At 41.5% G+C, this 144,179-nt stretch overlaps 1 protein-coding gene across 5 annotated transcripts; it reads right to left on the bottom strand.

Annotated features, from left to right (window-relative positions):
- Nucleotides 1-56,452: 56,452 nt before the first annotated feature.
- Nucleotides 56,453-120,460, bottom strand: RNF152 (ring finger protein 152). Of its 5 annotated transcripts, none has more exons than XM_060774702.2 (3): nucleotides 120,370-120,460; nucleotides 114,227-114,353; nucleotides 56,453-58,400 (listed from the first exon to the last, which is right to left on the bottom strand). In XM_060774702.2, exon 3 carries the CDS (start codon nucleotides 58,224-58,226, stop codon nucleotides 57,615-57,617), a length of 612 nt encoding a protein of 203 aa, XP_060630685.2. In that variant the 5' UTR covers nucleotides 58,227-58,400; nucleotides 114,227-114,353; nucleotides 120,370-120,460; the 3' UTR covers nucleotides 56,453-57,614. The 5 variants fall into 5 exon arrangements, with proteins under 5 accessions (XP_060630685.2, XP_060630687.2, XP_060630683.2 ...); XM_060774704.2 differs by having other exon boundaries at nucleotides 120,418-120,456; XM_060774700.2 differs by lacking the exon at nucleotides 120,370-120,460 and adding an exon at nucleotides 115,103-115,349.
- Nucleotides 120,461-144,179: the final 23,719 nt, after the last annotated feature.

The following is a 144,179-nucleotide window of genomic DNA, read 5'->3' as shown; positions in this document are numbered from 1 at the left end:
CTAAACATTAGAAATAGTTTTCTGATGGTAAGAGCTGCTTGACAATGCAGTCTTCTTCACTGGAGGTTTTTAAACAGAGTTTGGATGGCCATATCTTAGGACAGTATAAGCTGTATATTCTTGGACATGTTAGCTTCCAGCTCTGCAGTTCTGTGTGAAATGACATTATGATAACATAGGTGAAAATACATCCTTTATATCAGATATTTACATTACGATTCCCACACAGAACCTCCACAACCAACAAAAAAACACTGTGTTTTCTGTTGGTCTTTGGTGACCCCTCTGACCTCCCCCCCCCCCCCAGGCATCCTGACCCCCAGATTGAGAAATGCTGGTCTAACAGATTATGAAGCATTGCTCCTATCACCTATATATGTACTGATGTTGCATTAAACAAAAATAAATCTGTTTGGGACTTCCTTCCAGAAAATATTTGTTATCAGCTTTAACTTTCACACGCACTAAAATTCTTAAAGCCTAATTTATCATGACATATTTAATTTATTCAATATTCATAATTTGCTGGTGTTGTGCAATTTCTGTGAGTTATCACACAAATGCAAGTAATTGGAAGAAATGTTTTTTTATTTATGAAAGAAATCATGATGACATTATAAATTATTATAAATGTTAGCCAACTAGACATTGATACAAAATTTCATAAAACAATATCTGAATACACAATGATCAAGCAAAAACGGCGTGCATTTTCATTTATAAAGTTAATCTAGTTTGCAATTAGTTGATACATTCGCCCAATTTCTCAAATCCTGACTTTACGTAACCGTACATAAAGAAGCTTCTGTGTCTATGAAACACTGCATTTTGTTACTTCTCAAGGTGAAATGTCTCATGAGAAAGATTTATTTCACATCAATAACTCTTAATATTTGCATCACATTCAGACAAAGGATCTCATTCTTACTAGAGAGCAGATAAAGTTGTAGCAGCAAAATGCTTCCTTGTTTGGTTTCTGGTCTGTCTTGTTTTGCAATTACACTAGCAGCAAAAAAGCTGAAAAGCAAACTAAGCATACAGAGAGGGATAAATCTGGTGTTAGTGCTTCTTAGAACAGACCTGTTGAAATCAACAGAGTTTAGGTTAGTTGTGACAAACAAATTCCAGTTATTTCCTCCAGTCTTCTCTAGATAGGATCAACATTGGATTAACTCGGGTGGAAATTGTATGACACTCCAAATGTTTTGGGTCTCTGATGTCCAAAATTCCTCGCCATAGGCTATAACGGCTATGGCTACTGGGAGTTGCAGTCCAACACCACCTCCAAAAGTGTATGATTCCCAGCTCTGATTTAGAACACAGAATAAATTATTATATATGCTTAATTTTACTCTATGGCTTGTAAATATGTATCATAATATAGAATTATTACCATTGGCAATAGATTTCTTCAAGTGTCATCTTCCAGACAGCATGCTAAACATGTTTAACTATGTGGAAAAAGATAAAAGTTTCTGGAATCTAACTGTATATTCATATTGGCATTCCCATAGTAAGTTCAAAACAAACACAGAAAATTTATCTGATCATGGAGTCAAAGACTTGGTCCAGATAGTAACAGCAGACCTTGATTTGATCTTGGATTAATAGCCTGATCTGCTTAAAAATGAAATGGCAGACTGTAGTTTATTAAAAACAGTATATGAAAACTTCTCATCTTCCACTTCATGTGCAAAAGAAAGAGGCAAACATGACCTTGATGTTTCCTCTCGCTTATTAATCTCAAGAAGAATTATGACTTCTAACTATACCTAGACCAAGCCACTGAGACCTTGAGCATATTTGTATGTTAAGGATTACAATTTGATAACATAAACTGCAAGTATCAAAACCCAGTTGGGATGAGAAGTGGATGAGGTAAAATGATAAAACCTTGGATAAGGTAGAAATAGAAAAAGCCCAAAAAGGATAAACAGTGGGGTAAGGCTTTCAATTTAGGAAGGGGGAAAGTGCATCATAGGGGCAACACTATAGATGGAACAAACAGAAATGGGATAAATAGTCACTCTCCAAGGGCACATCAGAAGAACCAAGTTTTCAGGTTTTTCTTGAAGGCTGCTAAGGTGGGGGCTTGCCTAATCTCACCAAATAGTGAGTTCCAAAGTTGGGCAGCCACAGTGGAAAATACTTCTCCCTCGTTTCCACAATACTAGAGTATGTATGTAGTTGGCCACATTCACTTTTTAGAAGATCTTGGAAAGCCACTCACTTCCACTTCAAAAAAAAAATCAAAAATATGTTTTGGCCTCAAAGTGCTTTTCTATGGGGGCATTTTTTTACCACATTTCTGGTTTCTCTCCCCTGCCGATACATTTTTGACCCAGAAGAGTCTTTCTTGACAATAAGTGGTAAGTTGAAGACATTTCATTTTCACATGCCTTTTCTTACAAAATGGCCAAAGAGCATAACATTTGCAAAAATGCTCCTACATCCCATTCATTGAAGGTCAAGAAAGGACGGGGTATAAATATTACAAATAAATAAATAAATATTGATAGCTTGACTCAGTCCTGTCTAATCCACTTGGAGACCCAAGGATACTTGTTGGTCACAGATTGCCAATATACAGCGTTCCCAGCACTCCTGGAAGGAAACCATGATATTTAAGCTAACATATGTTTGTAGCACAAATATTCCTGTTTACTAGATAAAATTCCATGAAGGGATATGCTTCCAGAGATCACAACCAGAGTGTCAATAAGAAAACCAGCCTTGAAGATCAACAGCTCCATTGGGATTCCTCCGTGACAGTGACAAAGCAGTAGCTGCTCACCAAGGCTTTCCACATGAGTGGTGGCCTTGACAAGCCCCATTTCACAAACCTTATTTACATTCATTTGTCATTCAGGAACATCTTAAACTTTTTAAAACTTTTGCTCTGCATGTGTGTGAGTGTTGACTTATGGTGGACCCATATGCTTTATAGGGTTTTCTAAGACAAGAATTACTCAGACATGGTTTGGCCAGTTCCTTCCTATGAAATATAGCGTGTGGCACCTGGTATTTACTTGGTTTCACATCCAAGTACTAACCAGAGCTGACCTTGCTTAGATTCCAAGATCAGATGGGATCTGGTGCCTTTAGTTTATTTAGACTCGTGTTAGCTTTTAAATCTTACTAGTCTGGGAAGAAAAAATAGTATTTAAGTAAAATAAACTCAATAATAAAAGTCATGAGATTCCTCAAGCCCCTTTGACTTGGTCAGACATCCATTTAGTACTGAACCTTGAAAGAAAGTTTGGAACCACATTCTTTCCTACTGCGGTAAGGGACATCCATCACTGTGAGGAAAACATTTCAGAGTGACCTGAAGAGGAGCCTTTATTGTCTCAAGGATTTTTTTTAAAGGCCACCAGAAAAGAAGTGACCGTCAGGGAAGCAGGAGAGGAAAATTACTAAAGCAGCAGTCTTTTGGACAGGCTCAAGAGAGAAGAGCCAAGAGCACTGCGGCAAAAGGAGAGTCCCCATTAATCAAGCAGAGAGATAGCCAGCTACAAATGGGAGGCTTCACGTACAGAGAGCTAAATCTGGAAATATCAGACTGAAGAAAAAAGCTCCAAATATATTCATTCAAAAGCCACACACTTCCACCCGTTTATTTCCCTTGATTATTTCAGCCGGCACACTGAATTTGTAAAAAGGGGAGCAGGACACTCTTAGAAAGTGGTTCATTGAATTCATCACCACATTCTCTGCAAAGAATCCAAAGCTAAGACAGAAACCTTCAGCAAGAGCAAGATTTTTTTTCTTCTCTTCATTGTAGCATTTAGTAGTTAATGAGATTATTCTTGGGCATGGTTTCTCCCTGTTGTTAATTCCGTTTTTCTCATTTTGATGTTGGTCGGCAGCCCCTCTGGGACATGATCGCCTCTCTTCTCAACAGCATCAAGATCCATTCTTCTTTCCTTGCAGCTTTCCCCAAGATATATTAAAATAACTTAAATAAAAACCACTGTGCCTTTCCATGCATGACCTGCAGCCCTGGGGGTAACCTGGAGGTAAATCTCAAGACTGCACTGGAAGTATTTTCAGCTTGAATGCCTTCAAGTTGATAGTGACTTATGGCAACCCTAAGGCAAACCTATCCTGGGGTTTTCTGGGGATGAATGTATGTAACTTGTCCAAGATCACCCAGTGGGTTTCCATGGCTAAACGGAGAATCAATATGGTCTCCAGAGTCATCATACAGCATGCAAACCATTATACCACATTGGCTCTATTAATAGCTTTCTATTAATATTAATAGCTTTTCTATTAACTGTTAATAGTTTTTTTTCTATTAATGGAAAACTATTTTTCTATTAATAGAAAACTATTAAAAGGACAAGAACTGACATTTTTAAAGGATAGGAAAATAATGTTATGAACAGAGAAGTAAAATACATTTATACAAGGAGCACTGGGAAAGCCAAGTTATAATGAAAGTAATTCTTTATAATGGTGAATATAAGGTATCCATTACTGGAAAAGCAAATTATAATTATAATTGTGAGAATATAAATAAGAAAGACTTAAAATAAGTATCAAGGAAAAAATAATATTATTGAATATAATCATACTCGCATGCACACATAGTTGGCCCTCTGTCTACATGTATTCTGCATTCCAAATTCGACCAACCACAACACAACTGTGATGGTGCAATGGGTTAAACCCTTGTGCCGGCTGAACTGATGACCTGAAGGTTGGCAGTTCGAATCTACGAGACAGGATGAGCTCCCATCTGTCAGCTCCAGCTTCCCATGCGGGGGCATGAGAGAAGACTTCCACAAGAAAGACTTAAAATAAGTATCAAGGGAAAAATAATATTATTGAATATAATCATACTCGCATGCACACATAGTTGGCCCTCTGTCTACATGTATTCTGCATTCCAAATTCAACCAACCACAACACAACTGTGATGGCACAATGGGTTAAACCCTTGTGCCGGCAGAATTGATGACCTGAAGGTCGGAAGTTCGAATCTACGAGAAATGGTGAGCTCCTGTCTATCAGCTCCAGCTTCCCATGCGGGGACATGAGAGAAGACTTCCACAAGATGGTAAAACATTCAGGCGTCCCCTGGGCAACGTTCTTGCAGACAGCCAGTTATCTCACACCAGAAACAACTTGCAGTTTCTCAAGCACTTCTGACATGAAAAACCTCAAAAATATTCTGGAAAAAATGCCAAGCACTATGCTGACATGTAGACATACCCATTATAACCTCCCACCATTTCACAGATCCTCGGGATCTCTCTGGCCACATGACCTTGGAGGTGTCTACGGACAATGCCGGCTCTTCGGCTTAGAAATCGAGATGAGCACCACACTCCAGAGTCAGACATGACTGGGCTTAATGTCAGGAGACTACCTACCTTTACCTTTATCGGGATCTCTCTGACATTCGTTTGAATTCTTTGCTGCTTCATATAGGGATACCATTTTACTATGCCATTGTGTATAATGGGACTTGAGTAACCATAGATTTTCACATCCACAGTGGGTTCTGGAAAGTGCTGTTTAAAATATTTTCTGTTTTGCGTGAGCGTGTGTTTTTATATATTTCTGGCAAGTGGTTCAACTTTTGAAGGGCACCAGGTGTTGCAAAGTGGCCCATAAGCCTGTTACATTTGCATACCCCTGGTAGGTCCACTACTGAGCTAGTCTTTCCATGCTACAGGATTATAGCACTATGGTTCCACTTTAACAGGTATAGCTGCTCCAATGGAACCTTGGGATTTTTAGTTTGGTGAGAAACTGTGAGAGCTCTGTGACAGAAAATTCTTAATATTTCTCCCTAAACTGCAAATCCTAGGTTATCATAGCAGTTAAAGTGGAATCACAGTGCTATAATTCTCAATGTGAAAGGACTTCTTTTATAAGGCATCCCCATCCTTGGAGGTAAATACCACAGCAAAATAAGCAAGCAAACAGACATCATTATCTTTTTATTTGATTTTAGCTTATATTTGAATGAAAACTATGTGTATTTATGGGCATTATGTACACACATTTCATTTTGCTATGTTTTGCAGGCGCAATGCTTTCATTTTCAGGTGTTTCTTTTCTGTTAACCTGGTACGTCATCTCGGTCCTGGCCTTGAGTTGATCTACTTTGTAATTAGCTCAGGCACACGGACAGACAGAAAGTAACTTTAGAACATAAAATTCTATTCGAGAATGGGAAAGAACAGTATGCTGTTGTTTTTAAAGTTTAAAGCTAGCCAGAGATGGATTCCTAATGTGTTCCTTTCAGAAGGTACAGTACCAACCAAAAGATGAAATGGTATGTTTGTCCCCAACTAGAAAATGACAGCCCCATTATCTGACCCACGAGCCTTGAAGATAGAAGGCTGTGACTGAGATAGGGATTTTGTATAATTGGTAGAGAGCACTACAGAAGTCTCTGCAAAAGAACCAATAACAAACGTCCACAAAGAAACAAACCGTCTAGTTCAGTGGTTCTCAACCTGGGGTCCCCAGATGTTTTTGGCCTTCAACTCCCAGAAATCCTAACAGCTGGTAAACTGGCTGAGATTTCTGGGAGTTGTAGGCCAAAAACATCTGGGGACCCCAAGTTGAGAACCACTGGTCTAGTTCTTGATTCTGGTCCTTCGTTGGATTAGGACAGTGTTCTCAACCTGTGGGTCCCCAGATGTTTTGGCTTACAACTCCCAGAAATATCAGCCAGTTTACCAGCTGTTAAGATTTCTGGGAGTTGAAGGCCAAAACATCTGGGGACCCACAGGTTGAGGACCACTGGGTTAGGAGCTCATCAGATACAAGTCCTCCTCTGTTTCCATATACTTCTAAGACATTCCAGGGATGAAGTGCCACAGAACCATTCATAAAACGTAAAACTACTTCTGGTTGTCATCCATTGCACTTCATCCCTGAAATGTAGTAGAAGTGTAGAGAAATGGGGAGAAACCATCTTCTGAGCTCCTGATGCACCTGGAAATGAGAGAAAGTGATTAAAAGCACATGGGATAGGATCTGCCAAATTTTTCCCATGTTAAATCGTTTCAGTGACATTGAGGAATGGGTGTTCCTATGAGCGGTCTGCTATGTTCCACTTCTTTTACAAAATCCTTCTTCATGAGCCTAGAAGAGTAATTTTTAATATAATGTCATTATAAGATACCACCACTTTGATTTCACTGCATTTTCTCCTTCATAGTAGTCAGGGCTTTCAAAATTCTGCTATTACTAGCTTTTTAGCTTTTTTTTTTTTGTTCCTTTTTTATCCACTATAGGAAGTTCTAATGCCTATGAAAGTTCAGGAACAATTTATAGTAAAGGTTTACCCCAACATTAAGTCTAGCCATGTCCCACTCTGGGGTGGGGTGGGGGGTGCTCATCTCAATTTCTAAGCTGAAGAGCCGGCGTTATCCGTAGACACCTCCAAGGTCATGTGGCCAGCATGACTGCATGGAGCACGATTACCTTCCTACCGGAGTAGACCTATTGATCTGCTCACATTTGCATGTTTTCAAACTGCTAGGTTGGCAGAAGCTGGAGCTAACAGTGGGAGCTCACGTTGCTTCCCGGATTTGAACCTGCGAACTTTCAGTTAGCAAGTTTAGCAGCTCAGCGGTTAGATCACTTATATGGACACCAGGGTCTCCATGTAATTTAATACCCTTATAATTTTGCCTTAAATTTGAACATACTTATATAAGTGCTCATATCACACTGGTGCCCAAATTTATGACTTTCAGTGATGTTAGATTGGCCCCCTCCCTCCTGGACTTCAGGAAAAAAAGTTAAGTCCAGGCTCTGGAACCAGGAGTTTGGGGAATAGGGCAAGAGTGCAATACAGAACAAACACGAATGCAACAGCATGAAGGACGACCACGGGTTAAGTGTTATATTTTTAACAGTTTTAATAGTTTTATTGTATTTCATATGTTGTTTAATATGAACTTTTTACACACTGTGTTTTGCAATGTGACACTGAAGTGGCCAAACTGTAAGCTGCTCTGAGTTCTCTTTGGGGTGAGAAGAGTGGGGTATAAGTATAGTAAATAAATAAATAAAGTATGAAAGGAATGTTAAAAGGCATGGGATGAACAGATCATGGCAAAGAAGTTTATAATTGTGCTGGTCTACTGCAAGGCAGGAAGGCAAGGGAGGAAGGGATGGTGGCAAAGGGGTTTAAAAGAGCCCTAGACCAGTGATTCTCAACCTGTGGGTCCCCAGATGTTTTGGCCTTCAATTCCCAGAAATCCTAACAGCTGGTAAACTGACTTCTGGGAGTTGTAGGCCAAAACACCTGGGGACTCAGAGGTTGAGAACCACTGCCCTAGACTAATGCGGGCAAGAAGGCATGGGAAAGACAGATCACGGTACAGGGGTTTAAAATTCCCCTGCTTCTCTCTCCCTCACCCCACCCCCACCCCCATGGGATGTGATTTATAGTAATCTTGGCTTTCGGGATTGCGCTATAGCTAGCTTTATAATTTTGTTTTTCTGCGATTTTGAATTTTTTGATTAAAAAAAAATTATAGAGAGTGGGTGGGGACTGCACCCACTCGTGTGATGGTTCAGAGCATGGAACAGAATGGGAGAAAGGCTGGAGAACATAAAGCATCTGATGGGATTTGTAAAACGAAATGATGTCTTTTAAAACTGAAGGGGATTATACGCTTTGCTAAGTAGGTGATCCCACCGCCAACTTTTTGCAATGCATCTGATGAAGTCATTAGATACCTGGAGGAGGAAAACAATGAATAGAGGAGAAGTGAATGGGAGTTTGTCTAAAGAACACATCTAGGGAAACTTACCTTTTGTGGAACTCCAATATTAATCCCCCAGACAGTGGTCTTTTCATCAAAGTCCCTTGCATCAAATTCTCATGCTCATGATTAGCAGTTTGTATGCTTAGTCATGTCTTTCCAACAAACTTCTGTGTATCAGCATGGAAATTGAAGAGTGAAAACAGCTGACAAAAATGTGGTACTGAATCTCACAAGACAAGAAAATGGGTCTCAAGGCAAATCAAGCCTATCACTAGAAGCTGAAAGAACTACGTGGTGGCTATCATACATTGGACATATTGTGAGAAGATGTGGCTCACTGGAACAGACAATAATGTTCAGTAGAGTCAAAAGCAATAGGAAATTAGACTGATTGAGTCAAGGAAGCAATGAGTCTGGGTTAGTAAGCAAAGCAGTTACCATAAATAGAAGTCAACTTGACACAGCAAACAAACAACAACAAATAAAGGTCTCCTTCTCTTTCTCTAAAGTATTGCACCCTCCCATACAAACCTACCCAGGTTCTCGCTGTGACCACCCCCATAAGCTCTTCATACTATCACATGACACTCATGTACCTTTCCAGAAAAAACAGAAATGTGGAAAAATAACACTTGCTTTATTCCATGATGCTTTGTAACATTACAGTCAGGAATGTGCAAGGCATTTATCAAGTAACCATTGTGTGTCCAAATGGCCACTGAGTCCTAGCTTATCAACAGCAAAGTGAGACAAAAGAACATATATAATTTTATCAAAATCCAAGAATACAGATTCAGATTGGAAGATATACTAACTAATGTTGGGATCTGATGAAGTAGCCCAGTGTCCATGAAAGCTTCTGCTATAAATGTCCTAATTCCATGAAGTTTCACAGCCGCTACTGCATTCTCTTATGCCTTTTTATGCTAGTATGTGATTTTCAAACTCCTTGTTTTGTTTTGTTTTTCATCTTAAACCAAACATCCAAATTGTATGTAGAAGAGAGGATACTACTCACAAACCATTTGAATGAGAAAATGGAAACCCAGTAACAATTTCTTTTAAAATATTTTGGGCTGTGCCCAAATATGTTGAAGAGAGCAAAAAAAATCACATGTTGATGAGAGGAATTATACTATTCATACAAAATTACTATTTATTCAAAATTATGGTGTGAATGCTCATTGGAGGGAAGAATAGTAGAGGCCAAGTTGAAGTTCTTTGGCCACATCATGAGAAGACAGGAAAGCTTAGAGAAGACAATTATGCTGGGGGAAACAGAAGGAAAAAAGGAAGAGGGGTCGACCAAGGGCAAGATGGATGGATGGGATCCTTGAAGTGACTGGATTGACCTTGAAGGAGCTGGGGGTGGTGATGACCGACAGAGAGCTCTGGCATTGACTGGTCCATGAAGTCACGAAGAGTCGGAAACGACTGAACTAACGAACAACAACAATGGTGTGAAAGGGAGAATAATCATAATGGAAACAAAAATGTAGAAAAAATTCCTCAAAAGAACTAAAATGTCTTATGTTATTTCAAACACATATTCTGAATAGCTGAAGCTTCACAGTGAATGTGGAGAAGATTTTACAGAAATCATTTGGCTTGTAATCGTTATAAATCAAAATGTACAACCCAGTGAACATGGTAGAATCCATGTTGAAGCATGTTTAATAATTGGCAAAATTACTACAATAAATCCTAAACTGTAACTGTTAACAAGATAAGATTATCTAATCTCTGTCTACTTTAATAACGTGTGTATGTGCATAGTCATTGAGGAAGAGAAGTCAATTAAAACTGATACAAACATTAGCAAAGGGAATAGAAAAATCTTGTCTAGCCGAAGACTTTTACTACTGTTTGCTTTTGGCCTGATTCATCAAAGCATTAAAATGTTCTTGTGTGGAGGAGAGAAGTTGATGCATAGTGCATACCATTAAAATACAGCTTGATTATCTCGTATCTTTTCTACAAGTCACATTCTCCTTACAAACTGCTTTATTGTGTTAAATTATACATGACACTGTTTCAAACCGTTTTTATGGAACTCATTCAAAATTCATTCCGGTATCCTTCAGGTGCTCTGAGGTTAGCATGCTCCCTTTTTTCTTTGAGCAGGTTTGGCTTCAAAAGGCAGCCAAGGTTTCTCAGACTACATTGGGAACATATTCATTTGATTTTGAACTTGTGATGAATCCCGAATGAACAAGAAGAAGAAATCTCAAGATGAGTGATTTACAAGCCAGGTACAATAACACTCCAAGACTCATTGATTCCCATAGTGTGCGCCAGGGTTTATTAACAAAGGAGAACAGTGTCTCCAAAATAGCTTTTCAGGTACATCCACCACTAATTGTTTCTTGGAGCAGGCAAGGTTGTTCCTCTCTCTGCTAATACCTGGACACTGATATCAGCTAAAAGGAGAAAGAATGCAATGGGCTTCTGTGTTATGATCCTTGCTTCAATTGACATAGTGGGGACATTCTAGATACATCATCATTTTGCCTAGAAAGAAAGCTTGGGTAGTGATATTCCATCTCATAAGAATATAAGACGTTGCCTAATTGATCAATGAAGTCTCTAGCTCAGGAACGACAACTTTCAGAGTTAGGAACTGCATTAGACCCCTAGAAGACTTTGGAGGACTGTACCCTCCTACCACATATACACACCAAAAATAAAAGAAATACTAAAATGACTTCTGGGGGTGCATGTGGGGGATTTCATGATGTTTTGGAGTCCTACACAAGAAAAGGAAGAAACTGGGCATTCAAAATCTTGTCCTCTTCCATTAAGAGGGAAAACGGACTGGAGTAACTACAAAACATGGTAAAATTGTCACCTAGAGATAGTTTGGGGCAAAAAAAAAATGAAAATGGACATTGCAAATATTTGTTTACAAGTGAGTCTCACTTTTTCCATCCTAGTCTAGCTCAATATTTTAACCAGTAACAGGTGTAGCTTCTATGCTGGGTGCCAGCAAAAGGTTTTCCCTACTTCTGTCTGAAAATGCCAGAGAATGAACCTGGAACCTTTTCCATCCAATTCACGTACCATTCAGGTAGTGTGTGTTCTACCCTTTGGACTCTTCTGGGAAAAGGGAAGACATCAAGAAGCACAACTGCAAGGAAGCTTTCTGCCAATTCTGGGAATTGACTGAGAAAATATTTTGTCCTGGATGACAAGAGTTTGAAAAGCACTCTGATTCATTAATGATGAATGAATTGTTTTTTTCCTAGCTCCAGTTTAAAAATCTATGTTCAACACTTATTAAAAGCAATATATTTGTGCTGTACATAGAAACCATACTTATGATAGCTAAGCATATGAGAGCTTTATAGAGCTGCATCAGATGCTGGCAAAATCTACTCTTTGATCTAAAAGTGGGATTCCTCAGTGACCATGCTGATTGAGAGATGAGAGAGTCTTTCCAAGCTCTGATTACTGTGCAAAATGAACACAAATGAGATGGGCTGGGCTAGGCTACTGGCATCATGTTAACAAGTTCTGTCTCTACTTCAGAAACCTACACATACAACTGTACAAATGTAATAAACTGTATTACATATGGCACACCTTTGGGAACTCTAGTGAGAGATCTCAAAGGCTGCACAGAATCCTTTACAAACAGACACCCATAAGTAGGTGATTGAGGACTTTATCACACAAGGGTGGCAAACCAGAACAGAAGAAGGACCATCACCTATGATAATGGTTTCTATCACACAACACCATGTGCAACCCATTGCCAGTCTGTCACCTCTCCATAACAAACCTATTTCCTACTATTGACCCAGTAGAATGATCCACAGTTTCTTCTATACTGATATGCCAGCAAAGAAGTGATGTCAGGGGCCATCATTGTCCTCCTCTCCCCTCCCAGTAAATAAAGCATTTACTAAAATTTGCTGAAACTGAAAAGCTGTTTTTAGCAGAATATTTTTAAAACTTACAGAGGAGCAGAATTACAGGAGAGTGGTGTTACCTTCTTCACAGAAAGTACAGCCACAGGACCACGGACTTCTAAGGCATTACTGTTGTGTGACTAGAAGATATCAAAAATCTGTAATCGTGCAAATGCTGTGGGATGGTAGCTTTGTGTGATAGCTGTCTGCATTTCTCCTCCTCTTTCCCAACCCACCATTACCTCAATTTATGGTGGCCACTGATTTTTATTTTTATTTGTCATGTCAGGAGTGACTTGAGAAACTGCAAGTCACTTCTGGTGTGAGAGAATTGGCCATCTGCAAGGATGTTGCCCAGGGGACGCCCGGATGTTTTGATGTTTTATCATCCTTGTGGGAGGCTTCTCTCATATCCCCGCGTGAGGAGCTGGAGCTGACAGAGGGATTCGAACCTGTGACCTGCCGGTCTTCAGTCCTGCTGGCACAAGGGTTTAACCCACTGTGCCACCGGTGGCCACTGATAACATATGGAAATAATTATGGGCCCTTCTACACAGCCATATAACTCAGAATATCAAGGCAGGTAATTCACAATATCTGCTTTAAGCTGGGTTATCTGAGTCCACACTGCCATATAATCCATAGTTTTATACAGCTGTGTGGAAGGGGCCAAAGACAGCTTGGGTCACAGTATAGAGTAGTGGCGCTGCAAGCAAACACAAGATGCATGTTACTAGAGAGTTGGGGCAGCTAGTTTTTACCATAAGAGGCTGAAGGCAACGAAGGCTCTTCTGTGATTTGTGACATTGGAAAAGCACCAGTTGTTTCAGCAGCTGCTGTAAAAATGACCACAAATCAGTGATATATTGTTGCAATTAATAGTCTCGCCCCACCTGCCATCAATTAATTAGTCTGAGCAGAGGATCATCTTGAGAGCAATTTGTGTTCTCATGTTCCAACCCATTGCACAAATCAATAAAAAACAATGCATTCTGTCCTTCCCTTCCTCCATCACTTCCCACATCTAGCAGGTTTCTAATGCCAAATGTACATCTCACCTGTCCTAGAGAAAAAGAGTGTATCCAGTTCATCCCTGGTGTTTGTTTTACTGTGTTCTGCTGAGTTGTACCCGTAATTACTATTTGTTCTGTTATATTTTTGGCATGATCACTGATAAACATTCATGAAACGGATCAGAGCAATATCCTAGACTCAAAGTACGTGCCACAAATCAATGCAACCTCACGGCTCAGAACGAGCATCTTCCGATCAATATCATGTAAGTAATAAGGTATTATCACACAGGCAATCAAGCATGGTATGTCTCAAACTACTGTAGAGATCATTTGGGGGAGCTGCTGATGAAAAGGCTAGTCATCACACATAAGCTCTGCTCTCTTATTGCTCAACCAGGTTTGTTCACAGCGACTGAGCTGAACCACTGAGTAGGTTTTCTCGATTCTGGCACTGGATAGAACATTTCACATAATCAAAGGTCAAACCAGCATCTTGTCAGCCTAAAATGTCAACACTACATTCAATTTGGATGCTTCCAGCAAAAGAAAAAACACATGCGCATACACACAAATAAGCTTTAAAACACTGGTACTGAGAGGCGTTCACAAGAAGAAAACACTCGAATGTCACTAGCAAAACAGCTTAAAAGGATCTGTGAAATGAGATTTAAGCTTGCCTGTGACAAGTTTATAAACATATATGAAATGATAACTCAACCAAGCATGGAACAGAAACAAGAAATATAACTGTGAAAGAAATCAAGAACTGTTTACAATTGTCACCAGTATACAAAGGCTAAGCAAGCACAAGATGGTGCAAATCTAAAGAAGAAGATAAAGACTGTATTGTCGAAGGCTTTCATAGCCAGAATCACTGGGTTGTTATAGGTTTTCTGGGCTATATGGCCATGTTCTAGAAGCATTTTCTCCTGATGTTTCTCCTGCATCTATGGCAGGCATCCTCAGGAGTTGTGAGGTCTGTTGGAAACTGGGAAAATTGTATTTTTATTTCTGTGGAATGTCTTATACTATCCTACAATTTCTCGCAGCCAAAGGGATTTTCAAAACATCACAGGCTCACCGTATCCATGACCACCTCGAACGCAACCTCTTAAGAGAGAGAATGCACACCATCCTCAAAGAACTCAAAAATTCACACCTACTTCCAACTGACAAGAGTTCTTTCTCCCACCCTGGTCATTCCACAGATATATAAATCCAATTTTCCTAGTTTCCAGTAGACCTCACAACCTCTGAGGATGCCTGCCATAGATGTAGGCAAAACATCAGGAGAGAATGCTTTTAGAACATGGCCAGATAGCCCAAAAAACCTACAACAACCCAAGATAAAGACTCCTACAGTGAATGACAAGAATAATGTGAAACTGGCCAAATTCCAACTCTTAGTAGAGCCACTTAATCAATGGAAAATTGTTAAGTCAGCACTTAGTAAATTCCATTGATTTAGGCTGGGACTCACAATTGGATTTAGGCCATTAAATGCAATAGCACTCAACCATCCAGTTAGGGGAAATTTCAGATGATCTTATAATAATGGGGTCATGAGCCTTGAAACATTTAGGACCTCCAGCCTTAAATCAAAACTTAGCCATTTCAAAAAGCATAATACAAGAAGCCCGGACTCACCAACCCAGTGCTTTGGGAGTCAGGCAACAGATCTTATGAAAGAAGACCATTCTGTCAAGATAAGAGAGGGAGCAATAAAAACTTCTGTAAATACAGCTGAGATTCTTTTCCAAATCTTTTGTAGCTGATTCACTATTCTCAGTGATGATGCTGTGGTTTCAGCTTCTGCAAGAACTGTGGATTCAAAGCCTGGCAGGTCAAGCTTCACAGAAGGCCAGATTAGACACAGATGGGTTGAAGGTAAAATCAGAGGTTTATTCTCAATGGCCAGAGATGATGTCAGCAGAGAAAGAATGTGTTGGACAAAGGCACAGGACAAAGGCATCACGGGCTTGTTGTATGTCTCTATGGAGCCACTTGTCATAATTCATAATTTGGAGTCTGATTTTTTTTATAACAATGGGATCTTTTCTCACAGAAATCTATGGAATTCCCCAGTATTGCATAAAGGGATGGCCAGCAATTTAGAAAGTTTTACTGGAGGGGATGTGGTTTTAAAAAGAGAATTTTCAGATATTTCCCCAATGCCCATATGTCATGATTTACTGCCATATTGGCCTATTTCTGCAGTAGGCCTATGTTCACAGAAAATGCTGATTGTTTGAGAAATCAGTGCTCCAAAGAAGAAGTTACTATTCAAGGATAACAACATATCCAGACAAAACCAGCTAGCTGTTTGCTAGATAGAACCCCCAAATTTCCCAGTCGCTCTGAAGCCATGTTTGCCAGAGACTAACAGATAAGATACAGTCATGGTCAGAGAACAATGGACCATAGTTATGTTATAGTTGTGCCATTGTTAGGATCCCACATGTGCTATAATGTCAATCAAAATCATAAACAACTAATGAACAACTGCATAGCTAGCTTAGACCAATGAAATGATTCGTCTTTGGGAACCAATGAAAATGTATATTCCATTTACTATAAATGCTCTGCAGCCCCATTGGGGGTTGCGGCAAACCCTTTGATTGCATCCCTGTATGCTTGTTTGTCGTTATTGCTATGGCCACGCAATAAATAAATAGTTTTTTGCAGTTTAAAGGATTCAACTTTCGTGGTGTCCATCCTTGCCCTCCCTATTGGAAAGGGGGCTTCTGCCTTTTGGGAAATATTTTGGTTTTGTTGCCCCTACATTACAAGAATGATAGAGCAATTTATGGATTATAAGCTTATCAACTGGACAGACCTTGAAGGAGCTGGGGGTGGTGACAGCCGACAGGGAGCTCTGGCGTGGGCTGGTCCATGAGGTCACGAAGAGTCGGAGACGACTGAATGAATGAACAACAACAACAACAACAAGCTTATCAACAGCTACTAGTTTTGAAGCCTGTCCAGCATCATAGGTAGAATGACTAAGTACATCCGGAGTGCTCCTTACTTGGCGCTTGACTCCAGTCCCTGCCAGGTCCTGGGTGCAGGCACCTGTAGACCCAGGCGCTTTGGGCCTACAGGTGCAGGCTTCCTGGCCTATGCACCCAGGTTTGGCAGGGCTTGGAGTTAAGCACCAAGTAAGGAATGCTCCTTACTCAGTGCTCAGCTGCAGGCCCTGCCAGGCCTGAGCATGTAGGCCCAAAGCCTGCACCCATAAGCCCGGGTGCTTTGGGCCTACGAGTGCAGGCTTTGGGCCTGTGCATCCGGGCATGGCAGGGCCTGCAGCCAAGCACCGAGTAAGGAGCACTCCTTACTCGGCGCTCGGCTCCAGGTCCTGCCAGGCCCCAGGCGCTCAATCCAAAAAGCAGGCCCGCTTGCCTTTCACATCAATTGCATTTTCATTCCAGGAGGGGTGTTTTCATTTCGTGCCATCCGAATGAACGGAACAAAATGGAAACACAAATCAAACGAATGGGACAAATTTCAGGCCCATGACTTGTACCTTGTAATGAGATCTGGCTCACGGAACAGATGTTCCTTGCCTTTGTCAGTAAAGGGAGGTTTTCTTCAGAAGAACTGTCTTCTTTGGAAATTCAGAGACTTGTTTCTTTATTGCCATTTTCACATAATGGGAGAAACGTTATTGGAGAAGTAAAGCCACGAGAAGAGAAACATAAAAATTAAGTCACAATAACTGTGAAGTCTCAGCCTAGTTTTTACTCCTCTGTTCATTTCCCTGTTTGCCCTCTTGGAGGTGGACTGTTCCATTTGCTTAGTTTAAGGGGAGGAGCTTAGGATCCCCCTAGAGGCCGAGCTCTGTTGGTTCAGCCCTTCTGGCTCAAAGCTTGGTGGAAGGACTTTTTCCCTCCATTCTTTCTTGGGCAGAGCTTTTAGCTAGTTGAGCCAGAAAGTGTCTGGTCTGGCCTGGAGATCTGAAATAGGCAATCCTAAGCACGTGCATGCCATAGATAATAGATGTACATGTCATAGATAATAGCTGTGTTTGCCTCATAGACCTAAGCAGTACAGGCCTTAGAGTTTATAGTTTTGTATTTGCCTAAATATTTGTACTTGTCCCATAGATGAGAGCTGTACCATCATAGAGAGTACTTACCTCATAGAATATAGTTTTGTTTTTTACCTCAGAGCACATACCATCATTATACCTCATAGTCTCTTGATATCTATACTTTGTTGTTGTTCATTCGTTCAGTCGTCTCCAACTCTTCGTGACCGCATGGACCAGCCCACGCCAGAGCTCCCTGTTGGCCGTCACCACCCCCAGCTCCTTCAAGGTCGGTCCAGTCACTTCAAGGATGCCATCTATCCATCTTGCCCTTGGTCGGCCCCTCTTCCTTTTGCCTTCCACTTTCCCCAGCATCATTGTCTTCTCTAGGCTTTGCTGTCTCCTCATGATGTGGCCAAAGTACTTCAACTTTGTCTCTAGTATCCTTCCCTCCAAAGAGCAGTCGGGCTTTATTTCCTGGAGGATGGACTGGTTGGATCTTCTTGCAGTCCAAGGCACTCTCAGCACTTTCCTCCAGCACCACAGCTCAAAAGCATCGATCTTCCTTCGCTCAGCCTTCCCTAAGGTCCAGCTCTCACATCCGTAGGTTACTACAGGGAATACCATGGCTTTGACTAGGCGGATCTTTGTTGCCAGTCTGATGTCTCTACTCTTTACTATTTTATCGAGACTGGACATTGCTCTCCTCCCAAGAAGTAACATTAACAACCTCAGAAACAACCTCAGATATGCGTCTTCTGATTTCCTGGCCACAGTCTGCATCTGCAGTAATCTTTGCGCCTAGAAATACAAAGTCTGTCACGGCCTCCACATTTTCTCCCTCTATTTCCCAGTTGTCAATCATTCTTGTTGCCATAATCTTGGTTTTTTTGATGTTTAGCTGCAACCCAGCTTTTGCGCTTTCTTCTTTCACCTTGATTAGAAGGCTCCTCGGCTCCTCCTCGCTTTCGGCCATCAGAGTGGTATCATCTGCATATCTGAGGTTGTTAATGTTTCTTCCAGCAATTTTCACTCCAGCTTTGCATTCATCAAGCCCCGAACATCGCATGATGTGTTCTGCATACAAGTTAAAAAGGTTGGGTGAGAGTATGCAGCCTTGCCGGATGCCTTTCCCAATCTTGAACCAATCTGTTGTTCCGTGGTCAGTTCTGACTGTTGCGACTTGGTCCTTGTACAGATTCCTCAGGAGAGAGACAAGGTGGCTTGGGATGCCCATCCCACCAAGAACTTGCCACAATTTATTATGATCCACACTGTCAAAGGCTTTAGAATAGTCAATGAAGCAGAAATAGATGTTTTTCTGAAACTCCCTGCTTTTCTCCATTATCCAGCGGATATTGGCAATCTGGTCTCTCGTTCCTCTGCCTTTTCTAAACCCAGCTTGAACGTCTGGCAACTCTCGTTCCATGTATTGCTGGAGTCTTCCTTGCAGGATCTATATATCTATAGTTACCTCAGAGTTTATACCTTACTAGCAGTCCCCTGCCACGCATTGCTGTGGCTCAGTATGGTGATCTGGAAAATAAAGTAATAAGAAAGTGTTAGTTTCTAATCTATGTAATTTCTTTATGTTTGTGGGTGAACAGTATTTCTTGCTATTTCTTTGTCAGTGTTGATGTGGAGATTGTCTGGTTTGCCTACTCTGGAACATGCAACATATCATTGTCCTTCCTTAGGGGTCCCTTTCAAATCTTTGATACTGCATCTATCATATACATATTATGTGTATGTGAGAATGGCTGGATGGCCCTTTGTCAGGAGGGCTTTGATTATATTTTCTTGCCCTGGTGAAGAGAGCTGGACTGGATGGCCTCAAGGCAGCATTTCTCAGCCCGGAGTTTGGGACCCCAGGGGGAGGAAGTTGCAAGGGGGTGTCAGATGGGTCGCCAAAGACCACCTGAAAACACTATTTTCTGTTGGTCATGGGGGTTCTGTGTGGGAAGTTTGCCCCAATTCTGTCATTGGTGGGGTTCAGAATGCTCCTTGATTGTAGGTGAACTATAAATCCCAGTAAATACAACTTCCAAGGTCTATTTCCCCCAAACTCCATCTGTGTTCATATTTGGGTGTATTGAGTGCTTGTGCCAAGTTTGGTCCAGATCCATCATTTTTGAGTCCACAGTGCTCTCTGGATGTAGGTGAGTTACAACTCCCAAACTCAAGGTCAATACCCATCAAAACCCTTCCAGTATTTTCTGTTGGTCAGGGGAGTTCTGTGTGCCAAGTTTGGTTCAATTCCATTGTTGATGGAGTTCAGAATGGTCTTTGATTGTAGGTGAACTATAAATCCCAGCAACTACAACTCCCAAATGACAAAATCATAATTTTTTGAGTGATGGTCACTCCTTGTGTTGTGAGACATTTTGTTGCCAAATTTGGTGTGATTTTGTTCATTGGTTCTTTAAGGTACTCATTATGCACAGAGCACTTTTATATAGATAGGTATAGGTAAAGGTAGTCCTCTGACATTAAGTCCAGTCATGTCTGACTCTGGGGTGTGGTGCTCATCTCCATTTCTAAGCCGAAGAGCCAGCGTTGTCCGTAGACACCTCCAAGGTCATGTGGCTGGCATGACTGCATGGAGCGCCGTTTATATAGATAGATATCTGTATTTCACCATTCCAATTCTATATAATTCAACAATCAAACTGTACTACTTTGTACTACTTTGTTTTGATTCACCTTGATTGTTTCCGTAAACTTATTTGGTTAAAGTTAGTCTCGTCTCCAGAGTATTATTTTTGGGAATGAAAATACATATAGGGCATACCGATGGGAAAATAGTCGGACACATATAGTTTTCTTTCAATTCCTGGTGCGCCATCACAATAACAGTAACAAAGAATGAGAGTAAATCCCTTTTATGGTGACTAAAACTGCATGGATTTGGCAAGAACACACATTCCTGGCTGCAGCTGTTTGCTTTTGCCTGAGCCTACTGAGCCCTCTCAGTAGGATGGCATCAGAGGCGGCCCTAGGTAATTTTCAATGGTAAGAAAACAGTATTTTGGCACCACCCACCCACCAACCAATCACTGATATATATTTTCTGTTCATCGTGGGAGTTCTGTGTGCCATATTTGGTTCAATTCCATCATTGGTGGAGTTCAGAATGCTCTTTAATTGTAGGTGAACTATACATCCCAGTAACTAAAACTCGCATATGTCAAGGTCTATTTTCCCCCAAGAGCGCCCCTGGGTAAAATCAACTATAAACTTGAAAGTCACCTCCTTATACTGTACATAATACTTGGCAGCTAAAGTTGGATTTTGCTTCCTGAACTTATTAAAACTTTTCTCAGCAGTTCTGGAGGAACACATCAATCCTGGCCAGTTTTCTTACACAGAAAACAGGAGGGGGGTCACACAAATCTACCCAAAATCATTTTAACAATAACAAATTGATGTGTTGAACATTTTTCAGAAAAGTCAACATTCACACATACAAATGACAAACCATTAGAGTCTGGCATACACAAATACCCTATGTTATAATATATGACATCGGAAGTAGGACAGAAAGCATGTGGGTCTTTCTTGCGGACACCAGCTCAAAACAAGCAAAGAATGCTTTTAAGACATTCAGACTTATAAACAGTCATTTGATATATTTCCTCTCTCCAAACACGCCCCCTCTACAAAGTCAATATTTGGCAGCATTTTGACACAAACAGTCCAACAACTCATATATCTGGAGGGCTACTTAGCCTGTCATCAAAATAAAAATAAATCCATGTGAAGATAAATCATATGCATTATTGCAATTGCAACTGATCAAGGCTGTGATTAACAGTGGCCAAGTGATATGAACTTAATCATTTGGTACCAGATTATGAAGGGGAATGAGAGAGACAGAATGGCCAGGGAGGCCAAAGAACCATCATGTGATGCTAATGCAAGAAGAGATGCCACCTCTGCATACACAGCAATCTTGGAGTGCCCCCAAGCTAATACCAACCTTCAGAGCTTATCGTTTCGCTAAGTAATAATGCTTGAACAGGGTTTTGTAAATACCAGTGTTTTGAGGGATGGGTTGGTAAGGAACTAGCAGCATAAAAGCAGCATGGAAAAGAAAGCAAAATGTTTTCAATGGCAGGGTTATAGAATGAGGTAGAAAGCATTTAATGGAAGATTTAGGGAGAAATCAGAAAACCTTTAGCAGAGAGCAAGTTCACGTGGGATCTACTTTAGAGCAAGCATGCATAGAAATTTGAATTTGAAATAAATGGGCATAAATGGGCCCAGGTTAAACACACTGAAGTCCCGTGTGAACAGAGTTCAACATACCTTTAAGACCAAATCTTCCCATCAGAAATAATTAGCATTGGTTGGCTCATGCTCTAGTGAAGTTGCTCGTAATGAACAGGGAAATGTTCTCCAATGATATTATCACAAATTTTATTTATTTATTTATTTATTATGGCCTCACACAAGCACTGTACGATGCTATCATGATATAAATAGTCAACAAGTACATTTAAACATTAAAAATAATTCATTAAAATGACAGATCAAACATGCCAGTTAAAACCAAATCCAGTCAGGGTTAATTCAATGTCGTGATATCCTAACCCGTTTTTCCAGTTGTCTCTGTCCACTAATCGAAAGCCTGGTTCCAAAGCAAAGTCTTCACTTTTCTTCTAAAGGACAGAAGGGAAGTGGCCAGCCTGATGTCCTTGGGAAGAGAGTTCCACAGACAGGGCATCTTCAAATTCAGACAATTGCCTTTTGCAGCTTCACAGTCTATGTAAGTCTCTAGACCAGGGACCCTCAAACTTTTTAAACAGAGGGCCAGGTCACAGTCCCTCAAACTGTTGGAGGGCCAGATTATAATTTGAAAAAAAACATGAATTAATTCCTATGCACACGGCACATATCTTATTTGTAGTGCAAAAAACACTTAAAAACAATATAATAATTAAAATGAAGAACAATTTTAACAAATATAAACTTATTAGTATTTCAATGGGAAGGGTGAACCTGCTTTTGGCTGATGAGATAGGATTGCTGTTGATGTTGTTGTGTGCTTTCAAGTCGTTTCAGACTTAGGTTGACCCTGAGTGAGGGCCGGGTATATGACCTTGGAGGGCCATATTCGGCCCCCGGGTCTTAGTTTGGGGACCCCTGCTCCAGACATTGTGTGTGTGTCCGTCCCATTGGTCCATCCATCTAAGGGCTCCCTCATTCAGGAACATTTCCTGATGTGAGAATCTAATTGGACACCTATTAATTGTTGTGCAGGTACAGCTGTACCAGGAGCTCCAATTTTGTTTGCTTTGCATTAAATGTTTGTTTGCAATCCCAGGCTTGGGATTTTGCAGCAGGGTAGCTTCCTGTTATAGTTTGCAATCAATAGGGCAAGCCACCTGTCAATTATAGTTAGGTTCCCTGGTCCTGCCCCCTTTTTGGGGTTTTGGAGGGAATAGGAGCCTTTTTGGGTTCAGTCCATGCAGAGCAGCTTTCCATACAGGACATGAAACCAAGAGCTCCTGTAGAAAGCTTCGTCTTCTACGGCTTGGCTGGGGAGATATACAGTCTACAGCTTGGCCGGGGAGAAAAGGCCCCACAGCTTGGCTGAGGATTTTACAGCCTTACAGCTCCTTTGCTGGAGGACTTCAGCCAGCCATCACTGAAACCTGAACTCCTTTTCCCTGGAAGTCTACAAAGCTCTACTTGATAAGGGTCGCTCGCAGAAGCCAGGCGCAGTTGGTACCAGGTGCAGGGGCTCCACGCCAACAGAGGCAAGTACAGACTGCCCAGATTAGAAGTTACAGATTTCCCCATTAGTTAATTACAGTTAAGAAGATAGTGCCTGTTCTCAGTGAACAAGATTGCAAGAGCCAATAGATTGTTAAGAAAGCTTGAAAGTACCTGTTTGTTTTCATTAATAAAGAACATTGTTGAAGCTTTAAGCTATCTAAAGACTCTGTTTGGAGGAATCCAAGGGCCTTTAATCTGAGGCAGCCCCGGCGTCCCGTTGGGGACACAGAATTTATGTCCTATCTACAGTCTTATGCACAGGCCCAGCGTGCGACAGCACAATTGTGCTTTGGGGTGTCTCAAGTCTTTCGCTGACATTTGCATGCAAGTTTTACTCTTAAATATGTGCAGGATTGCAACCTTAATCAGTAAACAAAATTATTTCCAAGTTTTGTTGACATTCATGTCTCAACCCAGGCAACTTGGCCAAAGATCAGAGATGACAGTCTTATAATCCAACAAAATCTGGAGAGTAATGTGTTTCTCACCTTTGCCATACCATTTTGCTTACAGGTTGCAGTGTAGGAAATAAAACCTCAAGCAGCCATAGATAGATGTAGAGCACTTACCTGAACCCATCAGGCAATCGTTCCGCCTTGCCCCAAGCACATTTCTTTGAGAATATTTGTTGGCATGCCAAATACAAAACAAAACGCAGAACTAGCTGGAGAACATACAGACACAAACAAACTTTAGTTTTCCCTATAGGTTCTTTTTAAGAACTCAGAAATGTCTTAAAACTGATTTGTGGCAAACAAATAAAAATCTGCTGTTATGTTGCTAGAATACCAAACTATGCTTTTTCCTCAGAGGAAAGGTATCTTTGCCAGGTTGTATACTGTCCTAGCATGATGATTCTCTCCCTAGGCTGGAGGGGCTTGTTCATGACCTTTCTACTATGCAAACCTCAGTGTGCAATGCAGGTATTCTAGACAAAGCATATACACTGTTTCCATTATATTCACAAAGCACACAGTATATTTGGAGGCAATGTGATATAATACTTACAGTGCTGAACAGAACCTGAGAGATTCCTGGCTCGAGAGCAGTACGTGTGAAAAAGATCTTAGTGTCCTCATGGACAACAAGTTAAACATGAGCCAACAATGTGATGCTGTGGCAAAAAAAAAAAGCCAATGGGATTTTGGCCTGCATCAATAGGAGTATAGTGTCTAGATCCAGGGAGTCATGCTACCCCTCTATTCTGCCTTGGTTAGACCACATTTGGACTACTGTGTCCAATTCTGGGCAACACTATTGAAGGGAGATGTTGACAAGTTGGAATGTGTCCAGAGGAGGGTGACTAAAATGATCAAGAGTCTGGAGAATAATAATAATAATAATAATAATAATAATAATAATAATAATAATTTTATTTATACCCCACCACCATCTCCTCGATGGGGAGACTCGGAGCAGCTTACATGGGGCCAAGCCCGAACAACATATTATATCAAAAACAAGCCCTATGAGGAGCAGCTTAAAGAGCTGGGCATGTTTAGCCTTCAGAAGTGAACGCTGACAGGATACATGATAGCCATGCATAAATATGTGAGGAAATGTCATAGGGAAGAGGGAGTAGGCTTGTTTTCTGCTGCCCTGGAGACTAGGACACAAAACAATGGCTTCAAACTACAAGAAAAGAGATTCCACCTGAACATTAGGAAGAACTTCCTGACTGTGAGAGCTGTTCAGCAGTGGAACTCTCTGTCCTGGGGTGGGGTGGAGGCTCCTTCTTTGGAGGCTTTTAAGCAGAGGCTGGATGGACATCTGTCGAGGCTGCTTTGAATGCGATTTTCCAGTTTTTTGGCAGGGGGTTGGACTGGGTGGCCCATGAGGTCTCCTCCAACTCTATGATTCTATAATTCACTGTTCAAATCTGTTTTTACCTATTAACTTCATTCATTGACCTTGGGCCAATCTCTCTCTCTCTCTCTCTCTTCCTGACCTATCTTATAAGTAGGGGAAAGTAGAGTTATAGATACCATCCTGAGTTCATTGAAGGAAGGCGTAGACATAAATAAAAAGGAAGGATGGAGGGAGAAGGGAAGGAACACATGTCCAGCCCATTGAGCCATCTTGAATTTCTTATACTGATTCATCACCAAGGCCAGCATTACCTACATCATACATGTCAAACTCAAGGCCCATGGCCCAAATTCGGCCTGCCACATCATTTTATGTGACCTGCTAGGTCCAGACACATTTATGAGCTTGCAACATTTTGAAAGGTTGTGCCTGTATTTTGTTTTCTGGTTGTTGCAATTTTCCAAACATGATCAATGGATGAGGATAGTGTGTGATATGGTGTCTCAGGTTATTTATTAGTATGTTATGGAGCAGTTACATTTATACAGTTTTACAATTACAAACGGCCTTTTGATGGCAACCATAATGCTGATGTGGCTCTCAGTGAAAATGAATACAACACTCCTTACTTACACTGTCTGTCAGTTGTACCCATGAGATTCAGACGGGTTTGTTTCCCAACAGTATTTGGAAATACCAGAATTGAACCTGGAACTCCCTAGATGCAAAGCATATGCCCTATTTTGTGCCTTAGTCATCAGACTGAACAATAGTTTCTAATCAGAACTTCTCAAATGTCTACAACAATAAAACATCATCACAACCACACAAAGGTTTCTTTCCCAGTATGAAACAGGCAAATTATTTCAGAAAAAAATCCTGACAAGAAACATATGAAAACTGAGACAAAGGGAAAAAAAGGAGGCACTGCCACTTTCCCCAGACATTTAAATGGATACAGAGCAGATGGCAAAAGCATGGCCTGATTTAAGAACAGCTTGGCCATTTCTTTTCCTCCTCACCCTATTCTCCCAACCATCAACCAATCCCCATCCCCACCTCTGCAAGATTTTTTTTTCTTGGGCAGCTGAATGAGGAGGGGAAAAGGAAACAAAAGCAAGACCGGGTGGGAGGAGGAACACATCAGAGAGATGCCTACTAAACTCTGCCAAAGAAACAACAAGCCACGTGCAAAATTAATCTTTCTGTTCTGGTCATGTACTTTTCAATGGATTGAGATGTCTCTGTTTATGGCACTTCCATTTGTTACCCAAGACAGAACATTATAGGACAGGCAATAAACCATCTAGCTCCAGAGATATTGTCACAGATGTTTGCTGTAACAGCCAGTCCATCTTAGATGCATCTGTGTTGTCCAGAATCTAGACAGCAAAATTGGTGCAAGGGTGAAATACTTTGTGCTGGTTACACTCAAGGGCACAGAGGTGTTGTGAAATGTGCCTTTAAGGTGGCAAGGCCTTCACATTAACCAAGACTCCAAAACTGGTTCTAAACTATGAAGAATGTTTCTGCTTGTTCATCATCATAGTCATATATATATATATATATATATATATATATATATATATATATATATATATATAGGAGCCCCCCCCCCCCCGGTGGTGCAGTGGATTAAAGCCCTGTGCTGGCAGGACTGAAGACTGACAGGTCGCAGGTTCGAATCCCGGGAGAGGCGGATGAGCTCCCTCTATCAGCTCCAGCTCCTCTTGCGGGGACAGGAGAGAAGCCTCCCACAAGGATGACAAAACATCAGAAATCGTCCGGGCGTCCCCTGGGCAACGTCCTTGCAGACGGCCAATTCTCTCACAACAGGAGCGGTTGCTCCTGACACGACAAAAAAAAAAAAGTCATATATGAGAAGAAACTATTTCCACTGCCAAGGGCCAATTCCAAGTCTTCACGGTTGTTCTTATTTTTTATTATTTGTGAAAGAAGGAAAATCTTTCCTCAAAACAACAAGTTAATATTTTGCCAAGGGGGGGGGGGGAACAACACCAGGGATTGTTCCCTGCAACTGTGCTTACTATCTAGGGTTAGCCTAACTGTTAGACTGAGCCTCCTTCCACACAGCTGAATAAAATCCCACATTATCTGTTTTGAACTGGAATATATGGCAGTATGGATTCAGATAACCCAGTTCAAAGCAGATATAGTGGGATTTTCTGCCTTGATATTCTGGGTTATATAACTGTGTGGAAGGGCCCAGAGTGAGACAATTGTCTCAGGACATTTCCAGACAGCCTTATATCCCAGAATATCAAGGCAGAAGATCCCACAATATCTTCTTTGAACTGGGCTATCTGTGGGACCATCCAGACTTCCCCTTTAATGTGGGAGTTCCTGCAATTAAAAGGGGGCTGTCCAGATGACGTCCCTGAGAAACACGAATTCATTCGCCACAAATCAGGGAAACCAAATTATATTGTTAGTTGGTAAATTCCACGCCTTCTTGGAAGGCGCGGGATAAACCCACTACTTCGACTGTCTGGACTGCTCCCTCACAAGTTCTGGACTTTTGAGGGGGCAGTCCAGACAGTAGCCCTGTGTTTTCCAGGCTGATTCAGTCTGGAAAACTGCGAGGGCTACAACTCCCTTTGGATTCTCCTCCTTTAAGATGGAACATGCCATTTGTTGTTGTTCATTCATTCAGTCGTCTCCGACTCTTCGTGACCTCATGGACCAGCCCACGCCAGAGCTCCCTGTCGGCTGTTACCACCCCCAGCTCCTTCAAGGTCAGTCCAGTCACTTCTAGGATGCCATCCATCCATCTAGCCCTTGGTCGGCCCCTCTTCCTTTTGCCTTCCACTTTCCCCAGCATAATTGTCTTCTCTAGGCTTTGCTGTCTCCTCATGATATGGCCAAAGTACTTCAACTTTGTCTCTAGTATCCTTCCCTCCAGTGAGCAGCCGGGCTTTATTTCCTGGAGGATGGACTGGTTGGATCTTCTCGCAGTCCAAGGCACTCTCAGAACTTTCCTCCAACACCACAGCTCAAAAGCATCGATCTTCCTTCGCTCAGCCTTCCCTAAGGTCCAGCTCTCACATCCGCGACACCCAAAATCAGTGTTGCGGGGGGGGGGGGGTCCAAATCGCTCCTGGGTCCCCCTATGTTTTTGGGTGTCATTGGTATGTTCCCTCAGGTAGGAAGAGAAGCCCAATGGCTTTGGTGAGTTTCCCTTTTATTTTTAAAGGTTTTTTTTGGGGGGGGGGAGTTGAGATGGCCACAAGGTTTTCTGAAAGTATTTAGGATAGCATGTGGACAGCCAAAGGGGAAAGCCTGTTTTTCCCCCTGTGGGTTTCTTATACCTCCTCCGAAGAGGGTTTAATGTATGTGTGGAACCACCCTGAGTCCACACTCAGATAATGTGGAACTCCCTTCCTGGTAAGATCAGATCGGCCCCCTCCCTCCTATCCTTCAGAAGGATGGTGAAAACTTGGCTGTGGGACTAAGCTTTCGGGACAGGGCAATAAAGCAGCAATAGAAAAGATTACCAGGCCAATTAGAATAGATGCAGATGATCAAGACAGTTTTAAACGGTGTATTTTAATATTGAGATAAATGTTTTTAATGTTTTCTATATGTGTATATGAATTCTTTTCCCGACATTGAATGTTTGCCATATATATGCTATGCTCTGCCCTGAGTCTCCTTATTTAATTGTTTTAAATAAATAAATAAACTTGTCACAAAGCAGTGCAAAAACATATATTTTCTTCTACAACTGTAACAATTCAGAATCTGTTGCTGTTGTGTGCCTTCAAGCCATTAGAATCAATAGTTGATGATAAATTTATCATTTGTTGCTGATAGATCCCTCCTATGCATACTAACATAGCTGCCACTAATTTAAACTACATTGGAGCTCAAGAAGTATGTGACCATGGAAGTATCCATCAAAATCGTTTATATCAGGGCTGGAAATCATGCAACTCTTGTTGGATTGGAAGTCCAAGCAGCCCTACCCAGCATAGCCAATGGCAACAAAGACCAGAATGTGCAGTCCTTTAACATCTGGAGGACAACATATTACTGGCTATTTGGAATAAAAATCCCAATTTACTTTGTAAACCTCCATTCAAAGACTCTGATACTACAATTAATTTGGCTAAATGTGTAAAGAGACAGGGATTCTTGCAGCAGCAAAGAGACAAGCAATTATCTTTACAGAGCATGTTTGCAAAATCCATCCTTCTGCTGCAAGGAGCTGCTGGCTGCTTAATATCTAGCACCCAAAGCTTTCCAATGGAACATGAAGCACAATGCTGATTTTTGTGTAATCCATCATGACAGGGTGGAACTTGCAACATCAGGGGTTTTAAGAACAAGAGAAAGAAAGAAGACCAGCACTGACTGTCTAGCAAAGAAGAATCACAAGGAGCAACATTCTAGGTTCCAGCACTTGACTTTGCTTTAGAAAACAAAAGAAAGACAGAAAAGGAAAGAAAGAAAGAAAGAAAGAAAGAAAGAAAGAAAGAAAGAAAGAAAGAAAGAAAGAAAGAAAGAAAGATGACAGATGGATTAAACATCAGCCATAACAAATATTGCCAATTATCAGAACTGATGCAGGAATGGACAAAAATGGCAGCACCTTTGTTCTGTGTCAATGGCTTCCAGAGAGATAGTACATTTTGTATTTCCCCTATATTCAATTTTTAAAAAGTTTGTTCTTTCAAGTATATGAAGAAATGTATGGATTTGAATAAGAGGCTTTAAAAACACACAAACATACAAAATGAAAACAAATGCTCAGCCACTTGCAGTGACCCAATGCAATGTATAATGCGCATCCCAGTATTAAGATTATAATGTCATAATTTATAATATAGGAGCCCCCAGTGGTGTAATGGGTTAAACTACTGAGCTGCTGAACTTGCTTACTGAAAGGTCGCAGGTTCAAATCCAGGGAGCGGCATGAGCTCCCACTGTTAGCCCCAGCTTCTGCCAACCTAGCAGTTTGAAAACGTGCAAATGTGAGTAGATCAATAGGTACTGCTCTGGCGGGAAGGTAACGGCGCTCCATGCAGTCATGCTAGCCACATGACCTCGGAGGTGTCTATGGACAACGCCGGCACTTCAGCTTAGAAATGGAGATGAGCACCATCCCCCAGAGTCGGACACGACTGGACTTAATGTCAGAGGAAAACCTTTACCTTTATTCTATATTATGGGGACACGGTAGCGCAGCAAGTTAAACCATTAGCTGCAGGAAATCTGCTAACTGGAGGGTTGGTAGTTCGAAGCTGTAAGTTGGGGTGAGCTCCTGAATGTCAGCCCTAGCTTCTGCCAATCTAGCAGTTCGAAAGCATGCAATATGAGTAGATCAATAGGTATCGCCTCAGCATACCTATTGATCTACTCTGTGCAGATATGCACACATGCTGGCAACACAATTGGAGATGTCTACAGACAACAGGCTCCTCAGCATGGAAAAATGGAACAGGAGCACCTCCCCATGGCCAGAGTTGTGTATTGCCTCCAGACGCCAGAGATAAAAAAAGGGGGAAGTCCTTTATCTTTGTCTGTGTATTGTATGTCATTGTTCACTGTGTAAAAGGCATTGAATGTTTGCCCTATATGTGTATTCTGTAATCTGCTCAGAGCCCTTCCAGAAAGGTAAAATGGAATATTAATAAAGTGTATTATTATTATTATTATTATTATTATTATGTTGTTGTTGTTGTTGTTGTTGTTGTTGTTGTTGTATTTGCCTGGGATACAGTTTCTATAACATTTTACAGATCACAATTATCAGACATGCGTCAAGATGGTGGGGGCATAGAATATTGTGAGCTTAGTTTGCAGCAACTGAAGTAAACTGGAAACAAAGGGGAGAATGGGAGAGGAAAAATCAGGGACATTTAAAAGCAGGTGGAAAAATCAGACTGGAGATTAATTGGCATTTTTTTCTGCCAAATTGGTACAGTTGGAAGGTACATAAATTACTTTTTAATCTCATGTTCTTTCCACTACATTTAAAAAATGTAATTGCAAAAACATATTGAATTCTCGCTAGCATCTCTTCCGCAATTAGAGCACTTCAACATCAATTTAGTTTTCATACAACTTTAACTTCCATTGCTCCATCCTATGGAATACTGTCATTTTTAGTTTGGTGAGTCACTAGTTATATTACTAACTCGCTTGGGGACCCAGTTGTGCCTGGGTTATTTGAGAAAGGCATTGTTTGTTTTGTGAAGTTTGGTAATATCAGTTTGGGAATGTGTAGTGCTATTTATTAGAAAAAAGCCAGTCTTTCCTTATGAATTCACCCATTAGAAAATTCATAAGGATGTTGGTGAAGTACAATTCCCAGAATCATGAGTCAGTCCTTCCTAACCCCTGCCATTATTCAAAGTTGGCCATGTTGGGTCTGTGTGCCAAGTTTGGTCCAGATCCATTGTCAGCTGGGTTTAGTGTTCTCTGGATAAGGGTAAACTGCAACTCCCAGATTCCCAGAGCAATCACCCCCAAAACCAGCCAATATGCACAGTTGCCCATCTTGGATCTGTGTGCCAAGTTTGGTTGTCATCGGCTGGATTCAGCGCTCTCTGGATGTACACATTTTGCTATTTTGGGTTTGTGTGCCTAGTTTCGTCCAGATCCAATGTTGGCTTGGTTCAGTGCTCTCTGGATCAGGATGAACAACAACTCCTAGATTCTAGGTCAATCACCCCAAAACCCTGCCTGAATGTACAGTTGGCCATGTTGGGGCTATGTGTCAAGTTCGTTCCAGATCTGACATTGACTGGTTCAGTGTTCTCTGGATAAGGGTGAACTACAGCTCCCAAAATCAAAGTCAATGCCCACAAACCCCTGCAGTATGTTCAGTTGGTCATGGGGCTTCTCTGTGCAAAGTTTGGTGCCGGTCCATTGATGGTGGGGGTCACAGTTTCTCTGGATACAGGTGAACTATAACTCCCAAAAAGCAAGGTCAGTTCCCCCAAGCATCTCTAGTATGTTCTGTTGATCATGGGGAGTCTGTGTGCCAAGTTTGGTCCAGGTCTGTCCATTGTGTGGGTTGCAGTGGTCTGAGAAAGTTAGAGCTCAATCGGGTTATGGGACAGCAAATCCCATCATACATGGTTCACCCTCCCCCAAACCACACCAGGACATACAGTGGGTGATGGGGGATCTGTCTGCCAAATTTGGTCCTGGTCTGTCATTTGTGGGGGACTCAGTGGTTGTTTGAAGTCAGATCCAAAGCAGGTGATAGTACTACATATTCCATCATCCATGGACAATTCCCCCCCCCCCCCACCAAAAAAAACCTCACCAGGATATAAAGTGGGTCAGGGAGGGGGGGCGTCTGTGTCCCATGTTTGGTCCAAGTCTGTCATTCGTGAGGGACGTAGTGACCTGTGGGAGCCGAATTGGGTAAAGGTACTGCAAATCCCATAATCTGTGGTCCATCCTCCCCTAATACACAATATGGAAATTATTAGTTATTACTATAACAGCTGGTTATGACTAACAAAAATGTGCATTTATTATGGGTTGTGGTCATCTTGCTAAATAGTGATAACTAGTAGCCCTCTCTAACCCAGAAAAGACAATAGGCATCTAGCCAGAAGAGTAACTGAAACAGACATTATTTAAAGATTTTCCGATTTTCGACATGAAAAATTTATTCCTATTATCCGGATGTGTTGAACCACCAGCGTCTTATGGCCTTAAACCACCACATCCCTTTTATTCCTCTCCCTGCTTGCAATCCATATTCCCTCCCTCCCTGTGTTTCCTCTTTATGTTGCAAGGCACACACCACAAACTTTAATATCACCCCCTATGCACATTTACAACATCTGTTTGGCTATTTAATCTTCTTCCCTCACTTGTCATCACTTCCAACTGTTTTAGCTTTGCCTGTTTAATTTTTTTATATTATTTACTTTCTTCAGGTGCAGCAGATCATTTTCTTCGGCTCTAGCAGCAAGAGTTGCAGGAAAAAAAAGGCAGGGATAGAACACACATCCAAGTACATTCACACGCAGATTTGAGCTTACTAGAAGTGAGTGTGACTTCAGTGTTGATTTCCATGAGAGATATAGTTGTACTGTCAGATGTGTGCACCTACATGCACACATATATGGATATGATGCACATATTTTATATATGTATACATTCTCCCTGGGTCCTCTCACACTGCACAATTATATCCCTATGATTTTGTTATTTACTTCTGTGGTTGTATCCTTTCTCTCCCTGGGTGCCTCTACACGAATGGTTCTCAACCGGAGGTCCCCAGGTGTTTTGGCCTACAACTCCTAGAAATTCCAGCCGGTTTACCAGCTGTATTGTCGAAGGTTTTCATGGCCGGAATCACTGGGTTGTTGTAGGTTTTTCAGGCTATATGGCCATGTTCTGGAAGCATTCTCTCCTGACGTTTCACCTGCATCTATGACAGGCATCCTAGGACTTCACAACCTCTGAGAATGCCTACCATAGATGCAGGCAAAACGTCAGGAGAGAATGCTTCTAGAACATAGCCATACAGCCCGAAAAATCTACAACAACCCAGTTTGCCAGCTGTTAGGATTTCTGGGAGTTGACAGCCAAAACATCTGGGGGTCCCATAGGTCGGGAACCACTGCTCTACACTGTAGAATTAATGCAGGTTGATACCACTTTAACTGTCATGGCTCAGTGATATGGAATCATGGGTGTTGTAGTTTAGCAAGATGCCACCACTTTTTGACAGAGAAGGCTCTCAAACGAAATGATAACTCCTATGATTTCATAGCATGGATCCATAGCAGTCCAAGTGGTGTCAAACTGCATTAATTCTACAGTAGAGGCACTCTTGTGGGAAAGCAGCAATACAAGGGTTTAGGGAGAGGCTTGGTGCACCTTTAGTTTAAATGGTATTTCTGCAGCTGTTCTTCTTGAATCATCAATCTGCCTTTATTAAGGCCGGGGGGAACCACTGGTTACCCACTGGAACCATCCTCCATCTCCCACTCAGCAGAAAGTACAACCCAAGCCAATTCAGAGATTCTGCTCTGCCCTGCTTTCTGGAGCCTTAATTTCTGGAGCCTTGGCATTGACCCTTGAAAATGTTTGTGAACACCTGTTCTAGAGTGATGAGGTCGAATATCTCCTTCTGCCTCCTTGTATTCCTCCACCTCTTCTCATCTTTCCTTCATGTCTGACACTTCTTTTAATTGCCCTGGCAGAATGCTGTGTGATACTGAGATTTGTAGGTTGGTGAGGCAAAGAAAGCTAAATACCTTGTAAAACTACAGCTCCCACAATCCCATAGCAATGAACCAGGGCTGTTATCAAACTGCATTCATTCCACATCATTAGTACACCCTGCATTCTTTCCACAGCATAAGTACACTCCAAGGAAGGTGCGGCAGGATAAATAGGAGAAGCTCCTGGAGCTTATTTCTATGGTTTTCCTTTCCATTGCTTGAAAGCTTTGGTGTTTTTGTTTTGTTTTTTTAAAAGGATTCTAATCACACATATACGAGGGGTATTTTTAAGTAAGGTCCGTTGGAACATAAGTACACAATGAAAGTTTATTTCAAAAAAGTAAATTTATTTTTAGAAAGTACATACTTCACTCTATTTTTCGACATAGTTGCCAAGTTTTTTCAAACACTTATGATACCGCTAAACCAATTTTAAAATACCCTCTTCATAAATCGCTTCAACTGAAGCCACCAAATCGTCTGTAATCAAAGAAGGGCAACTGAAGCGGTCCTCATCATGGACGTTGTCACTGCCATCTTTGAATTGTCGTACCCACTTATGCACTTTGCTTTCACTCATAACAGTATCACCATACACTTCACAAATCTGTCGACGAATTTCTGCAGCAGGCAGGTTCCTTGCTGACAAAAACCGTATCACTGAGCGAACCTCACATGCGGCGGGTGAGTTGATAGTCTTAAACATTTTTAAAGCACAGAACAGAACCGTACAGGTTAGCTGCAGAGCGGAAACTGAGCACAGTTGTTCCCAAGGCATGCCGGTACATGACGCACGTGCTCGTTGCGGTATGCGCGCAAACTACTAGTGTCTACAACAAAACGGACCTTACTTTAAAAATACCCCTCGTATAATGTGGCCAAATTACAAAAAAGTGGGGGTTTTGCGGGATCTGTTCCGACTTACAAACTAATTCAACTTAAGAATGAACCTTTAGGCCCTATCATGTTTGTAATTTGTTGAGTTCCAGCTCCAGAGAAGCAGATGGCGGAAATAGAAGAACGGCCTTCCTCAGGGGAGCGTGTTTGCTCCATCCATGTTCAACATTTACACAAATGACCAGCCACTGCCAGAAGGGACAGAGAGTTTCATCTATGCTGATGATCGTGCCATTACTGCTCAAGCGGGGAGCTTTGAGATGGTTGAACAGAAGCTATCCGAAGCTTTAGGTGTTCTTACTGCCTATTACAGGGAAAACCAGCTGATCCCTAATCCATCTAAAACACAGACGTGTGCTTTTCACCTTAAGAACAGACAAGCATCCTGAACTCTGAGGATTACCTGGGAAGGAATCCCACTGGAGCATTGCAGCACACCCAAATACCTGGGAATCACTCTGGACCATGCTCTGACCTACAAGAAGCACCGCAAAAGGTAGGTGCTAGAAACAATATCATACGAAAGCTGACTGGCACAACCTGGGGATCACAACCAGACACAGTGAAGACATCTGCCCTTGCACTATGCTACTCTGCTGCTGAGTATGCATGCCCAGTGTGGAACACATCTCACCACACTAAAACAGTGGATGTGGCTCTGAATGAGACATGCCGCATTATCACGGGGTGTCTGTGCCCTACACCACTGGAAAAACCACACTGTCTGACATCCACTGGGAAGTAGCAGCCAATAGTGAAAGGACCAAGGCAGAGACATCTCCAGCTCATCCCTTGTTTGGATATCAGCCAGCACGTCAATGACTTAAATCAAGAAATAGTTTTCTAAGATCTACAGAGACACTCGCTGGAACATCCCAGCAAGTGAGAATCCAAAAGTGGCAGGCTCAAACCCAGAACCTCAACCAATGGCTGATACCAAATGAGAGACTCCCCCCTGGGCACACAGAAAACTGGGCGACTTGGAAGGCGCTGAACAGACTGCGCTCTGGCACCACAAGATGCAGAGCCAACCTTAAGAAATGGGGCTACAAAGTGGAATCCACGACATGTGAGTGTGGGGAAGAGCAAACCACTGACCACCTGCTGCAATGCAACCTGAGCCCTGCTACATGCAAAATGGAGGACCTTCTTGCGGCAACATCAGAGGCACTCCAAGTGGCCAGATACTGGTCAAAGGACATTTAATCAACTACCAAGCTTGCAAACTTTGTATTTTCTCTGTTTGTTTGCTTGCTTTGTTAAAAATGTAATGCAAATGTTTGGTTGCTCCTGACACGATAAATAAATAAAATATGTTTGTAATTTGGGGACTGCTTGTATAGGGAACTGGAATGTATATAAATGTGTATTATGAATCAATCTCAACAGAAAACTCAGTTCTCCAAGGGCCAGTGCAAAAAAGACAAAAGAGGGAGGCATCAACAGGCTTATGGAAGGCTCAAAGTTTGCAAAAAAATATTTTAAGTCATGCACAAAAAGCAAAATGGTACAGTGAAGACTGGATCTGACCAGTGGCCATGGTTTACTGCTTAACCTTAGATCGGGGTTAGACAGAAAATGGGATCAGAGCAGAAATGAAGCATCTTTGCAAAGCACAGAACCTGAATACAGAATATACTGCCTCATACCGCAACATTTGACTATAGACCAGCATTATAAGAAGAGGAAAAGAATTAAATGTCTACATCAGTACCCTTGCATATGTGACTTTTGGATACAATAGTCCATGTACAGCTTGATGGAGAGGAAAACCAACTTGTCTACAAACTACCTTAAAGCAATTTATTGCTGAGTATAAGTCACCTAAAACTTTATACCTCATGTATAATTCATTTTTAAAAAGCAGCATTATTTTTATTAATGACCACTCTATATTGCACTAGCCTTTGGAATATTAATCAGGGTACACAGGGAGATGTTTATCTGCTACCTGGAAACATTTTTCTTCCAGATGTAAGACCTGGATGTATTTCTGTTTAAGATGGTAGCTTAGTGGAAACGAAAGGAAAGAGGGACCGGCATACAACCGCTGATCAACTGATGGGAGGTTTTCAAGTGCAACTCGAAATGGCATCCTCTGAATTTGATTAACTGTTTACCTTTTTGTGTCTAAACAAGATATAAATCCTTGTTTCATGAAGGCCGCAGGAAACCGCACCTGAAATGTCAACCTGCTTATCCAACGGCTCAAGGAGGCATTAAGCAATTTACTTTGACTTGGGTCAATATTAGTTTGCAAAGTCTTCATTGCATTGTTTTGTTGTTTTGCTTTGCTTGCATTGGAAAGCTAGAGAGACACAGAGAGAAAGGCGGGGTGAATACGTCGCTATTTGTGGAGCCTAAGGACTGTATGCCATCAAGTAAAGGTCACTAATATATTGAAATTCCACTGCAGTTCCACAACAGATTCTCAGCATGATAAAGACTACATAACAAGAACCTATTTGTCCAAGAATTCTTACAATTGCCTGCTACATAGGACATGAATTGAAGTGTCTCTACGCATTCCCTAAACAAACAGCTAAAAATAAGGTATATGTGTCCTCATACTGGTCTGGCAAGCACCACTATTGTATAAAAAACAGCCTGGCAGACTTCACTTATGAAATACTGTTGGAAATGTGCTCCTGCGCATATTGGACATTCTGTTCTACGGTTTAACAAGTCACCACTGTATTCTCTTACACGTTGTCATGTCTTGACATGGAAAAGGCTTGGTATTAAAACTAGACAGGAGGAACACCCAGTTCAAACAGCAGCTTTGGCATGCATTGGGTTACTACTAAGCCTTTGATAAAGGCATTGCCCATTTAACATCAAACATTGACTAATTGGGAGGCTGAAGAAACTATCAAGCATGTCTTTAGTTGTACCCAAGCTGTGCCCATATTAAAGATTAGCAGAAATAGAGATGTCTGAGGTGAAGGGGAAGATGGCATCCTGCAATCAAATTTTCCAAATATCCTAAAGCCCAAGTTAGGGGATACTGGGCAGGGCAACTGGCATAGAGGGATCTGTCCTCCAGCTTCAATTGGTCCAACGAACGGCAGTCAGATTGCTAACAGGAGCGGCACTCAGGGAGCATACAACTCCTCTGTTGCGCCAGCTCCACTGGTGGCCGGTCTGCTACTGGGCACAATTCAAAGTGCTGGCTTTAGCCTATAAAGCCCTAAACGGTTCTGGCCCAACTTACCTGTCCGTACGCATCTTCCAGGACTTTAAGATCTTCCAGAACTTTAAGCCCTGCTCTCAGTCCCGCTTTCGTCACAAGCACGGTTGGCGTAAACAAGAGACAGGGCCTTCTCAGTGATGGCCCCTCGGCTATGGAACACCCTCCCTAAGGATATTAGATCGCCCCCCTCCCTTTTAACATTTCGGAAGAGAGTTAAAACTTGGCTTTTTGAGCAGGCATTTGCTAATACAGTGTAACAGACATAGCAAAATGGAATGGTTGGACAATGTGATTGGACGATGTTTTTAACGAGGAGACCCTAATGATATATGTTTTTATTGATTTTATTGACTCTGCTATGGTTTTATTATTCGATTGTTTTATTGTATTGAAATTGTATTTTATGGTCTTGGTACCAGCTGTAAACCGTCCCGAGTCACCTGTGGGCCGAGAGGGATGGTATATAAATATCTATATAAATAAAAATGTAATGTTTCTTTGTGGGATTAACATAACTCAAAAACCACTGAACGAATTGACACCAGATTTGGACAAAATACACCTATCAGGCCAAAGAGTGACCATCACGCATAAAAACACTGAAAAGCACAGCAGAAGAGACTTAAAAAGCCATAAAACAAAAAATACATTACAATGCATACACAAAACCACATATATACACATATACACAAATATATACACATACATATACGCATATACACACACACACAACACATATACACAGACTGGGCCACAGCAACGTGTGGCAGGGGACGGCTAGTAGTAAATAAATAAATAAATTTCTTTGTTCCTCTTCACCCTACTGTATCCCCATTATACAGCAGCCACGTGATAGGAGTCAAGGCAAAGGTTGGCCAGCATTGCCTTATATGTGGCTGCTCTGCTGAGTGACAATTGAGCTGAAAGACAGCAATCTAGTCAACCAGCTTTGCCATTTTCTCTCTTTTCCTTTCCAGTTGAGAACAGACTAGTTTCATATAATAAACTTCTCAATGTCTTTTTTTCCTTTCTTCAACAGGATGGAAGGATGCCAAAATAGAAGGAAGCAGGAAAGAAGGAAAAAGGCAAACATAGGATAGAGAGGGGAAAGTGCCTGCCCATTGCTGTCAATCTGCTCCAGCCTCAAAGATGTAGTTAAGGTCCTGAGCAAACAGAATTTGAAATTTAAAAATCCAGAAAGCTTCCCTTTAGAGAAATCGTTTCTTCATATATGAATGAGGTTTGGTGTGTAATTCTGTGCTTTGGAAAAATTACACATCAAACCTCATTCAGATATGGAGAAATTACTTCTCCAACGGGAAGCTTTCTGGATTTTTAAATTCCGGCCTCAAAGATGCCAGAAAGGAGGAAACTTTTCTCCTGCTTCTTCCTGCCAATCTGTGATTGGAGCAGATTGAGAGGCAATGCACAGCCCTAGAAAGCCAGTCCAAATTTTGCCTTGGCTCCCGTCCTGTCACTGCTCCTCTGTCGCGCAACTGCATAAGCCCACCTCCTGTCCAAAGCAGAACAGCTATGGGTCAGAAACCAAAATAAAGGTCAGGTTGACTAGGCCTGCACATTGCTTTTCCATCCATTCCAGCCACAAACTGGTGAGAAGGAGCAGAAGAGTCTTTCCTCGGCTTCCAGCACCTGTCAGGGAATGTTTAATGGATGCTGTAATTGTTAATGGGCGTTGCAGTCTCTGCATAACATTTTGCCAGGAGAACCCAAGGTTTGCTATTGTTGCTGCATCTGCTGCCTGAACCAGAGCAGCAAAAGGCAATGGCAGCTGTCCCAAGTCAAGGCATATAGTAAGTAAGGAGCTCCCAGTGGCGCAGTGGGTTAAACCCCTGTGATGGCAGGACTGAAGACCAACAGGTCACAGGTCCGAATCCAGGGAAAGCGGGGATGACCTCCCACTATCAGCTCCATATCCTCATGCAGGGGACATGAGAGAAGCCTCCCACAAGAATGGTAAGACATCAAAACATCTGGCCATCCCCTGGGCAATGTCCTTGCAGACAGCCAATTCTCTCACACCAGAAGTGACTTGGAGTTTCTCAAGTTGCTCCTGACACAACTATATATATATATATATATATATATATATATATATATATATAGGTAAAGGTAAAGGTAAAGGTAAAGGTAAAGGTAAAGGTTGTCCCCTGACATTAAGTCCAGTCATGTCTGACTCTGGGGTGTCAGAGCCGGCATTGTCCATAGAGACCCCCAAGGTCATGTGGATGGCATGATTACATAGATATAGTTATAGTTATAGATATAGATATAGATATATAGTAAGTACAATATAGCAAAAGCTAGTCAAGATATTTTGCTGTATGAGGCAGCAGAAATACAATGGCCAGTATCCAGTGGTGTATTTCTTCCAGATCCTGTCTCTCCTCCTTCCTGCCAACTTTCCACTGTTTACTCCAAGAAGTTGCTCAGCAGGGCTGGTAAATCCTTCAGAGGAGGTTTCAGTGCCAAGGGGAGGGAGGAAACTCTTGAATCTGCTGCTAGTCGATACCTAAGTATACCTGAAGATGGATTGCTGGCTTAATTTGAAACATAAAAGTAGTGATGATGTTTATGAGTGTACATCCTATTCATAGCAAACCAAAGCTCCTTCCAAGTATCTTAAAAGGTGCCACCGTTATAGCAAGGGATATCTGTTGTTTGGCTTCACATGAACAGGTCCAGAAGACAAGCAACTATTACAGTGTGTGTTATGTTACAAGGTATTGTCTAATGAGTCCACGAAGCTACCAACATTACAGAAACATCAAAATACTAAACATGAATAACTTTCCACAAAGATCACTGATGCCTCCCCCAAGCAAGGCAACCATATTATGCTTCATTATATATGAGCATGAGATAAATATTTTTGGAGATATATTGTTCATCTCCTCATTAGTAACATTAAAGCTGAATAAATATTTAACATTTTAAAGAAGTGTATAATATCTCATGACATGAATTGTTTGAAATGGAATTTGCACATATGAGATACGAGCAATTTCTGAAAAACCTAGAGGACTATTAGCATGGATTAAGGAAATCATACTGTCCATGACAGTACCATTTCTGCATTCATTGGGAAAAATACAGTAGCTGCTAAGAAAATGCTAGGAAAACTAAAAAAAAACTTAAGATGAATGAGTCAACATTGTCAATCTTTTTTTTAATGTGCTATTTAGCGAAGGTATAGACCGTGAACACCAATAATCTTCATCTCACTGCAAAGTTTGTTGGCTATCATAAAATAAAAATTTGGCTAATTTTGGGAATCTGAAATGTGACATAAGGTTATTCCTCATGGAATGGCAACTTCATCTCTGCAATCATTTGACAGATTATTTTCTGGTTAGTAGAACTATCATACTTCACCCATTTAAATAGGCTCACCTTAAACCTCCAAGGGGGACAAGATGAAAGCAATGATGAAAAAATTGGAATTGTGACATCATCACCTATCGAACCAAAAGTATGAGACATTTCCAAAACTCACAAATTTTCTTGGTTCCAACATAAGAGTTTTCACATCACTTATTCCATGGCCTTTGAATGATTTGCAGCATAGTTTCCATGAATATTTTCCTGTACTTGATGCAAGCAAAACTTGGATTAGAGATCCATTTTATTTAATGTGTAGCTAGAAGGATCTACAGCAGCAGACGAAGACAAGCTCAAAAGGCTCTTCCACACAGCCATTTAACCCAGAATATAGAGGCAGAAAATTCCACAATATCCACTTTGAACTGGATTATCTGAGTCCATACTACCATATATTCCAATTCAAAGCAGAACATGTGGGATTTTATTCAGGTATGTGGAAGAGGCCATCAAAGTATCCACAGATGACATTCTAAAATTGCACTCCCAAGGACTCCTCCAAGTTTCTGGACCCACTTACAAGCAAATTTTCCGAAAGGCGGCTATGATGACAATATATTTGTGTGAAAAATCATTCCTCTCTCTTGCTCATCTTAAAAATAGGAATAGAAACTATTTGAAAAACCGTTGAACCAATACTCAGAAGACAAATTTAAGCTATTAAGCCCAATCTAAGAAAGGGTTTAGGTGAAATGGAACACTATCCTTCTGATTAATCAAAATTTACAAGTAATAATAGTCCATGATTGTTTTGATGTTGCTGTTGTTTTACATTTGCGTGGAATCAGTCCAATAAAAATATTATAATAAGGCTATGTGAATTTAGTTATTCCTCCCTTCTCTGCAAATCTGAAGACTCTTCATAAGTAACATTAAATACATATTTGATCTACATTAGAGTTTTAAATCTTGAGTTAAGTCTTGGGGATTTGGAGCAACAAAATATATTTAAAGAGAGTCTCTTGTAAAGAAAAGCTTAAGAACCAGTGGTTTTGGGGGGGTTTTTTTGCCAATGTAAGTATTTCAATATTCAGATTTGCTTCACTCAACCCCTGCCCATATCCACTAGATTATCCAATGTTTGAGCAGTGGAGGAGGAGGTGTTGTAATCACTGACATTTGCTGGATAGTTCCATTATCATTTAAATACATCCGACAGCTGGTTATTGTATTTTACTTCCTATGCTGTGCTAGTTGCCCTGAGATCAAAATTCAATGCCTAATGTGGGTGGAAGAGAGGAGAGATGTTTATTATTGACATGTATCCCACTGAGTAGATGAGTGGGTAGCTTTCTCAGCAGGGCTCCTTCAAAAGGTAAGTGATGGTATTATGGAAAACAGCAGTGCTGTCTGGTTCTCTGGAGCTTGTCTTGTAGCTGTCCCTCATCTCTTGCTTGGCCATCAACACAACAGCATGAAACATCCAGGTGTTGGACTACAATACCTATGCTTCTGCTCTGTCATCTCCCAACTTAAAATAAAGGCATACACCCTTAAGGCCTTTTTTCATACCAAAAATCTTGATTGTGTTATGCTTTTCTCCGCTTCATATATTGTCAAAACCTGTCTGCACATTGTGTTCTTTTTGTCTGCATTATCCTGCTCTCATTTCTTTGAAAAATCCTCAAGTTTAAAGTTAAGTTAAAGGTGAAATGGAGTTTTCTTTTCTAAGTTGTCCCCGTGGTCTTCTTATAAGCAATCTAAAGTCACACCAGCATCCAAAATGACACCTTAGTATGCATGGCATGGAAGTCTGCATGCTTATTTATTTTCGTATCAAAAGCATTGCATAAATTAGTATAAAACTGATAAAAATAGAAGGAGCGCAGGTGACTAGATATGTTTCGACCAAAAATGGGCAACAGCAATGGCATTGTCTGTAGCCTCCAACCATTCTTCCTCTGTACATGAGGCAGGGCATAGTGGACAAGCATACAGATGGGGAGCTGTCTGTTCTGCTCCACAGTCACATAAGGTGTGATTTTTTTTTAGGTAGTGCCATTTTGCCAGGTTGTCTTTTGATCTGCCCAGTCCATTTCTGAGTCTCTTCAGGGACTTCCAAGTTGCCCATTCTTGGTTTGCCCCTGGAGGAAGACCCTTGTGAGGAGCCATCCAGTTGGGATTTCCTGGTCTAGCTGCCCAGAGGTATACCCTTGCTGTTGCTGGAGGGATGCCAAGAGTAGTGGTAGTTCTCATAAAGCTTTTCCTTGATTTGAGTCTACTGGAAGGAGGTTGGTAGCCATGCAGTGGGTGACTTTTACAGTGTTCAACCTTATTTCGTTCATGCTATACACATGGTATATTTATACATTAATATTTAGCCTGTCATAACCAGCGTTTGAGAGTTGAATGAGAACTCCAGAACAAGATTCAAATCCATGCTCTAGCAAGGTAAACCTACCAAGTAACCTTGGGCAAGTTACTCTCAGTCTTAGAGGAAGGCTATGGCAAATCACAGTATCATTTAGCTAGAAGGGCCCTCATGGGCCATCAGATCCAATGCTCTTCTCAGCTTTGCTGTATACCTTTGATGAACAGAGCGTTTTCTGTGAGTTGAATCCCTAGTGACAAGTAGTTCCTGATTTCCTAGCCTTTGCCATTCAAACAAGGATGGATAACCTCTGTTAGGATGAGAAACAAATTCAATTACACAGATGTAGTAGAAAGGAGTAAGAATGGAAAAAATAAACTGGGCAAGTTGGAATGTGTCCAGAGGAGAGTCTAAAATGATCAAGGGTCTTGAAAAATGCCCTATGAGGAGTTGCTTAATAATAACACTTTATTTATATTCCACCCTTCTCACACCGAAGGGGAATCAGGGCAGATCACAATACATATACATGAAAAACATTCAATGCCGCTTTTGTATAGGCAGTACACAGACAGACAGAACAGAAAGGAGGTGTATTGTTTCGATGCCATGAAAGGTTGGGATCGAGTCCAGCCACAGGGGTTGCTGTTGCTCTATCCTCTATGACGAAGAGCCATCAGGACTTCCTCCTTCCTTTTGGTCGCCCAGCATTTTTTGGTCTTCTTTCTTTATAGCGTTGTAAAACACCTCCCCCGCTTTTAGCGGTATCGAATTTCTCTAATTACAGCTAAAGCTGTTTTTGAACTGCTTAGGTAAACAGTGAGCAGGCTGACATTCAGCTGCTCATGCCAACCCAGGGCTTCATGTGTTTAGCCTGCAGAAGAGAGGGTTGAGAGGAGACATGATTGCCATATTTACACATTTGGAAGGATGTGAAAAGGAAGACGGAACAGGCTTGTTTTCTGCTGCCCTGGAGACTAAGATTCGATGGAGTAATGGGTTCAAATCACTGGAAAGGAGATGCCACTTGAACATTAGGAAGAACTTCCTAACCGCGGTACTCTCTGTTTCCAAGTGTAGTGGGGGCTTCTTCTTTGGAGGCCTTGAAACAGAGACTGGATGGCCATCTGTCGGGTGCTTTAATTGTAGCTTTCCTCCTTGGCAGGGGGTTGGACTAGATGAGCTGTATGATCTCTTCCAACTCTATGATTCTATGAATATCAGCATTCTGTCAGCATTTCAACCTTAGAAGAGCCATCTCAACTTCTCAGAATGAGGATAGGGAACATACAAAAGCTAAAAATTATCAAACAAGGATACTATGGGACATGGCTAACAAGAAGTTCCAGGAGGGCCAGATTCAGCTCTAGGCTCCGAGGTTGCCCATCCCTCTTGCATGGAAGCAATGGTCCTCCGCCATCAACTCCACTGGACCGGCCACGTTGTCTGGATGCCTGACCACCATCTCCCAAAGCAGTTGCTCTACTACGAACTCAAGAACAGAAAACAGAATGTTGGTGGACAGGAAAAGAGATTCAAAGCCAACCTTAAAAACTCTGGCATAGACACTGAGAACTGGGAAGCCCTGGCCCTTGAGCACTCCAGCTGGAGGTCAGCTGTGACCAGCAGTGCTGCAGAACTATAAGAGGCACGAATGGAGGGTAAAGAAAAAAATGTGCCAAGAGGAAGGCGCGTCAAGCCAACCCCGACCAAGACCGCCTCCCACCTGGAAACTAATGCCCTCACTGTGGGAGAAGATGCAGGTCAAGAATAGGGCTCCACAGCCACCTACGAACCCACCCCCAGGACACCAAACTTGGAGGACCATCATCCTTGGACTACGAGGGATCACCTAAGTAAGTAAGTTACAGTATTAGAATTAGATGTGTGTAAGTATTGAAATCCAGCACCCTTTCCTGGTTCTGGACACTGGAAGATAAAACATAGTAGTGGTAGAAAAGACATGTAGCTATGTCATAATAGTAAGGAGAAATCATTTTCTATGTGACTCTGGCCTGAGATCTTCTGCCCGTAAGTTATTTTTTCCAACTATAATATATTGAAATCAGAGATTAGCCGCTATTCCCATTTTCCAGGAGTAGCTACTCCTCAGTAATGCACTTTCTTAATCCAATCAAATCAGGAGGGAAATGTATAAAGTTTATGTGAGATAGGAATTATAATGCTTCATCTTGTTTTAACCTTTGTGCACCATCATCAGTCCCAGGAGGAGCCACCTCAGCAGTATAAGAAATTAAAGCAGAGCTGTCATTGGTTGCTATTGGCATACCACTCATTCCGACCGACATGGCATTCGAGAACTACCAACTTTAATTTCCAATATGGCATGTGTTTGCTATGACTATCAATAAAATACAGGGGTAATCTTTGCAAGTGTGTGGTTTCTATTTAGATAGCTATTGCTTCTCTCACAAGCACTTATACATCGCATGCTCCAGTCAGGAAACAGTCAGATCTTTATGTTTATGCAAACGGACAAACCAAAAATGTAGTCAATCCATGTAAGGCAGGGTATTGAATTGAAAGATGTGTTTTCCAGGTGAATCTATGTTCACAGCAATACTTTTATTTACTGTCTCATTTGTTTCATATCAGACTGAACCACAGCGAAGTGTGGCCAGGTTTAGCAAGTTGATGCAGAGCATCTTTCCCCCCCCCCCCAAGTATTTGTAGTTCACCAAGGGCCGGACAATGGATTCTGCTGCTTCCTGGCCCAGATGGGACATAACTGGGTTCCTGTTTCCTCTCTGTGAATTCTCTGGCTTATGCACTGGACCCTGGCCCCTGATCAGGGAAATGCAGTTCCCCAAAGGACATTGCCCCACTCTCCACTATTTGCAGATTCTTTTGCGGACCTTTTCTGCCCTTTCTGATTGACTTGGTGCCCTGGCATCACGGGCTTCCCCCATGAACTCAAAACCAAGCCGCTTGGGGAGAAGGAGCTCCCCGCCTGTGTGTGCATGCTCTTGTTGCAAGGATCAAACCTCAAGAACTCTGCTGGTTGCCCTTATCAAATTGCTGTGTTTTTCTAATAAACTATATGGGGATGGGACGGGGATCTTTTATATGAAATCTATGAGTTATAAGAATCTATAAAGAATATGTGCATGAAGTATATGATATGTAATGAAATGAAATGAGATGTACCCTCAACCCCTTTTTCTTTGCCTTTCCCCTCTTGAACTTTACCCTATAAAAGAGTATGTGACCTGGGATTACAGTTAAGGAAATCCAATTTCCTTGGAAGAGACTCCATTCATATTTACATTGCATGGACAAATACTGGCAGATCTATGGCTTTGTTTTCAGAGTCAGACGAACAAAAGCCAGAAATCTGTCAGCCAAAAGGCCCGGAAAAACAGACTGATTAAATCAATCATGGTGTTTTGTGTACGCTCCCCTGTGACAAAGGACTCCCTTCGCCACAGGGTTGAGATCCAGACACCACCCATAGCCACCCTTATTTTCCTATACACATCTTTTATCGGAACCCAGGAAATCCCTTGTCTCCCCTTCCGCCTCCCTGCCGTGCGAAGAACAAAGGGTGTTCAATCAGCTGGCGGACACCTCCAGGCAAATCCGCCCCTCTGCGCTGTCAAGATACGTCCCGCCTCCTGGCCGCTGATTGGACGATCTCCGGAGGCGCTCCGAGGGCTCTGATTGGCCCCCTGGAGGCGACAGCGGCCGGCGATTGGAGGGAAGGCGGGACCAGCGGCCAAGCCTCCTCCCAGCTGTTCTGGAGCCGGCCAATCAGGACAGAGGGAACTGACAGGAGGCGGGCGGGAGATTCAAACCGGGGTTTCTTTGTTTCTTCTGTATAAATATGCCTGGAATTCACTATACTGCATGCTTATTGTGGATTCATCCCTTTAATGCATCCTTTTCAGCTGAATCGCTAAATAAACGCCTCGGTCGCAGATTTCCCCTTCAGCCTCTGGCGAGATTGATTTTCAACGTTTGTGCGTCTTTTTGAATTGGCATCCGCTGGCCGCTCGCCAAGGTCAGGACCCCATTCGCGGTCCTTAGGGACTCCCCTCGCAGGGAGAACCCCCAAAAAGAGCTCGATATCAAAGTCACTTATAAAAATTAAAAGAACACACTTTTCTTAGGGTTTTTCATCATTCTTTCATCATTCTTCACAAAGTCCGGTAAGAATTGAATTTCTAAGAGAAAGTTCAGGGTGGGACATTATCAGAGACTGTAATAAAACAAGTAGCTGAAAGTGTCGGTGCAACAAGTATATATCCTTTTGGTACTGCAAGATATATGCTATAGAGTAGCTGCTTTGGCAGGATACAACCCTGGAATTTATTCAGTGCCAAGCTAGAGTCATCAAATGTATGGAGCTGGTTGAAAAGTTACATTTATGAGCTGTTTGTTTTCGTGTCAGGAATGACTTGAAAAACTGCAAGTTGCTTCTGGGGTGAGAGAATTGGCCGTCTGCAAGGACATTGCACAGGGGACGCCCAGATGTTTTACCATCCTTGTGGGAGACTTCTCTCTCATGTCCCCACATGGGGAGCTGGAGCTGACAGAGGGAGCTCATCTGCGCTCTCTCTGAATTCAAACCTGCAACCTGTCGGTCTTCAGTCCTGCCGGCACAAGGGTTTAACTCAATGGTTCTCAACCTGGGGTCCCCAGATGTTTTTGGCCTACAACTCCCAGAAATCCTAGCCAGTTTGCCAACTGTTAGGATTTCTGGGAGTTGGAGGCCAAAAACATCTGGGGACCCCAGGTTGAGAACCACTGGTCTAACCCATTGCGCCACCAGAGTCTCCTATGAACTACAACACCTAGAAGCCAAGATGGTCACGCCTTAGTGTTCATGGTGCTTTTACTCCCAGCTAAAAGAATTAAAGTTATATCTGAAATTTATGAGAATTCTAATCTGCTGGGATTTTTGCCTTAAAGTGATTGTGAAAACTATTTGCCAGTTTCTGTGTGTAGAGAGGACAAACACGTATCATTGGCATGAATCAAACCTTTTCTTTAAGGACACTATATTCCTTCCTAGTATATTTCAAAAGGATTTATTCACTACTAAGTAAGAATTATTGATTCAACTGGGCTGCCAATGAAATATCCTGACAAGCAAAATCTGAAAAAGGTCAAAAACAGAAGCTAGCGGAAACACAGATTGATACCCATTGTCTCTGGCATTCTGGGACCAATTGAATTGTAACCCTTTTAAAGTGGGGATTATGCAGAAGGCAGTAAGCAGAAAACTTGCATTTATTGATTTACATTTGCATTTCCAGCTCACTCCATGGACCTCAGAAAAGCAAACATGAAATTCACAGGTGGCATCTCTTCTTAGCCCTGAAGCAATTTTGCTACAGAAACCAATTTCACATGTTTAAACACAAAAAAAACCCTAGATGTACAACACGGGCTCATTCAATAGAGGGACACAGCCACTCTCCAGTTTCTTTGTGATACATATATTTCCAAACAATATATATATTAATACGACTAGGGAGAATAAGACAGGTTCAAACCAATGTTGCAGATTCTATGTGTTCTCAGAATATAGTTTGAACATGATTACTCTAGTTTAAGAAACTGGTCTTAGTTTGAAATGGAAGTGGAAATGCTTTTCCTTATTTCCTGTGCCAAAGGGGAGAGTTTCATATATCATATTCACGTTAAAAAAAAAGCGTAACGTTGAAAAGTTATTATTTTGAGCCAGAATGGAGTTGTGGTGCAACACGCAACTTTTCCAAGCTGTGAAAAAGAAACCATGGCACTAACTTGTAAATGAGAGCAATATCAAGTATGCAGAGGCAGGCTACAGACCAGTGGTCCCCAATCTGTAGTCCGTGGACCAGCAATGGTCCCCAAGAACTAAAAAGCCTTCGACAATACAACTAAAAAGTGGTCCACGGCATCACCATTACTACACTGTTGCAACGAGAGCAACTGGTCTTGCGAAACCCTCTTATAGTGCTGAGGCAACGGGGATGTTGGGAGGGGAGATGATGACTACCCATGAAAAGCCTCCTGACTGCTGCTTCTCTTCCTCCTCCCTCCCACACTGTGGTGCCTGGAAGCGGAGGCGCCTTGGAGTCTTCATTTTTAGGCCTGTTCCTGGGATAATTTGTGATGCTGATACAGAAAATTGCATTGGATAAACCACACCAGCTCTAGATTATTAAATATCATTTTCTGTGTGCAAGCAAATAGCCACTACTGGATAGTATATGTTCTGTATCAGAAACTTGAGCTGATGTGGTCTAGCCAATTTATTTATTTGTCGTGTCAGGACAACCAGTCAAATTATATTACATTTCTAACAAAACAAAGCGAACAGACAGACAAAAGACAAAATTTGTGAGTTTGGTAGTTGATTAAATGTCCTTTGACCAGTATCTGGCCACTTGGAGTGCTTCTGGTGTTGCTGCAAGGAGGTCCTCCGTTGTGCATGTGGCGGGGCTCAGGTTGCATTGCAGCAGGTGGTCAGTGGTTTGCTCCTCTCCACACTCGCATGTCGAGGATTCCACTTTATAGCCCCATTTCTGAAGGTTGGCTCTGCATCTTGTGGTGCCAGAGCACAGTCTGTTCAGCGCCTTCCAAGTTGCCCAGTCTTCTGTGTGCCCAGGGGGGAGTCTCTCATTTGGTATCAGCCATTGGTTGAGGTCCTGGGTTTGAGCCTGCCACTTTTGGACTCTCGCTTGCTGAGGTGTTCCAGCGAGTGTCTCTGTAGATCTTAGAAAACTATTTCTACATTTAAGTCATTGATGTGCTGGCTGATACCCAAACAGGGGATGAGCTGGGGATGTCTCTGCCTTGGTCCTTTCACTATTGGCTGCTACTTCCTGGTGGATGTCAGGTGGTGCAATACCGGCTAAGCAGTGTAATTTCTCCAGTGGTGTAGGGCGCAGACACCCCGTAATAATGCGGCATGTCTCATTAAGAGCCACATCCACTGTTTTAGTGTGGTGAGATGTGTTCCACACTGGGGGCATGCATACTCAGCAGCAGAGTAGCACAACGCAAGGGCAGATGTCTTCACTGTGTCTGGTTGTGATTCCCAGGTTGTGCCAGTCAGCTTTCGTATGATATTGTTTCTAGTCAATTGCATTTGGGATGCTTATTCAGAAAATTGCATTGGCTAGACCAATTGCATTGGTATAGCCAATGCAATTTTCTGAATAAGCATCCCAAATAACCAAACATAATCTAAAGTTGACCAAAAACTGATTTGCAACCCTTTTGGTACTAATGTTGGAGAATGGTCCCTGGTCAAGTGGTCCCTGGTCAATAAAATGTTGGGAACCACTGCTACAGACCATTGCCAAAAAGCAAATTGCTCCTTTCATATTACAATTTGTTTAAGTTTCTCTAGTGTGGGAAGTCTTCAGTAGCAAATCTTCATCATGTATACATTCTCTTATTCCAAATTCCATCCAAGGACTTGTCTTACAAAGTGTTTTGGAAACTCTGGCCACTCAAGTTTTTAGCTTTTTAAAAAATGTGCTCATGTATATGGAAATGGGTTTTCAACATCAAAGCCTAGTAAGAAATCTAATTCTATGTCAGATGCATTAGGAATTAAGAGCATCTCACTATTTCAATTCCTCTGGCAATGAGCAACAAGCCTACGTGTAAAACCCCAGTAAAAATCAGCTTAAGCGTGCATGCTTTTGAGAATTATGTTGGCCTGTAGGGGAAAGCTCTCACGTACATAGCTCATAAACATCACATTTTCTTGACATTCCACCTTTATACATGATGATAGGTAATGGACAGCCTGCTGGTTTCAATTATAAAATGTAATGTTGTATATCTGATGTCAAACCCAATATTTCAGCAATAAAAAGTGGCTTGTGGAAGAGAAGAAAAAGGTGTATAAAGTCTAGTTGTAAAGCACTGTGCATTTCAAAGAATGTACACAATGAATCAACTTATGGTGGTGCAATGGGTTAAACCTTTGTGTCAGCAGGACTGCAGACCAAAAGGTCAGCACTTCATCAAATTTGGGGAGCAGGGTGAGCTCCCATCTGTCAGCTCCAGCTTCTCATGCAGGGACATGAGAGAAGCCTCCTACAGAATGATAAAACATCTGGGCATCCCCTGGATAATATCCTTCAGACGGCCAATTCTCTCACACCAGCAGCGACTTGCAGTTTTCTCAAGCTGTTCCTAATACGGAAAAAAAATCAACTTGTGTTTACATATTCTACAACAAATTAGTCTGAATGATCTCAAAACAAGGAGTTTTCCAGTTATAGGCTATCCACTACATGGTACTAAGAACTTATTTACACAATAATTTCTATCAAAGGAAATAAATAGCCATTACTGGCACTTTATTCAGCAAACCAAATTTCCAGGGACTTCAGTTTCTGCAAAATGCTTTAGAGGAAAGAAGTCAACAGCATGCCTTAATCTTTTTTAAAGACAAATATTAGATTGAGAAGGAGCTGTTCTTAAAAAAATACCGAGGAATGAAGAATGAGACTTGTTGAACTCAGGATCACTGCTTATATAAACAAACAACTTGACTTGCTTCAGCATGTTCATTTAAGACCGGGAATAAACTGCCCATTTGTGCGGGGGGGGGGGGGGGTATCCTAAAGGCTTCATTACAGGACAACATTAAACAGCGGTAGGTTTAAACCGCTACCCATTTCCCTAACAGAAAACAATGGGACATCAGAGAGAGAGACTAAAACATATGGTACTGCTCCATGCACAGTGAACTTCTAACCTGAAACTGTGTCCAGTTCTGGGCACTGCAATTGTAGGGAGATGTTGACAAGATGGAATGTGTCCAGAGGAGGGCAACAAAAATGATCAAGGGTCTGGAGAACAAGCCCTGTAAGGAGTGGCTTAAAGAGCTGGACATTAGGCCTGTTTGATCAAGAAAAAATTTGTTTCTAAATTCGATTCGTAATTGGGGTGTTTTTTTGTTTCGATATTTAAAATATTTACAAAACTTTCCAAAAAAATGTTTTGTTATTTACGAAATTTCGTAAATATTTACAAAACATTTTAGAAACAAATTTTTTCTTGATCAAACAGGCCTAAGTGTGAATGTTGCAGTAATGGTCACCTTGATCAATGATTAGCATTGAATGGCTTTCATTTCTCCCACCCTGGACATTCCATAGATAATATTAGATGATATAACTCTCCATTTGCCTAGTTTCCAACAGACCTCTGAGGATGATGCCTGCCATAGATGTGGGCAAAATGTCAGGAGAGAATGCTTCTGGGTCATACATACAGCCCTGAAAACTCACACAAGCGGCCTCCGCGCGCCATCCGGCTCTGGCTCCTGCGCCCTTCTCCTCCTCCTCCTCGGGTGAGCGCGCGCGCGCGCCATCCAATCGGCTCCGGCTTCTGCGCCCCCCTCCTCCTCCTCCTCCTCCTCCTCCTAGCACTTCCTGCAACACAGCTGGGAGGAGGAGGAGGAGGAGGAGGGGGGCGCAGAAGCCGGAGCCGGATGGCGCGCGGAGGCTGCTTGTGAGCGCGCGCGCGCCATCCAATCGGCTCCGGCTTCTGCGCCCCCCTCCTCCTCCTCCTCCTCCTCCTAGCACTTCCTGCAACACAGCTGGGAGGAGGAGGAGGAGGAGGGGGGCGCAGAAGCCGGAGCCGGATGGCGCGCGGAGGCCGCTTGTGAGCGCGCACGCGCCATCCAATCGCCTCCGGCTTCTGCGCCCCCCTCCTCCTCCTCCTCCTCCTCCTCCTCCTAGCACTTCCTGCAACACAGCTGGGAGGAGGAGGAGGAGGAGGAGGGGGGCGCAGAAGCCGGAGCCGGATGGCGCGCGGAGGCCGCTTGTGAGCGCGCGCGCGCCATCCAATCGGCTTCTGCCACGGTGCACTGCTGGGGTGCTTGGGAGCGCCGGATTGGCTCCCAGGCACCAGCAGCAGCACTCAGTCAGCACAGCAGCCTCCATCCCATTAACGACACGAGCTGAAGCTCGTAAAATATATGGGGCTGCTGTTTCGATATTTTTAAACCCTTCCGGGTTTAAAAAAGTGTTTTGATATCGCGTCGGAAATGGTAAAAATAACGATTTAATTACGAAATAACGAATTAACGAACTAAAACCGACAGGCCTACTGGACATGTTTAGCCTGCAGATGAGAAGTCTGAGAGAAGATATGATGGCCATCTATAAATATGTGAGGGGAAGTCAAAGGGAGGAGGAAGCAAGCTTGTTTTCTGCTGCCCTGGAGACTAGGATGTGGAATAATGGCATCAAACGACAGGAGATTCCATCTGAACATTAGGAAGAACTTCCTGTGTGAGTTGTTCAGCAGTGGAACTCTCTGCCCCGGAGTGTGGTGGAGTCTCCTACTTTGGAGGCTTTTTAACAGGGGCTGGATGGCCATCTGTTGGGAGTGCTTTGAATGTGTTTTCCTGCTTCTTGGCAGAATGGGGTTGGACTGGATGACCCACGAAGTCTCTTCCAACTCTATGATTCTATGAAACAGTGAAGACAACTGAACCCAGGGTGGAGGATAACAAAAGGATACGGATGAAGGGATCAAAATACAGCTGTAGGATATCACCCAGATATGGAGGAAGGGAGCAGGAAGAGTACAAGAAGGAAGTTTACTGAATTGGAGGACGTTTGAACGTGCCAATTCCTCACCTAAAATCTTAGGTGAGATTGTCCAATAAGGACGGCAGTAGATGATACTGAGTATCTTACTTGATTTTGATTCTACTTGATCCTCAAAATAACGTAAGATGGATGCATCACTGGAAAAATCTCCCACATGCAATAGGTACAAAGCAGAGGTGAGCAAAGTGAGACCCTTCAGATATTGTTAGGTGAGAACCCAGCAGTCCTTGCCAGAACAGCCAATGGTGAGGGATGCTGGAGTTGTAGTCCAACATCATAAAATTGGGTCATAAAATGAACATCTCATGAAGAAGCAAGGTAATGTCAATTGATTTTACCATTATAAAACATGGAAGGCTAAAGAGCTTTTTTTGTGTGTATGTCAACAGCGACTTGAGAAACTGCAAGTCGTTTCTGGTGTGAGAGAACTGGCCGTCTGCAAGGACGTTGCCCAGGGGATGCCTGGATATTTTGATGTTTTACCATCCTCGTGGGAGGCTTCTGTCATGTCCCCACCTGAGGAGCTGGAGCTGATAGAGGGAGTTCATCCGTACTCTCCCCAGATTCGAACCTGCGACCTGTCGGTCTTCAGTCCAGCCAGCACAGGGATTTAACCCACTGCACCACTGGGGGCTAAATAGCTGCCAGCACCATTATGACGGGGGTGGGGTGGGAATGGAGAAATATGCTAAAAGTCCACCACCTTGTAGTCAAAGTCTAGGCCTGAGGATGAGTGCATGACTTTCTGTTAGTGCGTGATCATAAAAAGACCTGCACTGAACCTCAGTCTAGAGAAATAACTTAAATTCTCTGTTTACAAGTCCAGATGTTTGTCTCAAGGCCTGGACAAAGTTCATAATCTCTTGCAAACAGATATTGTCTCCTGATAAAATGAGCTCAATGGTAGAAGATTACCCATTTTGAAAAACGTGAAACAAACATCTTGGATATTTTTTACTGCTGTTAAAGGAAACTTCATACTTCTTTCTCAACAAGATGAAGGAGCCCTCAGTGGTGCAATGAGTTAAACCTTTGTGCCGGCAGGACAGGTCAGAGGTTCAAATCTGGGGAGAGCGTGAATGAGCTCCCTCTGTTAGCTCCAGCTCCCCACGTGGGGACATGAGAGAAGTCTCCCGCATGGATGGTAAATCATCAAAACATCCTGGTGTCCCCTGGGCAACGTCCTTGCAGACCACCAATTGTCTCACACCAGAAGCGACTTCTCAAGTCGCCTGTATCGCCAAAAAAAAAAAAAAACCCAGGATGAATAGTATGAACGTGGTCAAGGAGCCAATCACTTCAATCCCTCTACCTTGTGTACATCCCCAATATGCTTTCCTTAAAATGAGCACCATCATTTGTGATTTGCAAAACAAGAGTTCACCTTTGCAGTCCACTTGGAATAAAGATGAGGAAAACAGCTTGTCCTTTAAGGGATTATTACTTTTCCTGACCCAGGTTACTAACTGGTTTGCCTATTTCTTTATTTATTTATTACTATTTTTTCAGTTGTATGATTGTAAATTTTCCACACTTGACAGTAGGCAGTGCCACATATCTGGTTTATTTATACATTCTGCATCATAAGCACAACCTCAGTTTGCACTCCACAGTCGCAATAATGAACAAGTATCTATAGAAACTGCACTTTAGTTATGCTTCCTTCAGGAATGTAGTTTCAGCTTGCATTCAAATGATAGACAACCTGAATCAAAGTCTTCAACAGTCATTCACTGTGCCACACTTGTAGAAAGATCAGCTGGCATCTTGTATTATGCTATTCCTACTAGCTCCTGAAGGACAGGTGCTTGAGAAACCTAATACATCCACTATGTGCGCTTGAAATAGCATGCCCAGGAGTTACATTGTCAAGTAGAGTTTTGCAGAAGGAACAAACATTTTAGCTGAACTTCTAGATATCCTTCCTAGTTCCCTTTATTGCTTCTATGCACCAGTCTCATTTCACGTCTTTTTAAAAAAATCACTTAAACTACAGAAGAAAACAGGATGAGCATAAACACACATATATTACATCCAAAATACTTCCAAAGCTTTAGAAAAAGAAATGTTTCCTTTCTATAACTATGGCACAGATTTTTTTTAAAACCATTTATGTGCAATTTAAAAGATACAAAAAAGCCTTATTGACTAAATGACTACTTTTCACATCTTCCCCTTTGCTGTTTAAAAATAGAGAGTTATGCTTTTGCTACGTCTGGAAAAGTACTGGGTAGCTCGACTTTCTTAATCCAAAATGTTGAAATCTACTTGAACATACAGCATTTCGATTTGTAAATCTACTACTCTGTTAAGAAAGAGAGAGACAGAGAGAAGGGGGAGAGATTGTGTCCTATACTTTTACAGTAGAACCAGCTAAATAGACATCTTTGAATCTCATAACAGGATGAAATCATTACAAATTACAGCTCATTTGTTAAGTGATTATGGTGATGCATGCAGTCTTCCTTGATACTGTTACCAGCAAATAAGCATTGGATGTGCCCATACTCTACCAACAGGTCTCAAGGCCCTACTTTTTATTTTTTTATTTTTTACAGCAGACTCTGGACTATCAATCAGCTTGCCCGATGTCAGTGACTCAGTACTCGAGAACAGTCCGTGCGACAGCGCTTCGTCTCATGGCATACTGTCACCACCATATCCACCTGCCCAAATCCCTAGGAGGTTTCGCCATGGCCGTCTCCTTTCAGCCGCAGGAGATCACAGTGAAGCGCTTGGAGATGCAGGACATGTTGTGGAGGACAATTCCCAGGAGGAAGACCAGGACGCAAGCCACCAGAATGACAGTGCAAACCCCTGACCAGGTGGAGCTTTTCACTATGCCCCTCCTGTCTTGCTCCTCGTCTCCAGCCTCCTGCGGGACCCCAGCTTGCAATGGCTGCTGCTCGGTTGGGATTGTCACCACAGTGAGAGACTTTTGCTGGCTGCCAGGGAGAAGGCGACAGCCAATGTCTCCTGGCAAGAGGGACCTCTCCTTGGAGATGGGCAAGGGCAGCATGTAACACCCATTGCTAGGAAGTTTGATGAAGACTGGAGTGTGCTCTGATGTGTGGGGTATTGCAATCACAGCAATGACCTCTGGGTCATCCGGCAGCTGGGAGACGGAAAAGCCAGGCGGCAGTTTAGTGATCCCTCGGCACCACGGACACCGCAGGTCCTTCTGGCTGGTCCTCATCTGCTGAAGGCAAACTGAACAGCAGGTATGCTTGCAGTCCAGTAACTTGGGCCTCCGCCGAGGGCTGTAGTAATTGAAACAAATCTGACATTCCAGCAGAATATCCTGGGACAGAGTCTCCATTTTTGTCCGGACGTTAGGAAGAGCCAGGTAAGTCACGCCGTCCAGTGGTCCAGTCTAAAATCCAGCACCCAAAGTGGTTCTTGTGCTCCCACAGTGACTACTTTGTGTTCTTCCAATAACGAAAAGAAGATAAGAATTCCGTAAGGAAGCATCTGACTGGGACTCCGTCAGCACCTGAAAGAAATAAAATTAAAATGAACAGCTATGAAGATATAGTTGTTGAGGAAGCTTCTCAATATTTCAGGGGGTAGGAATAAGAAGTATTTTCTCTAAGCATATGAAGTACCAGACTAAGAGCATCAGCATCAGGCATGTAGCCGGGGGGGGGGGGGGGGGAGGGGGGCTTGAGGGGCTTCAGCCCCCCCCCCCCCCCAATTCTCATGGTGGTTCGCGAAAAGGCCTTACTGGTGCATTATTTAAACTGTTATGTTTATTCATATCATGATCTGATCACCATACTCAATATATCCCATATGCATGGTGGTATTGGGGTAACAATACAAAAGGTTGGCTAGGGTAGACCCTCTTTCACTCAGACTCAGCCCCCCCCCCAAACCAAACTCACCCCCCCCCCCCCCCGAATCGAAATCCTGGCTACAGGCCTGATCAGCATCATTAAAAAGACATACAATCTTGGTTGACTGTAGCTGATTATATAAAGATATTTCAAAAAAGCTTTCCAGGCTTACAGGCTGACCCTGCATATGTTTACTTAACACATGAAAGACAATTTGCATATAAAAATTAGAGGTGAGGGGTGATTTTCATGCAGACCTTAAAAATTTCATAAATCATTTGAATGAAGTGGAGATTAGTACAAGCCACATTTCAAGGGAAAAGGGGGTGGGTTTAAAAAATTCTCTGTCTGCAGATTACAAAATGCCACTTCCAGCACTCTTCCAATCACTCTCTACTGCACATTCAATGGACCCCTTAGGAAAGTCAGTATACCTCTGAATATCTGGCATTGTGATTAACAGGTTAGACAGTTTAAAAAACATCCTGTATAGACTGTAATGATTAATCTATACAATAATCCCTTGTTTGTGGTGTGCCACTCTTCACAAAAGTAATACTTACACAATGGCGTACTGGTCCCCCAACATTTGTTGTGGGAAGTGGAGAAAATATGTAGATCTGTGGTTTGGATTTTTTCTACATGCTAAAGCAGGGGTCCTCGAACTTTTTAAACAGAGGGCCAGGTCACAGTCCCTCTAACTGTTAGAGAGCCAATTTATAATTTGAAAAAAACATGAATGAATTCCTATGCACACTGCACATATCTTATTTGTAGTGCAAAAAACACTTAAAACAATACAAAAATTAAAATGAAGATAAATATAAACTTTTATATAAACTTATAAAAACAAATATAAACTTTTTAGTATATAAACAAATATAAACTTTTTAGTATTTCAATGGGAAGTGTGGGCCTGCCTTTGGCTGATTAGATAGGATTGTTGTTGTTGTGTGCTTTCAAGTTGTTTCAGACTTAGGTTGACCCTGAGCGAGGGTCAAGGTAAATGACCTTGGAGGACCATATCCCACCTCTGGGACTTAGTTTGAGGACCCCTGTGCAAGAGCATTGGTTCTCAGCCTTCTCAATGCTGCGACCCCTTAATACAGTTCCTCATGTTGTGGTGACCCCCAACCATCAAATTATTTTTGCTGCTACTTCATAACTGTCATTTTGCTACTGTTATGAATCGTAATGTAAATATCTGATATGCAGGATATATTTTCATTCACTGGACCAAATTTGGCACAAATGTGAAATGGGGTGGGGTTGAGGGGATTGATTTTGTCATTTGGGAGTTGTTGCTGGGATTTATAGTTCACCTACAATCAAATAACATTCTGAACTCCACCAAACTTGGCACACAGACCTCCCATGACCAACAGAAAATATTGGAAGGGTTTCGTGGGCACTGACCTTGAGTTTTGGAGTTTACCTACATCCAGAGAGCACTGTGGACTAAAACAATGATGTATATGGACCAAATTTGGCACAGTTACTCAATATATCCAAATGTGAAGACTGGTGGGGTTGCGGGGAATAGACCTTGACATTTGGGAGTTGTAGTTGCTGGGATTTATAGCTCACCTACAATCCAAGAGCTCCTTGAATCCCACCAATGATAGAATTGGGCCAAACTTCCCACACAGAAACTCCATGAGCAACAGAAAATACTGTGTTTTCTGATTGTCTTTGGCAACCCCTCTGACACCCCCTTGTGAACCCCTCTAGGAGTTCCAGCCCCCAGGCTGAAAAACACTGTGCTAGAGCTTTCTGCTTGAATAGGCTAATCAGCACTTTCTTTTGTGAAACATCTCCTTCACCATCTTCCCAATTTTCATTCTGCTGAAAAGAGTGTATGGACAAGCTTAAAATGTCTTTGTAAAAAGGTTTTTTTAAAAAAAAACACTGATGTATACTTGTACTGCTGTTTTAATTTCCACTCAGGGAAAGGGTAAGCAATTATTTCTCATCATACGCTCTTCCACTTCCATCAAGTTACAACAATACAATTGACCAAAGTAAGCATCTCAGGGGTGAGGCAGCTTTTTCTCATAGATTTTCTATTAAAATAAGTCTCATCAGCTCTAAACCCACCCCTAGGATGTTTGCGCTGTTGACTGTACTTATGTCATTGCATTTGTACTTACGTATTATTGTCTATATGTGGCACTTGGGAGTGCTTCTATGAGCCACCCCAAATCCCTTTGGGGAGATAGTGGTGGAGTATAAATAAAGATGATGAGGATGATGATGATGATGATTATTATTATTATTATTATTATAGTGCAATGACCGAAGACATTGATAAAATCTCTGTTAATTCCTGGTGGAATTGAAATAGCCAGTGGACTATTTCAATTCCACCAGGAATTAACAGAAGTATAATGAGTATTTGTAAGTCTTCTTGTCCTCAGTGAGAAAGGATATCCTGACTCATTATGACACATAACTGAAAAATTATCAACTTATGTAAAACAGCAAAAAAACAAAAAACAGTGTTTTTCCACCAAGATTTGTTTGTGTGTGCAAGAGAATTTAAACCATTTAGAACACACAAAATCCCATATGCTCTCAGCAAGAAGATTAAAAAATTCTGAATTTTTTCATTATTGGATATCACAATGAAATACAACCTTAAATCTTTAGGCTGAAGATTATAAACAGCATGATGCACAGACCAGGTACCATGAGTTTCTATCAATTGTCTCTTATAATGCAATAGTAAGAGAAGATCCTGATGAATATAACTGAATAGAAAAGCTAGGATAGTCCATGCTGTTGTATTTCCAGTTTCAATGTATAGTTGTGAAAGCTGGATAGTAAAAAAAGGCTGATAGGAAGAAAATCGAATTATCTGAAATGTGGTGCTAGAGAACGTATCATGAGCAACTAAAAAGATGGATGGGCCTTAGAACAAATCAAGCTTGAACTCTTCCTAGAAGCCAAGATGACTAAACTAAGACTATTACATTTTGGATGTATCATTAAAAGACATGACTCACTAAAAAAGCAATAATGCTTCGTATGGTAGATGGCTATTCCACCTGAGCTCTTCCCCCTGTCTTAGAGGACAGAGCTGTGTGGGCCACATGCTTTTCCTGTGTACTGTGGAAGACTTTAATTCTATTGCCAATGTTGAAATTAGACTGTCTAGTTCAGGCACGGGCAAACTTCGGCCCTCCAGGTGTTTTGGACTGCAAGTCCCACAATTCCTAACAGCCAGTAGGCAAGTTGGACTTTGTAATTAAAAAAAAGATATGATCTAATATTTGCCTGAAACAGGAAAATATCTTCAGGAAGTCACACTCACAGAGCCTACACAATTGTGGGCCTAGATCACACCAACAGTGCCCACCTAGCAATCGAAAACAGCTGTGAATAGAAAATAAGTAATGCTTAAAGTAGGGAGGTATTTTAATGGCACCATAAGAAAATAACAGAAAAATGCTGGTGATTTTATCAAAAAGAGGAAGTCTATGAACAAGGTTCTTCAGCATGGAGGATACCCCCTCATGGCTGGAATCGAGCACAACCTCCAAGACACCGAAGATGAGAAAAGCCTATATACCTCTATCTGTGTGCTGTGTCTGTCCTGACAGTATAAAATGACATTGAATGTTTGCCTTATGTGTGTTCTGTGATCCACCCTGAGTCCTCTTTGGGGTGAGAAGGGCGGAATATAAATATTACAAATAAATAAACAATTTGCTGCTTCTATATTGTGTGCATCAATCAGGAAGAATGTACAGAAATTGGCAGCAAAGTGAGGGACTCTGATCTAATATCTCTTGTGATCATGAATTTATTCTCCCTGTTTTAATGTCTGAAAAGGGTCATCTAGCCACCATATCATATTACCTTACACGAAAGTTGACCTTCCATATCCACAGATTTTGCACCAATTGATTCTACACCATTTATGGCTTGGTAAATATTACCAAAAGGAAAATTAAAAAAGCAAACCTTGATTTTGCCATTTTATATAAAGTCCACCATTTTACTATGTCATTATATAGAATGGGACTTGGGCATCCACAATTTTTGGTATCCACGGAAGGGGTCCCAGAAGACCCCATGGTATCTCTCTATCACTTGTTAAGCTGATGTTTCAAATAAAGTTTTTTTCCCAGAGGTAAAGCAAATAAATAGTGAGTGATTCAAGACAGAGTTGGTGCAAAGAACCTCTATCACTATGATTTGAAATATACACATATACACACTGCTTTCCCATGTCAAATTTCTACGGCTTTACTGAGTTTTACTCAGCTTTAATGAGCCAACCAACCAGGTCGCATATGAGGGCACAGCTGACTTCAGCAGCAGTCAAAACACTGTTTTATCATTAGTACTTTGGATTAACTGAAGACAGCCAAGAAAATGTTGCTGACAGAGAAGACCCAGGGCTAAAGAAGACTGTCAGGGGTATCCTTAGGACTCTTAAAGGACAGAAAGTGGGGAGAAGAAGAGAGGGCTGGGAGGCAGCGACACTCAAGTGAGACCAAAAGACAGAGACAACCAGAATCATGATTAATATCCTTGGCTAGTGCAGATCTGATAGCAGTTGAAAGCTCTGCAGGGCTGAGCTATATCTACTAATGTTAATAAAAGCTAACGGAGTATGAAAAACCATAGGCAGAAAACACCAAGCCACAGAAAGAGGTGCATTAGCAGCGAAAGAGAGTAAAAAGAGAGAAATACTTGCCTGGCATGGACTTCCTTCCCTTCTCTTTGATGTCTATGTTCATTGCTAACGTGCAGAAATGGATTCAATAAATGAGACCACAGAAATACAGAGAGAGAGATGTAAGGAGGATAACAGAACAACAGTGAAAAAATATTGAAGATTAGCACTGCTGCAACAGTAGAGCACAGCAAAAAAACAAATATGAGAGTGAGCAAGAAGTCAATGTGGGACTTGGATGCAGAATATTCTACTCAAATGCAGGTTGAAATTGCACTATGCTACTGTACTCTGCATGGGAGTGTTTTGAAACACTCTACATGGGAGTGTTTTGATACACAAAGCTTACAACTATATTTGCTTTGTTAGTTTTATGAGTGAAGATTTAAGATGGATACTAGTGCCACTCCACTATTCCCTCTGTCATAATGTCGTTGGACAACAGACATGAACTGGTGCATGAAAAGCCATTTGTGGGGCTGTCATTTTGAGCTGTACAAAAGTCTGAGCCAGTGTGAGAGACAGTTTCCTACCTCTTGAAAAGAACGGGTCATCACATTTTTCAAAAGGATTCTGGTATCTGTGCTGGCATCCTCCAGCAACTTGATCTGAACTTAGCTTTGACCTTTTATAGATTGTCATAACTGCACCTGTATTAAAACTGGCAAAAAGCCACAAAGCCTAAGCTAAGCAAGCCTAAGCAAGGATTGTCATGAATCAACCAGGCAAAGAATCTTTTCTGAAACTGTAAGCGGACATAACTCAAGTTTAGCAAGACTAGAAGTTAGGCGTGCATGTGAGAAAGAAAATTAGCAAATTGTATTTTTGACTACTGGCTCTGAACAGGGTCTTGTTAGAGCAGGTATGGGCAAACCCAGGTCTGGGGGGTGGACGAAGAGCCTTGGGCTATTTTCTCAGGCCCTCCTCTCTCTCACCATCCAAGTATTATTGTTGTTGTTATTATTATTATGACATATGCAGGATTTTGTATCACAAAATCACAAGTCAAACACTTCCCAAGCGTTTAGGACTGTGTGATGTATATTATTATTATTATTATTATTTGACTATTATTGTTGTACTCCACCTCCATTTCTACAAAGTGACTCAGGGGGGCTCAATTACGGCACAATGTGTCTGGAACAATGCAAAAAATAAACACACGATACAATAAAAAATAAAACCACAAGAATATGAAACTATTTAAACTCAAAACAACAACCAATAACCTATGGTGAGAAACTGTCATAAAACATGGCAGTCCTATCCTTCCTTCCTTCTCTCTTTCCTTCCTCCTTCCCTTCCTCCCTTCCTTCCCCCCCTCTTTCTCGATCCCTCCTTCCTTCCCTTCCAACCTTTTGTCTTTCCTTCCCTTCCTCCTTCCTTCTTGCCTTTCTTTCCTTCTCTCTTTATCCCGCCCTCTTTCCCTTCCCTCCCCCCATTCCCTTCCTTCCATCCATCCTTCTTTTCCTCCCTCCATCCCTTCTCTTTTTCCTTCCTCCTTTCCTTCTGGGGTATGTTTAACTGAGAGAAGAGAAGGTAGAGAGGGAACATGAGAACCATGTTTCAAGATTTAAAAGGGTGTCCAATTGAGGAGGAGGGGGAAAACAGACTTTCTGCTGCTCTAGAGACCAGGGCACAAAGGAACAATGGTTTCAAATGGTAGGGAAAGAGGTCGGATTGAAAATATTAGAAAGAACTTCTTGGAGAGTGGCATAGGCTGCCTCAGAGTGTGGTGGAGTCTTCTTCTCTGGAGGCTTTTCTGCAGAGGCTATCTATTGGGTGTACTTTGATTTTGCCTTCTTGTATGGCGGGGAATTATTCTTGGGGGTTTCTTCCAACTCTAGGATTCTATATCAGGAGTAGGTAATATGGAGTCTAATGGATACACTTTTTATCTCCCGTCCACCATCTCATCCTGACCAATGTTTCCCGTCTTTGAGTTTCTGCCTCCAAAAGAGAAGAGGAAGGGAGGAAAGGGCAGGGAGGGAACTTGGGGAGAATCCCCTCCCTCCTGGACCACTCACCCTGCTCCAGCCTGCCATGCGGCCCCCAAGTTGGAAGGTTTGCCCATGCCTGTGTTAGAGGAAGGAAACTGGAGGGAACTAAACCAGATTTTGGATTTTGGAAATGCTGCTGGCCATATTGGCCAGGGGATTCTGGCAATTGCTATCCAAAATATTACCAAGCACAAGGCTAAAGGATGCTTGCCACAGATGCAGGCGAAACATCAGGAGAGAATGCCTCTAGAACATGGCCATATAGGCCAAAAAAAAAAAAAAACCCCTACAGCAACCCAGTGATTCTGGCCATGAAAACCTTCGACATTACACTAAACTATTATGATCATCAACCGGGCAACTGGGAAAGCATATCAGTAAATATTCCCACGATCATTTAAAACAAGAAACAGAACACTGACAGGCAGGGACCTGGACTAGATCATTTTTGGGATACCTTCCAACTCTGCAATTCTATAATTCTAGGAGTCTTGTGTACACAGAAAACGACATGCTATGGAAGAGGCTCTAACTCTGCTTTTCCAGACGGAACACTTTCCCATGTGTATATATTTGCTTCTTTCACTCCAAAAGCTCTTTCTCATTTTTACTCTCTTTCACACAGGCACAAAGGGTTACAACACACTGAGTGTCCCTCTTAATCCTGGGAAATAACACAATTCTGAGGTCTTAGCTACTATATTCTACCATCACTAGAATTGCGGCCAGCAGCTTACTAACAGAAATTGTGGACACAATGAAGGTGTAAAATACTTCTCAATTTCAATTTGTGGAAAGACAGACTACATTAATCAATGAATTATAGACCTTCAAAGTATTTGAGATATTACATTATATCGGCTTACCTGTGTAGCCTTTTGCACAACAGCAGTGATCAACATACGAAGACTGTGTGCAGTACCCGTTGCAAGGCTCAAAGCAGAGGGCATTAAGCAAAATCTCAAAATGGCCTTGAAGTACCCCTTTCAAAGAGAGCTACACTTCTCCATTATTTTTAGCAGAACGACTAGCCATTCATGGGATTCTGATAATCTGAGATCTGACCCTTTTCAATTGAATTTCTCTCCACATCAACCTCAAAACTTCTAAGATCAATTCAGAAACATTGCCGTACATAGTCAGCATTACCTCAAAGTTAAAAAAAGTCAGAAAACTCTATGATTCCCAATATTGAAATGTTATTCATCATAGCCCACGTGCCCTAACCACAAACTAGATTCTTAACACAGTCACACAGAATGCTGAAGTTGCAAACATTTGACAAGCTTGTGCATTTATGAACGTTGCCAGGCTGCAAGGTTAATACCAAGCTTTCAGCAAGGCAGCCTATTAGAATGCTTTCCCTTTTCCCAAGGAAGTTTTATTATGCATACTCCTCGAACACATTAAGCATCCTTCGAAACCATTGCAAACTACGTATGATTTATGACAATGTTGCCCCAAGGCTGCTTGTGGGAGGTGGACAAAAAGCAGGGAAGGCTGCGTGGGTCTTCAATCCCAATGTAGAAACTAAAATACAAAGATGAGGCAGTTCACTAAATATAAACATGTGTCTGTTTAGTCCAATGGTTCTCAACCTTCCTAATGCTGCGACCCCTAAATACAGTTCCTCATGTTGTGGTGACCCCCAACCATAAAATAATTTCATTGCTACTTCATAACTGTAATGTTGCTACTGTTATTAATTGTAATGTACATATCTGATATGCAGGAGGTATTTTCATTCACTGGACCAAATTTGGCACAAATACCCAATATGCCCTAATATGAATACTTGTGTGGTTGAGGGAGATTGATTTTGTCATTTGGGAGTTGTCGTTGCTGTGATTTATAGTTCACCTACAATCAAAGAGCATTCTGAACTCCACCAGTGATGGAACTGAACCAAACTTGGTACACAGAACTCTCATGACCAACAGAAAACACTAGAAGGGTTGGTGGGCATTGACCTTGGGTTTTGGAGTTGTAGATCACCTACGCCCAGAAAGCACTATGGACTCAAACAATGATGTATCTGGACCAAAATTGGCACTAATACTAAATATGCCCAAATGTGAACACTGGTGGAGTTGGGGGAAAATAGACTTTGACACTTGGGAGTTTGCTAGGATTTATAGTTCACCTACAATCAAAGAGCATTCTGTACTCAGCCTACAATGGATTGCACCAAACTTGGCACACTACCTAAATGGCCAACATTACATACTGGTAGGGTTAGGGGGATTCTGGGAGTTGTAGTTCACCAACACTCAGAGAGCACTCTGTACCAAACCAGTGATGGAAGTAGTAAACTTGTCTCAGAAACAGCCCTCCCTTTTGCTGAGCGGCCGCTAATCATAGTGGATGAAAACTTTTGGTGGGAAGACTCTTCGTCTGTTTCCAAAAAGGAAGAGAAAATCAGGCAGAGAGATCTTGAGCCTTCTCTGTCAAAGGGGCACCTAAGACCTTAAGAAATATGTGTTTTCTGACGGTCTCTGGTGACCCCTCTGAAACCCGGCTCATGACTTCCCCAGGGGTCCTGACCTCCACAAATGCTGGTTTAGACTTTTTCAATTAAAAGCAGGAGAGAAAACGTAAATTATAATGTTGTTATCACCTTCATAAATGAGCTCGGAACTTGAGTACTGTCTTCCAAAACGGAACGTTTCTGATGCTGTTTTCAGCTCCGAGGGGTTAACTGTTTGCTTTCTCCGAATCTTCTCCTGAGAGAAAAGGACTCTCCTTATTTATAGACTTTCCTGTGGCTCTAATTGCCCACAGTATCTCAGTAGCATACAAACACAAAAGAATCTATTCCCCTGAGCAGATGAGATAGCTGTATCAACACACAAAACAGCAAAAACAAAAAGGGGAGCTTATTCGAGACGTTTTCAGACAATCTTGTAAACAGCTAGTTGCCTGTGGCAAGTAAGGAACCAGGCAAGCTTCACAAAAGGGGGCTGTCTTTTGCTTCCCTTTTGCAGGCAATTATAGGTTATGTGAGATTTCAAGTCTATCTGTAATGATTTAAAAACCTATGTGGAGATATTGGCTCAAAATAGGAACACATGTATATATGGTTTAGCATTCTGCCCAAAAAGAATCCTGACTTAGTGGAGAAAACAGAGTAGAAGAGGTAAAAACATGATCAGCTTACCTTGGTCACACTGGCAAACGAATTCTCTAGAAAAACCTCCCACCCTTTTAATGAGAACTAAGTTTGCTATTGGGTTGCTGTGAGTTTTCCAAGCAGTATGGCCATGTTCCAGAAGCATTCTCTCCTGATGTTTCACCCACATCTATGGCAAGCATCCTGTGAGGTCTGATGGAAACTAGGCAAGTAGGGATTATATATCTGTGGGATGTCCAGGGTGGGAGAAAGAACTCAGGGCCAGCGAAGAAACAATCAGAGCCAGCTAAACACCTGGCAAGAAGCAGCTGGGCTTTGAAGCTGCAAGGCTATTCAGTGCTAATCAAGTTGGCCAACTGCAACATTCACACTTGCCTTGAACAGACAAAAGTTCCTCAGGTTGAATTAGTCTGCAGTGCCTTTCATGATTCATGTTTGGGCAATTCTGTGTTTGGTGGTCCCTATGTAGACTTGTCCACAGCTGCACGGTATATGGTAGACTCCTGCAGAGGTGAGAGGATCCCACTTGTCCTTTGCTGAACAAAGCATTTGTTGGATTTTCTTAGCGGGTCTGTAAATCATTTGTATATTGTGTTTTTTCATCAGCTTCCCTTGCGATCAGTGGCTCCATTAATGTATGGTATGGTACAGTTCTTGCCATACATCAAGGCCATTAAATGCTAATCAAGGTGACCAATTGCAACATTAACACTTGCATCAAACAGACAAGAGTTCTTTTTCTCACCCTGGACTTTCCACAGATATATAAACCACACTTACCTAGTTTCCAAGAGACCTAACAACCTCTGAGGATGCCTGCCATAGATGTGGGCGAAACATCAGGAGAGAATGCTTCTGGAACATGGCCATACAGCCTGGAAAACTCACAACAACCCAGTGATTCCAGCAATGAAAGCCTTCAAAAACACATTGCTACATGAAAAGTAATAATGAATTGTTGACTTTTAATGGTTCAAGGCAGATGGCTGCAGCGCACATAGTAAAACATTGAAACTGGTTTCAAAAAATACTGGTAGGAATTTCGGATGAAGCCTAATATGCCAAAACGAAAAAGCAATACTGCATCATGATTACATCCACAGAATGTTGTTCAGAGATTTCCTAGTCAGCAAACCTTTGGTGATCTGCTGCAAGTGGTTTGCAAAGCACAAATATTCTGAAGCCTCAACATCATGCCAACTCTTTTTCAACTCAGAAGAATACAATTCTCAGGAAGTCACAAATAACTCTTGTGGTTCATAAAGGAGCTAACATGCAACTTCGAGCATTTAGGGTGCCACCAATCTTAATCTTGATTTGAAGACAGAGATAACTTTGCTGTCCCTATTCATCCTCATGAGTCTCCAAGTGTCTTCTGAACAGGTTATCTGGAGACCCATTCACACTACTGATTTAAAGCACTATTACTCTACCTTGCCATGGTTCAACCTACAGAAATACTGAGATTGGCAGATTAGAGCATCTATAATTCTTTGCCAGAGAACGTCAATGCTTCATCAAACTATGCCATAGAAGGCTATATGATTCAATCATGGCACTTAAAATCAAATAATAGTGCTATAATTCTGAAGTGAATGGAACAAGAGACAAGATTACTGCAGAGATTCTGTTCCCACTTGGATTTCTAACATGTGGAAAATTACAGGTCTATGCAATCCCATCTGTGCTAGGTGGTCCCACAGGGCTCTATCTTGCCTCTTATACTTTTAAATATCTCGAGCAGTGCTTCCTAAAGTGAGCAATATTGCAGCCTGGAGGAGCACAGGAATGATCCAGGAAGGCAGTAGTAGCCTGGGATGCAATTGGGGAACATTGAGTAAAAATAAGAAGGTGGTGGAAACAAAGAAAAAAATGGAAAATCCCTTCATACAGCTTTCATTTGTTGTGAAACTCAAAATTAATGTCTTAGTGATAACTTTAATGTCTAAATAAACATACAAAATGCAAGTCATAACTGACCACTAGTCAAGTCCACTTAACAAGTATGTATTGGCAGGCGAGTATGTTGTGCATTGTCAAGTCCAGCATGCATAGGCAAGAACATGTGCACCTAATGACTTATTTACAACTAGCTGTACTCGCCACACGTTGCTGTGGCCAACCTTCTCTTCCTCTTCCCCTTCTTCCCTCCCCTTCCTCTTTTTCCCCTTTCTTCCTTCTCTACCTATTCTTGGACTGCAACTCCCAGCAGTCCTCCTGATCGGTCTACCTACCTACCTACCTACCTACCTATCTCCACATAATCTATCTCTCTTATCTATCTGGAGGATTGGTGGGAGTAGCAGTCCAGGAATAGGAAATTGGAAATATGCAGGGATTAGGAGGCTCTCAAAGAAATCCAAGGAGAAGAAAGCTTGCAGCTTGGAAGCAGTGCATTTGAACCATCTTTCTCTCCTACAGGGCCTGGTCTAGGGAATGCTGGGAGCTGTAGTCCAAAAGAGAGTGTGGATATGCTATTGTGTGTTTTGTTTGCCAGGGGAAGTCATTTTGTGCATGCGCTGCTGCATCTTTTTGGTCTTTTTTGGCTTTTTAAGTCTCTTCTGCAGTGTTTTCGGTGTTTTTAAGAGTGATGGTCACTCGTTGGCCTGATAGGTGTCTTGTGTCCAAATTTTGTATCAATTCATCCAGTGGTTTTTGAGTTATGCTAATCCCACAAACGAACATTACATTTTTATTTATATACATATGTTACTATAAACAGGCAACACTATGAAATCAAATTTACGGTAGATTGTTTCTAAATTGTGTGACAAGCAGTCGACAATACTGTGCATGCAATAAGTATTTAAAAGTTTTAATTCATGCTGCTGACAAAAATAAGAGCTGGACATTCATAAAATGATAGCAATGTACCAGGTTCATCCTTCTCACTGAGAATTATTTAATATTATTCATAACTTTTATTTTAATATTATCCTTCATTACTTTAATTTGTAATGTGAAAGTTACTGAGGGTAATTTAAATAAATAATTGTATAATTTCAAGCTGCAAGGAATCTTATTTACTGCAATTTTTTTATTTACCATTTTAGAATGTAGGTAGAAATATCAATACATAACAGAATACAAATTTGCCATTGCATTTTTCTGTTTGTTTGCTTAAAGAAGATAGATTTCCAGCTGAGTAATTTTTTTCTGAAAAGGGGGCAGTAGATAAAATAAGTTTGGAAACGTCTGATCAGGAGAAAACTACAGAGAGGCATGATGTGGCGATTAAGAATTACGCATTAGCAGTATGTTGATGATAATGAGTTCTCCTCCTCATTAGATCAGTGTTTCTCAACCTTCCGAACGCTGTGACCCCTTAATATAGTTCATGTTGTGGTGACTCCCTACAATAAAATTCTTTTCATTACTACTTCATAACTGTAATTTTGCTACTGTTATGAATCATTATGTAAAAATATGATATGCAGGATATATTTTCATTCACGGGAGCAAATTTGGCACAAATACCCAATACACCCAAATTTGAATACTGGTGGGGTCGGGGGAGGGGAGTTGATTTTGTCATTTGGGAGTTGTAATTGCTGGGATTTATAGTTCACCTACAATCAAAGAGCATTCTGAACCCCACTAATGATGAAATTGAACCAAACTTGGCACACAGAACTCCACTGAACAGGAGAAAATACTGGAAGGGTTTGGAGGGCACTGACCATGACTTTTAGAATTGTAGTTCACCTATATATTCAGAGAGCACTGTAGACTCAAACAATGATGGATCTGAATCAAACTTGGCACAAATCCTCAATATGCCCAAATGTGAACAGTGGTGGTGTTTCGGTAAAATAGACCTTGACATTTGGGAGTTGTAGTTGCTGGGCTTTATAATTCACCTACAATCAAAGAGCATTCTGAACCCCACCGATGATAGAATTGGCCCAAACTTCCCACACAGAATCCCCATGCCCAACAGAAGATATTGTGTTTTCCGATGGTGACCCCCCTGACACCTCCCTTGCAACCCTCCCCCCAGAGGTTCTGACCTCCAGGCTAAGAAATGCTGCATTAAAGCATGGTGAACCTATGAAAAAATATTAAACTTACACAAACACCAGACTGATCATGCAAGGGCCTTCAACAAACTCCACCACCACCATCTAAAATGGGTGAGTAGAGGAAATGGAGAGATCTCTTTGATTTGTAACCACACTTACAGAATACCTTTCTCCAAGACAGGTCCATCTAGAAGAAAGTTTTATGTCCTTCTCACGCCAGGCAAATGCATTTTATTAGCTCAGGCTTTTAAACAGTCAACGTGAGTACAATGGGATTTTTAATCTACTTTGCAAACAACAAAATAAATATGTTTTATATAGGCTCTGCACTCTTTTTGTTTATATGCGATTTTATATTTTATAGTAATGTCTTAACATCCCCATTGTACACAATCCTGCTTTTAGTTTCATTGATGGCTGGCTGAAAACCTTTTAGCAAAATAAACTTTAGAGCATTGTGTTTATTTTTTAAAAGCAGGTACACTATCTGTTCCCTTTCTAGTTCTCCTTCAGTTGACAAGAGTTCTGAGAAAAGCCTTCTGAGGTCCCTCTTGACTGCCTCACTTTCCATTCAGTTTCACCAATCTCTCCATAAATACCACCTCTAAAAAAGGTGCCTGAAAAAAATCCCATTTAAAACAAATCTCAGTAATCTTCTTCTCTGAATTTAAAATTTGGTGATGGATCTGAGCATTGTATGTTTTTACCCTGTTTCTCCTTCCCTTCTGCTCCCTCACCCATATTGTGATTCAGTAGTTATATTTATATTTTTAATGTACCAAACATACGAAGTGTGTATGAAAATGTGACTATTTCCTGTGCTGGTCAATGACCGAAATAAATGATTTGATTTGAAATCTCTTTACAAATTCACTCTTTACCAACTGAGGTCACTGGATAACTGAGCTACAATCAGGTCATGTTAAACTGGACAAACTATTAGATGATAGAACTCTACTTCCTTGCAGCGAAAATATGACTTGAAAATTAATTTTACATTGCAGTGGGAACCAAAAGTACATAAAATATGAAGGATATATAAATACAGAGAGAAAACAGAGTTCCAATTAATGCGCCTAAGGAAGCAATGCCCCTTAAAATTAGAGTTTTAATTGTTTGCAACTCTGCTCAGTTTTTCCTGCATCTGAGAGCAAGGTTGCTGAACTTATTTTATCATATATAAACATAGCTTCCTGAGGAAGTGATCTTTTTTCCCCTCTCTGACTGAGGAGAAACTTAGCAGTGAAATTCAAGTTTTTACAATGAAAGAAAAATCTGAGATTAGTCTATGGACTGTTTTACAAAGCAGAGTATAGAGTATAGACCAGTGGATCTCAACCTGGGGTCACCAGATGTTTTTGGCCTACAACTCCCAGAAATCTCAGCCAGTTTACCAGCTGTTAGTATTTCTGGAAGTTGAAAGCCAAAAACATCTGGAGACCCCAGGTTGCGAACCACTGGTATAGACTGATCTACACTTGTGGAGCAATGAGAACTCTGCCATTTCATTTATTTCAGTGGTTCTCAACCTGTGGGTCCCCAGATGTTTTGGCCTTCAACTCCCAGAAATCCTAACAGCTGGTAAACTGGCTGGGATTTCTGGGAGTTGTAGGCCAAAACACCTAGGGACCCCCAGGTTGAGAACTACTGATTTATTTCATTATTTGGTATCTTAAATATGTACCTAACATGCTGAAATCAGTATTTTAAATGAATAGGTAGGTGGTCCTTTTTCAGCTTATAATGGAAAGCTCGGAAAGAAAAGGGAAAGCCAATTACTTAAATATCCATCTCTTTAATGTCCATATGTGGACATGTTAATGTTTAACATCTGTAAATGTTCTATTATCCTTTGCCACCATGCTTTCCAAAACTAGAAATGAATCTATCTATCGAGAAACTACTGTGTATGTGTTGTGTTTGCAGATAATTTTTGCAGATAATTTTTGTACACATCTTAAGAGTATCCTTTAAGTTTAGAATGGACAGTGGCTTGCTCAACTATTATCAACTTACATACAATGGTGGTGTGTGTCAGGACATGTCTCACTTTGCGCTGCACTTTTCCATTGCTGCAAAAGATTAAGAATAGCTATTCACCCATTTTCAGTTTTTGTATGGAAGATCCAAAGACTCGTTCAATGAAAACTCTGGTGCAAGCATTCACCTTCCTTCAACTGTTTAGTCTCAAGGCCACTTTCCTGTACAAACCCCCCTAGTTTATTTTGTGAAGCTTCATTTTTTTTTCACAGAATCAGACTTGACAACTATATTTGAAGACAACGAAGTCTATGCTGGAGATGAGACTGTGTTGGGGTTGAAAAGGCTCTCTGAAATATCAAAATTTTAAATTAGCAATAACCAATATTTGAATGGGTCCCCAATATGTCCTTTTTAATTTAAAAAAGTCTTGGTTGTTTGGAATTTTATACAATTAAAAAGTTGTCTTATTTGCAGAACGAACGTGTAATACACCTCTCCAGATTTGTGCGTTTAGTTCATTTGTGTGTATTTGTGTATTGTGTGTATTTGCCCCAAAGTCCATTCCAGGTTTTCTTCTGAGCTAAACCGATGTTCCTTCTAGGAATCTCTAGCTCCTCCAGTGTCACTCTATGTTTATGCGGGAGAATCTAGTGATTTCTAGAGAGAATATTCCTCTAGGGCTCCAATATGATTCTACAGTCAGTTTTTAGCATATGCCAACCATTGAGTCATGCTAGAACAGTGGATCTTAACCTGTGGGTCACAGATCACCAGAGAGCCGCAAGGACAAAAATCTGGTCCACAGGCCTCCTTCATATTTATTTGTTTATGTATTTATTTATTTTATTTCGGCTCCTTTTGCGCCGCCTGCCACTCCTCCCCTGTTGCTGACCATGGAATATATTCTGTATCAGAAACTAGAGATGATGTGGTCTATCAAATGCAATTTGATGAATCAGCACCCCAAAACAAATCTGAAGTTGACCAAAAACAGATTCGTAACCCTTTGAGTACTAATGTTGGACAATGGTCTCTGGTCAAAGCGGTCCCAGGTCAAGTACTTCCTGGTCAAGCAGTTCCTATGTCAAAATGGTCTCTGGTCAAAAAAAGGTTGGGAACCACCGTGCTAGAAGAATGCTGGGAGAGTCATAATTACTTCTAAGAATTCCAGGACGCTGAACACAACAATCTCAAAACAGATTTTTGAGAACCACTGCATACTTGCTCCCAGGCTTTAATACAGTACTGTAGTCCCAACTAAATTTGGGAAATAACTTTTGTGAAATGATCAAAAATGTATATAGGGAAAATACAGCTTGTATTAGAGTGAATGGACAAAGAACGGAAAACATTCAAATTGAAAATGGGACCAAACAGGGGTGTCCGTTATCTCCAATGTTATTTGCTCTGGCAATAGAACCCCTAGCACATAGAATAAGGACGGATGAAACATGGGAAGGGTATAAGATTGGGAGGAAGGAGGAATTGAGATTGAACCTGTATGCGGACGATGCAATAATTTTGACACAGAGACCAAGGGAAATGATTAAATCAATTCAATTAACTTTGAGGGAGTTTAAAAAAGAATCAGGGCTATCAGTTAATATGGAGAAATCAGAGATATTATTTATCAACACACCCCCAAGGGAACAATTGGAAATAAGGAAGGAATCAGGGTTAAAATTGGGTATTAAAAAGATTAAGTATTTGGGAATCTGGATATATAAGACACTTGATAAAATAATAGATGGAAATTACAGAATGGCATGGAAGAGAATGTTAAAACAATTGAGTAGGTGGAAGAATAAAAATTTGAGACAGATGTCTAGGATAAGGGCATTGAAAATATTGATAATTCCAAAAATTATATATCTATTTCAGGCTCTCCCAGGAATCCCTCCCTTGGCAAAATTAAAGGAATGGGATAGGAAACTAAATTATTGGGTTGAAGGGGGGAAAAGACCAAGAGTAAGGAAAAAATTGAGAATTGCAAAAGAAATGAAAGGGGGATGGGGCTGCCCATGCCTAGAGCTATATAGCGATGCCTTCCAAATTGAAAGAGCAATAGAATTACAAGTGACAAATAAAAAATGGGTGAGATTTGAAAAGGAAATGAATGGAGTTAATTGTGAAGAAATAATTTTTAGAAAATGGGATAAGAGAAATATAGATAAATTAACAGGACCAATGAAAGGAACAATGCAAGTGTGGAAGAAATGGCAAGGGAGAATTAGCAGTTTAAAATCCAAAATGTCAACAGTATGGATAATTAACAAGGATAAGGAATCAAATATGAATAGAAATATCCAGATATTGAAGGAAAAAGGAATAGAGAGAGTAGAACAATTATATGACAGAGAGGGAAAGGTAAGGGAGAATAAAATTAAGCAATGGCTTGGGCAAGAAAACTGGTTACAGATAAGAGCAATCTGTGCATATTGCAAAACAAAAGAAAATATCAATATGGTTAAGAGAGAAGATACCGCCTTTGAAAAGATAATAAGAGAAAAAGGGGAAGGAAAGAAGGCACAGGCCAGCAAAATATATACAATGCTAATAGAGGCCGATGGATGTACAATACAGGACTTGAAAACTATGTGGGAAACGGAGTTACAAATCTCGGAACAAGAAATGAGAAATGTGGTAGAGATAATAGGGATGGAAAGGAATACTAAAGTACGAGAAACGAGGAGGAAAATATTGCACAAATGGTATCGCACACCCTGCCAATTAGCATACTACTATAAAGAGGGGAGTAGTCAGTGCTGGCATGGATGCCACCAGAAAGGGCACTTTATGCACATGATGTGGGAATGTGAATATGTACAAGACTTTTGGCAGACTATACAAAATGTGGCAAATCAAATATTAGGAAATGAGTGGGTCATAACAAAGGAATTAGCGGTATTAGGGAAAAGAGAGGAAATGGGAAATAAAAGGGAAATAAAAGAAACAACAATTGAATGTGCACAAGCAGTAATAGTATTAGGGTGGAAAGAAAAATCAAAATGGACAATAAATAAATGGTACCATTATATGGTGGAGCAAATAGAATTTGAAATTATGAATGTGAAATTAAATGATTTAAAAATTAATGAAAATCGAATGAGAGAAATGGAAGATAGATGGACAAGGGTAATGAACTATATTATGAATCATTCTGGAGATCAGGTCATAAGAAATAAGATACAAATGCTATATAGCATACAGGATGGAAATGTATAAAGATAAAGAAATAATGATTGTCTCAAAAAGAAATGAATATGTGAAAGATAATAATCCTCATGTTGGTGGTGGGAATTGTAAATGTTTTGTGTGTGCAAGGTATGTATTTTCTGTGTTGTAAAAATAAAAAGTTAAAAAAAAAAGTACTGTAGTCCAATGTGCAAAGCTCCTCATTTCTGAACTTCTAAACCACAAGTAAAATATCTATAAGATGAGGATGAGAAGTCACAAACCTGAAAAACAGAAACACTGAATGAATACACTATACTTGCTATAAGATCAACAGAAAAACAGTCACACAATGATCCAAGTGTGACTCTTCAACCGTTATTATTGTGGAAATGGGGAGATTACTGAAGCTCTTTCAACGCAAGGATGAAAATAACAATCTGGCTCACTGGCTCATTCGCCTCTTCTCCAGCAGGCAATTTTATTCCTCCACAAAATTGTCTCAGCTTGGTATTAAACTGAAGAAAGGCTTGTGCCTACATTCTATCTGCATCCCGTACATCAGCCTGGAATGTAATCACAGACTGCAATGCTGAAAAGCAGCAATCTGCTTCTTATAAGGTAGTGTTGCAAGACTACTGCCTGTGCTGCTCTGTAGTTTATCAAGGAGTCCAGCACTAGAAGTGCTTTTGGCATTTTGCAGCCATGTAGACACAGCTCAAATCCCACGAGCCTTGCCTTCGAGATCAAGAGAAGCTGAAGATTCAGACTAGGAGAGACATAACCAAGCGAGGGTCAACTCCTGAAGTCAATTGGTGTTGACTGGAGACAAATAAAAACCTCTCCAATCTCACTGGTTCAGATAGCTGCTTTATAAAGCTACTAGTGATGAAATAAATGGGGCTCAACACTTTTATTTGCTGTTTATGCCAAAGATAAACCAATTACAAACACACACAAAACTACCAGAAATATAATAGTTACAGATACAGTAGAAACTGCAACACACATCAAGATAATTGCAAACTAAAAAAGACTTCCTAATTAGGGAACCATGCCTGGTTGTTCCTAACTTTCTGCAGCAGGGATGGCAGATTTTAGGCTTAGATTGTCTACTTTATTATTTACTAGAACACTGAGATTTGCCAGGTGCAAAAATTTGCTTTTACTACCAAACGCATAGTCTCTCCACATAAAAATCCACTTCTAGTAACTTTTTCCTATTTTTACTTATAACAGCAATATAAATAATTGAATCGGGCACAAGAGTTTTTTTGTTGCTAAATAGTATCAATTTATCTATCTGACTATGTGCCACTTGTCTCCCAGTGTGGGACCTAAGGTGGCTTACAAAAAGAACAATGAAGAATACAGTTAAAATTATTGTATTATTGTATTAAGCGTGTATACCGGTTAAAAACATGCAAATGTTCAAAATGAGCCCCAAGGGCTCTGCAGAGAACATTTTAAGAACCGCTGATATAGAGCACGGCTTCCTAAACTGTGGGTCCTGGCCCTAAACGGAGTTCCCTTAGCTCAATGTTGGGGTCATGAAAATTTGGCAACAGTCAACTCGATCTGTCTTTTCAAGAAATGGGCACAAGTTACACATAAGTCTTAACTGTGCAAATGCACTCCTGGCCACTACTGGAAGAGTACCATCCAAGCTCAGGGTTGAACCCTTTAAAAAGTTGTGCACCTAAAATGTCAAGGGGAGTATAACCCCATCCAGAACAGCTGGAACCTTATTCTCTTTCACTTTACCAGGGGCACCTCTGTTTTGTCTGGATGAAGTTTGTTTCTTTGACCTCACTCAGTCTATTACTTATAACAGACTCTGGACCAGAATTAAGATTCTGGATTCCAATGGGAGAGACTTGTTTGGTGTCATCAAAATATTTATGAACTCTAAAAATTCAAGTGACCTCTCCTAGAGTTTTCAAATAAATGCTAAACAACATGGGAGACAAAAGCAAGCCACGAGGAACCCTTCAAGATAATGGTCGGAGCCTGGAAGAAGAGTCCCCCAGAACCATCTTCAGAGTTTACTTTCTCTGGGATGGAGTAAAATTGTTAAATGACAGTGCTCCCATCCCAGAGAGTTGCCCATTGCAAAAGGTATCTAAACCTGCTGAGATGCCCAACAGAACAAACAAGAAACAAACTCATTTGTCCATTTTCCTGCACAGATGATCCAACCAAAGTTATCTCTGTCCCATAATTAGACCTAAACAACATTGAAATAGATCTAAAACAGTGGTTCTCAACCTGTGGGTCCCCAGGTGTTTTGGCCTACAACTCCCAGCCAGTTTACCAGTTGTTAAGATTTCTGGGAGTTGAAGGCCAAAACTTCTGGGGACCCACATGTTGTGAACTACTGATCTAGATAATTCATTTTATCCAGAAATCCCTAGAGATGGGAGGGCTTCACACCTTATAGAATCTTGCTCAAGAGAAAATATTAGCAAGGTGGTGAATCGGGGATTTTTTTTCAGTAGTGGCTTCACCACAGTTTCTTCTAGGTAGCATAGAAAGCTGCCTTGCCTCAGGGAGGCGCTCACTACCAGTTGAAAGTCAAATATCCCTTATCAGTCCCAGAAACCAACTAAATAGATTTCAGTATGCATCGATCCACCCCTGCTTTGGTTTTAGTAAAAACCCCTAGGTTTTCATTCAGTAAAGACCCCTATTGTTTCAGTAAAAACCCCTATGTACATGTGGACAGAACTCATTCAGTGCAACATGGATTTCAATCTTTTTTTACATCTGAAATTTACTACTGGGAAGTAACCAAATAATTTGAATAGGGTTCAGTTTGCATTAAGGATCCTGAATATCCTCTCTTCCCTCGTCTTTTCTTTGGAGGAGAGAGCCAAATAGTAAATATAACTTGATAATCTCCTTTCTCAACTTAGGACACATCAATTGTGTTGGACCACAACTCTCAACCACTCCACAACCAGTGTGAATGGGAGAATGGTGGGACGTGTAGTCCAAAATGTTGGAGAAGCAAGTTGGTGTACGCCTGCCATAGATGCAGGCGAAACGTCAGGAGATAATGCTTCTAGAACATGGCCATACAACCCAAAAAACCTACAACAACACAGTGATTCCAGCCATGAAAGCCTTCAACAGTAAATTGGAGGAGGTTGGTTTAGACTACACTGATACATGTATCAGCAATCTCTATCTTATTTCTCTCCAATATAAAAGACGTTAATATTAACAAAGCTATAAAAGCATGAAAGCGGTTTCAAGGCTTTTGAACCAAAGTAAAGGAATGAAGAAACTCAACAAGCATTTATGATGCAGAAAGGAAAACCTGCTGCTAATAAATCAATAGTGCTGTGTTAAGCAACAGTGTCAATGCATTTTTCATTCTTATTTTTAAACCAGTAAACACAGCCAAAATACTAAAAGCCAAGGCAGTGCAAAAAAGCAAGGAAAGCAAAAACTCAGTATGTGTAGCGTGTGGAACACATGCATCAAAGAGACATCCTGACAACAGAGACAGAAATGAGATGCTTAACTGCTGTGTAATGGGCAAAGAGCTCATGCAAAAAGCAACACCTGTCTTGAAAGCTATGATGAGACTCCATAACTTTCCAAGAGAGAAATGTCAGTGTCCTTATGACAGCAGAGGAAGGAGCCATTCAGACAAACAGGCACTGGCGTTATTGCAGAGTTTCTCAACCTGGGGTTGGGAGCCCTGGGGGGGGGGGGGGGAGGTGCGAGGATGTGTCAGAGGGGTCGCCAATGACCATCAGAAACCACAGTATTTTCTCTAGATCATGGGGGTTCTGTGTGGAAAGTTTGGCCCAATTCTGTTGTTGGTGGGGTTCAGAATGCTCTTTGATTGTAGGTGAACTATAAATCCCAGAAACTACAACTCCCAAATGACAAAATCAATTCTCTCCCAACCCCACCAGTATTGAAATTTGGGTGCATAGGGAATTTGTGCTAAATTTGGTCCATTGAATAAAATTACATCCTGCATATTGGATATTTACATTAGAAATCATAACGGTAGCAAAATTACAGTTATGAAGTGGCAACGAAAATAATTTTATGGTTCGGGGTCACCACAACATAAGGAACTATATTAAGGGGTCATGGCATTAGGAAGGTTGAGAAACATTGTGCTATTGGCTTCCAATCAACACAAAATTCTTCACAATTTTTCAGAAGTTTCTACTTTTTTCCTTGGAATGGCTTGATTTACTTCAGATAGAGCTATATAAACCAGAGAAGGGTGTTTTCCCAAACATGGAAATTTTCCATTAAAAATGGGTAATGGAATATTTTCTTTTACAACGATAAAAAACTTTAAAATAAGTTGTTCCTCTCTCTCTCTCTCTCTTTTTCTCTATACACACACACACACATATCCCTCACATTATTTGTAAAACAATATTAGAAGGCTCAGATAGACAAACAGCTTCAACCAGAATATTAACAGAGACTGGCTACAGTGATCCTACAATTCCAGTACCCCAGGAGCTCCAACAGCTGCTGGTTAGATTCTGGGTTACAACCTATGATTGTAATTTTAAGATTCTGGTTATAACCTATGAAGCCCTATATGGCTTAGGTCATGATTATGTGACAGTCTGTAAACCCCCATGAGTCTTTCATACCATGGAAGCCTCAGAAGATGCCCTTATTCCAGTCCCGCCACCTTCACAGTAGGTGGATACCTGAAACGGGGTCTTCTCAGTGGCTGTGCCTAAACTGTAGAGCTGCTTCTCCAGAAAAAAGCTAGTGTGGCTCCCTCTTTTTCCCCTTTCTTTTGGCAGGTGAAAATATTTGTTTTCCAAAACCTTTTTGAATTAATGTTTTTAAAGTAAGAGCTTTAGAGGATGCTATATTGTTCAAATGCTTTGTATCATTTTATAGCAAATTGTTTAACCAATTCTGACATACAGGCTGCATCCTGCCATTCTGTGCCTATCAAAACAAACAATAAGAACCTGCTAATCAGGGTTTTGGAAAGACTTTGCTTTAAAACATTGCTATATGCCAAAAGGCCTTCTCTACCAGCAAAAATACTTCCATTAATTATTCTGTGCTGTCAAGGCAAATTTGTCCTTTCTCTTCCTTTATTTCTCCTTCTCTCCTGTCCTGCCTTTTCCCCCTTTCCTTTCCTCCTTCCCCTTATTACACATTGTCAACTAGCAGCAGCTTCACTCCTTTTGCATCCCAGTCACTCACATGAGAGAGGGCCACTCACCACGGTCCTGTCTGCATCAAGCTACACCACAATATAGTCTGCCATAGACCGTTGTAGGTCCTCCAGTGCAATTCTATGGCCAACTTCAGGCTGATGTTGACCACAGAGTCACACCACTGACTTTCAGAGAAGTCTTTTCTCAGGTTAAAAAAACCCAGTGTTTTCATTGTTGGTTTCTAACTTTGGTGGAGCTCTTCAATCCCTAAACCCAGCGATTGTGTGTGTACCAACTGCACAACTTTCCTCATCATTGATCTGTCTTTGTATTTTATACAGAACAATTGAGCACTTAGAGCAAAATACATTCTATTTCCTACTCAATTTAAAATGTTTTCGCCATTTACATAAATGATAGTTGATCAAGACATTGTAATGTTTATCTAATTTTTTTTACCAAGAAGAAGCATGATGCACACAATTGCAAAAAGATCTGCAACCATTTTGCACTAACCTGTTCTAGTCAATGTGCTAAAAAAATGACCAGCAATCTCTCAAGGGTACTTTTGAATACCAAGCAAGTAATTCTTCATCTTTTGACAACCACATTTGGCTGTTGCCCCAGTCATATCTCTGATTGAACACACATTTGGTGTGCATAACAAGACATGTTACTTATGTAAGGACATCAACAGAGCATCAAACTACCAGTTTGTTTAATCCAGGTGTCCCCAAATGAAGGCCTCTGGGGCGGATGTAACCCCCCAAGGTCATTTACCTGGACCCTGTCCTAAACTTTAAACCAGTGATTCTTAACCTGTGAGTCCCTGGGTGTTTTGGTCTACAAATCCCAGAAATCCTAGCCAATTTACCAGCTCTTAGGATTTCTGGGAGTTGAAGGTCAAAACATCTGGGGACCCACAAGTTGAGAACCACTGCTTTAGACTTAGGGTTGTCCTAAGTCTGAAAAGACTTGAAAGCACACAACAACAGCAATCCTAATTAATTTGACTATCTCATCAGTCAAAAGCAAGCCCACACTTCTCATGAAAGAATACAATATTTAAAATGAAGAACGATTTGAACCAACATTAACTTGTCAGTATTTCAACTGGTAAGCTTATGTTGGTTAAAATTGTTCTTGATTTTAAATATTGAATTGTTCTTTCATTTTTTGTATTACAACTTACCTGTCCAGACAAAACTTTCCCTATGAACCATCTAGGAATTTAAGATCGTCTGGGGAGGCCCTGTTCTCGATCCCACTTTCTTCGCAGGTGCATTTGGCACGGATGAGAGACAGGGCCTTCTCAGTGGTGGCCCCTCGGCTGTGGAACTCCCTCCCTAGGGATATTAGATCGCCCCCTCCCTCCTAACCTTCCAAAAAAAAAAAAGTAAAAACCTGGCTCTTTGAACAAGCCTTTGGAAAAGCAGTGCAATAGACAAACATGGTATTATGTAAATTTGAAACATGGTACGGCTTATACGATGCTACTGGAAAGTGAGATTAACAAGAAGACATTGGTTATTATATGTTGTTAATGGTTTTTGTATTGTATTGATTTTATAATGCTGTTTTAAATGTTTTAATTGTATATTGTGGATTTTTATTGCTTTGAATTGCTGCCAATTTGTAAGCCGCCTTGAGTTGCCTTTGGGGTTGAGAAAGGTGCGATAGAAATATCTTAAATAAATAAATACAATTAAGATATGTGTAGTGTGCATAGGATTTGCTTCGTGGGGTTTTTTTCAAACTACAGTCTGGTCCCCCAACATTGTGAGGGACCGTGAAGTGGCTCTCTGCTTATAAAGTTTGAGGACCCCTGGTTTAGTGACTCAGCTTCCAATCTCTTTGAAAGTTTATATCATCAGGGATACCACAACTTTTTGCGAAAGGGCTACTGTGTAAAAATCCATAGATGCCACCCAGGTTTTTGGTTATGCACCCATGCTCATTTTTATGAGTTACTCAGACCAAAGATGGATAACTTCTATATTCTTTTTGCATTAAGGGCTTCATGCTTATGGGGCATGGGTGCTCAAACATCAGTTCATAGCAAAATTTCAGAGTTAAACAGAATATTAAGAGGTATCCACTCTCAACTGCATCTTGAAATAGTCTTAGTAAATTAAAGTGTCTTGTCATACGTTTGGTCAAAGGTAGCCAGGTAAAATTAATCTGAGTGACCTCATTTGATCCCTGGGTGATATTTGGTAATTCCTGGTTTAGATCCTCGGACAGCAGGGAATTTGGGGATGCAATAGGGAAGAAAAGGAAGAGCCATATGTTCTACCTTTTCCCAATTATGTCACTTAACTCCTCTCTTGGACCCTGCATGTAGATGTATGCACCATCACAGGATAAGAATTTTTTAAATTGTACTATAACCTAGATTACACAAAGGTTTATTTAATGTTTCACAGTCTTGTAATGACTGTCACGAATGCAGGAATTCTGTTAATTGTTTAATTTACCGGTGCAAACACTCCAGCTTGGACTCTTCTCGGAGAAACACATAAAATTACGAGAGCAAGGACCCATTGCCCCCTCCACATCTGAGGGCAAAATACTGTAGACATAGTAACATTGTAAAATTCGTGCTTTGTTAAGTCAACACAGGTTTATCACAGATCTTAAAACCAAGACTAACAAGCGACAGGTCCCTTCTTTATGTCTTACTGAAGTTACAAGAGTATAGCTATTTCACAACCACGGTTAACCTGGACTGAAACGCAATCCTCCTTGAGTATTTCTTTTTCAAATGTCGTTTTTATTCCCCTATAACATGGCTATGCGGGATAGCAAGAAAGGTGGTGGGAATCTGTTTAACAAAAGCTGCAGAAGGTAAACAGGCAGAAAAACATCCTTACTTACATCTGCCCTCATTTCTTTTGTAGCCAAAACATGACAATAACAGTTCTTTTCTTTTGCATCTAGAGATTGTTCTCTTTATGCCGAGCCAAGCCATAACTACAGGATTATCACCTTTGTTGTATTAACAAAGCGATAATCCAGATTGTCACACAGACCAACTTGATCACGAGGAAGTGGTAGTGATATATCAGACGTTTTATCTCCCTTATAAAAGTATACTCATGATACTCTTAATCCAGTCTGGCAAAGTAAGTCCACCAAAGGTAGCAACCTCCTTTGTGACAAGACTAGAACACGTGTATCTGTTTAAAAAGCTTCTCTGCCTGTCATGTTGATTGTAATTCACACTTGCCACAGGTAAGTAGGCGTGCTTGTTGATAAACTTGCTGTAACCTTCCACATTTTGCATTTCATATTTCTGAAGGTGGAATAGTTAAAGCTTCTTCATCAAAGATTGAGCTTTTTCCTCACATTTTCAAAAATAAGGAGGATTACGCCATTCTTTGCAAACAACTCTGACATGTAAGATGTTTGAGAGATAAACAACAGGAAAGACTACATCCTCTATTCTTCTGAGCCGCTCTACAAACAGGAATCTAAAGAATTACTACAGTGCCATCAGGAGTAATCGGTCAAGGATTGGCCAAGCTATGTAACCCACAAGCACATATCTGTTAACACAAGCATTCAATCTCAGCAGAAAAACTAAGATTTTCAGGACTGATGTTCCCCAGGTCTAGCCACCTACATGCTACATCTAAAGCTTCACCACCTCAGATTTTGCTTTAACCTATCTGTGCCAACAATATGCATGCATTTGAACACATACCTTTCCAACTGTCCCAGTTTGGCAGAGACATTCCCAATTAATCTTCTTTCATCCTACTTTTTCAGTTGCTTTCTAAATGTTCTGCTTTTTCTCTCCTTCTCCCATTTCACCATCACCCTCGGTTTACTTCCACTGTTGCAAACTGAGGGTGGTCTACACCAGTAATCTCAACCTGTGGATCGCCAGATGTTTTGGCCTACAACTCCCAGAAATCCCAGCTAGTTTACCAAGTGTATTGTCGAAGGCCGGAATCACTGGGTTGTAAGTTTTCGGACTGTATGGCCATGTTCTAAAAGCATTATCTCCTGACGTTTTGCCTGCATCTATGGAAGGCATCCTAGGACTTCACAACCTCTGAGGATGCCTACCATAGATGCAGGCAAAATGTCAGGAGAGAATGCTTTTAGAACATGGCCATACAGCCCGAAAAACCTATAACAACCCAGTTTACCAGCTGTTAGGATTTCTGGGAGTTGAAGGCCAAATCATGTGGGGACCCACAGGTTGAGAACCACTGATCTACACTGTAGAATGAATGGGGTTTGACACCACTTTCAATACCATGGCTCAATGCTATGGAATACTGGAATTTATAGTTTGGTGAGGCATCAGCACTATAGAACTTGTAAAACTACAACTCACATGACTGCATAACATTGGCCCATGGCAGTTAAAGTCGTGTCCGCCTGCATTAATTCGATTGTGTAGATGCATTCTGAGTGGAAAATACAAAAACAGTTTGCCAGCAGTTAATTCAGGAGGTGTAGGCAAGGAGGGAGAGGAATCATGTTCTTCTCTGAACGCTCAAGCAAAAGCAAACTGCAGCAGCTTTTATTAGCTTGCTTGCTTCTCCTCCTATTCCGGTTATCATGTGCGAAATGTGAAAAACTATGTGTACTCTCACAATCTCTCTCACTCACCTTGGAAATGATATACCACTCACTGCTACCTGTCCTTACCAAGGGGCCAGAAATGTTCAATGAAAAGAGTCTGATTTGCACTCCCAGAAATACATTTACATTCTTTGGCAGAGAAAAGGAAGAGAAAATTCATAGAAAACCGTAGCAAGACTATTCTGATATAATGGTGGCACAAGGCAACAGTTCTGCAATTTGCTTTTGGTGCTCAACACACTTTCAAATGGGGCCCTCAGTACTGACCAGAAGAATATAATTCTTTTAAGGCCTTGTTCTCTATGAAAATATTTATTTATATCAAAGTAATTAAAAGTCCCAGGCAAGCAGGTATCTGACAAAATTGAGACCAGTCTCAAGACCACAAGAAAACTTACCTTCATCCATAATAAATGCTTCTTTTTGCTCCTTGATTTAATCCTTGTCTTTTAAGCTATACAATTCTGGCTCCCGATCCCTGGAGTAGCAGCAGTTATGTTTGAAAGAACAGAATGCAGCAAGTCTCCACGCTCTGCAATTCCCCTCACAGTTATAGAAGACAATCGGATAAACACTGGGAAAAGATTAACCTGTCAAGTGTACTATCAGCAAAGCTGGCCTAGCCTAAATTGCAAGAATGCTTCCTCTGCCTTTTATGTGTTCTTTTGCTGTTATGTTTACACCTTTCCTCCAACAAGAAACTATACATGCATCTCTTCCTCTCTCCTTTATCCCCACAAAAATACAACATGTACCCTGAATCTGAAGGGACTACGGTCCTGAACCTACTCTAGACAAAAATAGCAAACCCTATTGAAATAAAGGACCTAGAAAATCCCTGGAGAGAGATCGTCTTTTAAAAATTGCTAGGTCCTCCAGGACAACTCTATAGATACCTTGTGTCATAAGAATGCCACAGGAGTATCTGGAGGGCCCAGATAATTCCTAAAGAAGGCATATTTTGTCGGATGTTGGTAAGTGAAACCATTGGTACAAGTCCCACAGGTTTCATTCAGGATCATAATGTATCCTGAGAGACAGAGTGATGGCCATTAATCTTGGGTTTCATGGCAAATTGACCCAAAATTTGCTAAATCCCAGTCCACTGCTTTTACCTCTATACTTTACTTACTTAGGCGATCCCTCGCTTTCCGAGGATGATTGTCTTCCAATATTCTTGTGGGTCCGTATGTGGCTGTGGAGCCCTATAACCTCTATAACACGCTGTTGATGTTGTGTTAAAATCTAACAATTCACTTGGGAAATTTCATATGCATTCGAAAATACTTTTTTTATGAAGCAGCAAGGGCTTAGACCCTTCATCAACAGATGAAGAGTGTGAAGAGCTGTTGAACTGACCTACCCAGGAACAAGTGCCTATTATGTGAACCCCCACAAAAATGGGGCACTAGACAGAGTCCTCTTCAAATAATGACTATTTCAACTATCACAGGAGCAAAGTAATCTCCTGACAGAAACAAGGTAAATAGTAGGTATCAGGCACTGGATGAAACTGTATTCTTTACAAGTCAGTTGAACTGCAGCAATAGTACAGATAAAGTCCAGGACAATGCTAACAAAAGACTTGAATAGGGAAAGCCAATTGGTTTAGGCAACTGTCACAGACGTAAGATAGAATTGCTATTGTTGTTTTAATGAATCATTAATGTACTTCCTAGCTGCAAGAAAAATAGGTATTTGTCTATATCATTCCAAGATTTAATAGGTTTTAAGGATTGCTGGCAACTGGAACAGAGATTGGACCTAACACAGCATGTTCTTAAGCACCTGGATTTGGAAAGAGGCTGTATACCGTCATCTCCTGTAATTTGGTAAAGATGGAAATTAAGGTATTTTTGCAGTTTCAAATGCCTTGAAAAAGGGGTGGGCCAGAAAGTCGTCTGCCTGGGCATCCATTCATCTCTCTTCACAGGGATAGAATCTCTGTCTGTCTGTCTGTCTGTCTGTCTGTGTCTGTGTCTGTGTCTGTGTGTGTGTGTGTGTGCTCTGTTTGTTTTGAGTGACATAACGCAAAATCCGCTGGATGAATTGCCACCAACTTTGGCCACAAGATACCTACTAATCCAAGGACTGACCATCACTAAAAATGATTTTGTCATTTGGGAGTTGTAGTTACTGGAATTTATAGTTCACCTATACTCAAAGAGCTTTTGAACCCCACTAACAATAGAATTGGGCCAAACTTCCCACACAGAACCATGACCAACAGAAAATACTGTGTGTTCTGGTGGTCTTTGGCGACCCTTCTGACACCCCCTCGTGACCCCTCCTTAGAGGTCCGGACTCCCAGGTTGGGAAACACTGCCTTAAGGCCATCCAGTCCAACTCTCTTCACCAGGGCAAGAAAACATAATCAAAGCCCTCCTGACAAAGAACCATCCAGCCAGAGATAAAGATTGATATATATGATTCACACATATATATGTATATGACAGGTATAGTATCCTAAAGGTCAGCTATATATTGCATATTCCAGAGTAGGCAAACCAGACGATCTCTACATCAATACTGACAAAGAAACAACAAGAAATGCTGCTTACCCACAAACATAAAGAAATTGCATATATTAGAAAACGACACTTTCTCATTACTCTATTTTTCAGATCACCAGACTGGGCCACAGCAACGTGTGGCAGGGGACAGCTAGTAAATATATATAATAGAATATTGGGGAAGAACACACAAAAACTAAGTGGGAGAAAGAAATCATTTGATCTCATAACTTTTCTACAGCAAAATGCTCAGAACACCATGTACTTGATGACCAGAGCAAATCAAAGAATCCTAGGTTGCTCTACAAATACAAATTTTGTATGAAAATATGAACTTCCCTCTGCAATTCTGCAATCCTCTCACCTATCAACTATGAAAGAGCATTAATAATGACACTGGTTAATCCTTACCTTTCCTGCTGAGCTAGGTTTCCTGACATTCTCTGAAACAGACATTCAGGATTCACTAATTTCTAAAAGGTCATGGAGACCTGAGGCTCAAATTTTAATTCTTCAGAAATGTAGTCCACCATTACAATGCTAGTAGTGTGAGAATATCAACACAGCAAACAGACACTATACACAGGAGATTTGACCATCCGCAGTAGATGTCAGTAAATATTCAGATCTGAAGGTGAACCTGCTCTTTCCACTGACTTTCAATGCTTGTAAGAAATATCCAGACAAAAATGAACAACAGAATATTGCAATTACATCATTTTGTGCATCAACCATTGTAGACAGGATCCTATTCCTGGAGGAGGAAAGGTCATGTGCACCTCAAGCCTATGCGTATTTACTTAGAAGTATATTCCACCAAGGTCACCGGACACACTCATAAATATGTTGACATTGGTCTGCAGCCTTGCGACATAATCCTCAATGTATTTACTCCAAAATCAGGAATACAAAGTCAGTGTAACAATCTTCTTCTAAGTCAGTAGTTCTCAACCTGTGGGTCCCCAGGTGTTTTGGCCTACAACTCCCAGAAATCCCCGCCAGTATACCAGCTGTTAAGAGTTGAAGGCCAAAACATCTGGGGACCCACATGTTGAGAACCACTAATCTAAGTGTTCACAGAAGTGTGGTGTTAGGCCAGAACACACTCACTGCACTTGCCAAAGAAGCTTCCATGAGCACAAGCAAAGGAGAACTATTTCCCTTTCCACTTACAACCCATCCAACTTGTTCTGGTGGGCTAAGACCAGGCAACTCTCTAGAAAAAAAAAAAAACTTCTTGGTGCCAGGGGACTACTATTAGTGTCACATTAGATATTGGCTCTAGTCACCTCTCAGTCTGAAATCAATGGGACAAGTCAGCTGGAAGCATTTTATTGCTCTGGTTTGAGAAGCTTGCACATTTTATTTTACTTCATTCTATTTTCCTTTTATTCTACCTTATGTTTTCTGGCTCTGGGAGTTTGGAGGGACCCCACTCCTTTGCATATTGGACATTTTAATAGCCACAAATGCACAGGAATTCTCACTGAAGTCAGAAAATATTGTCAAATTCACACAAAAAGTGTTCATGCTAGTGAATAAGAGTTAAGCATTCTTTCCTTTCTGTAGAGTTGGGCTCTAGATTTTGTTGCGTTTTTCTTACTTGGTCTACATATTCTGAAGAACTCTTGGGATTTCCTTTTTTCTCTCTCACTCCCTGTATGTTGTTGTCGTGTAATGTAGACCCCGGTGGCGAAGTGGGTTAAACCACTGAACTGCGGTTCAAATCTTGGGAGCAGGGTGAGCTCCCACTGTTAGCCCCAGCTTCTGCCAACCTAGCAGTTCGAAAACATGCAAATGTGAGTAGATCAGTGGGTACCACTCCGGCAGGAAGGGAACAGTGCTGTATGCAGTGATGCCGGCCACATGACCTTGGAGGCATCTACAGACAACGCCGGCTCCTCGGCTTAGAAATTGAGATGATCACTATCCTCCATTGTCAGACACAGCTAGACTTAGGGCCTTTCCACACAGCCCTATATCTCAGTGTGGACTCTGATAACCCAGTTCAAAGCAGATATTGTGGGATTTTCTGCCTTGATATTCCGGAATATAGGGCTGTGTGGAAGGGCCCTTAATGCCAAGGGGAAACCTTAAACTTAAGGTAGACCATTTTTTCCAAGGCATCTGTGGAACAGATACTTTACTTAGCAAATCAACTATCTCTTTTTTTCCTTTTTTGCATGTTAAAGGCACCTTTGTTAACATTCTGATTCCGTTTCAGTTCTGGTGTATTACTTGAATAATGAATTTAAAAAACTGTCCCCATCCTTATATGATAGCTTTTGTATATTGCATTAAAAGTTCTCGCTCTCTCTTTCATTACATTCCATGGTAATATGCAAATTCATTTATATTTAATTAGGTAATTTACCGCTGGTCAGCTAACCAAATTGAGACAGATGATTCATCAACCAATTTAAAAAAGAATCTTTAGATGATTATTGTGGTGCTCTGTTCATAAAGCTACAATAATAAGAACCAAGAGCTCCATCCAAAGAGCATCTGATGCATGCCCAATCACTTCAATATATGCGCCAGGGACCACACAAAGCTGGTCCTCCTTTGGCACACACTGATATACATTAAAATGCAGCATTTTTAGTCCAGGATATTTTTTTAGCTGATGGGATAATCTTGAAGAAAAACAAGATAAACATTTGAGTTTCAGCATTAGAGCCAGTTCACACTTCCATGGCAGGAGATGGGTGTATACACCACTGTTCCCTGCAAGGAATTCATACCGTAGCCCTTGAAAGCCTCTGGGATTGTCTCCGCCAGTCTAGAGTTGTGAAACAGATGGCACCTAGAGTGGCAGATCATGACCATGGGCATACTTACAAAAGAGAGGTGAAAGTGCTGGCCCACTAGCTCTGAATGATCCTGCAGCAAAGAAGGTTGAGAGAAAAATGGAGACGTGCAACTCTGCAAATCTGAAGCAGAGAGCACAGGCTAAAGAATGAAGTCAGTTTCCCTTGAGTCTCCTCTTCCCATTGTACACACAACCTATTGTAGTGCTAATACCAAGTCTCCTCTTCCCATTGTACACACAACCTATTGTAGTGCTAATACCAATACCACAAGCATCCCTACCACAGTGTGTTAAGGGAAGTCTCATTCCCTTTGCTTCAGAAGAAGAGGAGGATGGTAATCCCCGCTCTGAATAATTCTTGCCAAGAAAACCCCCATGATAACTTTACCTTAGGGATGCCATTAATCAGAAACAACTTGAAGACACACAACAACAAAGTCAGGAAGGTTAAGAATGAAGTATGACCACATATTTTGCACCATTTCAATGCAGAGTTATGGTCAATTAACCTGAGATGGTTTGGTTTCTTTGTTTTTTAAATACAAACTAGCCTTTAAGAGCATGAAGCCAGAGAATGAGAACCGTTTATCTAGTATGAAATCAAAATGTAGAATGCTGGAGTTTACCTGGCAAGATCAACTGTTTCCTTCAGCATACAGGTTAAAGTACTTTGTGGAGTACAGAAGACATAAAGCTTGAGCATTGTTTAAATATATATGCGAGAAAGCCAAATCTATATAAATAAAAATGTAATGTTCGTTTGTGGGATTAACATAACTCAAAAACCACTGGACAAATTGACACCAAATTTGGACACAAGACACCTATCAGGCCAACAAGTGACCATCATTCATAAAAACGCTGTGGAAAGGACTTAAAAAGCCAAAAAATAAAAATTACATTACAACACATGCACAAAACTACATATATACACATACATACACACACAAAACACATATACACAGACAGGGCCACAGCAACGCATGGCAGGGGATGGCTAGTGATTCATAAATCTTATGTAAAGCAAAAGGGAAAAAAACCAGTGCATTCTCATTTTACCAAAACTCACAACAGATGTTCACAATCTAGAGTTGTGGTTCTCAACCTGTGGGTCCTCCGGTGTTTTGGCCTACAACTCCCAGAAATTCCAGCCAGTTTACCAGCTTTTAAGATTTCTGGGAGTTGAAGGTCAAAACATATGGGGACCCACAGGTTGAGAACCACTGATCTAGAGAGACGGTATACCCAATTGACCGTATTGCTCATTTGGAGACAGAACAAAATGATAATCAGAACATGGAAACATTATTTTTCTATACTACAACTCCCAGAATCAGTCTTTCGGCATATTTACTTGTTAGAAAGGTCACGGGCCACTCTGAGGCATTCTGGATTGCCTTGACTATAAAGCTAAAGAAGCAGAACTTTTCATGAAGACAGATGATAAACGAGCTTCATGTGCTGAAAAATGTTATCCATACTGCCTTAGGGCCCTACCAGACAGGCCCTATATCACAGATCTGATCGCAGGTTTTCTGTTTATCCCAGATTATCTGACAGTGCAGACTCATAAAATCCAGTTTAAAGCTGAAAACCTGGGATCAGATCCTGGGGTATAGGGCTTGTCTGGAAGGGCCCTAAGAAACACAAATCTGCCAATATTTCACTGGTGAAATTATTATTATTATTATTAAACTTTATTTGTACCCTGCTAGCATCTCCCGAAGAACTCGATGCGGCTCACAAAGGCCAAGGCCTCAAACAACAACAACAACAGACAATAACAATACAATGCAAGCAAATTAAAAGCAAAAAACTGGGATATATGTGATCATGCAACACCAGCGCATGGTCAAGATAGCTAAATATATTACGGAGGAAGGGCATACAAGATAGGAGCAGCTGTAGTAGTTTCCTTTGGTCTGATTTTACAGGGAACCCTCTTTCCTCTCCTCCATGCCCACCCCACTGAAATAAGTGAACTTGTAGTAGGATGATGACAAAGGGGGAAAGTGAGAAGAGAGAAAAACAGACATTTTAAAAAACTGTTGAAAAGTGGAAGATTAATTGAGATTGTGCCTGTCAAATCCTGACAGTTGGAGGGTACACAAGCTGCTCTCAAGACTGCATTGCTGCAGGGAGTCACAAATTTCAGCTGGGGAGGGGTACAGAAAAAGGAAGGTGGTACACATCTCCAAGATGCTATTTGGATTGCGGCTCTTCGTTTCTATTATCTTCAATTTTATTCTTTGCTTAGTGTCTCTCCATTGTTGGGGGGGGGGGGCAAACAAAAACTTTGGAAGTAAGTTCCACAATTAAGTTCTTTGGGAGAATTAAAATTTCTAGAAGAACATTCTGCAAAGTAGGATGCGTTTGAACAGCAAACACCAGTCATTTACAAAACAATAGGTAGTGCAACAAATTGGCCAAGGTTAAAAGGACGCCCAAGAACGGCCAGTTCCCTGGGATCTACAAAGCATGTCTGTAATGAATTAGGGCAGAAGAGGGAGAGAGGCATACAAGCTTTCCTTTTTATACAGCCTGTCTCTAGAGCTCAAAACCTTCCTGAAAGCATGTAGCCAAGTAGGTTTCATAAGAAATCCGACTAGTAGCTGAAAGGTGATTATCTCCTTATAATTATGCCAATCTGTACCAATGAAACTATGTCAGTAAGGAACTTATACAAATTAATGACCTTGGAAGAAAAACAACATCAGGAAAATTGCAGATAGGGGTATTAGTAGAATACAATTTAAATACATTTTCCTTAAATCAGCTGAGAGAAACAGAGGAGTTTTAATTAAGAGTGTTCATATCAATATTAACTTACCAAGGGGGCAAATAATAACTACCTATGCCTTGAAAGACTTCAAATAAAAGAATATAAGCAGATAAGAGCCAGAATCCTGTATGGCATAATGTAACATAATTCTACTAGCTGGCCACTCAAACCCTTCTGACTTACATTGGAGTTGCTGCAGTCCTCCCACAGCCATTTTGTGGATGAGGGGAAAGGACCAAACATCCAGCTATGTCCACATAGCAAGACATATAATAATTATATAATCCACTGAAATCCTACAAATATATACAAATGTGTCAGTCTACAAATTATTGTCAAAAAAGTCCATACATCGGTGTGAATACTGCATCTTAACTCTTATCTAAAAAGGACCCACTTCCATCTTTGAGTGGCAATTGGCAAAAGTTTGGTCCATCCTGGGAAATCCTAAAGAAAGGACGAACGCCCGCTATTCTCTCCACTGCAGCACAACTTCTGGCTATTTTGAATGCCTGGCCAGGGAAATAACAGGAGCGCCAGGGCCAACTAGCCCTCTGAGGAGTTATTGGTGCTTTCTCCTCTCTGCAGACTAAGACTCAATTTATCCACAAATCATATCAAATTCTATAATTTTGGCCCCAAAACCTGCTTTCAAGTAATAATAACAAGAACAAGAACAGCAACTTTATTTTATACTAGGCCTGGGTAACAACACAAAAATTTGTTTCTAAAATCGATTTGTATTTGGGGGGGGTTTGCGTTTCGATATTTAAAATAATTACAAAATTTTCCTTTGAAAAAGTTCAGTATTTACGAAATTTCATTAATTTCGTTAATTTCGTTTTTAGAATATTTTTTGATTTTTTTTGAAATATTTATTTATAAATATTTTTTGAAATATTTAAAAATGGAAAATTAACAATGCTTGCCCTGTTGTGGAGCGAACACAGCCACAGGACAGGGACAAACTGACACACACAGGCACACAAGGGTCTTTTCTTTTTTTAGAATTTTTTTGAATTTTTTGAAGAATAAAAGAAAGATATTTTTCAGAAATATTTAAAAATGGAAAATTAACAATGCTTGCCCTGTTGTGGAGCGAACGGCAAAGCCTCCCCGCTGCTCCCAGCCCAGGGAATGAATGAATGCAAGCAATGAATGAATGCAAACAATGAATGAATGCAAGCAATGAATGAATGCAAGCCAAGCCTCCCTCCCGAACCTCCCGTCTCCTCGCCTTCCCTAGCAATGAGCAATGCGGCCACGCGGAGCCGCTTTTAAAGGGCCGCCCGCCCAATCACAATCAGCCACGGTGCTTGGGAGCGCAGGATTGGCTCCCGGCGCACCCAGCATCCTCCATCCCTAAAACGTCATTTCCGAAATGGGCGGAAGCCCGTAAAAAAGATGGAGGATGCCGTTTCGATATTTAAAAACACTTCCGGGTTTGAAAATATGTTTTGTAATTGTTTTGTAATTGTTAAAAATAACGAATATTTAACGAATTACAAAATTCACGAACGAAACCGCCCAGGCCTATTTTATACCCCACCACCATCTCCCCAAGGGGACTTGGGACGGATTACAATGGAACAAGCCCAAATACAGATAAAAACAAAATACAATAAAATCAATCTAATAAAAACAAAATACAATCAAATCAATCAAATAAAAACTTAACACAGTCACAAACATCATCCTAAAACAATCTTATGGCTGAGATGAAGTAGATGCTGGGTTCAAGTACAAGTAAGTGCAAAACTTCCTAAATGAAGCCAATGGAAAATGCAAGGTTCAAATAATTAAGGAATAGGAATATCCTTAAAGAAAGTGTCATAATAAGCCAATAGGAGGGCCACAATAAAATGTAGAACCTTGAATAGGATCGAAATGGGTCTCCATTGAAAACTGCCAAACTGAAAGCACAACGGAGCATCCAGATTTTTAATTCCCTCCAGAAGATGAACAAAGTAGAAGCCTGTCTAACCTCCCTGGGGGGGTTTCAAAGCCACCACCAAGAAGGCCCTCTGCCTCGTCCCCACCAATCATACTTGAGATGGCAGTGGAAGCAAAAGAAGCGCCTACCCGGATTATCTTAGGGTACATATTGGTTCGTAGGGGAAAATGCGATCGCGAAGATAAGCAGGTCGTGAACCGTTTAGGGTTTTGTAGGTGATAACCTGCACCTTGAATTGGGACCGGAAACTTATTGGAAGCCAGTGGAGCTGTTTAAACAAGGGGGTTGACCGCTCCCTGTAACTAGCTCCCGTTAGCAGTCTGTCACCGATCTTTGGACCAACTGCAGTTTCCAGGCCATCTTCAAGGGTAGCCTCACGTAGAGTGTGTTACAATAATCCAACCTAGTGGTAACTAGGGCATGGACCACCATGGCCAAGTCAGACCTCACGAGGTATGGGCGCAGCTGGCGCACTAGCATTAACTGTACAAAGGCCCTCCCAGCCACCACCAATACCTGAGCATTCAGGTTTTGGTGTCCAGAAGGACTCTCAGAAGGACCCCCAGACTGGGGACCTGCGGAGTCCAGAAGGACCCCCAGACTGTGGACCTGCATCCTCAGGGGGAGTGTAACCCCGTCAAGCACAGGTAGCCACGCTATATCCCGCTCAGCCCTACGACTTACACATGGGATTGACTTATACACAAATAGATACCATAATCATTTTGCATCTAGTTACAGACACAGCCAGATTATTCTCCAGTTCCCACCCTGCTTTCCATCAGGCACGGAATAGCTAGAGATTCTACAGAAGGTCCCATGCCAGCTTTGATCAATGGGATCTTCTACAGAAGGAAAGTTTTGCTTTGCAATGACCAAAAGAGTTGACTTTATGTTGGCATAAAGTCAACTAAAGAGTGTCAGCCATTGTATGATGCTGTGAAGGTGTTAAATAAGTATATGGGATAATCTTACCCGAAAAAGGGACTGGCTTCCCTCCTGATTTTACTGGAAATATGATCCACCTTAAGGCCTCTGAAAGTGGAATTCCAGCAAAATACCTAAAGTTAAATCTTTCTAAACTCATTCAGATGAAAGCTTTTTAAAAACACTCTTCTGCTTAGCAATGACAACAGTTTATGTTTTGCTTGGGACAGAGACAGAAAAACAATCGGCTTCCAGATGTTGTTGAACTGTAACTCCCAAACATTCTCACCATTGCCTAAACTTGCTAGGAGTTGCAGTCCAATAACATTTGGAAGTCAACTGTTTTCATACCTCTAGCCCGAGTAAAGCACAGACGATTGCCATTGCTAGGCAGAATAGTGTTCTAATAAGCTTCAATCTGAATGAGTAAAGAAAGGTTTAACTTTGGAGAGGTGGACAGGGAAGGCTACTTTAATCTACTTCCACCCAAATTCAGGCTTTCACAAACCAGGCAGCAGAAAGCTTATCAAAATATGCCACTCGCTCTATCCTTTAATTTCAAAGGATTGCAGTATCAGCCATGGAGAAAAGGAAAACTTACCTGGTACTCAGAGCTAAATGCTCCACATTGATTTGTTCTACCTCCCACTAAGATTCCCCCCTAATATGAATATTTAGCTGTCCCACAGCAACTGAAAGAGAACCGGTGGTGACAATCCACTTAGCATGCTTTTTGGGGTGTAAACCAGAGCCAAATTGCATCATCTTCAATCATATCAGAGCCTAGATTAGAAGTGAATAAATATTATGATTGGTGTAGAAATGTGTTTTGACTCCCTTATAGCAGGGAATCAACACAGTAAGGCATGAAACATCTACACTTGACCTATGAAGCAAGATAAAGGATAAGAAAGCCTCATTGCACCAGCTGTTGGGCAGGCTACAAACATCAGAGCAAAGAAACCTTTTTGCTACTTGAGGCTTCTTTTCAACTCACATACATTTAATGTAAAATGATTTCCTTTCTACCTCATCTTAAAGCAGAGCCAGTGCTGCAGAATCTCATAATTAGGAAGCTCAATAGACAAAACAAATGGCAAGCCTTGTGCTGCAGCATGCCTACAGGTCTTCTGGCTAGGACCTAGAATAAATTTTCATTACGTATTTGCTAGGTATTAAAAAGCCAATTATTGGTGGGTCAAAGGCTTTGGGAAAGTTCCCAATAGGCTCATTTGTGCTCATCTGCTAGCCTCTGCCCAATTCACAGTTCCAGAAACTTGTATACTGTTTTAATCCTAGTTACTATAATAGGGTAGAGTGGAAGGAATGCCTTATCCACTCAGATTGGAAGATGCTTTTGAAATGCAGGTTATTTATTATTAGGGATTATATCGCTACCATGGAATGGATGATGCAGTGCTTCAATATCGAGCAAAAAGTGGGTGCTAGAAATAATAATATATGAAAGCTGACTGGCACAACCTGGAGATCACAACCAGACACAGTGAAGACATCTGTCCTTGCGCTTTGCTACTCTGCTGCTGAATACGCATGCCCTTGTGGAATACATCTCATCTCATTAAAATGGATGTGGGTCTTAATGAGACATGTTGCTTTATCTACGCCTAATACCACTGGAGAAATTATACAGTTTAGGCAGTGTTACACCACCTGACATTCGCCAGGAAGCAGCAGCCAATAATGAAAGGACCAAGGCAATGACATCTCCAGCCCATCCCCTGTTCAGATATCAGCCAGCATGCCAATGCCTTAAATCAAGAAATAGCTTTTTAAAGATCTACAGAGATACTTGCAGGAACACCTCAGAAAGCAAGAGTCCAAAAGTGGCAGGCTAAAATCCAGAATCTCAATCTATTGCTGATACTGAATGAGAGACTCCCGCCTAGGCACACAGAAGTCTAGGCAACTTGAAAGGCACTGAACAGAATACACTCTGGCACCACTAGATGCAGAATCAATGACATGCGAGTGTGGAGGGGAGTAAATCACAGTCCACTCACTACAATGCAACCTGAGCCCTGCCACATGCACAATGGAGGACCTTCTCACAGCAACACCAGAGACACTCCAAGTGGCCAGCTTCTGGTCAAAGGTATTTAGCATAATGCCAAGTTTTTAACTTTGTTTGTGTTTTAAATACATTTTAACTGTACCCTCAATTCACTTCTGACACGATAAAATATGCAATGGATTTCCCACTAAGACAGACAAGTGCTGGTATAACTCCCTTTAGATACACACACACACACACACACACTTATATTCAGACAAGGCTGGAAATGGATTTGAGGCCACAACATGTAGACAAATGTCAGCCAAATGCCTTTGCAAGTGTGCCATAAACCAATTCCAGGCAATGAAACAGGACTTTTCTTGTGCCAGATGTACAGCAGAAGAGGAGACGACTATATAAGCTTGAGGCATATTCTTGCCACAAACCAAAAGATTGGGGAAGTTTGGGGTACTGTTTGGTTTTGTTGTTTTGGACTACAAATGACAGAATTCCCCAGTCAGCTTCCAACTTCCAAGCTCTGCCCAAATCTCAGTCCTATGGCAATAAACCCAAAGGACCAAAACTCCCGAAATCAAATATATTGTTTTTTTAAAGTTTAGTTTAGAGCAGTGGTTCTCAACTTGCAGGTCCCCAAGAGTTTTGGCCTACAACTCCCAGAAACCCAGCCAATTTACTAGCTGTTTGAATTTCTGGGAGTTGAAGGACAAAACATCTGGGGACCCACAGGTTGAGAACCACTGGTTTAGAGTTTTCTACCTTCTGTGTTTCAGCCCTTCCTTTCTACTCAAATTACATCCGGCTTTCTCCCCTCTTTCTAGATGTAGAAGGGTCAAATCATTCTGACTTGAAACAAGAGGAGCTGGGAAAAGGACAGGAAATTCCACCTAGTATATGGTAATACCCACATCTTCCTGTGAACACACTTATCTCTTGGATCATTAGCAGAGAAGTCTTATTTCAGAGCTGCAAACTCATCTTGCAAACCACTTTTATTATACTGTGAACCAAACCACTGTTATTATCACAGGTCAAGCCAAGCCATAACCACTGAAGAGGGAACAAATCTGGAAAATTAGCTGTTAAATGCAAAAATATCAAGCTGACATAAATTTTATTTCATTGCAACCACCAAATGCTGACCCAAATTAAAGGGTCTGGAACTACTGCTGGAATACTCTCTGGCTCTGCTGAATAAAAACAACTTCCCTAACGTTTGAGCAAGCCAAGAATCTGTCCTCACAGTCAGTAAAAGTAATAAATGGTGTGATAAACTCATGTCTTAAATGTGTTACTTGACACCACAGGTAAAGACCCAGATGGCAAAATCTCCACCAGGAAAGAGACGAGACGAGAGAAAAAGATCCTTCCCAGAGAGAATACTACAATGCTGGGAAATGGCTTCTCTGTAACACTCTTGTCACCCATGCATAGGATCTCCCTGCTCATGGAAAGACCATTTCATGATATGACACAGGTCTAAATGTCTCCTGCTCATGGGAATTAGGCCTACATCCTCATCAGTTTAATGTACAGGTGCCCATGAAGGCAAATCCCACTGGGAGAAAAAGTTCCCTGTTGACAGCCCACTTGCAAAAAGAAAATGTTACCCATTGCTATTCCACAAGCCTGTCTACCCACATATACATTTTGAGGTTTCTGCAACTTGAATGACAAGAATGAAAATAAAAAATGACCCAGCTCCATCCAGTTTCCAAGATCTTTCCTTCCTAGGTCCCTGGTGCCTGTATATATTTATGTGCCTTCAAGTTGTAAGTTGACTTATGGTGACCTCATGAATTTCATAGAGTTTTCTTATGCAAAGAATACTCAGAGGTGGTTTTGCCAGTTCTTCTTGGCGCTAGCTCTCAGACATGTAGTCATACTCTCTTTCCCCGCAACTGTTATCCACCGCAACCATATACAGACAGTCCCCAAGTTACAAACAAGATAGATTCTGTAAGTATGTTCTTAAGTTGAATTTGTATGTAATTCAGAACAGGTACATTTTAAAAGTGTAAGCCCAGTCAAATAACAACAACAACGATATGAGGATTTAAAGACTGAACTGCAAAGACTGTGGCACAAGACAGTCAAGGTGGTCCCAGTGGTGATTGGCACACTGGGTGCAGTGCCTAAAGACCTTGACATGCACTTAAAACACAATTGGCAATGACAAAATTACCATCTGCTAGCTGCAGAAGGCCACCTTACTGGGATCTGCAGGCATTATTCGCCCATACATCACACAGTCCTAGACACTTGGGAAGTGTCCGACGTGTGATCCAATACAACAGCCAGCAGAGTGATCTTGTCTGCTGTGGACTCATCTTGTTGTGTTAATAATAATAATAATAATAATAATAATAATAATAATAATAATCCAGTACAATATAATACAAGCCAGTAAAGATGATCCCAGTGGTGATCAGCACACTGGGTGCAGTACCTAAAGATCCTGGCCTTCACTTAAACACAATCGGCGGTGACAAAATTGCCATCTGTTAGTTGAAAAGGGCCACCCTACTGGGATGTGCACACATGATTCACCGATACATCACATAGTCCTAGACACTTGGGACGTGTCCAATGTGCGATCCAATACAAAAGCCAGCAGAGTGACCTTGTTTGTTGTATACTAATCTTTTTGTGTTTCAAATAACAACAACAACAACAACAAGTCACACAGTCCTAAACACTTGGGAACTGTTCGACTTGTGATTTTATGATATGAAATCCAGCATATATATCTCGTTTGCTGTGTCATACTGTGTTCTAGTGTCAGTAAAATTATTATTATTATTATTATTATTATTATTACTACTACTACTACTACTACTACTACTAATACTAATACTATTCTTGTACCACGCCTCTATCTCCCCGAAGGGACTCAGGGTGGCTTACATATGGCAGAAAATACATAAAACAGAGCATTAAATAAACACACAATTAAATACAATAAAGTAAAACATATAGCATGTAAAAACAAGTTTACAACTCAGAACAATGCCCAATAACCTATAGTGAAAACACACGCACACACACATCTTTGGATAGCATTAACACCCCTTTGAGGTCCTATCTGTGTTCCTGTTCAGATTTGTTTTGTTATCTGTGCATATTTATCCTCACTTTCTGTCCCTGTGACAACTGGATTTTGAAAAAAATGACTTGTTGTGGAAACAAGGATAGGTGATAAGCCTTCAGTGGGGACACCTTTTTCCCATGAAAATACTTTCAGGAGTGAATTTCCCTTCCAAGGGGTAGATTTCTCTCACTTCCTGTTGTCTCGCCCCTGTTCTTAACTATGAGTGATTTGTAAGTCGGATATTTGTAACTAGGGGATTGCCTGTATACCTAAAAAACATTACATATACATAGTCACTTAATTTTCTATGGCCACCAAAGAGACACAACGTCAGTCAAAGATCTTCTGGGGCTTTTGCATATCTTAGAAATCCCACACTGGTTATCTCTTTGTCACTGCCTAAGGATAGAGGAAATCCCTATTGCGAACTAAGAACAAGAAGTAATGAAATCATTTTCTATTGACCTGTCACTATCAAGTTTTCCCTCACTGTTCAAATATCTCAAATACTTTGCAATTAATTCTCTTGAGTGAAGCTAGCTGTTCCAAGATAAGTCAACATTTGTAAAGATCTTCCTAGAAGTGGCATGTTGACGTTATTTAAGAACAGCGTAATAAATTATTATTGCTAACGAAAGCTTAATAGGGCACTCCCTATCCTGGGGGGAGAAATACTACTGCAATTTAAAATCTTATAAATGGCATTGGGCCTTTGAAATGATAAATTGGTTGAAACAAAATCTGACTTTAATTCAAAGAGATGTGTGTATCTTAAAAACTGAATCAAGGTATTCATACCAATTTCAGCTCAGCCATGGTTTTACAACCTAATCTTGCATATGCTTGTTTAACTCAAACTAAAAAAAAAAGGTGAAGGTTCCCCTTGAACTTGAGTCTAGTCGTGTCCGACTTTGGAGGGTGGTGTTCATCTCCATTTCTACGCTGAAGAGCCGGCATTGTCCATAGACACCTTCAAGGTAATGTGGCCGGCATGACTGCATGGAGCGCTGTTACCTTCCCATCAGAGCAGAACCTACTATCTACTCACATTTGGATGTTTTCAAACTGCTAGGTTGGCAGAAGTTGGGTCTAACAGCGGGACCTCAGATTCGAACCGCCAATCTTCCAGTCAGCAAGTTCAGCAGTTTAACCGACTGCACCACCAAGGGGGCCCATCAAACTATGTCCCAACACATTCAGTGATATTCATCCCATACAACTGTGAATAAGATAGTCACCTATTCACAAATATTTAATTTCCCTTGCTTTAAAAATCAGTCTTTGCAGCAAGTTTTTACTAGTTTGCAAAACAAGCAGGAAGGCATACTACAAAACCATGATACCTGAAAGCAGATAATCTTATTTCATTCTCTAGACCAGGGCTCCACAAACCTTTTGAACAGAGGGCCAGGTCACAGTCCCTCAAACTGTTGGAGGGCTGGATTATAATTTGAAAAACATATGAATGAATTCCTATGTGCACTGCACATGTATTATCTGTAGTGCAAAAAACACTTAAAACAATACAATAATTGAAATGAAGAACAATTTTAACAAATATAAACGTATTAGTATTTCAATGGGAAGTGTGGGCCTGCTTTTGGCTCATGAGATAGAATTGTTGTTGTTGTTGTTGTGTGCTTTCAGACTTAGGTTGACCCTGAGCGAGGGCCGGGTAAATAATCTCGGAGGGCCGTATCCAGCCCCCCGGGTCTTAGTTTGAGGACCCCTGCTCTAGACTGCAAACTTTCCCTTCTTTTCCATATATACTGTATCAGTAAGCAGTACATACCCCACTGACCCACAAGAGACAGGTATGGAATTATGTATCCCAAAATTTTCAAAAATCACATTAGGGAGACTCCAGACTCCATCGCCCAAAATACTACTCTGCCATCCCCGTTATTTTTTTCTCTGTTTAATGGCTCTTTTGAATTAATCCTGCACATTTTCACAGCTAAGTTCATCCTGACCCCCACATCGATTTCTGTCTGCATCACAAGCCATTGTGGCTTGTACTTTAGAGCACTGTACTTCAATGAGATAGCCGCTACAAACTACTTAGCAGGCTATGGCTATTGTGAAATGCATTTTCCACGCCCAACTTTGCTTTTTCCCCTTTTTAGGACTGTACAAAATGTTAGTGAGCCGACTATACAGAGTACAGCTATGTTACCCCAAAGGATTAGTGCAGTAGGTACTGGCCTCTGTGTTGCGAGAGATTATTTGAAATATTTGAAAGAGGTCAATTCTGCAGCACATTCACAGTAGCTAAGACTTGGCAAACATCACCCAGTCTTTTAAAAATCTCTTTTTACATAATGCATTTTTTCAAACGAAATCAGAAGCATTCAGTCAGACATGCATGCATTTTTTCTGTATACTGTTTACTTTGACAGACAGTCTAAGACCACTTCAAAGCATCACGTTAGAGTCATTTATAGAGGCAGACAATTCCAGACTGGGATCAAAATCAGCAATGGACGTGTGTATTTTGCAGACTTACAAAAAAAAAAAACCTGCACACACATACAAACAAAAACAGAACACTCCAAGACAGAAACCTAGCTTCCAACAAACTGCAACAGCCTGAGGCAATTTTTTTACACAACAATGCAACTTCTCTGGATCGACACCAAAGACTATATGAAGTGGTTATGGGTTTTCAAGAAGTGAGCAGGCATGAGGGTTGTGACAGAATTTGCTAAGACCAGACGCTGGAAACCTTTCAAGTTGTTACATGTCTCCACAAGATTGCAGACACATTACTCTCTTACAACATTTAGGATTCTTGTGTGTGTGTGTGTGTGTGTCAGGAGTGACTTGAGAAACTGCAAGTCGCTTCTGGTGTGAGAGAATTGGCCGTCTGCAAGGACATTGCCTAGGGGACATCCTGATGTTTTGATGTTTTTTCATTCTTGTGGGAGGCTTTTCTAATGTTCCCACATGGAGAGCTGGAACTGGCAGAGGGAGCTCATCCGCACTCTCCCTGGGTTCGAACCTCTAACCCGTCAGTCTTCAGTTGCAAATCTTAAGGAGAAAAACAACAATCCTCAAAACTTTACTTATCATGTGAGGTGAAGTCCCTAGCCAGTTTCCAGTCAAAAAGTAGGTCCAGGCAACTATAATGAGTCAAAACCCAATGAATCTCTTCCTTAGAGGAAAAGCAGTTCTTACACTCCAAACTTTTCAAACCCAAAGGTGAACTTGTTCAACCAATTCAGAGATCTCAATTTTTCCAAGTTTCAGAAATCTTGGTGTAAAATCATAGCTATATGTTCATATCATTTATTTATCTGGAGATTTCCATTCTACTCTTAAGTAGGCCTGTTTGATCAAGAAAAAATTTGTTTCTAAATTCGATTCGTAATTGGGGTGTTTTTTTGTTTCGATATTTAAAATATTTACAAAACTTTCCAAAAAAATGTTTTGTTATTTACGAAAATTCGTAAATATTTACAAAACATTTTAGAAACAAATTTTTTCTTGATCAAACAGGCCTAAGTGTGAATGTTGCAGTAATGGTCACCTTGATCAATGATTAGCATTGAATGGCTTTCATTTCTCCCACCCTGGACATTCCATAGATAATATTAGATGATATAACTCTCCATTTGCCTAGTTTCCAACAGACCTCTGAGGATGATGCCTGCCATAGATGTGGGCAAAATGTCAGGAGAGAATGCTTCTGGGTCATACATACAGGCAGCCCTGAAAACTCACACAAGCGGCCTCCGCGCGCCATCCGGCTCCGGCTCCTGCGCCCTTCTCCTCCTCCTCCTCGGGTGAGCGCGCGCGCGCCATCCAATCGGCTCCGGCTTCTGCGCCCCCCTCCTCCTCCTCCTCCTAGCACTTCCTGCAACACAGCTGGGAGGAGGAGGAGGAGGAGGAGGGGGGCGCAGAAGCCGGAGCCGATTGGATGGCGCGCGCGCGCTCACAAGCGGCCTCCGCGCGCCATCCGGCTTCTGCGCCCCCCTCCTCCTCCTCCTCCTCCTCCTAGCACTTCCTGCAACACAGCTGGGAGGAGGAGGAGGAGGGGGGGGCGCAGAAGCCGGATGGCGCGCGGAGGCCGCTTGTGAGCGCGCGCGCGCCATCCAATCGGTTCCGGCTTCTGCGCCCCCCTCCTCCTCCTCCTCCTCCTCCCAGCTGTGTTGCAGGAAGTGCTAGGAGGAGGAGGAGGAGGAGGAGGGGGGCGCAGAAGCCGGAGCCGATTGGATGGCGCGCGCGCGCTCACAAGCGGCCTCCGCGCGCCATCTGGCTTCTGCGCCCCCCTCCTCCTCCTCCTCCTAGCACTTCCTGCAACACAGCTGGGAGGAGGAGGAGGAGGGGGGGCGCAGAAGCCGGATGGCGCGCGGAGGCCGCTTGTGAGCGCGCGCGCGCCATCCAATCGGCTCCGGCTTCTGCGCCCCCTCCTCCTCCTCCTCCTCCTCCTCCCAGCTGTGTTGCAGGAAGTGCTAGGAGGAGGAGGGGGGCGCAGGAGCCGGAGCCGATTGGATGGCGCGCGCGTCACGGTGCACTGCTGGGGTGCTTGGGAGCGCCGGATTGGCTCCCAGGCACCAGCAGCAGCACTCAGTCAGCACAGCAGCCCCATTAACGACACGAGCTGAAGCTCGTAAAATATATGGGGCTGCTGTTTCGATATTTTTAAACCCTTCCGGGTTTGAAAATGTGTTTTGATATCGCTTCGGAAATGGTAAAAATAACGATTTAATTACGAAATAACTAATTAACGAACTAAAACCGACAGGCCTACTCTTAAGTTCTATTCAGGGAAACTTACAATTTAAAATCAGAATGTAATAAAATCCAAATACAATGAAAAGGAAAGATTACAGATAACCTCTGCAATCTCAACAGGCAATAATCATATGAAGCAGAACACACCTAGAAGACAAAAAATTGCAGAAGAGGAGCCATTCATATTTCATGGGCAGAAATCTTCTACCTTATTGGTATAACCATTGAGAAGGCCCTATTTCTTGTAGCTGCCATGTGTATCTCCACCTCCATCCTGGGGGACAATGAACAAGTCCTTTTGATCTTAGGAAACATGCAGGATGGTATGGGATGAAATGATAGAGCCACACAAAGTGAATACAACACAACAGAAAAACAGAAAGATATGTGATTTCTGTCCCACTAAGGCACACAACTATAACAAAAAGCTATTTTCCCCATACTACTGCCTCCTCCAGCCCTCCCACTTTTTCAGGATAGGATATGGTCTATCTAACTGGTGTCATCTAGCAATAAGGCCATCATCGCTTTGGATTTCCAGCAGAGCTACAGCATTAAACACAAATCCCAGGAGAGAGATGGGACACTATGATATGCAGCTTCCCTATCTCTCGTTACTTGAAAAACCTGTTCTTTTTTCCCTTATGAATGACATTGTAAACAGGCGTTGTGCCCAATACTATGATTAAAAATCAGCGGAGTCTCCCCTTGGACAGATAATATTGCTTCAGAGGCCCAGATAGCCCCAAGTGGAAACACATTAGCCATCCCAAATGAGACGTCATTTATTTTTTAAAATGCTTTATAAAATTTACCTAAAGCCTGCAATGCCTCAGAATGAATCTTTTGCAAAGAGAGCAAGGATTATACAAAACACAACCAACAGCTGCCCTCTCTATGGAGAAGATGTCAGTATTACAGGGAATTATTATTTATACCCCGCTTTTTCTCTCCACAAAGGAGACTCAAAGGTTTACTATCCAGGGCACCTTTAACTGCAGCCCCTTAATATAAAATAGTATATCAATCTACACTGGCATACAGTATTGCCTATGGAAAAGGGATATCAGATCATCAATTATCATAATGGGTACCCAGGCGGCAGAATTGGTTAACAGACAAGACCCCTGAGGCAGATTTACACTGTAAGGTACATTGGTCCTTTTCCAAAGCTACCTGGGTTAGCTTTTTCTTCTGACTGTTTTTTAACACCATATCTGATGAAAGGATGTGGAAAATCTTGCATAGTTTGATGTCTTTTGGGGAGCCAGCATGGTGTAGTGCAGTGGTTCCCAACCTTTGGTCCTCCAGGTGTTTTGGATTTCAGCTCCCAGAAATCCCAGCCAGCATACCAACTGATGAACCAACCTGGACACAGCATATTATTTGAGAACACAGAAATGCTGGACCACTCTAACAACCACCATGTCAGACTACACAGAGAAGCCATTGAAATCCACAAGTATGTGGACAATTTCAACAGAAAGGAGGAAACCATGAAAATGAACAAAATCTGGCTACCAGTATTAAAAAAAAATTACAACAGCAAAACAACAGAGAGGAAACAAACAAGGACATCTAATCACCTCCCAACAAAAGATTGCCCCAGGCACTGCGAGGCCATCAAATGCTAATCAAGGTGGTCAGTTGAAACATTCACACCTAGCTCCAATAGACAAGAGTTCTTTGTCCCACCCTGGTCATTCCACAGATATATAAACCCATTTTCCTAGTTCCAACAGACCTCACTACCTCTGAGGATGCTTGCCATAGATGCAGGCAAAACGTCAGGAGAGAATGCCTCTAGAACATGGCCATATAGCCCAAAAAAAACCTACAACAACCCAGTGATTCCGACCATGAAAGTCTTTGACAATACATTGAGCATACCAACTGTTAGGGATTAGGGGAGCTGAAGTCCAAAACATCTGGAGGATTAAAGGTTGGGAAACACTGGTGTAGTGGTTTGAGCACTGGACTATTGAGACCAGGGTTTGAATCTCCACCCAACCATGAAACCCACTGGGTGACTTTGGGAAGTTACTCTACCAACCATAGAGAAAGACAATAGCAAAGCTCTTCTGAACAAATCTTGCCAAGCAAACCCAGTGATAGGGTTAAAGTTTGGTTAGAAACAACTTGAAGATACACAACAAATAAAGGTGTTGCCAAAACACTGATAATCCTAGCTCCTACGTTCCTATTTACCCTGACCAAATAGTCAGGTCTGATGCAGTGTTCATTTGACACATTACCTCTTCTAACCTGCTAAAAGTCTCTAAGATGCTCTCCATTCCACATTAGCATTTGAAACTAAAAAGGGGGTAATCTTTATTTCCAAACAGATCATATCACAAGAGATAACAAGAATACATTCTTAGAGAGAACTCTTGACATTAAAGTACATATGGACTTAGATGACCTCAGTCCTCATTTAAGACCTTCACTGAGACTTGGACAATGAGTTGGTTATGTTGATCTGAGCTAAATCACAGAGAGTCTCTCTGCATCTGCTGAAACCAAGTTAGTCACAATAGGAAGAAAACAGAAGCCAGACTCGTTCGCACACCATGGTCTTGCATTATGATCATGACTGACAGAAACCCTCAGGCCCTTATGTTCCCTTCCTCCCTCCCTCTTGCTGCTTGGATACCATAGTATGCTGTGATAGCAAACTCATACCAACTGTTATTAGCGTTATCTTCTGTCTGCTGAAAAAAGCCAGGTTTCAAGAATGGATTATGAAGCAAGCGTATTCTTAGAAACTATGCTTTAACATAGAACTGTACTATTAAGCTTTAATTAACCTATAGTTTTTAAAGAAGTAGAGTGGAGTGAAATCTATAGTTTATAGGGAGAAGGAAGGGAAATAGAGGCCTCTTGCATCTTGGCACTAAAGCCTGGTTTAGCAATAGATGCAAATACAGCTTATAACTTCAATGTGTTGTCGAAGGCTTTCATGGCCAGAATCACTTGGTTGCTGTGAGTTTTCCAGGCTGTATGGCCATGTCACAGAAGCATTCTCTCCTGACGTTTCACCCACATCTATGGCAGGCAACCTCAGAGGTTGAGGGGTCTGCTGGAAATGAGTTAAGTGAGTATCTGAACCATGTAGTGGTTCCAGGGCTTGTTTTTCAAAGTGTTCCTATGTAGAAATTTGCTATGACCAGGCTTTTGAGGGCTCTCCATGGCTACTCCAGCTTTCTGTTCATAGAATTCATTGTCCCATCTGAAGTAGCTTGTGGTGAGGCAATAGTGAAACAGGGCTGAGATGTCTTCTGGGAAATTCTGGTTGATTCTTGCAAGGCCATTAAATGCTAATCAAGGTGGCCATTTGCAACATTCACACTTGCCTCAAGCAGACAAGAGTTCTTTCTCCCACCCTGGACATTATTCCACAGATATATAGACCCCACTTGCCTAGTTTCCAACAGACCCGTCAACCTCTGAGGATGCCTGCCATAGATGTGGGTGAAACATCAAGAGAGAATGCTTCTGGAGCATGGCCATCTAGCCAGGAAAACTCACAGCAACCCAACTTAGTAGTTGCTACTAAGCATTATGCTCAGAGTAAACCATATATAGGGTTTTTTTTGTTTTTTTAAAAACCCTATGCATTGAACATACCTATTTCCCACCCTTCCTCAGAGACTTCATGCATCAGGTTTCTGGGTGTGCTCTCACCCAGAACCAAATTTGTGTTAGCTTCAGCTGCATTATTCATTGTGATGTATCCTAAACCCACTAAAGTTAATGGGGATCGCTTCAATGTACAAGACAGGGAATTACAGAACAGGTTTTGGATTTGCGGTTTATACACAAACTAAAGACTACCCATTACCTTTACCAGAAACAGGAAATATTCCCTAAATTACACGAATGTCCAGTTTGGTAAGATGAAGCATCTTCTACAGATTTTGTGACTCTCTTCAAAATCGGAGATATACGGATGTTAATTTAGTTACCCAAATGTGAGCACTTACCAGTAAATAAAGGGGATAGAAAAATAGACAAAGTATCAGAATTTTCCAAAATTCAGCTGAAATTATCAGCAAGTAAAAAAGTAAAGGTTTCCCCTGACATTAAGTCTAGTCGTGTCTTGACTCTGGGGGATGGTGCTCATCTCCATTTCTAAGCCAAAGAGCAGGTATTGTCCGTAGACACCTATGAGGTCAGGTGGCCAGCATGATTGCCTAGAGCACTGTTACCTTCCCGTAGAAGCGCTACCTATTGATCTACTTATATTTGCATGTTTTTGAACTCCTCAGTTGGCAGAAGCTGGGGCTAACAGCAGGAGCTCACCCACTCCTTGGATTTGAACCACCAATCTTTCGGTCAGCAAGTTCAGCAACTCAGCGGTTTAACCCACTGCACCCTAAGGGGGCCCCTATCAGCAAGTAGTTACATATAAATGTCAATAGTCACCAAGTTGTGGTTTACTGCTGCTTTAATACATCTATTCCCAAGCCATAGAGTCATATTTCTCCAAAGGCAACTAATTGCAGATTGGCGCCATACTTTTCCCAAGGTGGCCTCAATCATATAATCCACCAAAAAACAGCTCTCCTGCAAACCCTACCTATTTTACAGCTGACTATTCAGGAGCAGTGCTCCGTGAACGGCACCCAAAGTTTCCTCTTCTCCTGCTTTCCTTGACAGCTGTAGAAATGTCACCTTGGAAAAGCGGCAGCTGTTACGAATTATCCACTTAGCTGAGCTCTCCCTGGAGTTCTTTAATTTTATTGCAAATGAAGGCACAAGGTGGGAAGGGAGCATGGAAGAAGTGGGGGGAGCTGGGTTGCAGGAGCCCCCCTTCCCTCCCGCACCATCCATCGCCACCATTTGTTATGCATTCTTAAGAAGGACAGCCTTGCAAAACTGTTGAAAAGAGTCTCCCATTCAGTAAAGAAACACATTTAAGGGATGCAAAAGCAGAACTACAAAAAAACAGTACTTAAGGAAAATCAGCCAAAGATCTGGTGATAATCCTACATTATTTTGGAGCTCTTCAGGGAAGGCCTGTGACCTCAACTCAAGAACAAAGGTGGAAAAAGAAGACCTGCCTGTGTTTTGTCAATCTCTGAAGGCAGGAAAAGGAATATCTAGATATATATGTGGTTTTAGATAAGGCAAAGAAATAATTCATACACTTCTATATCCAACATAGCACTAACCTTGAGAAGAAAGGCAGAGATAGATAACAGATTACACTATCTGCTGAGACAGTGACAAAATAAAGTCAGGGATCAAAGAACTGGGCAGTTTAAGAAACAATGAAGAGCCTAGCTCCCTTTGCTGTATTTAATTTGCCATATGCTACACAAATAAACACACGCACAACCCTTGCATTCCCTGCCCCCACAGTCTCAGCAACTTTACTGCATTAATAGTTTTTTCAAGCCTATTCCAAGGAAATATTGAATTGTTTCCAACCAGAATTACTACAGTGGATTGCCTGTTAGGACAGAACACTATGACTATCGTCTTGCGTTTACATTTTTAACTCGACAGAATATATTTTCCCCAAATATTAAGAATGTGTTGCCAAAGACAGAGGGACCACGATGAGAGATTTGAGTTGCTTTAATCTTTGCTTTCTGCTATCGTCACAGTTGAGGAAATAAACTAAAAAAAAGCTTTGAAATATATTAGCCCTGAATAGCTAATGAGCTAAATATTTTCCTCCTCTTGACGCGAGTAAGAGACCAGTCCCGACTCCAATGCGTGTGCGTTTGTGTGTTAATGAACTGCCGGACTCTGCTTTGGCTCCCTTCAAAATCAATGGTGATGCAACCCCAGATCTCTGTGCATGGCAACGCTCCAGAGGCAGCGGCACCAACCCAGCAACAGATCCCAAACATATTTTCGGTGGCATTACCTGAATCGCTCATTGCGTCGCCTTCATCCTTTTCTGCATGATGATATCAAGCAGGGGAAAGCGTTCAGCCACTTGCAGGCAGGAGGCGACAACCAGGAAACACCGTTGTGACAGAGCTTTGTTCTGCCTGCAGTGAATTACAGGAAGCCAGGGTTAGACAACAGCAGCAGTAGCAAATTGGGAAATCAAAGTATCCTTTCCAGCCTGGAAACGGACATAGATCGGAGGTGGCAGGGGAGAGGAATATTCAGACTATTCTATTGCACATCTCCATTTAACAAGCAAGCAAGTTTCTCGGTATCTTCCCCTTATCGCTCTTTCACAAACCCGCCTCCCCTTTAGCAATTCCCAGAGAGGGAAACAGACACCCTGTAGCTATTACAGATTAGAGTTGATGGGGATGGAGTAGAGTTGTCTGTCTAGAGAGGGCTATATATAAATACAGCCGCCGATCAACTTGCATAATCAGGCGTTGGGTTATCAGCGCCTGGACTCTCGAGCAAGCAAGCAAACCGCAAGCTTCCCACCCCCCTTTTAAAAGGAAAACAAACAAAAAGGGTGTGTGGGTTTCAGAACAAAAGCCTTGCCCCCCCTCCCTCCCCAGACAGAAAGAAGCATGCAAAAGCCCTTCTCCCTTCCCTCCCCCTTTTCGGTTATTTTGCAACCCGCAATGCTCATTTCTACCCCAAGCTCTTGCTCCCTCGCCTTGCCCTTCCAGCGATCGCTTCACCCCTGTCAAGCCAAATCGGCCAAATGAAAAGACCTCAACATCTGTCTCTTCTCTTCTTCCTCCTGGCCCCTCCTCCTCTTCCAGAAAAGAAAAGAGTGAGAAGGCTGGAGGTAGAGGAAGAAAACATATACCATCACCATACCCACCTTGCACTCTCTGCTTCTTTCCCCCACTCCCAAAAAATAATAATAAAGCAAGCTGCAGCTGGCTTGCTTAGAGGCACCTTCCTTTTCTTTTTTTTCTCTTTTGGTTTCAAGCTGGGAGTCTTTTTCTTGAAAGGGAAAAGAAGACGTAAAAAAGCTGCTAGGAAAGGAGCAAATGTGGGTGGAAGGGGATGCTGCTTTCCCACGTTTGGCCAAACCTCCAGGAGGCATCTAAGGACATCTTTCATCAGACCAAGACCCTCCTTTCTCTCCCTCCCCCCATTCCTTCCGCTTTGCTCTCAGACACACAATCGTGCCAGAGCTCAAACCCACCCCAGGTGATCTGCTCTACACTTTTACTGTCTAGCATGCAAAAACACCCGAAATGGCCCATTCAGTTGCTTGGTTGCTTTCTTCCTCCCCCCCCCCAACCTCCCCCCCCCCCCAAAAAAAACTCCAGGAAAAAAATCTAAGATGTGGAAAGGAAGCTCAGACAGTCTCAGAATCACGCATCATAATAATAGTCTCTCACTAAACCCATGGCAATTGGTCGGTGGCACATAAAGGTAGTTTTCTGTTCCTTCAGAGTTACTCTTCAAATCATTTATTTCGGTCATTGACCAGCACAGAAAATAGTCACATTTTCATACAAACTTGGAAGAGTTACTCTTAAAATAGGCCTATTACTCTACCCTATATCATACCATAACTATGTATTAACTCGATATCAATACTGAAATATAATTTATTATTTATCGAGATGAATAAAGCCAAACTTATCGTCAATGTTAAAAGGTAAAGCTAGTCCCCTGACATTAAGTCCAGTCATGTCTGACTCTGGGGTGTGGTGCTCATCTCCATTTCTAAGCCGAAGAGCCAGCGTTGTCCGTAGACACCTCCAAGGTCATGTGGCCGGCATGACTGCATCGTCAATGTTATTACCTATTTATTTCCTATATTTATACCCTGCTCTTCTCACCCCGAGGGGGACTCAAGAGTAGCCGTTTTACTCTATTATAAAAACAGCTTTGTGAATGGAGTATTAGTTCATTGAAGTTTTTTTTTTGCTGGTTGCTTGAGAGTTCAGGTTGGTTGTGTTCCAGTTAACTGAGAGTAATAGTAATAATAGTAAGTCATAAAATAAGTAATTATGCTGCTCAATGTATAATAATAATAATAATAATAATAATAATAACGCTCCAGCTTTGCAAGGGTCACATTCTGCTTGGAGGGATTATTTCCCCAACCAGAACATGGCCCTTGCAAATCTGGAGGAGTTGCTGTTGTTTTATTATTATTATTATTATTATTATTATTATTATTATTATTATTATTATTATTATTCCTACTCCAGATTTGCAAGGGACATGTTCTGGTTGGGAAGATGATGGTGGTGGTGGTGATGATTCCTACTTCTGGTTTGCAAGGGGCATGTTCTGGCTGGGAAGATTATTATTATTCCAACTCCAGCTTTGCAAGGGGCATGTTCTGACTGAGATTATTATTATTATTATTATTATTATTATTATTACTAGTAGTAGCATTATACTTCTCCCCAAGCAGAACTTGCCCCTTAGAAATCTGGAGTAATTATTATTACAATTCCCTTTGCATTTCCTGAATGTCAGAAAGTTGGACTAGATGGCCCATGTGGTTTCTATTCTTCTATGATTCTACTATTACTACTACTAGTCCATCTTTGCAAGGGCCTTTTTCTGGAAGAAAAGTGTAGTTGTTATCATTTCTTCCCAGTGAGAACATGCAAAATTGGAGCAATAAGTTATTATTTCTACCATACACAGAACATTACTATCTTGTTGCTGCTGCTGCTGCTGCTGCTACTACTACTACTCCAGCTTCGCAAGGGGCATGTTCTGATTGAGATTATTATTACTACTAGTAGTAGTAGTAGTATATTTCTCCCCATGCAGAACTCGCCCCTTGGAAATCTGGAGTAATTATTATTACAATGTCCTTTGCATTTCCTGAATGTCAGGGAGGTGGACTGGATGGCCCATGTGGTTTCTATTATTCTACTATTACTACTACTAGTCCATCTTTGCAAGGGCCTTGTTTCTGGAAGAAAAGTGTTGTTGTTATCATTTCTCCCCAGTGAGAACATGCAAAATTGGAGTAATAAGTTAAAATTTCTACCATACACAGAGCATTACTATCTTGTTGTTGTTGTTGCTGCTGCTGTTACTACTACTACTCCAGCTTTGCAAGGGATATGTTTCTGCAAGAAAATTATTATTGTTATTATTATAATTTCTCCCCAATCAGAACATGCAAAATTGGAGTAATAATAAGTGATTCTGTCTACCATACACTGAACAGTATTATTACTATTACTAATACTACTCCAGCTTTGCAAAGAGCATGTTTCGGGAAGAAAAGTATTATGGGCTTTATATTCTTTTAAACTTTGTAATGTTTTAAAATGTTTACTAATTTTAAAAAAACGTTATGTCGTGATATAACAGTTGAGTTAAATGTCATTTTAGTGTGTGCTGTCTAACTTGGTGGTTAGTTTGATGTCTATGTTTAATGTGTTATTTTTCAATTTATAGTATGTCTTGCTTATATGTAGGTTGTATTATAGTAGTTATATATTGTCAGCCGCCCTGAGTTCCCACTGGCGAGATAAGGTGAGATACAAATAAAGATTATTATTGTCGTTATTATCATCATCATTTCCCCCCAATCAGAACATGCAAAATTTGAGTAATAAGTGATTATTTCTACCATATACTGAGCATTATATTATTATTATTATTATTGCTGCTGTTGTTACTACTACAGCTTTGCAAGGGACATGTTTCTGCAAGAAAAGCATTATTATTTCTTCCCAATCAGAACACGCAATTGGAGTAATAGTAAGTGATTATCTCTACCATACACTGATTATTGTGGTTGTTGCTGTTACTACTAGTACCATTAATATTACTCCAGCTTTGTAAGGGGCATGTTTCTGGATGAAAGATTATTTTTGTTATTGTATTGTTGAAGGCAACCATGGACGGAATCACTGGGTTGCTGTAAGTGTTTCAGGCTGTATGGCCATGTTCCAGAAGCATTCTCTCCTAACATTTTGCCTGCACATATGGCAGGCATCCTCAGAGGTTGTGAGGTCTGTTGGAAACTAGGAAAATTGGGTTTATATATTCCAGGGTGGGAGAAAGAACACTTGTCTGTTGGAGCTAGGTGTTAATGTTTCAATCGGCCACCTTGTTTAGCATTTAATGGCCTAGCAGTTTTCAAGATGTCGCTTCTTACTCTCTGGGGGAAACGTCAGGAGAGAATGCTTCTAGAACATGGCCACACAGCCTGACAAACTTAAAACAACCCATTGTTGTTATTGTTATCATTTTTCCCCAATCAGAACATGCAACACTGGAGTAATAAGTATTTATTTCTACCATACATTGAGCATTGTTGTTGTTGTTATTATTTATTACTACTACTACTCCAGCTTTGCAAGGGGCATGCTTCTGGAAGAAAAGCACTATTATTATGTCTCCCCAATCAGAACATGCAACATTGGATTAATAAATATTTATTTCTACCATACACTGAGCATTATTATTATTATATTACTACTACTCCAGCTTTGCAAGGGATATGTTTCTGGAAGAAAAGTACTATTGTTATTCTTATTTTTCCCCAATCAGAACATGTAACATTGCAGCAGTAAGTATTTATTTCTACCATATGCTGAAAATTATTATTATTATTATTATTTTACTACTACTACTCCAGCTTTGCAAGGGGCATGTGCTTCTAGAAAAAAAGTAATTCTGTCTACTATACACTGAGTATTATTATTAATAGTAGTCCAGCTTTGCAAGGAGAATATTTCTACAATTATTATTATTATTATTACTTACACTGAGCATTATTATTGTTATTACTATTATATTACTACTACTACAGCTTTGCAAGGGGCATGTTTCTGGAAGTAAAGTATTATTACTATTATTATTTCTCCCCAATCAGAACATGCAATATTGGAGTAATAATAAGTAATTCTGTTTACCATACACTAGGTATTATAACTAGTAGTAGTAGTCCAGGTTTGCAAGGGTAATATTTCTACAATTATTATTATTTCTCCCTAATCAGAACATGCAACATTGGAGTAATAGTAAGTAATTATGTCTACCATACACTGGGTAGTATGACTAGTAGTAGTAGTCCAGCTTTGCAAGGGTAATATTTCTACAATTGTTATTATTATTATTATTTCTTCCTAATCAGAACATGCAACATTGGAGTAATAGTAAGTAATTCTGTCTACCATACACTGGGTAGTATGACTAGTAGTAGCAGTCCAGTTTTGCAAGGGTAATATTTCTATTATTATTATTATTATTTCTCCCTAATCAGAACATGCAACATTAGAGTAGTAGTAAATAATTCTGTCTACCATACACTGGGTATTATGACTAGTAGTAGTCCAGCTTTGCAAGGGTAGTATTTCTATATTATTATTATTTCTCCCTAAACAGAACATGCAACATTGGAATAATAGTAAGTAATTCTGTCTACCATACACTGGGTAGTAGGACTAGTAGTAGTAGTCAAACTTTGCAAGGGTAATATTTCTATTATTATTATTATTATTATTATTTCTCCCTAATCAGAACATGCAACATTGGAATAATAGTAATTCTGTCTACCATACACTGGGTAGTATGACTAGTAGTAGTAGTCCAGCTTTGCAAGAGTAATATTTCTACAATTATTATTATTATTATTATTTCTCCCTAATCAGAACATGCAACATTGGAGTAATAAGTAATTCTGTCTGCCATACACTGAGTAGTAGTAGTAGTAGTCCAGCTTTGCAAGGAGAATATTTCTACAACTATTATTATTACTCCCCAATTGGAGTAATAATAAGCTATTTTGTCTACCATACACTGAGTTATAGTATTATTATTCTTCTTCTTTCTGCCCCACGCTGGGCATGAGATTCACCTGCAATTCCAGTGTCCTTTGCATGAACCATGACCCCACTCCTGAAGGAGCCAAGGCAGGACTCCCCTTCCTTGCAGGGCATTCAACAGGTTGGAGGCAAAGGGTGGAAGCTGACAAAGGAGGGAGCAAAAGGGGGGCATGCCTAGACCATGGCTGGGGGCACCTATAAGCTTCCAGGAGCCCGCTTTCCTCCCCCACCCAAGCCAAACCCTTGCCAGACTGGGATGTGACTTGGAGGCTGACTTTCCCTCTCTGCTGTAAGACTGAAGGAAAGCATATGCTGCGCTTACACGGTTCGGAGCCCCTTTCCCGCCGCTCGCGACGCCTCCGCGCCTCACCTCGTCCACCCTCGCGAAGACACTGAAGACTGAAAGGCAAACTCTCCCCCCCCCCGGGGGCGGGGCGGGAGTGGAGGAGGCCACGCCCACTTCACTCCCGCCCCGCCCCTTTGAGGAGAGCTTGCTCTTAAAGCGCCTGCCCTTCCAAGGAAGCCCATCAACAATGGTTTACACCATTTCTGCCTCCTAAGGGCCCTTCCAGACAGGCCCTAGATCCCAGGATCTGACCCCAGGTTTTATGCTTTAACATGGATTATATGAGTCCACACTGCCAGATAATCTGGGATAAACAGAAAACCTGGGATCAAACCCTAGGATATAGGGCCTGTCTGGAAGGGCTCTTAGGCAGCAGAAATTGTGTGAAACATTGTTGATGGGCTTCCTTGGAGGGCCACAAGTTACATTTTGCACCAACACTGTAATAAATAATAATCTATATAAATAAAAATGTAATGTTCGCTTGTGATATTAACAGAACTCAAAAACCACTGGGGGAATTGACACCAAATTTGGCAGCAAAAGACATTCTTATCCAATCTATGTTTTGCAAACAAAAAAATATTTAAAAAGGAAGGAGAAATGACTTTAATATTCCCCCCCCCCAAAAAAAAAAGCACCTAACTGAGCATGCGCAAGAGGCCCTCTCAGCGTGTACGAGAAGACTGAGGCACCAACTGGAAGTGTCCTTTGGTTTTGGAGTTGTAGTTCACCTATATCCAGAGATCATTGTGGACTCAAACTGTTCTATCGCCGCTGGACCTGAAATGAATTGCCTTTAAGAGAGGATGTATGGCTTGGATCCAGCAGGAAGCCAGGGGCCCCGAAAAGAAGCCTTTAGAGAAATTTCCCTTATTAAACAGTCTTTATGAGGCTTGAGCTTAAATATAACAGTCTTTTATTGATGAACAAACAGGAATTGTAAAGCTTTCTTAACAGTCTCTTGGCTCTTGCAATCTTGTTCACAGGGAACAGGCACTATCTTCAAAAACCTTGTTTAAAGGAAAATTCCCCTTTCTAACTCCTCCCAGGCTGCTGTGAACCTAAACTTTATTGATGTGGATTCACTACCGGGCTGAACTGCGTCTCAACGCCGAGTGAACCTATCAAAAGGCTTGTAATCACTTAGCTGCTTTGATGGTTAGAGCTGTCATTCCCTCCGGAATTCCTCAGGGCTGGAAGGCTGTTTCCCCGGAACCTTTGGGAATCTTTAGAGGCTCTCAAGACTGTTCTCCCCCGGAAAGTCTTAAGAGACAAAGCCTTTGCACAGGAGGACGTCTGTATACATCCTCTGCATTGACTTTCTTTGCTGAGACTAACTGAAAAATGGCCCCTTCCCTCCAAAAAACCCAGAGAGGGGCGGGACCAGGGATCCTAACTATAATAGACAGGTAGCTTGCCCTATGATTGCAAACTATAACAGGAAGCAATCCCAAGCCTGGGATTGCAAACCAACATTTAATTCAAAGCAAATAAAATTGGAGCTCCTGGAACAGCTGTTCCAGAACACAAACAATGATGGATCGGGACCAACCTCTACATGAATACTCAGTATGCCCAAATGGGAACACTGATGGAGTTTTGGGAAAATAGAATCTTGACATTTGGGAGTTGTAGTCACTGGGATTCACAGTTCACCTACAATCAAAGAGCATTCTGAACCCCACAAACAACAGAATCGGGGCAAACTTCCCACACAGAACCCCCATGACCAACAGAAAATGCTTAAAGCCATCCAGTCCAACTCCTTTTACCAGAGCAAGAAAACATAATCAAAGTCCTCCTGACAAGGGGCCATCCAGCCCTAGATATAGATAGATTGATTGATAGATATGATTCACCCAGACACAGAGATAGTATCATAGTTTTGAAAGGGACCCTTTGTTGTTGTTGTTCATTCGTTCAGTCGTCTCCGACTCTTCGTGACCTCATGGACCAGCCCATGCCAGAGCTCCCTGTCGGCCGTCACCACCCCCAGCTCCTTCAAGGTAAGGTAAGGTAAGGGACCCTTACAGAAGGACAATGATATGTTGCATGATCCAGGGTGAGCAAACCAGACACTCTCCACATCAACACTGACAAAGAAACAGCAAGGAATACTGTTTACCCACAAGCATAAAGATATTACATATATTAGAAACCAACACTTTCTCATTACTTTATTTTCCAGATCATCAGACTGGGCCACAGCAACGCGTGGCAGGGGACCGCTAGTATAAATATAAAATAATTTCAAAAACGGAAGCTACACCCCATTGCCGAAGTGTTATGCTCAGTCGGTGGCCAGAGACAACTGCACACACAGGATGTAGAGGAAGGAAAACAGCCATGACGTTCAAGACAAAGCACTCTGTAAACAGTCTTTCAAATCTATGTGTTTGGTTTAGAAAAGCCTAACGATAATAAAGACAGCAAAGTGAACATACAAGGATTGAAAAGAATCATGGAAATCAACGGGACTTAAAAATGACCATCTTAAATTGGTAGGTTTCAACAGATCTAGAATGTGTCCATACTGGAGAATAAATGCAATTTGGCATCTCTCTGAGTGGTTCTCAATCTGAGGTCCTTAGATGTTTCTAGCCTACAACTCCCAGAAATCCCAGCCAGTTTACCAGCTGTTAGGATTTCTGGGAATTGAAGGCCAGAAACATCTGACGACCCCAGGCTCAGAACCACTGCTCTAACTGCCATTGCTCAATGCTATGGGATCCTGGGAGTTGTAGTTTTACAAGGTCTTTCACCTTCTCTGCCAAAGCGTAATGATGCCTCACCAAATGACAGCTATCGCATTGAGTCATGGCAGTTAAAGTGGTGTCAAAATGCATTAATTCCACAATGCATACAGTGCAACCCCCTTTTTTAATGACCCTTATAGATGCAACTCATAGTAACTCAGGAGGTTACTTATTTTTCTACCAGATCTTCTATGTCTATTAACAGTTTGGCTGTATTACAAGCAGAAATTCGACAGGAGAGCAAGGGGACTGCCTTTCGAAGCTGGAAGATGAAACATACAGCAGAGGCGCACAATGCACGGTCCTCAGCACTTTTCAAGAAATTAAGCACATAAACTTGTTCAAGTTGTCTTTGGAGACTACAGGAACCACTGCATCTCCTTGAAGGCTGGCAATAACACCCTCAATCACCCGTCTACAGAGTTCTGTTTTCAACATGCAAACTTTATCAGCTTCCAGAATTTCCTGAGTCCTTTATCAGCTGCAATGCAATAGGTGAGGCTCATGGGCTTAGGAGCTGTCGTCTGTTGAATCTCACAGTCGCTTGACACTATCATGTAAAGGATCTCCAGACCCGGCTGACATTCCAGAGGAGACACGGAAATTCTCAACAGGATAGTAACCACTGTTGCAGTCTTGAATGTTATCACTGCAGCAGGGGCCACTTTCCAACACAATTTTTTCCCCAATGTTATTCCTACAGACAATAAATATTTTTTTCTTATTGTTAATGCTGAGAAAAAAACAAACCCAAATGAATCCTTTGCTTAGCCATTGCTATTTAATGTGTATGCATTTTTTAGAGTTATATATATGGTGTTTACATTTATATAGTAAAGTTGTTTCATCATCAGACTTCAACTTTGGTTCGAAATCTTGGTTCAGCCACAAAATCCACTGAATGATCTTGGTTGAGTCACACTCTCTCAGCTTCTGAGGAGCCGTGGTGGCGCAATGGGTTAAAAACTCTGGCCAACTTTACTTGTCCGAACATATCTCCCTCTACGTTCCACCTCATAGTTTAAGATCCATAGTTTAAGGGGAGGCCCTGCTCTCAGTCCCACCAGCCTCGCAAACGTGTCTGGTGGGAATGAAGGACAGGGCCTGCTCGGTGGTAACCGCCCACTTGTGGAACTCGCTCCCCAGCGATATTAGATCAGTGTCCTCCCTCCTTTCCTTTAGGAAAAAACCTGAAATCATGGTTTTGGAACCAGGCCTTTGGCTAGCAGGAATAACGGCACTTTAGACATTAAACTGGACCATATGATTGTGATATTAATGGAAACAGCTGTATGATTGTTTAACTAATGTTATTGTTTTTAATTTATTGTGTATTTATGGTTTTATATTGTTTTTTTACTGTGTCCTCCCTCCTTTCCTTTAGGAAAAAAATGAGATCGTGGTTTTGGAACCAGGCCTTTGGCTAGCAGGCATAACGGCACTTTGGACATTGAACTGGACCATATGATTGTGATATTAATGGAAACAGCTGTATGATTGTTTAACTAATGTTATTGTTTTTACTTTATTGTGTATTTATGGTTTTTTGGGTTTTTTTACTGTGATTGCGGCATTGAATTGTTGCCAGTGTTAGCCGCTCTGAGTCCCCTCCCTTGGGGGTTGAGAAGAGTGGGGTAGGAATGTTGTAAATAAATAAATAAACCTTTGTGCTGGCTGAACTGCTGACCTGAAGATCTGTAGTTTGAATCTGCAAGACGGGATGAGCTCCCGTCTATCAGCTCCAGCTTCTCATGCAGGATATGAGAGAAGCCTTCCATAGGATAGTAACACATCCAGGCGTCCCCTAGGCAATGTCCTTGCAGACTGCCAATTCTCTCACACCAGAAGCAACTTGCAATAGATTCTCAAGTCGCTTCTGATACGAAAAGTAAAAGCCTCTGGGGAATTGAATGCCAAGCCTCTTCTGAACAAATCTTGCCAGGAAAACCTTGTGATTGCTTCATCTTAGGGTTGCCATTGGTCAGAAATGATTTGAGTGCACATAAGAACAAAAACATTATTGTTTGTTGCCCCACAAGGTTTCTTCTCAAAGATCAAGTCAAAGTGTATTAAATCAGTAATATTTTTATTCATTTTCTGCAAAGTTGTATTAAAAGTGCATTAAAAACTAATAGTTGCAGTTATTACGCATACAATCATCCCTGGGAGAGAGCAAGAGAGGCGACGATCTTAATTATAAGGCCACCGACTTACGTTAAAGCCAAGTCGGATGAATCACATTCTGCCGTTATAACCAGAAATCAGAAGAACAGTACGTTTTATGATGTACACTCAAAAAAACCTGCTCAGATTGGCCTGAAACTTGGCAGTCTTGCAAAGGTTAGTCTGGAGACCAACTATGATGATTCTGAAGCAGAAAGATACTATTAATGCAGTTTGGCACCACTTGAACTGGAATGGATCAATGTGATGCAGTCACTGGAGTCATAGTTTTACAAGGTCTTTAGCCTTCCCTGGTCAAGAGGGTTGGTGCCTGACTAAACTGTAAACCACGGGATAGCATTGGACCTTGGCAGTGAAAGTGATGTCAAACTGCATTAATTCTACAGTGTAGATGCACCTCTAAAAAGGTACAAAAAGAAAATTCTACTGTCCCTTTTAAAGAAAAAACTCCCTTATCTCAATATATGCACACAAGGATATGTGCTTGAAGTTAATACCTAAACACTTTTTTTGTGTGTCAGGAGCGACTTGACAAACTGCAAGTCGCTTCTGGTGTGAGAGAATTAGCCGTCTGCAAGGACGTTGCCCATGGGATGCCCAGATGTTTTGATGTTTTCCCATCCTTGTGAGAGGCTTCCCTCATGTCCCCGCATGGGGAGCTGGAGCTGACAGGGGGAGCTCAACTCACTCTTCCTGGATTTGAATTGCTGACCTGTTGGTCAGCAGTCCTGCCGGCACAAGGGTTTAACCCATTGCTATAAGTTGTAGAATACCTTCTTTCATTACAACATTTTCTGTGCACAAGTCAGCCAAATAGGTGCTGGTCCACTGATACAATTGAAATGGGATACTACTAATTTATAGCCCAAGAAGCAAAATAAAATCATTGTCATTATTTCATATTAAAATGACATCCCAATTTTTCTCTCTCACACTCACTTTCTCTCTCCCATAAGAATTCCTGCCCCGCAAATTTAATTTTCTTGTAGTCTGCAAATATCTAGCATTGCAAAATGAGACACTGAAAATCATTCTCAGCCAGAACTATTATACGAGTGTTCACATTCCCTCGGCATCTTTCTCCATTCCTTTTCTTTGGCTGTCTAAACTGTATCTCTAATGAATTTTTAAGTCACTGCAATGCCATAAATTAGGGGAATGAAGAAAAATTTCATTGGGGTGCACACTTCTTATTTCCTTTTTCACCACTAGATCTCTGATCTGGAAGGAGGGAAGCATAATGGTGGCAATATATCTATGTTTTTGGATTGGCAGGCCTTTTGCTAGTTCTAAGGCTGGTGGAAAAAATGTCTCCAACATGACCCTATTTGGGAAATGTGGTTCAACTAGAGTTGCAACCCGCTTGGTCAATCCCATTATGAACCAAGCTATACAATGCCAGGGAAATGCTAGGTGCATTCCGAGAATGTGAAGCTAGTTCACCCTGCATTTAAACCATGCTAGCATATCCTTCTGGACCAGCTCTCCGGGATGGGGTTTGGGGCACTGTTATGCAGTGGCTCCAGTCCTTCTTGGAGGACAACACCCAGATGGTGGTGCTTGGGGACTCCTATTTGATCTCCTGCCGGTGGCTTCCTTCATATCAACTCAGGGTTCAATTTTGTCCCCCATGCTACTTAATATTTACACGAAACTGCTGGAGTTTTGGAGTTCGGTGTCAAATTTATGCGAACCACACCCAACTTTGTTACTCCTTTCCACCAAATACCAAGGATGTTGTCCTAGTCCTAAACTGGAGCCTGTCATCATCCAGTAATGGACTGGATGAGGGCTAACAAGCTGAAATTAAATCCAGACAAGACAAAGGTATTCCTGGTCAGTCAGATGGTGGGTCAGGGTATTGGATAGGTTCATTCGGAAGAGCCTGAAAGTCATAAAAAAACTTCCAACTTTTGACTTTCAAAGCAGTTTTGAACTATGCAGGAAAGGTGGGAGGGGCAAATCCGAATTTGAACTACTAAACTTTTTTTCCCCAGAAATATTCCATAATGTTCAGATGCCTCCCAAGGTTATTTTAATTTTCAGAACCATTAAGCAACTTTGGTAAAGCCTAAAAAGTTTTAAAATCTCATGCTTTCGCTCCTTGGCCAATGCAAGGGAGGGATGAGGTGGGCGTCGCTAAGCACAGCCATTGTTGTAGTTTGTAAAGGCCAGGCCCTCAATGGTAGAGACTACAAAAGGCCATGCTGTTAAACTACATTTCCCACACTTCCTTGCTGCTCATTAGCCAAAATGGCTGAAGGACCCCTATAGCTGTCTGTAGCAGTCTTCGTCTAAATATAAAATAAACTGATTGAATTTACAAAGGTGTCTAAAAAAGGCAGCAAAGCAATAAGCAACTTTTGCAAAGCCAAGAGAACATAAACTGCTTAAAAACCAATCGTTTCACTTTGGCCTGGTTGCTATGGACAAGGCACTGGGGTAGCCAGCCACAGCCAGCCAGCCCTTTATGTCAGTAAGTAATGATAAAATAAAATGATTGATTGCATCTGCAAATAGGAATAAATGAATGAATGTGTCTCGAGAGTCCCCTTCAACTCAGTAGAGGAAGCAAATGGATGTCAGGAGAGTTTGGATTGTGCCTTTCTGCCCAGAAAAAGTCTAGATATCCCTTGATGCGGTCTGTATTGTGATTTCTGTTCTCCACCAATTTAACACAGTTTCTGGAGTAGAACAACTACTTTCAAAGTAAAGACCACCCAATGAAACAGGAAGTAACACTTTCAAACCAGGAGCAGATTTCCTTTATTATTAAAAATGTTTTTAATACAAATTCACTAAATATTCATGGATATGTCAAAGTTTATGAAATTTGGTGAGCTAACAGTGGTCCATGTGTTCTACCACTGTGGCAAGTTTCATCAGGATATGTTTAAAAATGAGTGAGGGAGAATCCCCGGAAATTTCCCCAATGCCAGTGCTATTTTTTTTCCTACTGTGCATGCATGTCTACCATTAAGGAAGCGATTCAGAAGTTTCGGAAAGTTTTGAATTTTTTAAAAAATGGAAATGACTTTAGAATTGAACCACCAGTGCCCCCTACATCCGAAACGAGTTTTGAACCTTTTTTTTTTTTTTTGGATCAACCAAGCCCAATGAGTAGAGAAATTAGGCACCGCTTAGTGGGGAGGTATTTTACAGGAGAAAAGTCTGTGACCAAAAAAAGGCTTGTTGTCATAGAGGGTAGAGTGACAGCACCCCCCTGTGGCCGAAATTGAACATAACCTCCAGGATGCTGAAGTTGGAAAAATGCCGAGATACATACCTCTCTCTGTCTGCCCTGTATGTCTAATAGCATTTAATGTTTGCTGTGTATGTGCTAGCAAGCATTTTGGATAAATTATATTTAAATTATATATGAAGTGACTGGACTGACCTTGAAGGAGCTGGGGGTGGTGACGGCCGACAGGGAGCTCTGGCGTGGGCTGGTCCATGAGGTCACGAAGAGTCGGAGGCGACTGAACGAATGAACAACAACTAACATATTTAAGCTGTAAAACTGTGCATAGTAGTGACTGAAATTAAGAAATATCAGATGTGTCTACACTACAGAATTAATGTAGTTTGACACTATTTTAAATGCCATGGTTGATTTCTATGAAATCCTGAGATCAATAGGCTAAGGACTTTGTAAAAATACAGCTCTTATGATTTCATTGCATTGCATCATGGCAATTAAAGTGGTGTCAGAAATTGCATTAATATTACCCATTATTGAAATCTCTTCAAGTGACACAGTCATAAAAGACTCATCTTATAGATCTAGTTGTATGTGGATTCCACAATAAAATATGATTTTGGATACAAAAATGTTCAATAGGTGGGGATGAAATTTTTGGAAAGCCCTCGCTGTTAAGTCAGTTTTAGTTTCAGTTAAATATATTGTGTTTTGGGCTTCTCATGTTCATTCGTGCCTCCAAAGACAGGAAGCTGCAGCTGTTAAGTACCACACCTTTAATGACCTGTATTCAGCTTAGTTCCAGTTTGATAACTCCAGTTGCGTTGGCTGCATGTGTTTATTCTTGTGAGCAGAAAAGTATGAGGCTTACGTCTATTGCTCATTCACTGATAGCCATGGAGCTCCAATGTGGTGATGAAGCAATCTTATTAAAAACACACCATTTTGTTAACAGCCAGAGACCTGTCAAAATAAAAAAGCTTTTGCCTGCTGGTGGAAAAAAAGGAGAGGGAGAACTAACCCAAGCCTTCATGGATTATGTTTATCGATATGTTGAATAAACACAGATAGGGAACATGAAAATGAAGTGGTGCGTGACAGTGGTGGAGTTAGCAAAAGAGAAGCACCGAACTTGAAGGCAATTGGATAACATGCCATGGCATCTCCCAGCAAATATTTGTCTAATTTGCTAAAATTAAACTATCTCCATAAACAATACGAGAGATTGGTTCAGCAGAAGCAGTAGTCTGCTCGGGCTGCTGATGCAGCTGATGGATGTTTACAATGCCTTCAACAAAGCCTGTTTACAAGATCATTTATCCTGGTTCACCTCCGAACTCATTCTGATTTGTGTATGTGTCCAATCCACATGATGAGTAGCTCTCACAATTTATGGCCCCTGTGCAACTGACTGTACAGAAGAGTTTCCGGGAGCTTTTCATATAGTGGCCATAACGTAAAAATTGGCCCAGAACTGTAAGGAGATTCAAGCATACTCTCTCTCTCTACCCTCCTCTTCAGTCTTACCCACTGGGGTAAAAGTAGGCAATTGTTAGAAATGGGAGAAGGTATTAGCCCCTTAGGAGAACCTGAAGACCTACAACCACCCCACAAACAAAAATCAATATTTCTTTTGCCTTGACTTTTTTTTGTCATAGAAAGTGACATTCCTGTTCCCTTTCTGTTTTTATTAAATGGCCCAAAATGGCCCAAGGGGTCCAAAATGTGGCTGAAAAGTTTTTCATTCACACCACAGGCACACAAAAAGTTCACCTACAATCAAAGAGCATTCTGAACTCCACCAACAACGGAACTGAACCAAACTTGGCACCCAGAAGGATTTGATGGGCCTGACCTTTAGTTTTGGAGCTGTAGTTCACCTATATCCAGAGAACACTATGGACTCAAATAATGATGGATCTGGATAAAACTTGGCATGAATACTCAATATGCCCAAATGTGAACACTGGTGGAATTTGGGGAAAATAGAACTCAACATTTGTGAGGTCTAGTTTCTGGGGTTTAGAATTCACCTGCAATCAAAGAGCATCCTGAACTCCTCCAACAATGGAATTGAACCAAACTTGGCACACAAAACTTCCACGACCAACAGAAAATACTGGAAGGGTTTGGTGGCCATTGACCTTGAGTTTTGAAGTTGTAGTTTACCTACATCCAGAGAACACTGTGGACGCATACAATAATAGATCAGGATCAAACTTACAAGCATACTCAATATGCCCAAATGTGAACACTAGAGGAGTTTGGGGAAAATAGACCTTGACATATGTGAGTTGTAGTTGCTTGGATTTATAGTTCACCTAGAATCAAAGAGCATTCTGAACCCCACCAATGATATAAATGAGCCAAACTTCCCACACAGAACCCCCATAACCAACAGAACATATTATGTTTTCTGATGGTCTTTGGCGACCCCTTTGACACCCCCTCGCAACCCCCCCAGGGGTCCCAACCCCTAGGTTGAGAAATACTGGTTTAGAAGATATGGGGTCGCACAAGAGCATTGCAGTTTCAAATCCAATTCCTCCACCACCTCTTTCGTTTTGCATATTACAAGACTGTGCTTGCAAAAACAGTCAATTACTTCAGTCTCACTGAACTAAGATTCTGATATCTTCTTTCCAGTCTGCAATATTCAAACTGATTGTAGTAAGAGGGGATTTTTTTTTTAAATTGTACTTTTCTCCCACAAAATCAAACAGAAAGAAAGAGAAATGGCCAGCACCCTTAATAGGAGAAAGACAATTGAACCCTGATATATCAGATTGCTTTTTAACATGTCCAGAAGTACAGTCGTTTCTGCAAATCTCTACAGAGCTTGACAAAAAGCCTCCTGGCTTTCCTGAATGACGTCACACCACACAGGTCAGAATATTCCCCATGGACATGAATCTTCGCAGTTGCCCCAATTTTGTCAGCAACAGAGAAAAAACAAGGGAAAAACAACACACAAACTCGGGAGCATGAGAATTCTGGTACTTCTAGTAACAATATTGAGGGCAGACTGGGACACAGGAAGGGCAGCTTGTGAAGACATCTTGGTTGACATTGATCAGATATGATCGCATGCCATGAAATACGCTGAAGAAATCAACATCAGCAACCTCTTATGGACCTGACTGCTTTATCAGCACAAATGTAAGGCTTATTTCTCCTTGTCAGGATCTGCTAGCTCTCTACTGGCAGGGCCTCCTTAGCAGAGGAAGGAGAGTTTTCCTCCCCACAGAACCTAGTATAATGTACTCCTTGTACTGGAAAAGTTTTGAATAGCACTATAATACTTGGATCCTACTGAATCCATGGACTTTAATGAATATTCCTTGCCCTGTGCCTGGCCTTCCACTCTCTCTGGGGGTATCCACCAAAGGTATCATAATAGGGTGGTGGTGAAAAATGAGGCCTTTACCCTTCCAAATGAGAGTTCTGCCACTTCCAAATGAAAGTTTCCTTCAGTCCACACGTTTCTAGCGCTTTACCTTCACACTGAAACATGAATTTGCTCAATTTTTGTTCACATCCCCTTTGCAAATGTCCTTTTTTGTATGTTTCAAATCTGCAAATGCTCAGCTGATGTTTTAAGATACTGCAATGCTAGAAATATTTATCTGAGTGATCAGAATTCGTATTTGAGGGGCAATGTCCCCATTTTGCCCTCCATGTAGCTACACCCGGACTCCACACTGTCAGCTCTTGAATGGATCACAAAGACTTAGGACTTCATCCCACAGGTTTATGGCTCCTTTTCCATGCACTTCGGAAGTAGAGTCCTATGAGAGTCCTATGGAGGTCATCACATGACATAAATGCACTTGGGACTCTGTCGGATTATGTTTCCGCAGCACATGGGGAAAAAAACCTAAATCTGTCTTCAAGCGACAGAAAGTGAGGGAAAGATGGACCACAGCACAGAAAGTGTGTGGGGTGGCTTGGCAATAACAGGGTAACACAGTTCCCTCCGCTTTCCCCTCACTAGTGAATGAATGAATGGTTTATTGTACTAGCCATAGGCCATTACATCAGTAATACACTAACTTTATAAACACTTTCCAATATAAACCTTAAAACGTAACAAGAATTAAAACTAAAACAAGTTCTTTAAAATTATGAAAGCAGAAACATGACAATAACAGTGTCTGCTTTGTGTCATTCCAAACCGTTTCCATGTCTGACCCCCAGTATGGATTCCCCTCACTAGTGAAATGAGGTCCAAGGACAGCAGGGAACCTAGACAGATAACTCAGTAAAAAAGGAGAGCACAGTTCCTGGAGAGAAGACCTGACTCAAATTATTTGTAGAATCAAGGCTTCCAGGGAGTTCATAAAAAACATGAAGTTCTTTATTCCAGTTCTTGCCTAATTATTGCATACGATGCAAGCCAACCATCTAGGGGCCCGTCCAGACAGTACCTTTATTGCAGTAACCCCTGCAATAAAGAAGGGGCTGTCCAGACAACATTCTGGACATCCGAATTAATTTGCTACAAACCAGGAAAACCCTGGTTTGTAGTGAATTAATTAGATAGTGGATTTATTCCATGCCTTCTTGAAAGGGGCAGGATAAACCCACTATTTCCGGTGTCTAGATTGCTGTCCAGACACAGTTCCCAAAGTTTTCTGGGCTAAATTAGTCTGGAAAATTGTGGGAATACCTACGCTCCTTCCCCAAACCACTTTGAAAAGTAAAAAAAAAACTTACCCGGCCCCCAGTACACTCTCAGAGGAGCTCTCCTGGTGCGTAGAAATGACCGAGAGTGTACTACAGGCTGGGTAAGTTTTCTTTACTTTTCAAAGGGGTCTGGGTGCTTTGGGGGAGGGGGGAGGGCCTCCAGATGTTTTCGCGGGCCAGTCTCACAAGAGCATCTGGATACCCACTCCAGAAAGTGCGCACTTTCTGGGGTGTGTGTGAACAGGCCACCAGGAAGATCCACGTTTTTAAAACACGGATTCTCCTGGGATAAAGGCCTGTCTGGATCCACCCTTTGTCCTCTTATACAACTCTGTGGTCAACTTCTACCAGAAGCTGGCCATAGAATTGTGATGAAAGACCAAGAGATTTCTAGAGAAAACATATCTCCAGGATCTCTAGGTCCTCCAACATAACTCTGGTGGAAGTTGAGCAGAAAGTTGCATTGGAGGACCTAGAGCAGTGCTTCTCAACCTTGGGTCCTGAGACGTTTTGGCCTACAACTCCCAGAAATCCCAGGCAGTTTACCAGCTGTTAGGATTTCTGGGAATTGTAGGCCAAAAACATCTGGGGACTCCAGGTTGAGAACCACTGACCTAGAGATTCCTAGATAAGTTTTCAAGTTAAAAAAGTGTTTGACTTTCATTTTGGAGAGTGGGGTCTCTGCACGCTAAGCCCAGGAAATGTGGGGGTCTGACTCTATCCCTTTGGATTTCTTTCTAAATTTAAACCTTCAGCCCACCATTGAAAAGCCTATAGTTTTATTTATTGCATTTATATTTTTAGCTGACAGGATGGATTGTCTCGGGATTGCCATAGTGAAATCTGGAGATGGTCTTGCTCCTTTTATGGTGGTGTAAAAAAGTGAATTTCAGCAGATATTGCTTGTAACATAATTGCAAATTCTAATGAAATCTCCTTACACACAACTATTAAAAGTAAGGAAGCTGTTTCCAGTTTCAGTCTGGCAATCCTTGTTGTTCATGTGTGCCTTCAAGTTATTTCCGACCTACAACAACCCTATTAGGGTTTTGTTGTTGTTGATGATGTTGTTGCAAGAGTGTGCTCTCAAGATAGGATACCTAACAGGTGGTAAGCTGGCTGGGATTTCTGGGAGTTGAAGTCCAAAACAACTGGAGAAGCAAAGGTTGGGAGACATTGGCTTGGGAATGGGATGGCTTGGGAGTGGGATGGGAAAAATTCAGTCCCCTCCTTTTGTACTTTTGTAGTTTGAACTCAATGGAGCCAATTGAGAGGAGAACAAAGATACTGGGGTATTTTAAAAACAATTAAAGAGACAGTTAATCAGAACTGTCCCTGCTAAATCAGGGCAAAGAGCATACACTCTGGAAAAGTATAGTAACTGTATATTAAATAACATAATGCCTGAGGAAGCCACTTTACCTGATGGTATAGCTTCTCTGCACTGGTTACTGTGCTTGGCATCTTTCTTACAGATGCTTCAAGATGCTTGTAGATGCTCTACGCAGCCACTTTCCCTCGGGAACATTTCAAGTTTGCACAAATTCCACATGGATGAATAAAAAATATATGCAGGTCACATCTGTGTGTTATGCAAACCAAAGGGACCATATTTGGGGATTGTAGCCACACTCGGCATAATACTTATGAGCTCAGAGTTAATGATTCAAAATATCGGTCCCCAGACATTCTGGAAATGATAAGAAAGTTAAGGAATTCTAAGCATGCTGCTGTTCTGAAAATGAACACTGCCTAAATAAATTATTTTTACATGCTATTTTAGCCTTCTGAAGGAAAGACTGGCTGCATACATAAGGCCAAAATCAGCCTCGTGTGGCATTCAAAGGGCTAGGCAGACAGCATAGCCTGACAGAGAGAATAAACATTTTATAATGGTGAGGAAGCATGTCAGGAATGTTCCTCCAGGCCATTTCCTTGGCTTGTTTATGCTGAATATTAAGGGCCTAAGTAGTGTATGGTGGCCACATGTCCTTCTTTTACAGAGAGCAATTCACTGTTTGCAGGTATCCTCTGTCTGAAGGTTTGCCCAGAACACAAGAGCAGCAGTTTTGAAGTTGCTCATCACCATCTAATGCCAGTACAGTGGGAAAAGCTTCCCCATTCATTGCTATTTACATTGCATTATTTATACTATATCCAAATTTACATATCAATCTGTGCATGTGTTGTTCGTGTGTATATATGTAAGTGGCCACCCAAAAGCAATGGTTTTGAATAAAAAGCATCAATCTCATGGAACTATTAATTTTGTTTGTGACAACATGTGTGGGCTCTGTAAATGCCATTGATATCCCAGATCTCTCAGCCTGATCCTTCTTCTCCAGTCCTCAGGACAAGCAGAGGAATCTTAGGGAGAGACTGAAAAATATGTGTGTGTACGTGTGGTTGACGCTTAACAACATCACCAGAGGCTAACACTTGTAACATCACTCATGTCACATCACAGCCTGCCTCATACGTCTCCATTTTTGGCACTAAAATCTCTGTGTCCAGGTACAGTCCTAACACTGGCAGCTTTCAACATACGTCAGTGATCACTGTCCTGTAAACAAAATGCCACTCTTGTTTTGTTGTCAGTCCTTACAACTATGTACATAGTGCTTTACAGTAGTGATGCGTAAGCTATTTGCCAGGAACCAGTACCATACTTTTCATCATTTACAGCAGCTATATTTTCTGGAAATGGAACATGGTCTGGAATCAGATAGCTTAAGGACCACCACTCTGAGTAACACAGCCTTAAAATTCATTTCTCCATTTATTTCCTCGTTTCTCCATGCAACAATCTGGTAGGATTGTTCTATTCCATATCACTCATCTAGAACATTTAGTGGCAATAGGACCCAGCTACAGAAAACAAGAAGAGCTCAAATGGAAAGAGCTTGGAACAAAATGTTTCATACTCAGTCACAAGGTGTAATGAGAAGTCTGAGACAACACTGTCAGAGAATGAAAAACCCTATAATTACAAAATAAACTGTAGGGACCTTATCAGATGGTAGCATTGAGATACATTGTTAAGTAAAGAGGAATCAGGAGCTGATCATACCTTCCATAGGAAGGAGTAGAGGTGTGCAATTTAGCATGTGATTTCGGGGTCCACTTTCAACTTACCCCTCATTCTGTTTACTAGGAAGTTACTCAAATTGGGAGGGGTGTTGCTGTTTTCATTTGGCAAAGATTTGACCTATTGTGTTGTGTATTCCTCTTCTCAGGAGGAGGAGATAGGACAGGAGGTCAAAGATGCAGGGGTTGGGGGTTTGCAAGTGTTGATGCAGAAAAAGAGGGTGAGGAAAACATACTGCCAGTTCCTGCCTTTCAAGAATGCCAAAGGGCAAAGAAGGAAGGAAAAGTCAGCTAGAATTGCTGAAAGGATGCTGAGCAATCAGACCTTGCCCTAGGAACACCTGTGCTGGGAGCTGAGGGCTATAAATCAGCAGTAAAGGAAGTGATCAATGCTGGCAGCAACTATTCTATTCATTGCTTCTGTGCTCCAGTTTCCTTGCTTGCAGCTCTAGCAAGTGCCTTGCAAAGACTTTTTGCCAAAGACTCTGGTTTCATGTCTGATGCCAGACATTTGCTTTGCTTTTGGGATTTTCCTTCTGTTCCTTTGCTGCTGTTTGTTAGAGTATTATCATTTTGCCGAAGTAAAGCTTTTTTAGTTGCTTTAACCCTTGTTGAAAATTGTTTCTGGGGCAAAATAGGACACATTGACTACAACTGGAAACTTTAAAAGGCTCAATCCTCAGTCATTTTAAGGCCTATCTGCATGAAACCTACCTCAACTTTAGACCCCATTTACAACTGCAGGTCTGCCAAGTTTCAAAATAATTTACCAATTACTGATTTTTTAAAGAATTATTTTAAGTTTTTACCATAACATTTTATAAAAATAAGACAAACCACAAGAGAGGGTTCTGGGAATTGTAGTCACCGGTTGTGTCCATTCTCAGTCAGAGCATGGATACAAACATGCTTTTTTATTGGCTGAGAAACAGAGAGAGAGAGAAACTTAAATTCCCATCATGTGGGAGGAACCTAGGAAACTTTTGAAAAAGAAATGAAAGATGCTGCTGCTGCTAGGGGAGAGAAAAAGAAGATGGTGCAATAATCCCATCTTCTCCAAGAGCCCCATGGCAGCCTCTGCCTCAGGTATATTGCAGACTTAACTCTCTTCTCTCCAGTATCTGATAAAATCTGGCTTTTTAAATCCATTTTGCCGGGCTTTTCAGCTCCCTCCTCCCTGTTCTGTTTTCGGAGATTATATGAAACGGAACACCGAATATTACAAATCACTTTCATTCAAACTGGTTCAGGTCCAAGTTTAGGAAAGAGTAATCATGTAGTTCTATAAACAGGGATGACAGCTCTCTGCTAAGTACAGTATTATAACTGGAACAAACCAGCAAAGAAAAACTGCCTGTTGTCTGTTCTACACTGCTTCTTTTACGCTATATTGACACGATCGCTCCGGAACGTCCCCTCTCAAGTAGCCGAGCTAAACCAGCTCCCTGGTTCACCGAGGAGCTGGCAGTGATGAAGCGAAGGAAGAGGGAACTAGAGAGTGTGTGGCGTTCAGATCCGAGTGAGCCAAATCGAACACGGTTTGTGTCCTTTTTAAGGGCATATGCCGCGGCAATAAAAGCCGCAAAGAAGGCCTTCTTTGCGGCCACTATTGCGTCTGCAAAGAACCGTCCGGCTGAGCTGTTCCGAATTGTCAGAGGCCTTTTAAATCCCACCACTCAAGGTGGGAACCCTGACGATTCGACTTCTCGCTGTGAAGCTTTTGCTCAGTTCTTTACAGACAAAGTCGCTTTGATCCGTTCTGGTCTGGATACCATGTTAATGGCAGTCTCTGAGGATGTAACACGAGCACCTGCTTGTCCAGTTTTGATGGATTCATTTCAATTGGTGAAACCCGAGGATGTGGACAAGATACTTGGAGGAATGAGGCCAACCACATGCATCCTGGACCCCTGCCCATCCTGGCTTCTAAAGGAGGCCAGAGGGGGATTGGCTGAGTGGGTTAAGGTGGTGGTTAATGCTTCCCTTCGGGAAGGCAAGTTTCCAGCGAGCTTAAAACAAGCTATAATAAAACCGCTGTTGAAGAAACCATCACTGGACCCCACTAAATTCGACAACTATCGGCCAGTTTCCAATCTCCCCTTCTTGGGCAAAGTCTTGGAACGTGTGGTGGCCTCACAACTCCAGGTATTCTTGGTAGACACGGATTATCTAGACTCGGCACAGTCTGGCTTTAGGCCGGGACATGGTACCGAGACAGCCTTGGTCGCCTTAGTGGATGATCTGCGCCGGGAGCTCGACAGGGGGAGTGTGTCCCTGTTGGTGCTGCTCGACCTCTCAGCGGCCTTCGATACCGTCGACCACGGTATCCTTCTGGGACGCCTCGCAGGGATGGGTCTTGGAGGTACTGTTTTGCAGTGGCTCCGGTCATTCCTGGAGGGTCGATCTCAGAAGGTGTTGTTGGGGGACACCTGTTCAACCCCACAACCATTGTCTTGTGGGGTTCCTCAGGGCTCAGTATTGTCTCCCATGTTGTTTAACATCTACATGAAGCCACTGGGGGAGATCATCCGGAGTTTCGGGGTACGGTGTCATCTGTACGCGGATGATGTCCAACTCTGTCACTCCTTTCCACCTGCTACTAAGGAGGCTGTCCAGGTCCTGAACCGGTGCCTGGCCGCTGTGACGGTCTGGATGAGGGCGAACAAATTGAAATTGAATCCAGACAAGACAGAGGTACTCCTGGTCAGTCGCAAGGCCGAACAGGGCATAGGGTTACAGCCTGTGTTGGATGGGGCCGCACTCCCCCTGAAGATGCAGGTTCGCAGCTTGGGTGTGACCCTGGACTCATCGCTGAGCCTGGAACCCCAGGTTTCGGCGGTGACCAGGGGAGCATTTGCACAGCTAAAGCTTGTGCGCCAGCTGCGCCCATACCTTGGGAAGTCTGACTTGGCCACGGTAGTCCACGCTCTGGTTACATCCCGTTTAGACTACTGCAACGCTCTCTACGTGGGGTTGCCTTTGAAGACAACTCGGAAGCTCCAACTAGTCCAACGCTCGGCAGCCATGATTTTAACAGGAGCGGAGCACAGGGAGCATACAACCCCCCTGTTGCGCCAACTCCACTGGCTACCGATCTGCTACCGGGCTGAATTCAAAGTGCTGGCGTTGGCCTTTAAAGCCCTAAACGGTTCCGGTCCAAGCTACCTATCTGACCGCATCTCTGCCTATGAACCCACCAGGAGTTTGAGATCTTCCGGGGAGACCCTGCTCTCGATCCCGCCTGCTTCTCAAGCTCGGCTGGTGGGGACGAGAGATAGGGCCTTTTCTGTGGTGGCCCCCCGGCTTTGGAACACCCTCCCCATAGAGGTACGATCAGCCCCTTCGCTGATGGTGTTTCGGAAAAGATTGAAGACATGGATGTTTAAACAAGCATTCGGTTAATCCGTTGTAACGAATTGTGATGACTAAGGATTGGTTATACACGGACGATGAATTTTGGATTACGATTCCAGTTATGAGATGCATAGGATTGTTATTGGTGGCCCAATAATTTGTACTGTATATGTGTTTTATGCTTTTAACTGAATATTGTTTTTTAAATGTTGTAAACCGCAATGAGTCGCCGATTTAGGCTGAGATATTAGCGGTATACAAGTGCATAAATAAATAAATAAATAAATAAATAAATATATCTGTCATTAATAAAAAAAAATTAAAAAGAAAATTGCAAAAGGAAGAAGTTATTATTCTGTAAAGAGGGATGACAGCTTACTGCTAAGGACCACCCATCAGAACACCCTTTTTCACCATGGTAAGATCTGAAACAGAGCAGAGACCGACACAGACACCATCATATGTCATTTGGAGCTGAAATAACGGGTCCTTCGCACTATTTTGCCTAAATCCACAATTTCTCCCCGTGATTACAGATCTTCCTAATTTCATGATTGATCTGTAGTTCCGTGAAGGGGGGATAAATGCAATGACCGAAAGTCATCTGATGGCTGGAGCCCCAATCTGGAGCACCCACTGTCGTAGTGGGTTAAACCCCTGTGCTGGTAGGACTGAAGACCGACAGGTCGCAGGTTCGAATCCGGGGAGAGGCGGATGAGCTCCCTCTATCAGCTCCAGCTCCTCATGTGGGGACATGAGAGAAACCTCCCACAAGGATGATAAAACATCAAAAAAATCCCCTGGGCAACATCCTTGCAGATGGCCAATTCTCTCACAACAGGACGCTCCTGACACGACAAAAAAAAATCTGATGGCAGCTGTGACTCCCAGTAAATTTAAGGTGGCTGCCTGTAAAAAGGGGGGGGGGGGATTGCAAGTGTGATGAAATGGGAACAGCAGATACCTCCAAAACACAACACAATTGCAGCATTTTGTACTCCTAGGATTTTCTAAGTGCTAAAGCAAAAAGCGGAATGATCACTGAAAAATGTAAGTTGCAGTGTAATGCCATCAGCAACTCAGAGTACCTCTGCAACCAGCGATCACTACTGTGGGACAAGGAGAAGCATTGCTGATAATGCTAAAGACCTTGTAAAATTACAGTTCCCACCATTTCATAATATTGTGCCATGTCAGTTAAAGCAGTGTCAAACTGCATTAAATCTACAGTTCAGATATACCCTTTGTCCCTGTAGCCATCAATTAATTACAATGTTACATGGTGATACAACCACATTGCCCATGTGATTAAAGCAACCATCAGTGCAAAGTTGTGGCAGTAATGCCATGCTGGGATCACTAACTCTACCTCACTTCCACACAATGTATACATCTCCCATGACTCAATAGCAGAAACTGAAATAACCCTTACCTCTAGCAATAAGCTCCAGGGCCTCCCAACAGGCAGAAGTTTGAATTTTCCAGAAGGCCAAATATAGCCAGTGGCAGGAAGCGGAAAAGAAATCACTACACAAGAAAGCATTAGCATCACAGAGACAGGTTTCTCAGAGTAAACAGGGCTGTAACTGCCTGGTTTTACAGTGTAGATGAACTGTATAATGAAAAATTGAGGGATATTCATCCAAATCCTAAAGAATGGAAAGAGAAATGTAGCCTTAACAAGTTAAATCTTGCCAATTTGTTTCTTACCATCAATAACATGAAATGTGGAAAAGGAGAGGCACTGAACTCAGCACTCCCAAATCAAACGGACCACCAAATATTACATATTATTTGAATGAAAATAATATGTAATATTTGGTGGTCCGTTTAATAAAATCTCCAAAATAAAGAAACATTTTCTTTGTTCATATTTACTGGAATACCCAGAAGTCTTTAGCCAATAGGAACACCCTGCTCCCCAGGAATTCTGGGTGTTGTAGTCTAAAAAACTGCTAACTAGATTGCTATAATATGCATTGACTGCTGCAGCAAAAATACAGGATGGTGCCTTGATGCCTCCTAGAAATCTCGTCCATGAGATCCACTCTGTATAAATTCAGTAAGGTTGCAAGATTGTTAAGGTCTGGAAATTCAAACTTAGTAGAAATACAAGGGGTATTTTTAAAGTAAGGTCCGTTTTGTTGTAAACACTAGTAGCATACCGCAACGAGCGCGTGCGTCGTATACCAGCATGCCTTGGGAAGAACTGTGCCCAGTTTCCGCTCTGTAGCTAACCTGTACGGTTCTGTTCCGTGCTTTAAAAATGTTTAAGACTATCAACTCACCCGCCGCATGTGAGGTTCGCTCAGTGATATGGTTTTTGTCAGCAAGGAACCTGTCTGCTGCAGAAATTCATTGACAGATTTGTGAAATGTACGGTGATACTGTTATGAGTGAAAGCAAAGTGCGTAAGTGGGTACGACAATTCAAAGATGGCCGCTCCAGAGGACCGCTCCAGTTGCCCTTCTTTGATTACAAACGATTTGGTTATCAGAGCAGGCAGCAAGTTTTTATGAAGAGGGTATTTTAAAATTGGTTCAGAGATATGATAAGTGTTTGAACAAACTTGGCAACTATGTCGAAAAATAGAGTGAAGTATGTACTTTCTGAAAATAAATTTACTTTTTTGAAATAAACTTTCGTTGTGTACTTATGTTCCAACGGACCTTACTTAAAAAATACCCCTCGTACACAGTAGACAGCTAAAAAATTTAGATTCCATAGGTAGCAAAGAGTCAAACACTTATGGCAATGTAATCATGGGATGACTAGAGACCCCTTTAAATGTATTGTTTTTGGCGGCGGCGGCCAGATTTTTTTTCAGGTTCAGCCACGGAGCTCGATGGCTCCCATCACACCCTAGATAACTGCTTCCAGGGCAGCTCTGTGGCTGAAAAAAATGGCAACAGCAAACAACGGCAGGATTGCCATTTTTCCATAAGGTCCCAGGGTATCTCAACAGGCAGACGTTTCAGTTTTCCAGAAAGTCAAATATAGCCATCTTTCCATAAGGAAAGATGGGTCAAGCCACCGAAAAAAAGGCTCCCCTCCTATGTGATGAGGAAGCAGGGAAGCTGCAACAGAACGGGATGGGGGCAGCAGGTCCCCACACCCCCTGCACGACTGCCACCGGGATGCGGCGATCCACAACAATTTCAGCAGCACGTCTGACCAGGTCCCAGATCAATACCACACATAGGAAATTGCCCAATGTTTTATTAATTACCCAGAAAGGCTTTTCAATTTGAAGACTTCATATAACTGAATTGAGACAATCACTGTCCCAACATCACCCAGTTATTTCATAGATAGACGGTCAGCATCTTCTTAGGCTATGGCTACAAAGCAAGATTATACACTATGGCTCAAAGCTATAGCATTCTGAGATTTGTAGTTTTGTGAGATGTCTAGCCTCATCTGTCAGAAAACTCTGGTGGTACAATAAACTACTAACCCCAGAATTCTATAGCGCTGAGCAATAGCAATTAAAATGGCTTCACATTTCTACAATTCTGCAGTATTACTACATTCCTAGTTACTTTTTCAGCTGACACTATTTTCACTCCCTCATTCAGCTTCATACAAACCAGCTAAGGGTCCACTAAGACTACAGAGATGGCCATGCTGAATGTGAGGAAGCATGAGAAAAATACTGAACACTGACTCCTTTAGAGTCAAACACACACACACACACTTCCTTGTTGTAGCTGATCAGTGGGAGACACATGGAAGAAACTCACATGCACAGGGGAAAATGCAAAGTGCAGACAAAACTACACATGATGTTATGTGCCTGGATGCGTTTAACATTAGTTGTTTTTTCCACCCCAAATAACAGCCAAGTTTATGAGAATCAGAAACAAGTGCCGTGAAGGAAGAGGGCCTCTCATCTCAAATAATCAAAAAATGATTCCCCCCCCCCCCCCCCCGAAAAACGGTCATCAGTTCCAAGAAGAAATCTTATTTTGGTGCTCCCTGCCTGAGATTATCAGCATCTTTGAGATGGGGAAAGGCGCCTTGATGCCTTGAGATGAGGGAAGGTTCATCAGAACTTCTGGTGGAACAAAATAAAGTCCTTCCCCCTTATGTCATGGTGTCAACACTGATCGCATATATTCATACATCCAAAGCTTTTCGTTAGAAGGAGATTTGTGAAGTCTTAGCTCTACCTTCTCCTCTCCTCTGCTTTAGTTCCCCCTGTTTATAGGTTTTCCCAATAGTGTAGATACCTTCTTTTGTATTAGTTTTGGGTGGGGCTTAAAACCCCCCCAGAGGCCAGCCTTAGTTTGTCTTTTCCATTTGCCTGTATAGAGCTCTCTTGCTGGACTCCTCTTTTCTACAGCTACTGTGATTTAGGCTTGGGATTGGCTGGTAATCCTAGGCCCAAGCCTGGGGCGGGAGGGGGGGGTGTCAGATATCCATAGTAAAATCAGTGGGTTTCAAACTAATAAGGATACAGTGCAACTTTTGTAGCCGTGGGTGCAATACCCACAATTTTGCTTACCTGCATCTAA

Source organism: Anolis sagrei, chromosome 4, assembly GCF_037176765.1.
Source record: "Anolis sagrei isolate rAnoSag1 chromosome 4, rAnoSag1.mat, whole genome shotgun sequence".
NCBI classification, from domain to species: domain Eukaryota; kingdom Metazoa; phylum Chordata; class Lepidosauria; order Squamata; family Dactyloidae; genus Anolis; species Anolis sagrei.
The sequence above is the reverse complement of the archived record's forward strand: the minus strand, read 5'-3'. Positions and strand labels throughout refer to the sequence as shown.

Coding starts and splice junctions, on each gene's coding strand:
- RNF152 (XM_060774702.2), bottom strand. CDS start 58,226: ATGGAGACTCTGTCCCAGGATATTCTGCTGGAATGTCAGATTTGTTTC.